Raw genomic sequence first — 126,489 nt, 5'->3', positions numbered from 1 at the left:
GTTTGGAAACAAATTGTGGAATTCAAATTTCAGTAATTGCTAAAAAATCATTGATTTAGTAGGCAAGTCAAAATTGATGTCAGTCCAAGGCCAGTTTTTCATCTTGTTGTGGAGGAGTGTTTGGGAAAATGTGATGACAAATTAAGTCTTAAAACTTTAGAACGAAGAAACATGAATAAAAATATACTATATAACTATGGAATAATAATCGCTTTACAACACTGGTTCCACCATAATCATTTTCTGATGCAAAGATATTTGGCTACACTCCTCTAGTTTCCTTTTAGATCAATACCATACCCATAAAAATATTACACTTTGGGAACATAAAATAAAATGATCTGTAAATGATCGAGGCTCATATAATTACTGGATTTGGCGTAGAAGTAATGCAAATAATATTTTCAATTAAAAAATCATTAATCAATTCAGTTATTTGGCTTCCATCACGACTGTGGGCATGGTTCCCACTGTTTGGAAACGGTTTCTTATTCCAGTAATTGTTATAAACATGTTTGATGTAGCAAGTAAGTTTAAAATGTTTATGTCAGTCTAAAAACGATTTTTTTATATATGGACGAGTGCACCGGAAAATGTGATAAAAATTCAGTTGAAAAAATTTAATAAAATAAGCTTGTATGAATGTTATGCTATCCAATTATGGAAGAATCCACTACCATTATTTTCTAATGCAGACATGGTTGGCCACCATTGTATTATAGTTTTATTTTAAATGAATAACATATTTTTTGTTGGTTTTGAAGACTGAACAGTTACCAATTTTATTTCCCACCTGTAAATTCATAGCAGTTGATATTATGGATATTAATTCTTAAAAAGAAAAATTATAAAAGAATTTTTAAAAAAGGGAGCTTCGGTGATTCGAATTTGGTGCGAAAATGTGGCACAATAACGCTATACCGTTGGAGTTATTGAAGCCTGCGTTGTTCAACCTGTATATCATGCGGATGACACATTTTTTCCAAGCAGATTTAAAGAACTGCAGACGATCTTTTGTTGTTTGCCCAGTTAATGCTTTAGCTTTAAAGAATTAATATTATTACTATATAAAGAAAGACCCAGTTGACAAATTTAATGAAAAAAATACGCTGGTTGTAACTGTTATTTCCATCTGGAAATTGACAGATTCATTTAAAGATTACATGTACGGAATAGCGAGTGAATTAAACGTAGCAAATGGTATAGTGATGGAAATGAAGAAACAACCCTGTTATGTCTTTGTAAAATAAATGATATAGATGTACTTATCTGTTACACGGGTGGAGTGAATGTCCCTCCGTATTTGGTTTTCGTTATCTAGGGGTTGACCGCCCTCGATGTTATTGCCCGGTTCGAGTAAATATAAATATAAGTGGTGAAACTTATAGGTGGGATAGATAGAGATCTGAGCAGTATATAGAACAAACCAACACGAGCCCCCGTACACGTAAACAAACAATTTAATCAATTACATACAAACACTGTGAAAATTCATTACATCAGGAATGTACTCTGCTTTTAGAAATTTAACTTTCACCGAAATACAAAGAAAACGCAAATAGATTAAAATAAGATAGTCGATCTGTTACTGATAGATTTAGTTCATCATAGGATCGAGTGAACAATCGAAGTCAACGTCTTGTACGGTTTCATAACCTGCTCGTCCTCAGTCTGTTTTGCTTCCTCTGTCGCTGTTCAGACCCTTGGATCTCGGGATGATACTTTCTACCATCCGTCTCAGGACACTCTCAAAATACTTCTTCAGAAATTAATACGTCGCAGGGTTGCGTCACAGGATTATATATCTCACTGCACTCTTCTCTATGCTTCTCCGTATAGGTCTCAGAATAACATCACTCATTCGTTCATACGTCTCTGGAGCTATTTTCTCCCTTTTAAATAAATATAAATAGAGACAACCTAAATTTCCCGTTTTTTATGAAACGGTTAATTCTTCATTATTCTCCCTCGTTATCAGATTTCACTATTAGTGCTAAACAGACGCTAAGGCTATCAATCGACTCCACATGTCCTATAATGACCCTAGTTAGTCAAATGGCTAATTCGTTACGCCTTGACCTTACACATTACCACATACACAGCGAATAAATAGGATACATCACGTCAATCAATTACTAGATCATTTCCGTCAATACACAGTTATTCTTAATCATACGTGAAATCTTCTAAATTCGGCGAATTCACACGGATTCTTGAAATCATATTAACTAATGTAATGCATTAAATTCTTAGAACATAATCCTTATGCAAACAAGACGACAAATTCAAACAATTCGTCAAACTTATCTAAATAAGATTAATATACAACTTCCTATGCATAAACTAAACACAGTTATACTTCATAAAGCAAATTATTACACGAATTAGAAAAAAAGATTCATGCAGATACAAATAAATAACTTCAGCAAGGCATTATATATGGCATCAACAAATTACATGGAATTGTCACACTACCTTTGCTGTCACGTTTCTCCCTCTAATCGGTAAATTAGTTCGTCGGTTCCTTTCGACAATCGTCCCCTTTTTGGACAACAGTTCCTTTTAACGAGAATTTCTTGCAAATTCTCGGAGTCGTAACCTTTGAGTCTCCCCTTGTAGGAAAAGCTTAGACTGATTAAAATTCGATGCTGGCGATATTAAAACCTATGAAATTTTGTGTTGGAACACGCCCTCTCATTTAACGTATCAGAATCAAATATCTCTGCCGCCTTTTTCCAGAGGCGCCAAAGTCAGAGTCGGCTTGACCCAGGTAGTTTGAGTAACAGAGTTTCTGCATTCTCTCAATTGTGACAACTTTACCATGAAAATGAAGTTTTCCTTGTCCTAAAGTGTCCGCCTGGCTGCTGTATAAACAAATGTTTAATTAGGAACAGAATTCTCCCTCTAAAGGACATTACCGTACACGGTAGTATGGCGATATGATACGCGCTTGTCTCCATAAATCTAATTAATAGTTGTCTGGTCTCAGCTAATGGTATTCTTGTTAGATCGACATAAAATTTGCCACTTCACATTATCCTATTTTTCACAGCATGCTTTTGCCAAAAATTGGCAACGTAAAAATACCGTTCCATGTCATGTTTACACCACGTAGTCTTTGTTTACATATAGTTCCAAAGGCCCCTTCAGCGCCTCTTCGAAAAATCGTGTTCCCAAGGCAATTTAGAAAGAATAAAGAAAGAGAGAAATGAATGGATAACATTGTTTTTAAAATATTTGAATAGTTATTATTCCCGTATTTTTTTTAAATATAATAATGAGGAAATGATATAGCGCACTCTATAAATGCAGGTCTAATTGTTCACGCGTGGCGATACGTAGGCAGTTACTGTGCAACAAGTAAAACAACGACAATGATACACAGACAGCAAACATTCAAGAATATTTTTTTGGGTTTTAGTGATTTGCGCAAACTCCTAAGTTAATATGAGAACCCATTTTAAAAAAAATAAAAATGAATCAGTCAGTGAATATCTTGTTTGAGCAAGCCTGCGCTTAGATCTAATTTCTAGTTTCAAGTTGCTCAAACGTAACATTTTCTCTTAAATTTCCCATTCCAGCCCATGTTCAAAGGTCGTGTTTAGGTATGAAAAAGAAATTTATATACATATATAATGCAGAATATGGGGATTTATGCATCGAATAATACAACGAGACACAGAGTTGTGATATTTACAATAGTTTATTTCACCATAAACACGGTGACAAAAGATGGCCTTATTAATATAATCCTTTAATTATGAAAATGTGATATAAATAAGTTGATAATTATTTATTATAGTTTTTATCGGTACCCGTTGTGTATTGTGCTTCTATCTAGAGTGGACTAAATATAGCACAATGCCCCTAAACATTGGATGAAAATTATTAAATTCTTTAAAAAATATTAATTTTCAAAGTAAACTCCTGTATCTCAACACCACATTGTCGTACCCGGTTCCACTGGAAGTGATAGGTTTTCTTCGTGCAACTTCGGCGTCATTCTAGATGAACAATATGCACACGTCCTAAATTAGAAACACGCGACGGATTTTTGCTAGCGAATCACCAGGATTTTGTATAGCTTTCGCAACTTTGAAGCCAATCCGCCGGATCATACCTCTAATGCTTCTCAGTGCCTCTTATTAGCTCCCGTTCGGAGCAACTTGTGTATTTAAGAAACAAGGATTAATTAAAAAGGTACGAATGTATCGAACTAATATATTCTTTCGCAACTTCTCGGTCAATACTATGCTCAATTTAATCGCAGAAATAGCAGAGATAGTCCGAATAGCCAGCCGTTTCCTTTATGTGAAGAATTTCCGGCGAACAAAATGTTCGATATATTTCTGTAAATTACTGCGCCGATATACAGCTCAGGCATATTTGTGACTCTCAGATATAGCCAATGTGGTCCATGTGAATTGTTTGGACGGCACGGGATTAGCATTATGAAAAAAGCATTTAAATACGGAAGGTTAGTCTGAGCATTTAGCTATTGAAAAGAATCAAATCATATTTATCTAGTTTCCGCGAAGGATCATCGAGACAAATATGCATGGTTCATCCAAGCCTCATTTCAAGACATTACTCTTCTTACATGACCCTACCTTTATCTACTGGTTTGACGCGTGCAATTCCTTTCCCTTAACATTACTCAAGCCTTGGAGTTTGCATGTTTGAATACATATCATTTTGTGCGTACATGGCAGGAAGTATAACTAGTTCAGGAAGAAACGGGGAAAAGCCCGGTAAGAACCACGAACTACGCAAACTGGCCGATCCCGAAACTCGGACCTACACGGATCTAGGTTAGATGGTAGTTATTGGTAAAGACGAGTTCTATTAACCACACGGCCTCCCAGGGCCCTCAATTTTAACATCAATATGTATTTATCGTTTGGTAATGTAAGAATAACGATCACGTGGTTTGCTGCATGCAGCCATTTAATGCAGCGCTCGAGAAAATCTTTCTTTCCTTGGTTTCAGTCTTTTTCTTTGTGCTGTGGCATACATTTGAACGTAGTGCACAGTGCTATGTATTATCGCTATATTATGCCATTCGAAAGTTCAAAGATAGGTTGAAGTAAAGGTCCCGAGTAAACCGAATGTTTTCAACCACTGGAAACAATGCTGTGGCTAGTATGCGAAAGTAATGAAATCGAGATACAGGGTAATGATTCTTCGACCAAGGTTGTACATTATAATAGCCACACTTGGGCAGGTGATTTGCCACGTGTCGCTAAAATGATCTTCAATACAAACGTGTAATTGTATTGATGAGACACGGGTAGATTAATTATTTATAACCTTGTTTCACCAAATATCTCGAATTTTCTTACTGAAATCAAGTCCTTTGAATGTCTTTTCTTGGCGATATTCAATTTTTACTGTACATTAGGCAGTTATCAGGGGTAAACATTACTTAAGATTGCGAATTCAACTGAAAAGAGCCTTGTTTTATATCGGATAAAAAGATGAGGATTTTCTACAATTTCTATAATTCCTCAACTTTGGCATCAAGAATAGATTGAGTCACAGACCTAACATTTAAGTTCTCATTTATTTTTCGTCGTTTGTATTGTCTCTAATTCTGACAAACATCTCAACACCGTTCAAAAGTATCACAAGACAGATAATTTGAAATTTCGATTTGAGGAGAAATTGTGAGAAGTAAAGAAAAACTGGGGTCAGATCTCTTGTTACGACTCTAGGTCTTATAATATGTAAAAGAATGGAAGTTAAGCTTACAATGTAAATAAAAGTCAACAATTTATTTCCCAATTACAATATTGTGAATTAAATCCCAAACAATTTTAAATGTCCTACCACAAGTCCGAAAGTATATAATGTTAGGAATGATTTCAAATATTATTGAATGTCTCGATGCAGGGGCGTACCTTAAGCATTTGGTACCCGGGGCTGATCCTTCCTTTGGCACTCCCACACATGATTTTAAAATGTAAACATACAGAAAAATATATTATGTTTGCAAGTAGATTTGTTTTCATTTGGTTTGAAAACTTGTGCTGGTATTTCACTCTCCCGACGGCACCCCTCCTTATGGCTGTCACCACGGGTGGACCGCCCCCCTCGCATCCCCCTTAGTATGCCACTGTCTTGATGTATCACATTGATGTAATCCAGAATGACTCTCATTAATTCCAAAAGTAGAGATTCAGTCCAAAAAGTCAATTAACACTTTGTAATTCTAATAAATTTTTTAATTAAATAATTTATCTCATATTATAACTCGAAACAACTGCGAACTCTGATCATGCATTCCCAAAGACTGATGTGAAATAGGAATTAAAAATGTGTTTATCAAACCTTTATATTTATCAATATTTCCAAAGAGCCCTGACTTTCCTCGAAAGGGTACCAAAGCAAAAGTCTTTGTGTCTATTTGCGGAAAGTGTGCATATTGCCCGATAAACGCGCAAGAATAAAACGATAGTCAAATTTCAAGTGACCAATGACTAAGTTTCTGTACGTGTGTGTGTGTGTATGTACATTGTTTGTTTGTAGCGGGGTGGGGTGTCCTGACATCCTGGAATCCACTCCTGATCCGGCCCTGTGCATAGTTTATGGCTCTGACATGTACATAGAAGTCATAAATACTTATTATTCTGACATGTACACAAAGACTGGACCGTCTTCCTTTAAGTGTTGCTTCCTCGAGTCCGAAGTAAATATCGATAATGTACATTGTGATGCGTTTTAATTTTGGTGGCAAAAACAAATATTGATTTTGGTAAATTTGGTGCTGATTGCTAGTTATATTGTTGCACTGTGCATTGTTAACTCCTGAAACATACTTATTGTTGAACTACAGACTCGAGGTTGTTCAGATCTTACCTTTCGGTCAATAATGAAATCCAAGACTATCCGAATGCAAAAGGGCACTGCCAGACGGCATTTGTCCAGACGTCAAAATCGGCGAACAATTATTGCATTTTCTCTATTATGTCATAAACTGAACAAAGTGTGTCGAGTTGTTTTGAAAATTGAACTATTCTTGATTCCGACTGGTTTAAGTTGGAAATTAGCAGACGCAGTTAGGATTAAACTAGCAGTGTTGGAACTACAGAGGGGTATGGACTCGTGTCTTTCCTTGTGTTATATTGCTACAGGTTAGAACCCCATCCCTTGATTCATGGACGGATACTCCAAATTTTCTTTGTATCGAATCCCTGTGGTTGAATGTGTGTTATTTTCACACCTTTATGGACATGCTATAAATGGAATTTATGATGTACTTTAGAGGCAACTGTGATATTATCTGGAAACATCACTCTTCTAGATTCACACCTTAGTTCCCTCTTTATTAAATATAAGAATTAATTACCTTTTACGTATTCGTTACAAGCTTTCTCGTAATGTAATGATCAATATGGATTACTGGTGGGGTGGTGGCAGCGATATGCAAATAAGGTCAATGATGTGACTATGTACGAGTGTAAACATCATGAAGGCGATGACCTTATTCAACCAAGTGGAACATGATTCGGCTATCGGCGTCAGATGTAGGAGGCTTGTTTTTGGATATGGGTTAAAGGGAAAGTAGATCTTTGATACATTTTCTATTGAATAATTATTTTCGTATTTATTTCCAGAAAATGAAACATTGTTGACAGAATTTGTTATTAGCTATGATGAATTATTTCTATTCAATAAAACTGTCGTTTTAAGCGGCAAATGGTGCAAGTGTCAATTTAGAACGGAAACAGTCTATACCGTGAGATTATGGAACCCGCTAGAATATGAAAAACGACTATACCTACTTCTTGCAATTTTTAAAGTGTAACCGGCCCTGATGGTAGGTCTAGAGATTCGCTGGTACTCGGCCTAAATTAGCAAACCAAAACCTTAGGCTGGTAATAAGTGTCCCAAATGGTTAGTAAGTGACGTTATTCACACAACTGCAACGCCATTCCTATAACATTCAGTTTGGAACCATTCCCATGAACTGAAGTGATTGTTTTGTAGCTTTACATAGGCACTGTGCATCATGGGAAAAAATATACTGAACTTCCGTTCTTCGACTAAAGAGGGACAATGCCATTTGTCTGGAACTGTGACGCAGTTTTCAGCGAATGAAGCCTGAAGACGTGAATTTTAATTTACGCCGTAGGAAATCTTTTCATGATTTTACGCCATGTTGAAATGCATAGTTAAAAAATTCACCAAACATGTTAACATACACCTGCGTGGCCGCTGGAATAATAAACTTAGCAATAACACTGTAACAGTGAAAAAATATTATGAAAAACAGTGTAATGTCGATAGTGTATTCAGTCACGAGCTTTGATTTAAGCAATAGATGCATATCTAACAATATTCCCCATGAATTATCCGTTGATTTTACATACACCACTGCCTACTGAGATACCCCTTTTATATTAAATCCTTTCTTACGTTTTCATATACAGACTTTGGTACATGTACTACTGGCTATCAATGCATGTAAAAAATGATAAATGACTTACCGTTCGACCGATTTATTGCTTTTGCTAAGTATCGACGGGGCAATTCAGGTGGATGCATATCATGGATGTCAAGCACCGACTTACTCGCTTATAAGTCGATTCAAACTGCAAACGATAAAGCTCCAGATCTGCCGTAGCATAATGCGCCTGCAAATCAGAATATGTGTTGTTTATTCTACTGATTATTCCTAACAAACTGCACAGAACCAGATCTGCCGATGCATGATGCGACGGATAATCTGGTACGGTGCAGTTAGTCGTCTTATAAGCGAGTACTGACAGTAATTTTGTATTGCTATCTCTACCCATATATTGATCTGTTGACGAGGCACGCATAAATAGTTGTATTTCGGTCAGACTTTGTAAACAAAGGTTTAAAACCCCTCAAACACTGGGACCTTGGGGCAGCTTTCCAATGGACGTATGAGTCGCTTGAAGCACTGCTTCAAAGTTCAAGTCATTATAGTGAAAATGATGTTCGATACAATTTAGGAATGTAAAGGTGATCTTAGATGGGAGCAATTACGTTTTATGCTCTCCTCTTGAAGCACACACACACTTAAGTACTCTTGGGTTATAAAACTGAGTCTCTCCTTTTAAATTTAAACAAAATAGTGCACGAGTTGTAATCGAAGCGTCGGATCATAGTGCCTCAGTCATGCTTCCAGCTTGAAAAGCTGTCTCTTCTGTGACACGGATAAAATTTATTTTAAATCCTTTTATATTAAAATTGATTTGTTAATTAATTTTGCATTCGTTTCTGTATTTGGTCATGATGAAGACGTTTCGCTCCAACTTACATGTATTTTGAAAAGATAAACAAGAAGACGTTGGTTTAGTGGATCCTTCGAGTACAACGGTGATCAGCCAGAATTATTTTTTTTGTATACATAATTATTGGGATTTGATATATCCTAACGTTATAAAGTAAAATGATTCAAACTACTGTCACCGCAACGATTTTTATTAATAGCCTTCTCATCACCATAGCAACCGGGAAACTCCAAAATGTGAGTACTAAGATTGGTGAAATCATTAGGTTTAGTGATACCGCCTATTTTAATGGGACACAGTGACCCGTTTTGATGTACCTTGTTATAACTTATGCTGAGATACCAACAGGAGAACGAAGGTTTCAAAACCCTGTTCCTAAATCACCATTTTCTTCTCCGTAGAATGCTACATTTAGCAGGTTGGCATCCTCACATCCACTCTCTTGAGAAAGTTTAATTCCGGAATCATCTGGGGATTGTCCTTTCTTGAATATATTTGTACCAGGGGAACGTATCATCAACACATCAGCAACTTATCCTGTTATGATCTGGATACGTGGTAGATACAATGCGCGGGGTAGGACAAATATGTATTCCGGTGACGTCATAGCGCTTTTGGGGAAGTAGTGGTTGTGACAAAAAACGATAGACAAGGTTTCTTCGGATTTTTCAGTACAGGGGATAAAGTCTCTTCCTGATATTATGGGTTATGGGACCAAAGATTGACTTTTACATGGGTGCATGACAATATTGATGACTTCCTAATTCTCTCAGATTGTTTGGTGAATCGGCTGGCGCTGCTAGTGTATCTTACCATTTTCTTTATCTGGCAAACACAGGTTTGGTTCATCGCATTATTATACAAAGTGAGACGGCTTTATCTCATAGTCCAGATGTTGGTTCTAATATTGGCAATTGAAGATCCTACTTAGGTTGCAACCATACAAGCTCTGCTGATCTCGTGAAATGCTTAACGTCAGTACGTGAGAAAGATATTTTGCAAGCAATACAAAGCAACGACATCGGAACAACTTTTTAGCCAGTTGTTCACGATGATATAGTCAAGACAACAACTCCGGATTTACGAAGGAGTCTCGAGGATTTCAAATCTGATATGGCTGAGCACTTTGCGTCGCTGGATATATTGACTGGTTACAATCCCAACGATGGAAGCGTTTTCTTGAACAGCTTTTGGAATCCAGTCATGGACACCGATTCAAATTATTGTTCCACAAAACTTTATACTGGCGTTTGGAAGTACCTCAAGCCTTTTTAAGGAGGAATTTATTTACCATTACATCGATTGAACAAATCCTGGTGATGACTTCAAACGACGCAAAAATCTAAATGATTTTAAATCTGATATTTGGTTGAGATACCAAACCCTCTATGTGTCTAATGTTCACGCAAATATTAAAACAAAAGCTGGGACATATGTTTACGAATTCAAGTACCAACCGTCCGACAATGCCATCAGTCCAAACTGGTTGGACGGTACGAATAATGGAATTGAGCTTCCGCTTTTGTTTGGTTTCTCCAGCAGAATGAGACAATTCATTCCCCTAACAGAGCCTGAAATGATATCACACGATGATATCTCTCTCTCTAAAACAATGATTGATATGTGAACTAATTTTATCAAAACTGGGTAAATATATTCATGCATAAATCTACTTCAAATGTACCATATCAGATTTTTTTATCTGCATAAATCCGCTTCAAATATGCCATGAGTTGTAATAAATCAACAAAAGTAATCTCAACTGAAGACAATATTAGATACAGACAAAAGTTTCCGCATTTTTACTGTGTAATGTTATAACGCATCGATGTGTATTTTATTATATTGCTTGTTCCGAAAACTTTGACGGTCTTGAATAGAATACAAATTTATGTCAGTGGAAGAAACAATTAGGATGCCAAAGTTTACTTACAAAAAATAGTAGGAAATCGTCATGCTCCTAATTAGTAGATAGATTATCAAAGATATGAGAAACTAATTGGTGTTTATAAGAGATACCTGAAAATTTGGTCATATAAGTTTTTCATGATTTCCAAAATTTGATATTCTTAAATCATCGCTTAATATATTTGGCCATTCCAATTATAAAGGTGCAGTAACTGCAAATTTCTAAGATTACACACTTACAGGATCGTCAATTGCTAAAAGTGTTCAGAGTTCATTTTCGTTTTCAACGAAGATTAGCGTTAAAATTCTTTGTCAATTATTATTGTATTCAGCTACTGAAGTATAAATTGTCATTTTGCAGCAATCCAAATACACCAAGACAAGTTTCTGGCGATGTCTGGAAAGAATACACACCAAAGACACGCGATTATGTACAATTTGCAAATCCACAAGTTGTTGTAAAACAATGGCCAACGAATGGCTTTCTACTTTGAGATTTTACCAAAAGCTTTAGATGTCATAGATGCTGCAACACAAAAAGATTGCACAAATTATACTGCTCTTTTATCTGATTTTGGAATTATTGTTCATCATGCAAATCCACTGAACCGGAATACAAAAGAAGTGAAAGATTTAATACGGATATTGTGACACTGGATAATATATTGATTTCTCTCATTATGCTCTCAGCAGTTCTATTGATCTGTGTTCTGCTATCACGTGTTTACATTTTTTTAGTTTGCCAAGGGAGGATTATGAAGTCTTCTAGCAAATACATTTTGTGAGAAACGATATAATTAGTATCGATTTGTTTTACCATCTGTACACTCTCAAGACTGTATTCTTATGAAAAGTGAACATGCAGTGATGCTACTTTTTAAGATTTCTTTTGTCCGCAAGAAGAAGAAATATAGAGAGCATTGGGCCGAGGAGCTAGGCCCAGCCTTAGGGCAAGGCGAATGAGGCAACCGTCTTGGGCCCTGCGCTTTCAGGAAATCAACTTCGCAATGCAATTTTTTCATTTGGGGTCTCACGCTCATCGCTTGCTGCCTTGGGCCCCGCAGATTCTAATACCGGACCGGGCCTTAGAGGAGCAATCACACTGTGTAAATGTTAGTTCATCATAAGTGCCAGTTACATTACGGAGAATAATAGTCAATGCTTATACAAGACATTTTTGGCTACATTTTATTGGGGATAAAATAAAGAGGGATACAAATGTTGACAGTTGAGAAGTGTCCTAAGGCACTCAAAGAGATATCTGTCTGTCTGTCTGTCTGTCTGTCTATCTATCTATCTATCTATCTATCTAAATATCTATCTATCTATCTATCTGTCTATCTATCTGTCTATCTATCTATCTATCTATCTATCTATCTATCTATCTATCTATCTATCTATCTGTCTGTCTATCTATCTATCTATCTATCTATCTATCTATCTATCTATCTATCTATCTATCTATCTATCTATCTGTCTATCTATCTATCTATCTATCTATCTATCTATCTATCTATCTATCTATCAAGTTTGAAATGGAACTCAAGTCATTTGCATGGTCATTTATTTATAAAGATTCATATTTTTAAAATTTAAACAAAGACGTTTAAGGCTGGATGCAACTCTTTAAAAAATATAAATTCCCGTTGTCATTCCAAATCGTCAGGTCTCAGTTTAAATGTGGAAAGAAAACTAGGTAGGGATAGAAGCACAACCGGAAGTAGTATACGATGTTGTCACGAATACCATTAAAATTAGACTGCATCTTATTTTAAGTATTTAGGTATTAAATTTTCCATTGACCAGATGAGATGGTCTAGTTAAATTATAAAATCAAAAATTCGGATCTGAACTTTTATATGGGTGAAATGGATGAGTTACCCGATAGGTGGCTGTGATACAGTTGACCCTATATAACATTATTAGTCTATTCCTGTGTTTACCAAATCTACATAAAGCAAAGCCTCATTAGCTGGACTTACTTTTCCATATGTTTGTGAGTGGTGGAAGAAAATAAAATAAAAAGGAAACTTCTGTGTAAGAGCATTTTGATGATGGCTTGAAAATGATTATAAATATGTTTGCGTTTTCTTTGAAACAAATTTGGGTGAGAAATGGTTTTTATCGCTGGAGCTAAATGCATAGGGATTTTAACAACTTCCACGCCAAATATGAAAAAAGATATTCTTGTGTTCATTTTTTAAAACAGATTTATTCACTAATGCTCGTCCTCTCCAACAACCGACTCATCTCTCAAACGGTACTCCTCATATGAGAAGAGAATTCTAAACCTTTTTGCACACAAATTTATTCTTTCCAAAAAGTTTGCATATTTTAAGACATTATGCCAAAATGTTTAAAGGCGTACTTAAAGGGAACATTATTAACTCTTTTAAGTATATACATCATATGCATAATTAGTATTATAAAAGTAGTAGCAGTAGTGATACTAGTTGTAGTATTTGTAGTTTTTGCTGATTCTGCTATATTGTATATCGAAATAATGGGAAACAGTCGAAAAATAGATAAGACAGAAGAAAAGGAATAATATTTGACGAACATACAAGTGTTGCCGTAGTTAACATGTTTACCAAGCTAGATCGAAGAAGAAGAAGAAGAAGAAGAAGAAGATGATGATGATGATGATGATGATGATAGAGTGAAGCAGGAACTGGCAAACCAATACATAGTAAAGAAAACTTCAAACAGCCTCAGACAGACTAAAATCGATTTAGTCATGTTTTTGTCCTACCAGCAATGACCCTGATCATAGGATCATCATTCCTAACATGTTATACACATGTGCAATCATACCCTGGGGCCAACATTGACAATGTCAAAACAGAACTGAAAACCTTTACCTTAGTACATACCACAGTTATTGGCCAAGTAGGATAAAGAGACGCTGATAGATGTCTGCACCTAAATCATTTTGGAGACCAAAGCCAAGTCCCTTAGCAACCATTTACTCGACAAGGTAGATATAAGGTCTTTGTATCTGGTTTTATTCCACGACAGGACGTGGACATGACTTAATATAATGACATCTTGGTAAACATTGGCAAAATGGTTCAACCAGGCTAGTGTCTGGGCAGCCACTATCCACTGTTTGCAGTGCTGGATTAAGGCCTTCCAGGGCCCTAAGCACTGAAAATATTATGGTGCCCCCTTCTTCCTACAAAATGTGAAACTAAAAAAAAGAAAAAGAAAAAAGAAAAAGAAAACAATATTAAAAGCTAACAAGGTGGAAAAATACCAGTGTTGCCATCATTCCAAATCAAAATACTCGACATTGCATAAAGAAATGGCCATATATCATTCAGTCAATTTTTTATCATCACGATTAATTTGAATTTTTATTCTTCTGGTACCCATGTTGGGCTGGTGCCATAAGGAGGTGCTTATTGGGTAATTGGGCACTGACTATTTGTATTTCTGACTTGGTTCACATGAGAGACCGAATAAAGCATGCACGATATTACTCCTGTACTCAAACCAAAAAAAAAAGTTTGATCAATCACTACCCAGCTACGCAGTACACTTTGAAACAATAGAGAAAACCACTGACGTGCAATTCAAGCTCGTTATGGGTGAGGAGAGCAGCACAACTCGGCAAAATACATGACATGGTTACCGAGGCAGACTTGATCGCAAAAAACGGTTCTGGAAAAGGGACACATAAAAAACAATAGCTAGTACGATGATAATACATGTATATAAGTCAAATATACGTATCCTGTTCTCGGTGATAATTCTGCAGAGTATCTTACAGTCCCAAAATTTTAATTCTTACTGTGCGTGCCATGTTGTGCTGTCTCTTACTGTGCGTGCCATTTTGTGCTGTCTCTTACTGTGCGTGCCATGTAGTGCTGTCTCTTTCTGTGCGTGCCATGTAGTGCTGTCTCTTACTGAGCGTGCCATGTTGTGCTGTCTCTTACTGTGCGTGCCATGTAGTACTGTCTCTTACTGTGCGTGCCATGTACTGTCTCTTACTGTGCGTGCCATGTAGTGCTGTCTCTTACTGTGCGTGCCATGTGCTGTCTCTTACTGTGCGTGCCATGTAGTACTGTCTCTTACTGTGCGTGCCATGTGCTGTCTCTTACTGTGCGTGCCATATTGTGCTGTCTCTTAATGTGCGTGCCATGTAGTGCTGTCTCTTCCTCTAGCTCGAAAATAAAACATAAATAATTCTTTGATTCTTTCTATGAAAAAATGTAGACTGTACGAATTTGGTTTGAAAAAGAAAGGTTTGCAACTTATCATCCCCACTGTAAGACACATCTTATCAAAAATCGATGAACTAAGATTTGGGATGAATCCATCCTTGCTGTAATTGGACTATGTAAAACATTTATTGATTGTAATGTATTTTACAGGGTTATATATATGTTAATATCGTTTATTGATTGTAATGTACTTTCAGGGATATATATATATATATATATATATATATATATATATATATATATATATATATATATATATATATATATATATATATATATGTTAATATCGTTTCAATGGAATGTCGATGTCGACTGCAAAGCATAGAGGAAGTGATAGTTATGAATGTTTCAAAAAGCATAACCTACATTTAAAAAAAGGAAATTCGATTAAAATTTCCTCAATATTTAATCTATTTCTGTCGAACTCTGCTTACCGACCTCCACTCTCTCTTTCTCTCTCTCTCTCTCTCTCTCATCGTCATCATCATCATCATCATTTACTGCTCAATTTGAACGATAGCTAGAGGTCGCTTGAGCTTAATACTGATGATGACGATATTGAACCTTTTATTTGCCAATATTTCCCAAATACTTGACATGTCTGATTTTACAGAGCCTAACAGGGATAAACTTCTGTCTTCGTGAATAAAAAGTGTACACGATCTTATTAGTTTTAATATGTCCCTAATTACGTTGACTGTTACTGCTGATATTATGACTAAATTAGAGACAAACAAATCGGTGGTTCTACATAAAATTCAATCACTGAAAGTAATAATTAACTGTAGTATCACTACCTGTAATTTGTAATTTCCAGTCACAGAAATTAAGAAAAGTATTCTTAATTCATAAAGGAAATTAAAAGAAGGATCTAACCATCAGCACATATATGTTATACATGTACACTGAAAAATATTGAAACACATTCACTAAGTATATTTCGGGACATCTTAACAAGTATCAACTCTTCCATAAATCAGATTTTCTACAACAACATCCATGTCAATACGCAATGACGAAACTTGCACACAAGAAGCTACCTGCCATCGAATCGGGCGAACTTACTGGCGCAATAGTCATTTTGTTTTTAAAAACCATTAAATTTGGCTGACCAGTTGGTGCCTATTAGCAACTATTGGCCTGCTATTATTTAATAGCGGATCTATAATATTTATAGACGCATCAAAGATTTCGTGCCAGAATGCTTTCCTGTCAAATCTGGGCAAATATATTAATCGTTTCTTTTGAAAGAAGTTCTTTACGGTTTCTGTGCTGTTAATTTCGTAGCGGGTTATTCGTTATTGTGTACAGTTATGAAATGCCCTATAGCTAACATGCTTTCTTTAACACTTGACCAAATTCTGGTCAGCGTTTATGAGGAGTTAATATTAAAAACATTCTTTTTAGTTATAACATCCATATTTGAAGGTGGATTGACTTGTCATGCTCTTAGTTTGAAAGATTTTTAAGCATGGTTGTTGTCTGATAAATCTTGTTAATATAAATTCTGTTCCATTTGTTTCAACGTTTTTAAAGAAAGGAGGCGTTATATTGTGTGGCGGATAGGTATCATTGTAGAAGATTACGAATGCTTTTACGCCAGAATGCTCTCTTTCAAAAGTGGTTAAATACTGTTTGGCGGTTTCGAGAAGAAGTGGCTTAAAATCTTGCCTGTATTTCGCTATGACGGTCACATTTGATGGTGTTTCGGTATTATTTGTATAAATCTGAAAGACATTTATGCCAGAATGCTTCCTGTCAAATTCGATCTTGTCAGCGACTTTTGGCCGGGTGACCCAAAATGAATGAAATTGCTTCCAATCTATATCTTACAAGTTAATATTAGGGCCCTGTAGGACTTTGAACTTTTGTATACGTAATTGTCAAGACTGTACATTCAGCTATGGAATGCTACATTATAAAATGAGAAACTTAACTAAGCATTATGTGTGAAAATTATTAGCATTATGTGTATAAGATATTAGCATTATGTGTAAAAGATATCAGCATTATGTGCAAAGGATATTATCATTATGTGTAAAAGATATCAGCATTATGTTTGAAGATATGAGCATTATGTGTAAAAAATATTAGCATTATTTATAAACGATATTAGCATTATGTGCAAAAATATTAGCATTATGTGTAAAAGATACATACTGCTAGAAATTTTCACAAAAGTAAGAGTAGTTGATAACAGACAGACTTAACAATAAATAGTTAAGGTTCTACAAACACAGTAGATACATATTTGCTAGTGGAGAAGAAAATATTACTTTAGGTGGAGGACAGCATGTTACACAGCGGAATGGAGCACTCAGAAATGCATACAATATTGGATAAAAAGGACTTGATTTGAACTTGTTGCATAAATCACTTGAACATTAGGGCAACAAAAACGACGATGCACAAAAGACAGCAACAACGGAGTGTTTGTAGTTTCACCACGCCCCTCCCCCAATCATAGCCTACATATGGGCAGAAAAGTGAAGTGTCTAGATTCATGCATAAATGCTCTTAAACCCTAGCACACAGCAATTATCGTATGAATTTAAAATTTCTGACCAGGGACAGGTCAGCAATCTTCGTAGGTTATGCAAGTTTTCCATTACTGACAGGACTGATGGTCAACAGAGATACTTGTTCCGCCAGTTGACCTTTTGTTCTTTCCTTTTTCCCCACGTCCACGTTGTCCGGCCCATGTTAACCTATATAACAAATACACTGTTAACAATCATATGGTTATGTCCAGACAAAGCTCGGGAATATTTCCCAAAATATTTTGACATGTCGTATTCAACGAACTGTAATGAACATAAGAAGACCCAAATCCTGCCGTAGGGTGCATATTACAAACTGATCAAACAGATCCTTTGGTTTAGTGGGCTTTGTAGGCTGAATCGCCATATTTCAACGCATAATATGCTATACACTGGGCAGTATATTCACAGGGCAAAGAACCCGGGAAGAGCCCCCGAAGAACTACGGGAAACTACTGGTAAGCTTTCGCACATACCCACGTTTGTCGAGTAAAGATTAGAACTAACGCTGATACAGGTGAGGTTTGTGAGCGATCTGCAAGGCCAAGCGCCGTAGACCCCTCGACCACTAAGAAGGTCCAGACGCTGAAAAATGGTTTCATAGAGTATATGGAGAATATCCTGAATCTGATGGAATGGGTGACCACATAAACATACTAGCAACCAATGCCATGAAATTCGTGACCGCATGACTATAGTTACCTACCAATGTCACTGAAACTCTAGCCGAAGGTGATACTCTAATAACTGCGACAGAAACAGTACAAATTTCAGCGACTGAGTTTCCGTTGAGTCATATATCTAAAACAAAATGTAAAGTGCTTATAAGAAATAAAATAAATTCTACAAGAACATTAGAGCTTTATAAACAAAGTGAAGTCAGCACATCGGCCGGTTATCTTCCAAATCGATATTTTGAGATGGCGCTGCATGCAAATGGGTATTTCGTCCGGAACGCTTTTGATTTTATCTCACTTTGCGGGCTATTGTTTTGCACTAAGCGTTTGACATTTGAAAAACAATTATAATTTACTGCACTTATATGGAGAATATGAACGATTTTTTTTCTTCTCGGATTTATATTGCATTACCTTAGGGAGTGAAGTATTCATCCGAGAAAACGAGTTCATATTTTCACAACCGCTCCGGTGGCCTAGTGGTTAGAGCGTCCGCCTCGGATGCGGGAGGTCGTGGGTTCTATCACCGGCCGAGTTATATGAAAGACTTACAGAAATGGTACTAACAGCTGCCTCACTTGGTACAGAGCATTAAGAGGTTAGTGTTAGGACTGGTCGGCCTGGTGTCAGGATAATGTGACTGGGTGGGACATCATGCTACATGTCTGCGGCATGATGCCCCAGTGCTAGACATCACTATAAACTGCCACACTGCAGACATCGTAGCGATCTGACTAAACTTTTTTTAAAGCTACGTTAAAAAATCGGAATCACACACACACACACACACACGTACACTGTCCAATATAAATGCAGTAATCTTTTTATTATATACTCATTTTCTTATTCTACCCTAGATTTATTTACAAAAATTACACTACAAGAAACAAAGTAATTGAATTGATGCTATATTCCAAACAAATCACAACCGCAGTTTCATCAATATAAAATAACAACATTAATGCGCTTATAGACAATCCAACGACCTTTGAAAATGGAATTTTTAAAATGTTTATCCGGCTCAATTCTGCTTTTCTGATTATGATCAACTGGATTATTTGGTCAGTTCAGTAATGAGAATATGATTCAGCAATCTAATTAAAATGAGATCTTCACTGTTATCCATGAAGATCTGACAGCGACCGCTTAGGAGTCATGTTCTGGAACAAATTATGTTACCATAATTGCTAATGTTATCAACCTATCAGATGAAATGTTATATCCTCGCGTTTGGAGCCTGAGCAGTGTGGATAAAGAGCATGAATGTGTACCAAACGATTTGATTCACTTTTAGATTTTTTAAAGCTAGTTTTCCATTGGCTGATTCCAATGTCACTAGAACATGACCCTAAAGCGGTCGTCGTCGTTGGATCTTCACGTTGGACAGCGGAGATCTGATTTTAATTAGATCGGTGATTTCAGTTGAAAAATGTACCTGAAATTCCAGTACAGTTTCAGCGTGTATCAGGTTTTGGAGGACATGTCATTCGGACTTGCAGAACTAAGAAAATACAATTTTGGAAATTCAAGATGCAGATATGTAAGTATTGTTACAAACCATGGGTATTTGCTTGACCGAGCGGTGTCAAACCCTGGCACGATTTCGCTAGAAGTCATAAATCTCCCCTAATCCAAAGACTTCTATACAACTTCTGTTATAAATCATAAAGCCCAACGTGTCCATTCTACAAATAATTTTACTCTAATCAATGCAAGATCACAGATCTCACAACTTTCCAATTGTCTATCAACCGCACATCTCCATGGTTTCTCTTCATCAACTTTCCGTACCGTCAGCAGTTCAGGCCGTAAAACTATAGAACTATCCCCTAACAAAGGGTACTATTTTTACTACGCCGCTTTAGGCCAGTCTATTCATGGATTCGTACTACATTTCGCCTGTAAAATTGCATCACATTTTCCACCATGGCGACGTAAACGGTATCTGCAGAGTCCCTTCTTGTTTATTCCATTGTGTAATTTCCAGTCTCCAACCATAAATACTGCACCTGCAGTCACACAGCCAATGTAAACCGCTAGAATTTAATAGGCACTTTAGAACGACGGGGACACTCATGCGGCTCTGACCTGAATGCACCAAAAGTAAACCATGGCATCATGGAAACTCGCTGACACTTCACTCCGTGACGTTTGCTCCTAGTAACTGGCTAATTATTTCGAGCTAAGGAATATTTCCACTGGACCCAGTTCCAATAATCAAACAAGTAATCAAAACATTTTAAGAATTCCTTAAAACGGGGCGCTATAACCAAATGCGCATACTCTAAATTTATTACATTATATGTGTTACCATTCTTATTTCCAGCTAAAGAAGACATATGTTTCTGTCGGAGGGACCCCAGCTCTGACCAAAATCATACAGTGTGTGTCTTCTAGCCTAACATTATCAAAATAGTTACACGTTGAAAGTTGCAAAGCAGCTGTTGTGTGACAGTCCATTTAGTCGGTTGAAAGAATACTTTTTCGTCGTCTTGGCTTATTGGCTCTGAAGCTTTTAGTTTGTTAGCAAAACCTTCATTTGCATTTGTTTTCCTCGAATCTAATATTTTGACAGAATTGTAAAACGGTACGTCTCTGATAGATATGCGATGTCCCTTGGCCTCAATATGCTTTTCTATGCTATAGTATTATAGACTCTAGAGAACATTGGTCATAGTCTGAACCATTCTATTTGCTAATAGATAAGAAGTTTTCTCCTAAATAACTTTTTCAATGATCAGAACAGTATCTTCAGTTACTGCGTCTTTGATGTTTGTTGTGGACATTGCGAATACTATCATCATTCGTGTGCTTTTATGAAAGTTTCGTTTCTGATTTAGTGAACTCGTCACCGAACGATACTTTCAAATGAACGAAAAAGCTTGTTTAGTTCATTCTCAAACAAACCTAATCAACCAGAATCTAAACGTCTACTACATGAGTGTACATGGTTTGTTTACAAAGTAGTTCCTAAAACACTATACTATTTTAGGCAGACGTGTCTATCACGTGCGTGCAATATCAAGGTGTTCAGTATAGTAAAACACTGCACAATCTTGATAATGTAAAGTTAAAGGAGAAACAAATGAGCATGTAATACAATTAATTCATGCTTGAAATGACATGTTTCGTATCAACCGTTCGCAGAAGGATGGGCATATCCTTTCTAAAAATAAAGAATGTCGGAAGGCGTTGATGCACGCTATAAGGCGTGGCGGAGCAGGATTTAAAAGTGGTCGCAATCAAGCAAATTTAGCTACGTTTGCAAGCTACATTTACCCAAAGACGACTACGAAACTGTAACTTATCACGGTAGGTTTATTTATTTATTTTAAAGATCGCTTTTATTTTTTCGTGGTATTTGCATAACAACAGTTGTCATCATGAACATGAAGTAATGACCGTAATAATAGTAATAATAATAATAATAATAACAAGAAGATGAAGAAGAAGGAGAAGAAGAAGAAGAAGGAGAAGAAGAAGAATAAAAGAAGAAGATGAAGAAGAGGAGGAGTAGGAAGAAGAATAACAATAGCAAAAGCAAACATTAACACGTGCAATTATGACAAAAATACCGCAATTATTGACGATAACAACAACAACAATAATGATAATAATAATAATAATAATAATAATAATACATTTTATTTGGTGTACATTTCTTTATCAGTGTGATGGTTGGTATTTGGTACAAATCTTACAAAACAATAGAAGAATGCAATTACAAGTTACCCACGTCATTATCTATAATTTAAAGTGATTTCTGGTTTGCACGATGCATGTATACATAAAACATACTGCAGGCAGGAAGATCAATTGACAATTATGTTATCTACAACACAAAAAGAGCATTGAAATTCCCACATAGAAGATAAGGATACAATAAATGTTTGCAATGGTTGGAGTCTATAAAACATAAAACGACTAACACTGGGCAAGTCATTGTAGCTACATACACAGTCATTTGTACAAATTAAAACACCACATTCACACTGTGACCAAAGCCGACAAGAGAAGGAGGCAACCGGGGATATGTCCCCGGGGCCCAAGCCCGTAAGTGGGCCCGAGTCAAACAACATTTTGTAATTTTATAAAAGAAATTTTTTGTTTGAACATGAACCGGGACTGGCCCGTGTGTTTCATACCCCAGGGCTCGTGATAGCTCTCTACGGTCCTGACTGGGACTCATCAAAGTGACCATTCTTTTTTATGGAAATGTCTGTAATATAAAAGTAACTCGCATTTCACTGAGGCATCACAGGCACTTTCCAGAAAATCACGAGGATCGGTTGAACATTGACGAAATACACCGGAAATGCAAGGGACCTACTCGACTACAGAGCTGCTTCAAATATCAATGGGATGTAACTGACAAATGTCCCCTAAGTGGATTGTATATTGTATTATACCATATGATAACGTATATGCAACTATATTACCACAAGATTGGAAACACATAAGGATAAACTCAACGGCATATTCATTCTTAGGACATGGATTTAACATCATTTACTTTGTAGTTACATAAGAATTGTTTTAATCAAATTCATCTCATATTACACCAAGCTTCACTTCAAATGCTAAATATGACATTTTGAGTGATTCAGATCGTCTTATTTTGTTCTCCGAACAATGACAAAGAATACGACCAAATTCCATAATGATAATGCATATGCGACAAACCAATTAACAGATGGCCCTATTATCTAGATAATGGGCTATATAAATGGAACCCTATTAACTATTAATACACACGAGTTAGCTATTTAGCACTAAGTACCCAAAGTGCCACGGGTCTTTCACATTCAAATTATATCTCTGAGGTAAAAGAATATTTGAAAGAAAAAACAAACAAAAATCCTCTCTGTCTCTGCATGTCTATATGTCTGTCTGCCTCTCACACACACACACACACACACACACACACACACACACACACACACACACATATATATATATATATATATATATATATATATATATATATATATATATATATATATATATATATATATTTAATTCTGTAAATATATGTATTGAATTGGAATTACATTTCTTTGAACACGTGCGTACAAGAGTTTCTACTTTTTATTTGTTCAGTTTGTTTAAGAAATATTAAAAGTAGACGTAGACATTGGACACAGACGATACAGCTTTTACTGGAATGGACTCTACTAGAAATAGAAAAGGACAGTGAGCAGTCTGTCTGATTGTTCACATCGAGAGCTTTTGATTTGATTTGAAACGCGAATAAGTTGACAGTATAGGGACTCCCACTGGCGACATTTTGGTTGAAAATTATAAATTGATGAATGAACTGACTAAGCTTATGGCATTTTTTAAAATGTCTTTGAGGCTTTCATTTTTAAAACCGGTATGAGGGAGGCTGTGCTAATGCTATAGGTCAGGGGTTGCCAGACTAATACATATACACAGTTGAGAGAGAGAGAGAGAGAGAGAGAGAGAGAGAGAGAGAGAGAGAGAGAGAGAGATGCTGAATTAAAGAAGAAACAATGATTTAAACCTGATTAGGGACCATGTTCCAAAAGTATAAATTCCAAATAGCGATTTTTGAAACACTTTTAACATACAAAAGTTTCTTAACTAAACCGGAGATTAATTCTCTTGAATTAAAAATCCATCCTCAAGAATTGTTTGATTTAAAATCCATCCTCAAGAATTGTTTGTGACGTAGAATTCCTATATTAGCCCTTTGTTTCCACAAAGAGACCAGTTTTTGTTTTTCTTCGGAATACCTTTCTTCTGTTGCACTTTTATATCACTCGCTGATGGGGGCGATGCAATGCGACTTTGTTGATTTTGTCAAACATCCCGAAATTCCGACATTTTTGTTGGTTTCATTCACAGCCTGTGTCGAACTTGGAGTGTTCTGTATATCGAAATGATTGCCGAGAAAATTCACATCGACTAGATCGCACTACCCAAACAAACCCAAAACGCCAAGTTTGAAGAGCGCACCAAATCATCAACAATCAACAGTTTAAGTAGCCCATGAAAAATTAGTCTGTATTCTAAGTCAGTTCATTTTACGAGAAACTTTAGTGGCTAAAACACGGCCTCGCTTGCTATCGTTCGCTTCTCACCTTCGTAATCACTAACATTTTTCTTAATATGAATTAACTACATCTTAATGCAGAGTGTCTTGCCCATGAACACGCCATAGTTGTCGACCCGGGCTGATGAAATGGTGTGATTCTAATCAGCACCATTTCGGTCGCAAATCCGGCACGTTAACCAAGGAGCTACTGCGGCTGGTGACAGGTGATCAGAAAACTTGCACGAGATGTGTCTTATGTTTGCGAAGTTGGATATAATGAATTGAGGTACGTAATCCTATTGAATTTGCCCCCATAATAGTCTGATTAGGGGAAATTATTTTCGAAAAACGAATGTGCAGAACCATTTGCTTAGGCAGGGGATGAGGGTTGCCATTGGATTAGGTTGGATTATATCAGCTATCATCTTTCTTAAAACGTTTGTAATTGGTCAGGTAAGAAACGGGTAAAACTTTTCGAAATCTAAATGTGCTTCTGCTAGTTGCATATAATTCATCATCACCCCCCACCCAATGAAACAAACAATAAAAAAGACCACAAAGAACCAAAACAAAGACAAAACGAAAAAAGCAAAATAAAACAAACCCCAAAAGCCCCCTCCGCCCCCAAAAACCCACTAACTTGACGATTTTCTAATTCCTTGTTCCAGTTAGGGCGACAAAATTTGTAGACCTTATTTTTAATAGTAAACCAACTTTCCGCATATTAGATATTTACGGCCATGTTCCGGTTATACAAGGCTTTAGTGAGATTTAACGTTGACTATGACTCGAATGCAAAACTTGATCAAGATACAAAATCTGACAGAATTTACCTCCCCATCACACACACAAACACACACACACACACACACACACACACACACACACACACACACACACACGGCACCGCTATGATGGGGAAAATGAAATGACTTCATCTCAGAAACATTAAATTTTCTCTTTAGTATGCTCTAATCAAATATTCCCCATATGACGTAATCGTTAGGTCCAAATACCAATCTTTGTCACGAAAAAACAAAAGCAGCAATAAAAAAATTAAACAAAACAAATTTCGTTACACCTAGTAATGTACACATTCGCTCTAATTTTGGAGCAAGAACAACATCAATCTTGCCAGTATGGAACAGTTCTGTGTTCCCAACTCACCGCTTTGGCTCTCACTTCATCCTCATCCACCAAGATATTATTGGATCTCTGTCATTTCAAAAATTCTTCTACCAATTCTCTCGTTTCTCTGATTATTTTAGCTAAGGCAGAGCCCCATTTCGTGGCCGTACGTGTTTGTGTACTAACAATTCAAACGATGGAGACAAGGTCGCACGCAGCTGCCATTGCAACACCACATGGCACCTTCTCAAGCCGGTTACTAGTTGAAGTCTCCATTTTACCGCAAAAATGACAGCCATACTAAAACCTTAAAATACACCGAAGCCTCTAAAACACAAAATTCACAATTTTTTTGGATTAACTTCCACAACAAGAGTATTGCAAAAGTTTTAATTTTAGCATTCGTTAATATCGCAACTCTTATTGAAGCATGGCTTGCTCATACAAGCTGGAAAAGCAGTCCCTTTTTGATTGTCTTTGTATTCGGGGTAATGAAAGGACACATACATGAGCCAAAGCTACCCTGTAGCCACCCGTTTCGGAATAGAATGAAACATTCAATATACTGATCTCAAATTTTATTGCAAATCGGCATGTTTATATACTTTACAAAATATAGAGTGAAAATAACAAAAGCAAGTTTCGGAGGATTAAACAAATCACTGAAAAGTGCCACCTATCATGCAGAACAAATAGCAGAGTTAAGGTGGTATCTGTGCCCATCGGGCATAAGATACGAGATTCGTGTATACTCCCTTGATAAGAATGTAACCCTTGCTATTGAAAACTGACAATGGAACACATTCTTTTCAAGACATTTCTTTAAAATCTGATATCAATGAAAAAACTGTATAATAATATACTCCTGAGGATCTCTTATACATTTTGAAGGAATGTGCAATACATTGGGCTACATATTTGTAGTTTTTATTGTTACATTTTTCTTTTGTTAATTACTCCTTATATAGAATGTTAACATATTTTTTACTAAGATTTTTTTTCTTCTTTTATATCGAACTACCACATGCGTTCAGTTTATTTGAAAGGTTTCATCTTTCTAACATTATTTTCAATTATTTAGCTTCACAGTTGTAGAACTTAACTTTTAATTGGCACTTAATAGCTGATATTGTGCTTACTTGCCGCCATGCACTATACATACATACATACATACATACATGCATAGTACGTACGTACGTACTTACATACATACATACATACATACATACATACATACATACATACATACATACGTACGTACATACATGCATGCATGCATGCATACATACATACATACATACATACATACATACATACATACATACATACATACATCTTGGATAGGTCTATGTTGATTCTGTCCAAGGTAAATTTGCTATGTAGAAAAACACATGATAATGTTTGGCTGCTAATGTTTAAAAATAAATAAATTACGCCATTTAAGTCCTTGAATGGTTTTGCTTTATCGGTCGATAGTTTATCACCCATGTACACACTATTTGCACTAAGCTTGGTCCACACCGAATCACAAGCAAGTGACTGTGTTATCTTTTGTAGAGTATTTAAATGACATCGACCTTTTCATACGATTTGAACAACGACATGGATGCGTCTCTTGGGAAAAGAAATTCTTTTCCTTTAATGGGTAATGCAAATAGAAGCAAATTTATGCAATAAAAAGTCGAAACTTTGCAAGTGAGCCATACACAAATTATCATGTTTAAACGACATAGACCTTGATGTAGAGTCAGGCATTGTGAAGCTAATTTTTGCTGGAATATAGTTACACTAAATGAAGGACCGCTCCAGTGGCCTAGTGGTTAGAGCGTCCGCCTCGGATGCGGAAGGTCTCGGGTCCGAACCCCGGCCGAATCATACCAAAGACTTATAAAAATGGTACTAACAGCTGCCTCGCTTGGCGATCAGCATTAAGAGGTTAGTGTTAGGACTGGTCGGCCTGGTGTCAGGATAATGTGACTGGGTGGGACATCATGCTACATGTCAGCGGCATGATGTCCCAGTGTTCGACACCACTATAAACTGTCACACTGCAGACATCGTAGCTATGTTAAAAATCCAAATCACACATAAATCACACACGCTCTAAATGAGAATGTAAGTAAAATATGCAAGTAATTACATGAATAAATCTATCTAAACTGGTTTAAGCAAAATCTAATGCTAGCAAGAAATCAATGCTGCATGAAAGCCGATATCGATGTATGAATACGACCACATTGTTACACCAAGTCCAACAACGTTGTGCACGCATTTTTCATGTAAGAATGTGCAAATTAGTGGTGAAGGGAACACCTGTATCACCTATACATATTTTATATTGTCGTTTAAAACTATAAACAAAGCTTGGAGAATTGTACATTTTTCTAAGTTTTTTTTAATAATATTTTTAAAACTGGCAACCAATAAGCAATTGTATACATTGTTAGTAAGTCTTATTCAGAGCGTCTCAAACGTTTGTAAACACGTTTACCTGGCCATTGTGTGCAGAAAATCTCACGGGTCCCTGTGAGATGTCTGTTTGAAAGAGACTGCATTAATTGCCATACAAAATGACGTAGTATACCAAACAATGTCACTAAAATGGGGAATTCTTGTTTTCGCCACCACACCACTGGGTTCAAACGTCTCTAACAATTTTATCGACAATGCATCATACGATGCGTAATGAAGTTTATATGTTCGGTCAATTAACATTAACCATAATTATAATCCTGTATTTACCTGTAACTGTTACCATTTTCTGTCACTGCTACCCTTTGCCAGTTACATTTACACTGCCTGTTCATGTTACCCTTTGTCTGTTACTGTTACTTCTTGCCTGTTACTGTCATCCTAGTTCGATAAATCAACCCACCCCTCCCAATCTGTGTTGATACTGATGGACGATATGTAGGTCTGATGTGACCTGTTCATTAAAATGTGCAATTTTCTTGCATGCAAATCTTTCCGGAACAAGCCTGTGTACAATTTAGACACATACCGGTAATTGGTAACAGACATATCAAGCGCGAAATTCAAAATGGCCAAAGGACAGATGGTTGTGCTATTCTAGGTGGATTTACAAGTCACTAAACATGCTTTGCTCAGGAAATATAATTTACATGTCACCTAAAGAACCCTTCAACCGCACAGCCACGAGAAATAGCCGTAAGTGCATTAAATGTACACCGATGTGTGCATCAAAATTTGAATCCAGATAATTGAAGCTTTTAATGAATAGGTGATATCAGCCCCTCACTTGAAAATCAATATCATCACGGGTGAAGGGCTGATTTATCGGCATACTATCACTCTTTATCTGTTATTATTCATGCTATCACCCCTTGATCTTTACTTCTTCACCCTGCTTGTTACTATTAAGCCATATCTGGTGGTGTTTCATCATGCCCGTCACTGTTACCTCTTGCCTCTTACTGTTGTCACATGCCTGTTATTTTCACCCTTTGCCCGTTTTATTGTTATCATTGATTGCCACTATTACCCCTTGCCTGTTACTTTCACCTATTGCCCGTTATTGCTACCCTTGATTGCCACTATTACCCATTGCCCGTTATTTTCACCTCTTGCCCGTTTTATTGTTATCATTAATTGCCACTATTACCCCTTGCCTGTTATTTTCACCCCTTGCCCGTTTTATTGTTATCATTGATTGCCACTATTACCCATTGCCCGTTACTTTTACTCCTTGTATGTCAAGTTACCAAGGTAACATTACTGATATTATTATGATACATATATCCTTGACTCTTACAAGACATGGCATTGTAAGGATAGTACCCCTTTTTAATTGCTATTGTTGCTTTGTTTGACCTTTTGTGCAATACCTAAATTTAATCGGCAATTAATATACATGATTCTGCTGATGTGCCGTCAAACCCTTTACCTAAATATATAAATGCTTTGATTCTGAAGAGAATTCACCTAGTTGTTTAACATTATATTGATATTAAACAGATAAACATAAATATCGACCTAATACATTTACGCGCGATAACCGGGGTTTTAAACCCGAACTTGATTGGCTGCTGAATCATTGTGTGATTTCTAACTTGTCGGCACTTAAAACGGATTGAAAATTGAACAACTTGGCTTGTACCAGGTTTGTAAACTCTAATCTGATTGGCAGTTGAATCCTTTGGTCGATTTTCTAACTTGCTGGAAACTAAATCGAATTGAAAATTGAAAAACTGGGCTTATACTTTTACGCGGGAGAACCAGGTTTGTAAAACCAAGTCTGATTGTTAGTTGAATCCTTTAGCTGACTTACTAACTTGCTGAAAACTGAACGGATTGAAAACTGGAAAAATTTGGCTAGCACTTTACGCGAGAGAACCTGGTTTGTAAACCCGAATCTGATGGTAGTTGATTCTTTTGGTTGACTTTCTAAACTTTATGATATATCCAGGGTAAACTATTGAATACTAATTGAATTTACAAACGCTTATTAGCTGGTGGATTGAAATTATTTTTTGGGTTTGTGTGCCTTTTCTGGATACCTTTCCGACTTTGCTACTTCCAGACATAAATTAAGTAGTGCAACATTCGCACATAAAAATGGGACTGTGGTGGCACCATACCCATATCCCCGACTAATTAAATATCCTGACCTTCAGGACTTAACCGGTCGCGAAGGCACTAGATGCATAGGCGACCTAAATTCTATTATCATCATCATCAACAAAGGCTGATTGGTAGACACAGAGAGTTGTTCTCTAGGGGAGATAAACTGATATGTAATAAAGATATAGTTCAAAACCAACTGGTATTCAGAAGTGTCCGTGCAAGGTCACACAGATATAATCAGACTGGAGGATAAATGTCAAGTCACACAGACATATTCAGACTGGAAAACGTAAGTGTCAATCTTTTACAGGATATTTTGACGGAACTAAAACACCTGAGAGAAATGTATGAAGTCAGTCTGACCAAACCCATGGAAAAGATACATCCATAATCCAGTGAATTTAAATCCTCCATATGATTGGCTACATCCACTGAGTCCTTAGAAGCGCTAGTGACAACCACTAACATCACCACAACAATAGGACCTGTACATAGAAACGGTTTCAGGCAGTTTCAGCTTATCCTGAAAAGCCCATAATGTTTGTTCAAATCCTATGGTTATTTTCAGAACACCCAGATCTCTCACACATTGTATTCCAGAGAATAACATAGATTTGGCAAATAAACAAACAAAAAATCCCATCAGAATATATTTGTGTTTGTGTGTGTGAATGTGTGTGTGTGTATCTTATGAACACTAACAAATTAAGACATTTTTATACATTTTGGTGAATAAGAATGACAATGACATTTAAAGCACATTATAAAAGGCCAAGCTTTAAAATTCTTACTGCCTTGTTTTAAATGTGTTCATGGAATTGGTGTTTCTGTTTCTTTCGCTTCTGAATGCTCCTCTTGTTACTCTCCTGGGAAACACTGAAGATCAATAGCATTTCTGTGGACAATGATAACAGGTATCTTTACTTTTGTATTGGTTTCCGATTTCTTCTCTCCTAATTGGTTTCTTTTCTTTGACATTGAGGACATTTGGTAGTCCAGTTTTGACATGATATATCGACGGTGTACGAAGAGTTTGATTAACTGTAAAGTTCATACGGACTTGTACCATCCTTTGTTGTTTCGACATTGTCAAATTGTCGTGCGTAAGCGTGTAATCAACATCAACCGTGCTGTCATGATGACCAAGAACGTGTCGTGACAGGAACTTGGGCATGTGTCGAATTGTTTCATGTTCTCGATCGTAAATACCTATTGTTAACAGTTTCCGAAATTTGGTATTTTTCTAGCAAATTGTATTCCGTAGTTTAATCTATAGGAGACAGTGTCCGTTACTTGGACACCGAATGCTGGATTTAGAAGTGTTTTTAAACTCAGGAGTCCGAAGTCAGTTGGTGTGTGATGGTTCAGGTTGAAATTTTAGTGTCTGTCGGCGAAAGTAACATAAAATGGGAGTCCTTTGGGACAGCCGATACTGTAGACCCCCATACAAATTATATATAGATACAATAGCCATCTCACGGCTGTTGTCATTTCCACCCATATGCCCAAATAACTTCATGAAAGCTTGAAGCGAATATGATGGAGACAACTCTCGTTAATCTGCCTCTTGTTGTGCAAGACATTGTTTCCCTTGTTCTTTATTCTTGAGATGCTATACAATATAATTCCTGCTAGAAAACGATGAGGATGAAGATTATGTGGAAGAGTTTTTTTAAAAAATTAGGTAGACGAAGATTTTGTTTGCATGCAAACAAAGCAGAAAAGACCATCAAGTCAAAAAGTGTGGATTTTAAAAAGATCCCCATATTTAAAATTCTTATTTTAAACCTCGTTTGTCTCAATCTTGTTTGGAAATTAAATATTTTGAAGTTTTCACAACTTGATCCTTTACGAGCACAGCCTCAGTAGCTGTATAACTAATCTTGTTGAGTCGATTTAGTTACTCAAAGAAACAAATATGGTGCTTTTATTTGCTGAAAAATGTCGTACAACTTTAAGGTTTGACATTTTATGGACAAATAACAGAAATCTGTTTAGTAAGTGGCACTATTCCTCATAAAATATGCATAGAGTTCCTGGTTTTTCAAAGCCTCGTCAGGCTATTATTATAACTTTAAATGCATTAAATTATATATATATATATATATATATATATATATATATATATATATATATATATATATATATATATATATATATATATATATATATATATATATATAATAATAATAATAAATTGAAATACTTTCTTGAGTCAGGTGTTTAGTTTCCTGTCTTTAGGGAGTTAAACGATTTAAAGAAATCATTGTCACTGACTTGAACGAAGCTGTCATTCTGGAGTACGATATATCTAATGGCCAGTACATGTTTTACACTTTCTATCGACCATACTATATGTGTTGAAGCACATCAAAGTGTACGACATGTAACTAGCGTTTTGTTGTTTATAATATGTGCCTTTTTGTATGTGTCACAAGAAAGCCTAATTCTGTATTGAACTAAGTTTCCTAGAAGAATAATTAGTAGTGTACATATAGAGACAAAGAGCAGGGTTAAAGTGACATTTCTTTTCTTCCAATAGATACATAAATTAATACATTGGATTGCTCATGTCTGACCTCGTCAGCTGAGGTATGCTGATCAGGGTTAAGGTGAAGCAGGCAATGATTTAGGTAACTTTCTAGCCCTTAGAGCGTCCGCCGCAGATGCGGGAGGTCGCGGGTTCGAACCCAGGCCGAGTCGCACCAAAGACTACTAGTACTAGTAGCTGCCTCGCTTGGTGTTCAGCATTAAGAGGTTAGTGTTAGGACTGGTCGGCTTGGTGTCAGAATAATGTGAATGGGTGGGACATCATGCTACGTGTCTGCGGCATGATACCCCAGTACTAGATACCACTATAAACTTGCACACTGCATACATCATAAGAAAGATATAACTGAAAAATTGATAAAGTCTCATTCTTCATCCGACATATTTATATATTTTTCTAGGACAACATCGCCGTTATAAAATGGCTACTCAGTAGCGGAAAAAGTAATTGATAATTATCAACTATTTTACTACTTGTGTGGCAAATGTCCATCAAAACCCTACCTGTGTAATGCTATATTTCTCATTAAAGGGAATTTAGAGCTGAGGTTAAATGCAGAGACAATTTTAGCAAAGATTCCAGATCCCAGTTAACGTTTGATTGAAGTTAATTTTGCATTTCTCTGAAACTAATAGAACGAGGTTCTGAATGTTGAATAACTGCACAGAAACCATTTCTTACATTATTTGATCTAAATGCAAGTCTGCCACTAATCTCAACAAGAATTGTGTAGAGATTAATAAATGAATTAAAGACACACATTAGGGGGAAGGACACAACATGAAGCACTAGTATACTAATGATGATGATGATTTTGATGGCAATGATGATGCTGATTGCAACTCCAGACACATGTATAAAAAACGAAGAAGAAAAAAAACAAATAACAAAGAAGTAAGTTTTCACAATAGAAAACAGGATAGATCTAGATAGTTTGTTTTATTATTATTTTATGTCTGCAGCTCTTTGTGACTGCGGTCGTTAGTATACCTTGATGTTGGAAGAAACGACAGTTGGTGTTGTGTAAGTTTAAAACAAAGCTGCCAATTTCATTAATGCAAAATCAATATAGAAATAACTAATATAGAAGCTTAGAATAGCTTATTTTGTGTTCTTCTTGTTTATGTGTTTTGTAATATTTTTGACATTTAAAACATGTATTAAAACAAAACGAATAGTAAAATCTGTAAATAGTCTACCAATAAGGCTGCGAATGGCATCCTATGTAAAGCGTAGAGAGAAAATAAAATAGATTGCCTACTATTTTGTTTGTTATTCCTCATTTATGTTATAAAATAGCTCTACATGCTATTATCATGGCATTTGATAGTCACGGTAGTTATCAGCGTAGTCAATAATAATAATAATAATAATGATACTACTACTACTACTAATGATAATAATGAAGACGAAGAAGAAAACGACGAAGACGAGGAAGAAAAAGAATAATAATACTTATATTGAAAAATGATGCACTATATACTGGGCTGCCTACTGCTTCGACGCGTGTATTGAGTACAACTTTTGGCTCTCAGCGCATATGGTATGTGGTGAAGAGCATGGATGTATTGGTTGTCAGGTCGGATGTTTAAACCTGCTATGTCTGCATCTACACAAGACGTGTGGCGGTGTAGTAGGGAATATGTCGAATTTTATAGTTCCACAGACAATAGTAGCCCCAACTGACCAACCTGTCTAAAGCGCTCGCTGTTCCAGATCACTGCCACCATATTGCGTTGGTTCGAGTCTCAGGTTCGTGGGGTTTTCCTGGGTTGTTCCTCCGCCAGGTATACTGGCCGCCATGTATAGCCTATCTTGTTCTGGAAAATGGCCTTAAATCCCACAACAGCAATACCAGCCATAGATATTAAAGAGTAAGAGAATTTTAACCTTGACTGGGGTATTCCGTACATTAATTTTAGACCCGTATATGAAGCACTTTTTCTATTTTAGCTATCAAGCATATTCTAAATTTACTTCCCTTTGATAAACACTATCAAACTGAACACAATGTCGGGCTTTAAATGAGCAGATGACAATACTGGCCAACTCACAATCGAGAAGGTAAATCGATATTCAGTATAAGATAATAGATATTCAGTATAAGAAATCAGATGGAACTAAGTAAATGATAATTTGAGTCTTTAATATAGTTTCCCAGTCTAACTCATTCATTTAGTCAGGCAATCAGAAAACTCAGATTTGATTCTTTGTTAGTGATTTTTTTAAAAATATAAACAGTTTGCAGTCCATCAGCCAAGAATATTTCACAGATTAATGTTGTCATACTTCTTCTAGGAAGTCCACTGTTGATTTTGTGATGCATTCCCTGGTTACATATGTAGAACCTTTGAAATTCTTGCGCATTTTGATGACTTCAGTCTTTTTCTGTCAATGTTTCAAATTTACTGATGACTGGTCTATTTGCCCTTTCGTCAAATTTCATAGAAGGTGCGCGATGCTGGTGTCATTTTTGAGACTTACATCCCGACTTTATTTTATTGTTTGTTTATGCTGTAAACTAGAGAAACGTAGCACCTAAGCACTCAAGTCTATCCGGAACTAAATTTATACCTACACAAAAAATGAAGTACAATATACTGTAAACGTTTCAAGTCTTACTATTTGTACATATTCCAACTAAGGCTAGAAGAAACGAAACCAAGATCATTACAAATACATAAACTTCTTTGCTCTCTACTGAATTAAACTTTTCTGGAATGTAGATATAATTTTTCTGTCCTTCTTTTAATTTATTCTCATAATTCTGCTTTACAGTCACTTTATGTTCCGAGTCATGATTTGTCTTTGAAACTAACTTAAAAGTGATATAACCAAGACCGATAAAAGTGGGAATACTGACTACTGAATGTAAACTAAGTAATATCTCCTCTCTTTACCCTGATTTTAAATTCTGTTAAACATTTTCCTCAAATGTTTTCAAGTCTTTCTCACTTTTGTGTTGAGGTTTCTACGACTTAATTTTCTTTTAATATTTACTAGAATAAAACCTTCTTTCTATTTTACCATGTTCCTTGATTAGACTGTTTTGAATCTTCAACTGTTTGAAAGCAAATTCAGTATTTATTATGTTGTTAATCTTGTCTATATGTGCTCAGCTTGTTCTCTACAACATTTTGCATCTCATGTTGTTGCGTTCTGTATGTAATGAAAGGAAGAGGTTTTCAGGGTAAATTGAATTCACCATATCATTTAGGATGTTTACTTCTCAAGTGACTTGACAAATCTCTTTTGCAGTCTAAGGACAGTAATGGCACTGTTTAGGTTTGCCGCACTTAGGTGGCATTGGATGGTTCCGTAAATTGGCCCCTGCCAAATTTCTTAATTTAAGTCCATAGTGTGACTGTTTTAAAATTTTTTTTGAAATTTATGTCAGGCATGTATACCTCCCATAGTTGCTCTGCATTATGTAGAGAGTGAAATACTAATAGTCGGCTAGGAAGAAAAGCTAGCCTCCAATAGCAGTAAACACGTAGGTTTGGGGCAAGAAAAATATGGGTGACAAAAACTCTTTTCAATTGCATCAGCCTGTTTAGTAGACATTGTGTTGCAGAATTATCATCTAGGAAAAGGGCTTGTCTTTAGACTGTGAGCATCACATGGTGTCACAAATGACATTCGGACGTGCAAAATGTAGGTATAAATTTGGGGTTGGGGTGCATAAACATCTGCTATGAACTGCCACTGACTTCTCTGGTCAAGTGGATACTATTCTTATGCTTTGTTTTAATATAGCTATCCAAAAATACGGACCTTTTTGACCTCACTTGTGTCTTTTATTGTTAATGAATTTGTGAATACGTCATTATGTTTGTGTATAAAAACTGTCTCCCCTTGGATGTTCATATTGAGAGACATGAAACTAACATGCAAGATAAAACTAATAGTTGCTTAATTACAATTGTACGTTTACTTAAAGTCTATTAACAGATTGCTGTATATACTGTTATCACCTTTCGGGTCTGAAATATTTGCGTTCTCCCTTCATGCTAATTAGATTTTTTTTCTTTTAAATTAGGATCTCTTATAAAATAAAATAATTTAAACATTTCACATTCTGTTGTAAAAGCCGAAAGAGATTTGTTAAAGATAACTCCCCGTATATCTGTGTAAGCGAAAGCAAAGGTTTACGTGAGATGTCTTCCAATTTTTGCAAATTTGTTGCATATGTTGTCATCTATATCCTCTGACACATCTTCTACATCATGCAGAAAAGATTACACTGCTAACTCGTTCACGCGTAAATTTACACGTATTCTATCCAGACCATTACAGTTTAGGTCCTCTTTTGCATAACGCTTCAAATGCGACAAAAATAGACAGCTTTGAAATTTCAGTCTCCAAGAAATTTTCACTGTCACTGATTAGTAAAGGACGAAAAGGGAAAATTTAGCATTAATGGTATTTTGCACATTATCAGGTATAAGGTACGTACTTATCTCTGGTTGATATTTAAAAGGTTTCAGTTGAGACAAGTTGGTCTTGTATGGAATTTGTATAAAATTATGCGTGAAAATGAATTGATGTACCGCGTAATATTGTAAAACTCTTGCATACATTTTTATTTTGATTAACATCCATCATATTGATATATTGTGTACAAATTTAATAAATACAAACATATCAAATCAATCTGAGTCATGTAGAACGAATAAAAACGTTTACATCCCTTTGTTTCTGAGAATATATATATATATATATATATATATATATATATATATATATATATATATATATATATATATATATATATATATATATATATATATATATATATAAAGCCAACATGGCGGGGTCAATGTGATAAAAAATAAAATCTGTTTGTGTCTAGGTTATCTTCATTTTCACAATGTTGACAAATGGGTTTAATAAAGTAGAATGAGAACTAATATTGTGATAACAAGTCTGAATGTCGGATTTCCAAATTTACCTTGGCACGTTTTAGTTCACTCCATTTCTGCATGGATAAGTGGATAAGCAGAAAATACAGATAAACAGATTAATTTTAAGATTAGTGTGCAACCTAAAACGAAGAATATTCCGAAACTAACTCTGGGGATACTCTTGATTTCAATTAAGTTAAAAATGGTTGATAGTACAATAAAAGGTTATCTTCATATATAGTATATATTACAAAAGGACAAAAAAATAACAAAACGAAATTACATTAGCACGCATATGTAGATAAATGCAAATGCAAAAAGCAGGTTAATAGAAAAATTTGCTCTGTCGAGTGAAAGCGATATCTGCTGTGCAATTGCAGTTCATATTGAAGTAGTGGTCAGTCAAAATATAGGCAAGATATCTCTATAAACCATGGCCTTGCTGTGAATAAGCGCTTTATAAATGTAAATGGATAAATTAAAATTTCTAGTATTTTGGGTATTCATGAGTTCTATAAATTTAAATATATATTTAGATCTTTGTACAATAGGCATTCAAGAGCAATGTGATATTCATGTTCAAGGAGGATATATATATATATATATATATATATATATATATATATATATATATATATATATATATATATATATATATATATATATATATTTGTGTGTGTCCTCCTTTGCGCCCAATATCTTAAAACCAATACTTCGCAATGTCAGTTTTCTATCAATGTCTTTTTCTTCATAAATAAAAATCATTTTGTGTTTTCTTTTTCACTCCTAATATACTTTTGCAAAAATGGAAGTGACTCTTTCAATGCATTTAACACAAATAAATTCCCAAATTTGGCAACAATAATTTAAGATAGGTTTGATCGGTATTTTGCAAGTTAACTTGTTTTTATAGCTTGTCCTGCCAATGTTGCATGTGCTTCGATAAAGGAACCACCAGACGTAATAGCATGTCCAAGGGATGTAAACATATTTACAATTTCATGCTTTTCATGACAGTAAGTGACATTAATATTTCTTGGTAAAACAGCACCTTTCAAAATATCATAACCTTTGCTTTTGAGATGTCAACCACAAGATTTCACGTAGCACAATATTCTCTGAAATAATTTTGCCCGGCCGGAAGGCTTTCGGGCGAACCTGAAACAATGATGAAGTCATCTGCGTAAACAAGAATAAAAGAGGTGTAACATGCCGATATCTTTGCCTTGAAAAAAGTGCATGGCAAACTATTCTTCGAAATAATTCAAAAATATTGAAAAAGAAATGTTTTTATACATTCACCTTACCGGGCACCAATACTACAAGAGCATTCATCACTTAAAATTATCATGTTTAATTCCTGACTGTACATTGCTGTACATCGATTTGTTTATATCCAGAATATTTTGCCTCAAACCAAACGTTTTTACTTTATATCATACGTTATCACTCCAATGCATTGTTGAAATCGATAAACATACAAATAATGTTTTTCTTGCTTAATAATATTGATCTCTGATAGCCGTATATATTTACCTTATATGTTTTCATCTATCTATCTATCTATCTATCTATCTATCTATCTATCTATCTTCTCTTTCTTTCATGAACCTTGCCTCAGAACGATTAACATTATTAAATTTGAACGTAAAGCATACAACACAATGGTCTGACAAAACGAATGGCCCACTAACATCATGTGATGGTAGGTTATTGAAAGGAGACAGATGCAATAACATGATCTACTAAACTTATCGACCATGTTCAACATACGTATACTGTGCAATATTCCTCTCATTACCTTCACGCCCGTTAATTATACATACACCTGTTCAGCTGTTTGCTTGTAACAGTCAAGTAACTGAATTCCATCAGAATTTGGCTTCTCTATATCTTGTGAAACAAGCGGTTTAATATTATAATCACCAACACCATACTAGTCGGTAATGCGTGCATATTTTGACTATTGTCATCAACAACGCAATCTGCGCGTGTTGATGTTCGGGTATTAGAATTACCACATATGATACATTTTAAAAGATTATTAGAATCACGTTCTATTCTTATCGGAGATTAAGAGCGTGTAAGAAAATGTGAATGTACTTTATATTACCTACTAGGCTAAAATTTACGAAGACACTTAAATATAGATTTCTACACAGTAAAACCCAAAGAATAAGTCACCAACATCGACTACTTAGTAAAACTATCTGAAACAAATATATGAATTTGCAGAAAAAAAACGAAGCAAGAAATAGAACACACACACACACACACACACACACACACACACAACCTTATAACGTAACCTCGTTCAAAGTTTTCGTACAGTTGTGTATACAAGTACATTGCTAAAATAAATTTCTAGCATCCATATCTTTCCAACATACAGTGGCGGATGTCCATGTACTATGAGCATATTTTTGTCAGTCCATTTTATTTGATTACTTTGAGTGACTGTTCCACAAGGTCAAGGTCTTCTGAAATGAAGATATTTATACAATACAATAAATTTTAAGCAGGAATATGTGTCCATGTCATTGAGCAGAGGTCAATGCAGAGACACAAAAAGGATATGAACAGAATGGATATCACTTTTGGATGATTTAAAAGTACGTTTTGTTCCTAGCAACGTCACAGTTAATATAACTTTAGTTAAATAAGAAACATTGAGTCAGTAAAATTTTGCATGTCATTTTCTTACGTTTTGACAAGCTAAAATATTCCGAATGACGGCTTAAAACTGCAAATAGAAATAACAATAAAGCTTAGACGTATCACTGAAGCCATCCATTTGTGCAAAAAGAAAAAGGAAAATGAAATAAGTACTCATTCGTATGCTTTGTCTTCTCCCCTGATATTATGTATACATTTATATTTTATAGTATGAAAGACTGATGTATGACCTCTAAGGTTTGGTGACGACTTTGTGAATTTCAAATTAAAGGCATATATATTGTCATTATTAGTGTATGTGTCAGTTTCAGAGTATTAACAACAGTTCTTTGGATGATATTGTCATTACTAAGGGCATACAGTATTGTGTATTGTGTTCCTAAATGCAAAGAGTATATACATAAATCTATCACAGCTTAAAGCGAAGACACAGCAGGGCCAATATTATCTGCTCTACGTAGGATTTGTTTTGGCCCTCCTCTACCATCATGCATTATTACATTTGATCTGTATCTAAGCCACTGACACCTGGACGGGCAATATAAGCAGATATATGCAGCTCTAACCTTTGATTTCCATGATGAAGTTGACGACTTGGCTCTTTTCGGTGATAACCTCCACACTCTCAGTGTAGGCGTTGTAACGAACATTGAATGGACGAGGAATGGTCGCTGCAAATGCACTGGAAGAAGAAAGGAAGAAAAAACTAAAGGTAACATAAAATGATTACAGTCCTCTCAAGCCTACCAGACGATGACGTGTCAAGATCTTATCCCATTTATCACGGTGTGCAATGACTGAGAGCAGATAACTCCCATTAATGAAGACAAAGGTCCATCGCAGGATAACACCCTTTTTATACTTAAGGTACTAATTAAATGGAAGAATGGGAATCAGTCTGGAATTGGGTGAATATATGGGTTTGGTTGGCCATGGTTGATTGGTAATAAAAACAAGGTTTTGAGATTCTTTCCCATTTGTAACTAAAAAATTGAAAATGTTTTATTCGTTAAATTTCAGTCATTGTACAGTCTTGATTTTAGAGTACTCGTTACTGAAATTCTCACCTGAGTCTTAACGTGCAAAAATAAAAATGCATGTTTCAGGCATATCAACATAAAAATAGTTAGTTTGGAATAACGGTGACATTTACGATAAACGGCAGCATTCGGACTTTGACACTTGTATTATTGCACCAGCTATCTTCTGAAAACAGTTCATATGCTTTGTATTTCCAGGTTAACAATACGACTGACATTTGAAAGCTAATATATTTTAATCATCATTAAAACTATTATCAAATATTTTGGTGCAAACTTAACATATTTGATTTTTATGTTAATGCTAGGAAATTTTGCTGCTTTGAAATTCCATTATCATTCGAATATCTTTTTTCTTCTCCATAAAGTCTAAGAAAAAATGACTCTTCATTATGCGTCGGAGTTGGAAATGGATAATAAGTTTAGAAATATACACGTTTACTCGTGTTAACGTCATAATACTGATTCGACTGATACATCGCTACTCTGCCAGATTTACATGACGTCATCACAAATTTAACATTGAATCGACTGCTATATTTTTCTATTTGTTTAATTTCATCGCTTGAGTTATCTAGTTGTGTTTCAGCAGTATTCTCTAATTTACACAGAATATTTTAAGGTTTGATGAATGCAAGCAGCATTTCTTAGTGATAGCAACGTTACAAAAAACATATGGTAATTTATGAGTGATGAGATAGAGCGCAATACCAATGTTGTAAACATATGATAATGGTGTGCAGTAACAATAAAGTTTGACAAAGAGGAAAATATTATAATGTATCTGTTTTTCGAAACCACAGTAACCGTATACATTAGATGGTTGTTAAAAAGAGTAAAGTCTCTGACTCCTTTATCTTATGTTCATATAAAATGAAATTATACTTGGTAAAGAAACATATTTACCGCATCTGTGCCTGAGCGGTTTCAAAACTCTGCGCCTCAAAGTAGACAGGCTGGTATCCTGTCAGTTTAAACTTCTGTTCAGCTGCTTTCGATGGTTCAAATGGTCGCCATTCTGGTACATCGGTCCGGTAGTGCTGTAAACCGTTGAAATGAGAATTTCTAGTGAATTACGACATCAGTACTGAATACAGAAAAATAAGACAATAAAGGTATGACATAATGGAAAAGAAAAAGGGCAAAATGAATGAAACCTAAGTTACGGGTTAGATACCCGCGCCACAAGGGATAGATCCCCCGCTCCACCCCAGAAACAGTTAAATAAGAGGACAAAATGTAATAACATTGCACCTCTTGGATGCTTGCTACCACACAAGGGAACCTCTGGTGGCGTATTTAGTAAATCAATAACTACGTATAGATTATTGTGGTTGAGTGAAAGCATCGCATATGTGCTTGTCCATACATAAAAATATAAATTTCATATATTTATATGGCCGAATAGTCTAAGGGGGTCGCCTCTACTGACCACTCACACATCTCACCTCTGTCCGCACGAGTATGTCTCTCAGCTCGATCAATATTGTCATGTGAGAAAGCTTGTATGTATGTATGTATGTATGTATGTATGCATGTATCTATCTATCTATCATTTTTAATCAATCCAAAATTATTGGTTTACCGAAACTAGATATGCATCCGCTCCTGTTGTAAATTGAATATAACCCAATTTATCTAAGTTATTACTCAAACAAAGATTTTTTGATTTTACCAGAGGAGTTTGCATAAATGAGGTTGTAGTACACTCGTATGTTACAATACGAAATACTCACCAATAATGTCACCTATAAACTTCACTTAATGATCGAATAACTTTGAAGTTAATTGATACGTACAATATCAAACTTATTTTCTTTGGATATGATATATGATGAGCTAGTTAAACAATAAAATCATGATAGTAGCTGTGAGGAATATGTAGAATATAACGTAGTTAAATATATTAATACATTTCTAATCAGATTAATATTCCTATAAGATCCCCTATGTTATTATTGTCATTCAAATGAACGATGTCAGCGACGACTCAGCTTATTATTTGGATACATATAAAGTTCATATTAACACCAATATCAAATTACATTTTGTATTATTAGAACATAAATATTAAAATTAACTCTTCCTTTCCATACGAATGTATCGACACCGTCCTAAACAATTCACTATGTTTGTAGCACGACTTCGTTTGCAGACTGGTTACACACTTTGATACCAGTGCGACTACTAACTGGTTACATATTTTGGTCCCAGTATTTATTTACTACTACAAATCCAACAACTTTATACTGACCAACTGCATAACCAGCCCACATTGAATGCAACAACTGTGTCCCATAAAGGACGTTTAACTTAATAATGACATAAACTTATTAAACCTGAAGTTCTCCGATTTGAGAAAGAAGTCCTGCCCCATAAACCTTGGTTTCTCCATCTTGTTTGCACAGACCGTATTCTACGCTGAACCAAAAACACTGCAAAGAAAAGAGAAATCTTTAAATATTTGAAATTTACACAACACACAGAGCAATATTGAGCGAAACGAAAATTAGGAGAAAATATTATCTATTCAAACGTCTGAATATTTGTTGGTTTGCATTTGTATCATTTGACAAATATACTTATTTCAAAAGGAATGGAGAACACATTATGCAGCTAAAACCACAATTTTCTAATAGTGTACAATTCGACATCAAAACCCTCCGTAAGGTGATGGAAAAATGCATTAATTTATGCTGTGTATAATTACCTGTAATTCCCAATATTCATACAATATTTCAAATAACGTTGGCTATTACATAAAATAAGTGTGATAATCACTTTAAAGTTTCGTCTACTGGATATTGTAAAAAAATGAATTCACTGAAGCACCTGCTGTCAAGCAAGAAACGTGTTCATAAGAAAGGAATGCAAATTAAGTTGATGACCATAAGTGCTTGCTGTCGGATTAATGTATCGGTGGTGTGGTATTAAAAAATTGGAAGTTTGGGCTGTTCAAGAAAGATTATTTTTATGTTGCATGTTTCAGTTGAAGAAAGGCTTTGTTTATGTAACTACAGAAGCATAGATTCTTGTCAATCCATACCAAAGAATGAAAACTCTTGGGATAACCTGAACTATGGAACAATGAACTTTGACTTCAATTTTTAACAGACTCTGTCCATTCAACTGGTTTTAAATTAAACAAATAATTGGATTTAAACAATCTTGATTAGTTGAACCTGACTCTAGTTAGCCGAGGCGTATTTCTTCAATATTCATGGGGTGTTTGATCTATAGGTTCCAACTTGAGTTATGACGCAATTAACAATATATTCCTTTGGTTTACAATTGGGTAGGGGCATTGAGACTCAACGGTATAAAATGAAGTATGTGTCCTCTTCATACGAAAGGAAGTACAAGATTTAGTCACAATATATAGCGAAATTGTGGTTTCTGCTATGATACAAAGAAGTTGGTTTGGCGGCATTTAAAATTACATTACTGGCTATAAGTAGTGAAAGGGGGCACCCTACGTACAATGGGAATTAGCATTACAGACCCCCTTGGGCAAATCTACGTACAATGGAAATTTAACATGGAGAAAAATCGTGGGCAAATCTACGTACAAGGGGAATTTAACATGGGAATAAATTGTGGGCCACTCTACGTACAAGGGGAATTTAACATGGGGAATAGAGTTTGGGCTTGTTTAGGGACAAAGGGAATGGAACATGGGATTTTTTTTTTTAAAAAAATTTTTAAAAAAAGGGGTAGGCAATTCAAAGGCTATCTCTTTTCGAGATATATGGGGACCCTGAAAAGGGCCTTTGGGTTTTCTTCTGCTTCTAATTTCTTCTTTTCCTCCACCAACTTCTTATTTTATCTCCAACACTCTTTCTCTTCTTTTTTTTCTCCTCCTTCTCTTCCTCCTCTTCTTCTTTCTTCCTCTTCTCATTTTCTTCTTCTTTTTCAATTTTTTCGTTCCATGTTCTTATTCTTATCTTTTCCTCTTCATCCTCCTTCTCCTCCTTTATTTCCTTCATCACACCACTAATCTTGTCCTTTGCTTTTCTTAAATTGTTAATTTCCATCTTTACACGATGGGGACTATAGGAATAATGGTCTTCAACCAGTCTTATTAGCATCTGTTCCATTATTCCTAAGTTGTCTAAAACGTCTTGCAAGGTTTGTATTTTGTCCATTTGGTTTGACGCCATCTTCTTTTTATTCTTTGCAGAATGGTTTGAACGACGAACACTGTGGGTTCTTATAGTGAAAGCGCGAACGTGAAGGAAAACATCCCCCTAAAAAACATAAAATCTATCTTACCTAGATCAGGACCCAACAACGCGCGTACGTGAAGGAAAACATCCCCCTACTTTTTTTCATATAATAAAACCCTAACTATACTCTTCACATACGCTAAGAATCAATAAATAAATCCATAATCTACTATTCACACAAACATACCTCAGCTCTTACAAACACAAACACACAAACACACTAACACATACACTTCCACTATTCATAAAGAGTTAGTGTTTATTTTTCACACTACTCTACCTACACACATTGGCAAATGGATCGTTATTTCTTTTCTAGAGTATTGGGTAGCCCTGAAAAGGGCTGTTTTTTGAACTCCTGATGCACCTATCTAATGGTTGCACCTTCCTGGCCTGGCGCCGCACACGCATCTTCTTCCCCAGTCTTCTTTCACCTTTCTTTTGGGGAGCGCAGAGGGAGGATGATTCGCTTCAACACCCCAATCCTCTGTTTCGGGAATATTGAACGACATCCTCTCTTCTCTTTTCTTTTCCTCTTCTTCCCTCTCTCTTCTCTCCTCCTCTTCTTTCTTCATTCTTGCTTCTTCTATGATAGCCTCCGCTGATAGTTCGTTTACTATGCGCCTGGCATATTCCAGGTGCATCTGGAGTTCTAACAGTTTCACTATTCTGCTATTCATTCTTCTGGCTGTGTTGATCAATCAACAAGGGTAGCTAGACTGCCCAGCGAGTTTCAATTTATAGTGAAAGCGCGAACGTGATGGAAAACATCCCCTAAAAACATAAAATTGATCTTACCTAGATCATGACCAAAAAGCAACAACAACGCGGACCTAAAAGAAACACTCACTCACTTTTTATGCTACCCATCACTATTATAAATTTTTTTATAAATCACTTCAATAGACTGTCCACATACGCAAAGCAATCCAATCTAACCCAAAATATATACCTCTAACAGCCAAAAAAACTAACATCATTTTAATCTACTATCCACACCAACCTATTTTATCACTTACAAACACAAACACAATCACACAAACACACAAACTCATACCTTCACATTTTTTAAGAAAGAGTTAGTGTTTATTTTCACACTACTCTACCTACACACATTGGCAAATCGATCGTTATTTCTTTTCTAGAGTATTGGGTAGCCCTGAAAAGGGCTGTTTTTTTTGTTTTGCTATGGCATTCTTTTTTTAGTTTCTAAGAATGCGATGTCCTCTGAGGATAGACTTTCTGGCGATAGGTCTGCTTCTTCGGAAAGAGAAGAAGAATTCTTTGGTGTCGATACGACAATCAACAAAGCCTCTGTCAGCTTCAGGTTGCTGCTGCTGCTGTTGCTGTTGTTGCTGCTGTTGCTGCTGTCTCTGAAGTCTGTACTTCTCTGTCCATTCTTCTTTCTCCCTGTTCATTTCTTCTCTGAAGAGCTCTTCTATCAGGTCTTCAGTGATTTTTAACATTCTCACATTCTCTATTTCTTCTGGTTTCGGTATCAGACTGTGTCTGACCCTATGCAGATTCACGTAGGCTTCGTTGAGCTTAGCTAGTTTGGAGCACATCTTCTTAGGAGGATGAGTCGACAATGGATGGCTAGACTGGGAACAACCCGGTTCTTAAAGTTAAAGCGCGGACGTGAAGGAAAACATCCCCCACACGGTTTTCGAGCCGCAACGTTCATGAGAGGGATAGTAAGAAATGAAAGAGCATCAATCCAACATTCTTATAGCTAAACAAAAGACAAAGGCATTTTTTTTCTAAACACAACATTTTTTATTCAAAAATCACTTAACACTAAACAACAACTTTAACATTTTTAACAATAATCCAACACTATAACATCAAACAATTTTTTTCAAATCACAAACATTTTTTTCTCAATTAACAATCTACTTTAAACAGGGCTGACAACGTTGTGAATGAAATTGTGATTTCCACTGTTGGAAATCATTAGGCCATTGATGGACACTACGTTTCCTAGCTTGAGACAAAAGATAAGCATAATGGTCACAAAACCATCGATCTACTTTCACATCGTTTCTAGCAGAAGAACGAGGATCGAAATGAGTCACTAAATGTTCTAAGGAATAGCCCAGGTTGCGATGATGCAGAAAATACACACAGTACTGTCCACACACCAAGGAATCTGTGCCTTGTAATTTCACATTATTGAATCGGGTGGTTTGAGCATTTCTTCTCATAAAGTCGATGATATCGTCTTCCAAAGGGGGCAATCCGTACGAATCGAAATATTCCACACAGCCTTCTTGAGGAAAGTAGACGGCTACCCAGTGGGTTCCTGGGAGATGACTGTCGTCCGTGTTGATCACGTAAGCTTGATGGTCTTTAGGTTTGCGATGAGGGAGTTCATCTTTAGCACAGACGACGGGATTCCAAGAAGACGTATACGAACTGTGGTTCAAAAGGTAATAAAGTTCCCAGGTATCCATTTGTGTTTGTTTTCTTCTTCACAGGTAATAATAAGTCGTCAATTCGATCCTGACTTTTTGCTTGAAAATGTCTGACGAATAAACGGTTATTCGTTCTGTTTCCTCACTCTGATTCAGGAGAGCTTCGATACGATGGATCTCTTGAGTGGTTAATGGTGGACAAGAATGTTCACGCAAGTCTTTATACCACTGGTGCAACACGTCTTTGTTCTAGATGAGACTCCAAGCTTCGTCCAGATACTCGTCCAATTTTTCTTCTTGACTCAACATCAGGCATTTATCGTGTTGAATTTGACTGGGATGATCGTTTTGACATCCATAGCAATTTTTCTTGATCAATTCCGTCATCTTGTCGACCAAGTGTTCGGCAAAACAGCACACTAAATGGGCTTCTTGTTCTGGCCATCTCGACTTCATCATGATATCTTCTTCGTCTTTGTCTTGAGATTCTTCTCCTTCCACGGTCTCCTTACATTCCATCTCCAAAGTTTCTCCACTAGGTAAAGAGGGATAACAGTCTTCCATGGCTTTCTAATAATCTAGAATGACTTCTCTCAAACTGTTGATTTCTATGGTATTATCGAATTCTGCATACAGGATGACGTTCACTGTCTGTTTCAGTTCTGCTGCAAACTGAAGTTCCACACGAATCTGGCCAGATTTTATAGGGTGGAAATGTCCCTCGTCGCTGCCTTGGTCTGGAGTGAAATCGAAAGCCCACAAAGCATAGCCTCCGTCATATTCGTCGTACTCAATGCCGTGACTGGTGTTGGTTCCTAACTGACCGGTGGCTTCGTACAGGGACAAGTACGATCTCAAGTAATTTTTGTTGGTAAAGTCAGGTTCGAAAGGTCGGGTACACAAGGTCTTGCCATCGCGACTGACTTCGATTTTCTTCACGTTGAAGTGTTGAAAGTTAAAAGGATTTTTAGCGATAGCTCCGTTGAAGGCTGAATTCTCGACCATACCAAGGATTAAACGCTTGGGTAGCTGTCCTTGAAACAGATGATCTTCGATCATGGAATGCTGTCCAGCGGGAATGGTGAACGTTTTCACTTCCACACGTCTTATGGGATACTTGGCGGTTGTTCTGCTCAACGTTTGACTGATGTCGTTACCTACTTTGGGTAACACTTCCACGCGTCGTACGTAGAGTTTGGCCTCTAAAATTGTGCTTTTAGGAGCCTTAGTAAGATCAGCAGCCTGCAAATGGAAAGTGGTACTGCTGCGATTCAGTCTCAAGCGGACATTGACTCCGTTCAGCAAATATTTTTCTTGCAACCACATGTCCAAATGCAAACGATCCATCAGTTCTAAACTCTTTTTACCTAGGATTTTGTTTTCTCTTGCCTCAAAGCCTTCATTGCTTACATCTATTGTGTCAAACTTGTCCGGTGTGTCATCTACCCACAGCACACAGGCATTGAGATGACTTGTCTTGGCATCTGTTCCGTACGTCAAGAGATTTTCCAGGTAGGCACGGTAAGGGTAAGTATCCATGCTGCTGCTGACCAGTTTGTTATTCAAGTACAAATCCACTGAGCTGAACAAGGAATGCATAAAATTGTTGACGGGAGCTATATCGTCATCGTCTTCTACTCCTTTATCATCTTTTTTTAGAACTTGGACTTTCAAGTACAAGTAACTGCTATTCAGATCGATGTAATCTTCGGGCTGTCCTTTAATTTCAAACTCGATGGGAGCGGAATCGGTCAGTGAGGAGACGGGATGAAATACCACCCATTGGGATTCTTGCATGGTCATCATGGTGGGGGGCATAGCAAACAGATCCAGTTCCGTCTTGGAACAGGCGCAAGACTCTCGGTGCATCATTTTGTTTTGTGTTTCAATAATCGAAAACGTCTAAGTCTCGAACGGTTCTTCTTTTCTTGGCCTTTCTCGCTTGAAGTCTGGTGAAAGGGTGTTTTCTTCGTCGTCTCTTTCTGCCTTGTCCTTGCTGAATGCTTGACTCGGTAGCGTGCAGGGCATTTATAGGTGTGTCTCGTCGGCCTAAAATGTCTTTGCCCGTTTGCAGCAAGACATTTTTGCCAGCCCTCATGAAGGCTTCTTTAGGGTTTTGTTTGTCGATGATGACATTTTGGAGAAATTCTTTGCCTTGCGTCAGTGCTGCATCTTTCAAGGCGTGCAATCCGCGTGTCACCATCGGTTTCAACACCGGGGCCACCGAACGAAAGGCCGATTTTAACATGTCTCCTAAACCGTGTCCTCGCTGTCGAGCCACCCCTCGGTACACTGGATACATGACTTACGAGTCGTGAGAGAACCGTTTTCGAAAATGGAGTTTCACCGTGACTTTTCCTTTGGTGAATGGAATATTTTGTCCCAAATCTCCTTTTATAGTAATGTTGACCGTGTCCAAATACGACTTGCTGACCGGTAAATAGTGAGGATGGACAAATTCGCGGTGGACGTGGTAAGTGTTTCCACCTTCCTCGTCAGCGATTGTGGCAGAATCCACTTTGAAAGGAATGACACGCAGTAACGGTACGGAGGTGTGTCCCACCACGTTGTATTCCACCACATCGGAGTACACAAAGATCAAATTCAGTCCTTGGTTCAGTTCTACCGGGCTATTAAAATACTGGCCAAAAGTCACGTTGTCGTAAATGATGGGTAATTCGGGTTTTTGTTTTTGTTCTAAGCTCTTCCTCATCTCCATGTTACCGCCCAACATGTCAAACAATTCAGGACAAAATTCAATGGACACGATTTTACTTCGCTCAAATTTCATCAAGAAGCGACGAGCTACTTTGTGGTACTCCATGGTGACACTTTTGTTCTTGACAATCTCAAAAGCTTTCCCAAACACGCCATTAAACCTGGAGGCTATGGCGCTGACCAAATGATGACCACTGAAATAATAGCCTGGGGGAACGAACAAGTGGTAGGTCCACGTTTTAGTTTTCTCATCATAGGTTTTATTGTCATATTTGACATTCTTATCCAAGTACTCTTGCAATTGCTCGTCATGAACTTCCACCTTAAAAGCATTTTGCTGGGCAATGACATTGTGGACTTGGGTCGGGTGAATCATTTCCACTAAAGCCACTTCCCAATGGGCTTCGTGATCTAAGGGGATGGCCTGAGGTAATTTGGCTGTGTAACAGCACAACCTGTTATTGGGAAACACCTCCATGGAACTGTCACTGGGTAAGGTTAAGTAAAATTGGTTTTGGAGACTCATAATTCCAGAGTTCTGTGGCTGTCCGAGGGGTTAGTGGATGTCAGAGGCGTGTCTCCGCCCAAAATGGGGTTCTGGTTGTGGTTGTTGGAGTGGTGACTGGCACTGGCACTGGACACAACGTTCCCGTTCGAGGAGAATTTCAGGGAGGGATTGGGAAGCAGGTAACCGATGCAACTGCTCAATAAAATGGTCCACAATTGTTTGTCTCCTTGTTGCAAACTCAAATTAGCAATGGCTGCCCCGATGACACAATACACCACGAAGATTTGGCAGAAAAAGACGATTTGCGTTTTAGGCACACGTTCTCCACACCACACCCACAAGGGTTGTTTTTGTAAATCTTGCACAGAAGAACTAGGGGAAGAAGGACTGGTCGACGTAGCTGCGTCTGCTGCTGTGTGAAAGGGCATGATGGTCACTTCTTCTTTCTATAGTCGATGACTTGCGAAGCGTCGATCCAAGAATCGAAACTGGGTGGATATCCTTTCCAACGTACTTTGACTTCTTTGACACGTCGTTTGCCCACTTTACGGGTTCTGCGTTCGAGAATGCTTTCGATGTCGTACACGTCGTCTTCTTTTTTGGTGACACGTTGTAACTCGGGCAAATAAAACGTTCCTTTGAGTACTTCTCCGTTCATGTCTTCCAATTTATAGACGGCAGGATGACGGCCATGTACTCGTCCAGTGACGCGAAACAGTTCGGTTGTCCAGTTAGGTAAGTAACCTTTGTCGAAAGTGCGTTTGGTTTTGCCAATGCGCACCCAATCTCCTACGGTCAACTCTCCACTTTTCTTGGGGACAGCCCGCGTCGGGGACGTACCGAACAGACGCTCAAACACCAGCACTTCGTTGTCGGGAGTCACGTCTTGCGGGGCACGTCCGATGCTTCGATGGTAAGATTGGTTGTACGCTTGCACCAGGTGCGGTAAGATGTCGATGTACTTCAGAGTGTGGTGATGCGTAAAATATTTCCACATGCGTTCTTTCAAAGTGCGTTGAAAACGTTCCACGATGCTGGCTTTGGTTTCGGGATTCTCGGTGGTAAAAAAATGAATGTCACGTTTCTTTAATTCTTTTTGGAAAGCTTGGTTCAGAAATTCGGTGCCTTTGTCCGTTTGCCATCGAAGAGGGTGACGACCGCTTTGTTTCAACACCCATTGCAGGGCTCGCACTAACTCGCTGCTCGATTTGGAAGTCAAAGGCACGACCCAGGCAAATTTGGAAAAGACGTCGATGACACAAAACAAATATTTGTAACCACGATTGTAGCTGGCCAAATGAGAGACATCGGCTAAATCGGCTTGCCATTGATGATCGATGCCTTCCACTCGGGTGCGACTTCTGGCAAACTTGCGTCGAATGGGTTTGTGTAAAGTGTAGGTAGCTTGTTCTTGTAACCATCGTTGCACTTGAGGTAAACGGAGACTTTTCAGTCGCGTTTTGGCAGCACGATACAATTTTTGAACTCCTGCGTAACCTGCAGGATGCGAGGGATCGTAGTAAATGCTAGCTAAGACTTTTTCCATTTTTTTGTGTTGATTGGTGTCTTAATAAGGCACCCACTCTTGGAAGAGGCTACTCTTTTTCTCTTGGGGAATTTTCTTGGATTGCAATGCTTTGCGTGTGCGACCAGCAATAGGTGTTGAAGAGGAGGAGGATGTCTGAGCGGGGGATATCGGTTCTTGTTTCACTTCTGTCTTCACTTCTGTCTTCACTTTCTTTTTCTCTTGTGAGGAAGAAGGGGTGGCCATCATCTTTTTAATCCATCCAATTCTGGAGGTAGGTGGTGTTGTTAACTTGCGTACTTTTTCTGGTGGAGTTTGAAACCCTTCTTCTTCTTCTTCTTTTCCTTTTTCTGTCTTGGTCACGGGTACTGGTGGTACTGGTACTGGTGATGGTGCTGGACTTTTCATCAAGGTCTTAAAATCTTTCAAAGTGGGTAGAGCTGTTTCGTCTAAAGCTTTCTGGTGAAAGAGTTGTAGTCGTTGCAAGAGTTGACCGTACTTTTGCGATTTTTCTGTTTCGGACAAATCTTGGCGATCCATCAAGGACTGCAATTCGTGTTGTAACTGGGACATCTCGCTCAAATGGGGATTGGGAGGTAAATGCGGGGTGCGTTGTTCTTGCCACCGATGGTATTCCATCCATCGTTTGTAAGGCACTAAAGCTAGTTTTCGTCCTTCCATGGGGTTGTCAGCGGTCGATTCTGAGATCTTGGGACTTCCGAAGGCCTTTTTATCTTGCTCCCATCAGTCCTCCGAACATGGTTCCCAAGACTCCTTTCAGTATGGGGCCTAACAAGAGAGGTAAAATGCCTCCACGTTGGACCAACATCTTCTTTTTTTGACGAATGGGAATTTTCTTTTGAACCATTTTCCGAAGAACGTGACGATGTTTGCCTAAGCATTGTTTCTGGTGTTTGGACAAAGGGATCGTGCCTTTCAAAACGTTCAAACAACATTCGCACACGGTATCGATGACCTCTTTGGAGGCCGTTTGAATGAGTTTTTTTCGTAGGGGTGGAGAAGCTTTGGACAGGACAGATAACAGGTCCCCATGTTTGGCTAAACGTGGTGGTAGTCCTTTCCTTTTCTTTCCTTGGGGTTTTCTGGAGGGTGACATCTTTGAGTCTTTAGGAGCACCTAAAAACACTGATACCCTACTCGGTCACAGGTCTTTTTTATACTGGAACGCGTCGCCACTGATTGTCTTTACGTTTTATCAGTTTGAGGACAGGCATGACACGTCGTGCAGGGGTACGTAACGGACTAAATCGAGCCAGTTCTTGTTTGGACAAATCCAGTAAACTTTGTAACATGCCCGATCTTTCATGGACTTTGATTCTGGGAGAAGGTACTTTGTGAGCAGCAGCCACTGCCGCTAAATTGGAAGGTCCTGCCACTGGGGAAGTTCTTTTGGGGGTCATCAACGGAGAAGTTCTTGGTGTGATCAACGTCTCCAAGTACTCTTCAGTTCCTGGTGACATCAACGGAGAAGTGGACAAACGTGAGGCTGCCGGAGACGCTGTGGCAGGTCGTGGTTTGCGAGTGTAAGGTTGCGTCCTGGCCGAAGTGCCTCTCTTGCGACTAGTTTTCTTCTTCTGTGGACTTTTCTTTTTCTGAGGACTTTTTCTCTGTTTCTTTTTCTGGGGGCTTCTTTTCTTTTTCCGGAGTGGTGGTGTCTGGTAAGAGGAGGGTCCTGCCACTGGAGAAGTTATTCTTCTTGGGGACCTGGTCTTTTTCTTTTTCTTCTCGGGGCTTCGTTGAACTTTTGTCTTGGGGATAACTTTGGGGGCATTAGGATCCCATCTTAAGAGTGAGCGAATGATGACCCCTCCTAGAGTACCGCTCCCTCCAGGTTTCAAAATGATTTGTTTTTTGGTTTGAGTGTCGATGCGGGGATCGGCCAGTTGGACCAAAGCGACTTTGTTTCGATCGAAAAAGCGTTGGGTTTGATGAGGAATCTGAATGATTCCTTGGAGTAATTGACGTGCCGTCACCGTGAACCATCGTAAGACTTCTTTGAGACTAGCTTCTAAGACACGAGCTCGTGTTTGTGGATCTTTTTCTCGACTGATGCCATACAAGGCACGAATCAATTTGACGGGAAGATGCGACTGAAGGGACGTCATGTTGACACTGTGTGAGACAGACGAAAAAGGGTCTGAGGTTTTTATAGATTTTTTTCATGGGGAGTGAAATGAAGTCGAGGACGGAGACGTGTACAGGACAGGCCCTCCGTCTTGGCACCAGTGGTGAAACAAGTGGGTACGAAATCGCAAATCCTCGGGAGTCGTAGGTTTCAAATCGACGAGTAAATAGGCGTGTGGCGTTTGAGTGGCATCGTCGTACGCCTGAGTCAGCCAAGGCGTTCCTAACTGTTTGGCTAAGACTTGCACTTGCGATTTATCTCGAGGGCTTTTAAACAAGACCACGTAATGCGCATTGAGACTGATGGTGCGATGGGCTTTACTTTGTTGAAACAAATTTTGGGTGATGTAAACGACACTGGCATTACGGTGATGCCCTTTGCGCGTAAACCACAATTTAATTTCTTCTTCGTCTTCTCCTAACATGTCGTCGAAAATGACCAAATGGGTTAGACGGGAGTCAGAGACGATGCCGTCGTCTTCTTTAGGAATGCCTTCCACAAACACGATGGAATCGCCTTGACTTTCTCGCAAGAGGCTGTACGCCGATTGCCACTCTTTGTAACACCACACGATCCGTTGAGGGGGTCGATCGATCAAATGATGTTTATGTTCGATCAAACGTTTGACGAATTCGGTTTTGCCTGAACCGCTAGGTCCAGCAATGAGCATGTTAAAGGGATGGCGAAGATACAAAGCCTCCCAACTGGCACGATCTAAGTGTTCGTCGATGACTTTGACAGTAGAGGAAGAGGGAGCAGAGACAGCAAAGGTAGCCATGGTGTGAGAAATGTCACTTGTGACACGAAAAACAAACAAGACAAGAGTTTATATACTTTTTTCAGAACACGTTTATTGAATGTTTCAAACATGAATACGAAAGACAAAAATGCATAAAAGCCAAAGGCTTAAGTACAAGAATAAAAGGCACATGATAACGATGAACGTGGAATAAACACAAGTGTCTGTACAACATGTTTTGGGTAATGTTCTAACCAGTTCTATAGTAGGGGGTAAGGTCACACAAGTGTCCTCCCGAAAGGGTCTTTCAGGCCTGTCCACGACAGTCCTGTCCTGGGTGACGGGTTCTTCTTCTGGCATCGTCACTAACACGGGTTGAAAAGTAACTTTTTTCCTTGAACAACTCTCGTGCATACTGGGCCACTTCTTGGGTCCAAGCCTCAAAACCCCATTCTTTCCAGGCACGGACATCTGTCCAATGGGGATGTAAGTCACAGGCTACACACACATCGTCATACACGTCTTGGGTAGCTAAAAGTTGACGAATCTTTTTTTCCTGTTGAGGTCGAGAAGTATCCAGATGAAAACGCAAGGCTTTGAGCAAAAGGAGTTTTTCGTGACCATTTAAGGCCATGGAGGTGGTAAGTACTGATCGTAAAGAGTCCGCAAAGAATCGGCTGGTAAACGAAATCCCAGAAAACAAGTCACTAAGACACACACCACTTGTCGTCCCAAATTGAATGGATACAATTCTTGTAATAATCGATGGTAATGATCCACAGTTTGAATATGGTCATTGAGTTCCTTCCACGGAATCTGTTGGATGACATACGACATAAGTCGTGGCATAGCAGCCTGTTTTTATAGTCTCTTTGTTTCGAAAAGAATACACGTACTTTCTAGCCAGTGATGTTCGTTTTCCAGTTGGGAATGTAAATCTTGCATACTGTAACCGAAACGTCAGAGTTCGATTAGAAGTTTCCTCTTCCGCTAAGTAGATTCCACGTAACAAATGTTGGTAATCCTTTACCTTGTCTTCCTCAATGGGTTGCTCTAGGTGAATCTCGAAGTAACCAAAATGATCAACACGTGAATCATCGGGGGCCTGGAAGTATTGAACAAGGTCTGACAACTTAAACAATTTCTGACGAATCAGTTCTCTTATACCATTCAGGTACCAGTGGTTAAAGATCTGGTGACGTAACGGATGCAGTTGTTCTTTACGTTTCACTTGTATTTTCACCAGCTCTCGGTAAATGCGTTCTCTCAACTCCACAGGCAAAGCACGAATGTTCTCTAGCAAAGTATCCATGAATAGGTCATACTAAATCCTCTTTGGTCTGACACAAGAAATGTACTCTTTGCACAAACATGGTTTCACTTCAGTGTCGAATTTAAATCGTTGAGTCACTAATCTACACATTACAATTCGTTCAGAAGTTTCCTCTTTCACTAAGTTGACATTGTGTTCAAGATGTTGGTAATTCGTTAACTCTTCCTCTGGAATTCGATGCAGTACGTTTACAATGATGTAACTACAATCGTCCATACCAAACCAATCCTTTTTAAAACTAGAGGATCGTTGATCAATGTCTGTCCGATGGAACACTTTCAATTGAATCAATCCTTGTATAGCCTTCAGGTACCAGTGGTTCAAACACCGGTGACGTAACGGATGCAATTGTTCTTTACGTTTCACTTGTATTTTGACCAGTTCTCGATAAATACGTTCTCTCAACTCCACAGGCAAAGCACGAATGTTCTCTTGTAAAGTATCCATGAACAGATTATTATGGTAAGAAGTTACTTCAATGTCTCGGTCCCACTAAGGGTAAGTAATGACAATTCGGTGACCATCGAGCATGTTCTACGTAGGCCGAATCTTGCGGTTCCCAGTGGTGAAGTGACACACCGCAACTGAAGCACTTGACTTTATCTCCTTCGCCCAAGTAGAAAAATCCGGCTCTGGCTAATTCTTCAGGGGTCGGTCCTCCCAGATACTTTGGCCATTTTCCTTTGAACGATTGAAGACGATTTTCAAAGTCGCAGTATTCCGACAAACGCACAGGGAACGAATATTCGTCTTTCACAGGTTCGTTTCGATGAGGGTTGGGTGACAGGAACAGGAGTTTGCTCAGGGCTGGATGACATCCGTAGGGAGGTAAACGTGAAGGTCGACATTCCCCTTTAAACCCGGTAAAATGTCTAAGAGGACGAGCGGCATCGCTTTCGCATCCCTCAGGTTTGACACGCACAGCATCACTTTCCATGACAGGGGCAGTGAGAACAAAGTTCCCATGATGCTTTACGGCATCGCTCAGGTCACAAGGTACAGCATCGTATCCATCGCAAGGCTCACAATCGCAATCGTCTGCAAACTCCGTTACGCAATTACAATGGTAACCACATGGACAATCGCAGTTTCCTTCCGGACATTTTCCGTCGCAATGCCTGGGTCTTATCCATCCAATATTAGTCACACTAGAGGAAGATACAACTTTTTTACAATCCCCAAACTGGAACGATGTCTTTTTCAAAGTATTCATCTTGTTCGCTCGGTCTTGGTAGTCGCAATGAACTATCGATCTTGCCTAGGGTTCCTTTTTTATGTACAGACCAATACCGACGTGACCGTACGGTAAGGTGAAATGATTGGGAAGTCGAACTCGCTTCTGGTACACGATTTGATAGACTTTTTCCAAGGGTCGGCTGACGATGTGGTGAGTGGGTAAACGTACAATTTTGTTCGGTTGGTAGGTGGTCACTTTAAAGTTTCCATCCTCTCCCGATTGCAAGGCTTCTTTCAATACCCCAAAGTTGACCACTCGACTGGTACGATAATTCAGAGTCAGTCCTTTCACTTTGCACGTCGTGTGCACTTCTCCTTGTTTGTCACGGTATTCGTAGCCGTAATTTTTGGGACCGCCACTGACAAAACTTAGAATCTTGTCGTCGGGATGCTCGTCTGTCCAGGCTCCTAAACGGTCTCCTTCGATGTTAGGGTGATGTTGAATCGGGTGATGGATGTAAATGCAACTGTCCGTGTCAAAGTACAGGACGCGTTCTTCTAACAGTTCTAAAGCTTCGTACAATTTTAAGCGAGCATGGGCTGTCACGTAAGCCGCAATGATGACATTTCCAAAAGGGTCGTCTTGTACAAAGTCCAGATCTTCTTCGTAATTGACCAAGATCAAATTCTCTCGAACGACGTCCACGTGTTTCATGTATTTGGTTTTGTCGTGAATCATCTGGAAGTAGCGGGAAGGTTCTGTCAAATATTCCGTCTTGGGTAAACACGGTCGTTGTGCCATTTTACCCCACAAGCAATTTAACATCACTTTGGCAAACGATCGCCTGCCTTCGTTTTTCTCGATGTGGTCTAAAGTGATGCCTTCTTGTTCGTAGTATTTCTCTTTGAATTGTATTTGGTCTTCGGGAGTGTGACACCAGGAAGGATAGCCGCTGGCTTCTTGCTTCAGTTTCAAAAAGGCATCCACGTAGTCGGCGAAAATGCCTTTCTGACTGGGATCACCCTTGTGGTATTGTTCTGTCTTGGGAAAGTGGCAAATTTCGTACACTTCTAACAGTTGGTATCCCATGTCCAGAACTTTGAACAATTCTACGCTGACCCAGGTTCCCGTCAAGGCCCGTTCTTCCTGGGTGTGCTGACAAGGTTGGTCTTGGTTGCACGTTTCGGCACAAGTACGGCACAAGGGAAACATCAGTTTGCCTTGACAATGGTGAGGTAAGACGGGATGGTATAGGTTCGTGGGAGGCAAAACTTTACACTTGATCAAGCCTTCGTATTGTCGAATGTTTTTCAGGTCGATGTGTTCCGTCAACAATTGCGGGTGCCCTACAGGAAAGCGACAATATTTGCACACGTAGGGATACAGCGAACACACGTCCAAGTATTTGATTTCTTCTCCTTTCTCTTCGTCGGCTTGGTACAGCAAACAGGTGGCATTGGTCCTTCCTCCGTACAAACTATCCCTCGGGTTCAGCGGGTCCATGAACTGGTAACTTTCCACGAGGCGTTTAAACTCGGGATCGGTTTTCATACGGTGATCGTACTCGTGTTCCCACATTTCCACCACTTGGTATCCTTCCTGTTCTAACTTTAGGCGTCGCTGACAAGTGTCCTGGTACAAGTCTTCCGTGGTTCGTTGCAAAAACTGATTTTTAGTGCCACGGTCAGGGTAACAGACGGGACATCCGTGAAATAAGCAACCGTTAAACTCGTACACGATCTTGGGGTTTTCTAAGTCCCAGCCATCGACCGAATACGTTCCGATGGTCTTTTCGCCCCCTCCGTTGCGGGCATGCTGAATCCACTTGTCTTCCTTGTCGCACAAGTAATGTAACCAACGTAGGGCTTTGACCGAGTATTGACGTTTGACAAAGTGGGTCGTTTGAGGACTGATGACAGCCACGGTCTTTTCAGGCATGAATCGTTGTCGATACACTAAGGAACACGCTTTGGCAATGGTGCAAGCTTCTTTCAAAGGATCGACCCCTCCGTGTTCCATGAACAGTTCTCGAAATTTTCCACAGCAACGCCGTAAAATGTCCACGTCGGAACGACAATACTTTAGCATTTCTTCCTGAAAGTCGAAAGGGTCCGAGGCGTGAATCTGGTACCAAGCGTAGAAAGCTTCTCGTTGTTCGGTACGCATGTTGTCGGGGTCGTAATAGTGAGCCTCTGGTAAATGGGGTAGAACGGCGTGTTGATTGGCTTCCGTATTGAAAAAGTGTGGAAAGTACCCTTTAGCCATTTCTGTCATTCCAAACGTTTTAGGCATTCGACTCAAAGGCATGGCCAAATAGCTCATCGAATCTTTAAACTGTACTTGTCCCACTTGCATGAAAATGATTTTGGCTCCGTTCAAAGTCACTTTAGGACGCTCGGTGCCTTGTTCCGTATAGTATCTGAGAAGAAACTGTCCATCGTATCCGGAGAAATTGTGAGCCATCACCGTGGCATGACGATGACAATCTCCGTAACGTTCGATGTCCTCTTGGCTCCACGTCTTGTCGACGGGGTCTAAGACCCATTGGACAAAATCGGCTAACGTGTTTGGTCCCCGAAAGATTTTTTCACGTCCTCCACTAATCTTGCTGCAGTGAGGGCAATGACTGAAGATAGGTTCTTGAATGCACTTCTCGCACGCTCGATGAGCCACGCAAAAATTAGGAATGTGAATGCCAGTCTCTTGCATGCATTCGAAATCGAAAAAGATGAAATTGCCTTTCTTCTTGTGACCGTCCTCTTTCTCTGGTGGGGGTTGGTATTTTTGCACGTAACATTCGTGTTCCAAGTCCACGATGTGGTGACAAATGTGACATTTTTTCTTTCCTGAACATACGTGTGCCTTGGTATTATTGGTACGTATGCCTTGTCCACACGTAGGACACAATCTCAGCAGTTGACAAGCGCATTTCTTCTGTGAACCTTGCGTCTTCAAATGCTGTTGGTAACAGGTAGGGCTGACAAACGTGCGCAGACAAGTGGAACAAGGCACTGGTTCTTCGCTCAGACAGGGTGGAGAGGCCAAACATCCTGAGCATTTCCATCCACAATGTTTGTGTTGCTCTCGATTATTATAACCATAGTCACATTTCTCACAATAATAAGTATATCCCAGGAATCCAGTGATACTGGTAATGGTATCGAAATGGTCATCGTGATTATAAAGGTGAATGTATTTTCCGTCCTTAAAATCTTGGCCTCGAAACAATAGAGGCCCGCGCATTTCTTGAGGGTGCACTTTCAAGGTGTATCGTGGAGCTAGGACATCTTGCAATTTTTGCATCTCAGGAATGCCACAGGGTGTGTCTTTGGGCAGTCCGGCTTGTTGTAACAGGAGTTCTGCTTCGTTTCGTTGTTTGGCTCGGTCGGAACGTTGAATAGTGTTCCAGGTTCTTTTCCATTCTACCGTGTCGTTCTTGTTGGCATAGGTTCGTCCCACCACGATGGCACGGGCTAAACACATCTGGTCATGAGGGTTGTTAATTCGGACGAGACTCGTTTTGGTGTTGCGAAGGTCGTCCACCAATAACATCTTTTTGCGTCCTGTCCCTTGAGAAGGAGAGACGTGGGTCATGTCCAGTGTGGCTTTACCATCGGTGATGTCAAACTGATCATTAGATTGTTGTACGTGTTGAATCTTGTCCATGACTTTGGAAGCAGTCAATTCTGCAGGGGTGCTAAACTCGATCCAAACAGGGGATTTCAAACCGTCGTGTTGTATGGAAATTCTCAAGCGATCGTCTTCTTTGGGTTGACATTGTCGCTTGAGTGCAGTGAGCAAAGAATCCCACACCTCAGTGATGAACACTTCTGCTTTCTCTAACGGCACTTCAGCCTTGAAATCTTTAAACTTCACCGTGTATTTGTAAGCCGTGGTTCTAAATTTTCTAGAGGAGCGCTTTTCCGTCTCTCGAATGGAATAGTAATTTTCAGGGTTAACTAAGGGTGGTGAACTTGGTTTAGAGGGTTCGGATTCTGGTTCACTCATGTCCTCTTCAAAATCACTGGCATGAATTTGTGCCAAGATTTCAGCCCTGGTACGAGGCGATAGATCACGTTTCTGCCTCTTACTTTCTTCTTCTTCTTTCTTCTCGAATGAATGGGATCGTTTCATCTTGAAAGCAAAAAGTCAAATGACTCAAGTTCAAACACCATAAACTACTTTATAGTCATAGCAGACCAGCGTATATAAAAGGGTGTGTGTCTTGTCCTTTCACTATTCATTTCACTCTCAAGCCGAGCACAACGATGGAAGAGACTAACCAGATGGAACGTTTCGTCAGAGCTTTGCGAGGGGTCATTAGAAAATTCTCTTCAGACCAGCCTACGGACTACTCTCCTTCCTTTAGAGATAAAAGTCAAGATACTTGCTATATCTGTCAGAAGAAAGGGCATTGGTCTTCAGAGTGTCCAGACCGTCAAAAAAGAAAAAAAACAGGGGATAAAAAAGACAAAAGTCAAGATACCTGTTATTATTGTAAAGAAAAAGGACATTGGTCTCCAGATTGCCCAAAAAAGAAACAAGAGGAGTCAGAAGAAAAGAGGAATTCTTCAGAAGAAGAGAGGGATTCTTCAGAGGAAGAGAGGGATTCTTCTGAGGAAGAAAGAAGACAGGTGAAGAAAAAGAAACAGGAGAAAAAAAGAAGAAGGGAAGAAAGCGAGGAGGAAGAAGAAGAGGAAAAGAGTGTGACGGTGAAGAAATTAAAAAAACAGAGAGACTAAACAACGAGAAAAGAAGAAATCAATGAACTTTTTATTAAAGTGATGTGTTGTGAATTGTGAATTGGATTGTAAAAAATGGATAAAAGAATAAATGAATGATATAAGGTAAGAGTCTTTGAGTTTTGATTTTAAAATAAGAAGCTACACTCACGCACTCATACACAGACACGTACTATAAGGGTAAAATGGGTGGGGTTTATTTTTGAGTTATTGGCAAATTGAAATTGTATTTCTTTTCGAGAAATGTGGGTGGCCCTGAAAAGGGCCTTTTTTCTTTATGGTGCAGGGGTGAGTTTAAGCAATCAACTTTAACTGCCTTATGCCTTTGCCACGGCCAAGGCCTACTTCTGGACTGCGTAATGATGATAATGATTGGGTTGAAATCACTAAGGGTGGTACGGTAGGCTTGGTCACAGGGTTGACGTGTTTGGCTCGGGAAGGTCGTATTCTCTTCGGTCGTGATAAAGAAGTCTGATACATTTGTTTCAGACTTCTTAACTCCGCTAAAATGTCCAACAGTACCGTGACCGTTTGATTTTCACCCTCTTGTTTCTTTGCTGCTACTTCTTCTTGCTGTTGTTTTTTTCTTACCTCTTCTTCTTGTTGCTGTTGCTGTAGGAGAAAAGCCTGTTCCGCTTCCTTTTGTCGTTGTATAAATTTCTCCAATTCTTCTTTCTGTCTCTGTCTAAAATTCTCCACTTGAGGTAATGAAGAAGGTAACGAAGGTTCCGGAACAAATTCTTGCGAGGAGAGAAAATCCACAAAATCCCAATTCACCTCTTCTGAAAGTAAGTCCGGGTTCCCTTGGGCGGTCTCCCCTGCTGGTGCACCCCACTGGATCGTTTTCTGAGTTTCCGTCATGTTGAATCACTATCGCATAGATTGACTGCACACAAGCGCTAGCGAATCTATATTGACTACGTGACGTCACAGACTGCTCTCTTCGGATTGGATGCGAGCTGACTGAATTCTGTAACGCGTGTTCGGATTGGTGAATGAACTCAATCCGTTTCAATCCTTTCTGTCCCTATAAATAAGCGCAGTTCACTGCATTGATTCACCTATTCTCGGAGCCTCAACATGTGGACCGACGTTGAATCTTCAACCCTTGTGTCAACAATGATGTTCAGGACGGACATGCTCATGTATGTCCGATCCAAGTGGACCGTTGTCTACAGGACCAACAGCAGTCTGTGGATAAGAAGAGTGTATATAGAGAGACAAGGTTGCCTCAAGAGGACTCTGATGTATGGCCCTGCTGTAAGACGAAGTTTGAGGAAAAGAAGATGTCGCAAATGCCCTTTATGTTAAGGGCATATTAACATAAACCAAAGGCCCTTTTCAGGGCCAGCCATATTTCTCGAAAAGAGATAGCCTTTGAATTGCCTACCCCTTTTTTTTAAAATTTTTTTTAAAAAAAAAAATCCCATGTTCCATTCCCTTTGTCCCTAAACAAGCCCAAACTCTATTCCCCATGTTAAATTCCCCTTGTACGTAGAGTGGCCCACAATTTATTCCCATGTTAAATTCCCCTTGTACGTAGATTTGCCCACGATTTTTCTCCATGTTAAATTTCCATTGTACGTAGATTTGCCCAAGGGGGTCTGTAATGCTAATTCCCATTGTACGTAGGGTGCCCCCTTTCACTACTGCTATACCATGAGAAGAAAAGGAAGCCGTTTCCACGGACAAATCAAGGCAGCTGTCCAGAGTCTGCTATGGCCTAGTGACGCTACAGATATTCATACCTATATTTTTCCGACTAAAAATATAAATTGGACGGGCATTTCTGTATTAATATTATTTCAGTTATCAAGGATGTCATTTACCAAGACAAATCTAATTTCACTGGGTATAGTAAAATTAATCCTCCAATATTCCACTGAATATAGTTAACAATTACACTAAAAACTTCCTCTAAAGAACAAAAGGTGTTTTAATGGTGTCTATAATTATGAACCGTAGGACGGCATTCAGGAATTGGTCATGTGGACCAGAAAATGTATGTTGGATCTATGGTATGTTCTTAATATTTTGATTCCCATGATGTAGCAAGGAGACATTGTGATACCCTCTTACGGTTAATTAGTGGTCCTATCTGTCTACAATCTGGACGTGGGGCATTCAATAAGAACCATAGAGATTTGACATTTTGAGCTATCGAGGTATCCGTAGGAGCCGTATTTTTATAATAATAATTTTACTTTGGTAGAGAAAATTTCAGTACTTTATTTTAAATATTTGTCATTCTAATGTTTTAAAATATCGTTTCGTTTTCAATACAAAATAACAGAGTTTTAATGATAAGCATGCTATCTCTGTCTATTCCCGTAATACTTCTTCACAAGTTGGTATTCATGATCTTGTATAATAAAATCATATTAGCAAACTCCAAAGAAAACTAAATTTATTAAACTTGAATAGCACCCCACCTACATTCGTCAGGATAAAATTTACAAAAAAAAGAATGCGTTGTATATTTGACAATGCTTTGCTTTAAGCAAAATTAATCTTAAACAACATTTTAAAGTTAAAAGTAGATATTCTCTACCGTCATAGTCGGTGTTGGATAATATTGGAGCCATAATTTAGTCATAGAAGCCATGTGGGGGAATCAAAGTAGGAAAGTGCTGATCGTATGTGGGGAACTTTTGAGTCCTATGATCGTGTGTGTGTGTGTGTGTGCTATGACACATATATAATTACTACTATTAAATTTACACGTGAAAGTTTCCTAATGTACTCGTCTGAAGCTCCAAGACTGGCCAGACCAATCTCCTGGGTAAACCTGGCAAAGGCTGGGTCAACAAGCAAAGGCACGTGCCCCATGAGCTCATGGCATACATCTCTGAATGGGAGAAATAGATTTGTAATTAAAATAATACACCAACCTATCTTTATCAGCCAACAACAACTTGGATTTGGGCTTTTCAAAGCAACTGTTGAGGAAGAAGCAGTAAAATATGAATATAGGGTAAATTCTAACATGGGTAGAAATCAGAGGTGTTTGCGTAGGGCATGCAACCATTTAGTTGGTTGAAATTGCAAATAAAGTTCCTTTGAAAGAAGGAAACAAGATCACTCGGAGGGAAACGTCTTTAGGAAAACTGGCAAGAAGAAATACACATTTCCACTTAAACTCTCTGAGTTTTAACAAGTAAGATTTTTGTATTACAAATTTCACAAAAAACTGAATTCTAGAAAATAATAATCATATTAAATATAACTCGGTCATTGATTCGTGTGACTTCTAAGGAGGATATATAATTCTCATTATACTAGTATATATGATATGTTTGTCCCACTTTAAATCACTTTCAACTATAGCTCCTGCTAGTTTTTATTCTTTAACATTTTCCAATGAGTTTACGATTTATTGTCAGATTTATAAGTTCATCGGAGGTGCTATATATTTTTAATCAGACTAGTAGGACATTTTTGTAACCATTCTAATTTGTGTTGACCACATATCAATATTTCTTATATCGGAATATACAGTAATTAGTGTCACCACTCAATACCTAAAGCAATTATAGTAACAACATCTGCAAAAATGTTTGTGCTTGTGTGATCTGTTCATAGGGGAAAGTCGTTTATGTAAAACGGGAAAAATAATAAGCATAAAATAGTACCCTGGGGAACACCATGATTGACCTCCTTTGAGTTAGACTGAACATATTTGCTTCCTGTTACATATTAGTTTAGTAAGATGATATCATGATTGAATAAATCAAAAGCCTTTCTGAAATCAATAAATAGCATATCTTCGGTTTCCCTTGCTGATTTCCAACAGCCAACAATATGAAAGTTTTGTTACAACTATTTGGCATAAATGACTCCTTCGAAAACCTGCTTGCTTAGCAATCCGTTTCTCAAAGATTGTGGATGATGTAGGGAGAAGAAAAATAGGTATATAGTTTCCTTCGTCCAAATTGGAGTCTTTTATGCATTGGGGGTGCTGTTGCTTGTTTATGTGGGGAAAACATCAGACTAGATACTCTAATTAATCAGGTTAGATACAGACTGAGATATCACGGGTACAGCAATTTGTAGGGTTAATATGTCTATTTCATGAAGCACTATTATTTGTGTGTTATATAAAATTCAAAAGAAGGATAAGTTGGATCTTTAGCATAACTGAAAAGCTTTTATCGATCAGTGGTCTCAATGTTCCATCTGATCTAATGATTGGTTATGTTCGTAGCGTAATGGTTGAAAATGTGTGCTATTTTATTTTTACTGGTAACTGGGTCTCCGTTATAGCCTACTTTGGAAGGCATACTAGTTTTCAGTGACGTACTGGAGGATGTAATTGCACTTGGAATATAGTCAAAATTACAGCACAATTTCGAAATGTGTAATCAAGTTTGAGAACTCATGACATGGCTCATGTAATTCGGATTTGCAGAATTAAGAAAGTATATTTTGAGGAAATTTAGGATGTAAAACTAAGTTTTATTTTTGCCATTCTTAGTACCAGCCAAAGGAGACAGTTCATGCCTTGTAACTTGCATGTTATTTGTAGGTACCAAGCAATTTTATGAAATCTGGCGTCTATCGCCAAAATCCGAAACATTGTATCAAAAATGTTAACGCGAAATGTAGCGAAGCAGCTGGTATGTGACAGTCCACGAAACATCTACTTTGGTTCATCAGAAACAAATTTAATCGATTAAAACGTAAAGCGTCTGCTACACTAGTGTACATGATTTGTTTACAAAGTAGTTCCTAATAAACTATTGGGTACACGTGTCCTGCGCGTGAGTGCAATATGAAGGTGTGCAATATCGTAAAATACTGAAGATTCTGACAATGTAAAGTAAACGGGGAAAAAAAGAGCATGTAATAATGAAAAGGTTACTGCATTTGTATGGGGAAAATATGAACTCATTTTGTTGGATGGATATATTGCACTCCCTGTTCGTGCAGTATTTGTATCCGAAAAACTCGTTCATATTTTCCCATACAAATACAGCAACCTATAATTACTGAAGTGATCAAATACAGATCATTACGAAAGTCATCAAATACAGACCATTACTTACATCATCAAATACAGATCATTACGGAAGTCATCAAATACAGATCATTACGGAACTCATCAAATACAGATCATTACGGACGTCATCAAATACAGATCATTACGCACATCATCAAATACAGATTATTATGGAAGTTGTTTTCATGAAAATTGAGAAAACTTCTATATTCTTTTGACGATAATGGTAAAATTTAAAAGTGTATGCACATATCTAGTGATACATACAGCTCACTTTAATGAAAATGGTAATCATAATAATAGGAAGTATACTAAAGGTACAGTGATTTATCTTCAGTATACGTAAGGAATGTACACCTTCATTACTGGTTGTAAATCTGTAGCAAGTAAAATATCTTTTCTAAAGAAATATTAAGAAATATCCACCTACACGTGAATAATGTACATTAGTTCCTAGAATTAACCAGTTACTGACTGTTGTTTAATAATCTGTAGTAACTGCCTTAAAATCAGTTAGACGGAACAAACAGATCGCATTACATTGTGATGCTACTTTTGACGCACTATCTAGTATTCTTTATCGTGAACTGAAACGGCTTCAAATAAATAACAGAAGAAACTTTTAGAAAGCAATACTTCTTTACAAATGAATAGACTTCTAGATGGCTGAATACATGAGAAAACTATCTGGTGAGTATCATGGGCCATACGCCGTAAGTTCGACCGTAAGTTGCCACCTGGAATTTCCAAAACCCAATACCGAACAATTTGGATGCAGTTTTAAATATTCTTGAATAAAGATATGAAATTCTTAGCCTATGTCAGTGACATCAGCCATATTTGTTGACAGTTTCAAAGAAAATATCTAAAAAAAATGTAAAGCGTTATTTCAATATATTTCTACATGTCTTCATAGTTTTCATAATTCCTGTTTCTATTTCACCTGGTTTAGTTTTTGTGCATGTTTATCTCTCTTTTGTTTCAAAATGACTGATTATGTTCAGAGTAATGTACAGTCATGTCAATTGATTGTTCCTGTTAGAAAGTAGCAGAGCGACACCTATGGGGACTATATACATCTGCATTCTAAATGAGCTACCCTCGTTAAATAAAGAATTATTATTATTATTATTATTATTATTATTATCTACAGTAAGGGTTGATACTGGTTATGTGCATTGTTACTACTGTAGAATTTAGATGAACCAGATGCCCATTATTCGGCGCTTGACTTCGCTTGGACTCCCATCATGTTCTCGGAATGTTAAAAGACAAACCGATTCTTATACATTTTAACTAAAAAGATGATTGTCTCTCGATTGATCGAACTTATCAGCGTATTGCCGAACATGAAAAACAAATTTAAAAATATTTCTTTACAGTTTGTCTCATATTTTAATTCTTCATTAATGTATCTCTTTCCAACAATAAATATTTTGGGAATAAATATTATTTTATATTCAAATAAAAGTGTTATTGCCAATTCCTTCAGTGGAATACCTACTATAATGGTACATTACTATGTTTGATAAAGGATATATTCTCATGAAGATTAAATTTTGCCTGTTCCTTGAATGACCTTAAAATACGTGTTTTTCATTAACAGTGGCAATACAGGTAGATTTGGGATGGAATACGTACGGCTCTGGAGTGTACATGGGTTGAGAAGGATGGCGAAGATATTGAGTGGCATGGAAAACCCTAAATGCAAGTCCAGCCAGAAAGTTCCGAATTGACACAAGTCCTGCCACGGGCCTTAGTCTGAACCCAGTGCGATCTGAAATATCAGATATAAGTTGTATAATTTTGAGGTATAATTATTTACTTGCAAACTAAGTCGCATATTTCATTAGCATAACAGTCGATCTCAAGAGAGATAAGTTGTTGCTGAGCTTCCCAACTAACAATATATTATTTTTATTATTATTAGACGTAGTAGTAATAGTATTTTTGACCCATCCGGTGGCCAAATTGGTTTGAGCGTTCGCTCGGGTGCGGGAGGTCGCGGGTTCGTATCCCGGACGAGTCACACCAAAGACTTATAAAACTTGCATGGCACTCAAACAGTTGGTGTTTGGCTTGGTCGGCCTGGTGTCAGGATGATGTGACTAGGTGGGACATGATGTTAAATGTCTGAGGCATGATGCCACAGTGTTAGAGATCACTATAAACTATCACACTGCAGACATATATTAGCTATATGACTGAAACATTTTCAAAGCTACGTTAAAAAATCTAAATCACACACACACACACACACACACACACACACACACACACACACACACAGAGTATTTCATATCTCTAAAGAAAGCGGCCTTCTCCAAGACTGATATGGAGCCGCTTCGTTTTGACCTCTTAACTTTATGGAAACTCAGCTCAGCCTAGAGGGACAGATGCTGCGGTCAAGTCAGTTTGTAAGGAAGGTTATGCTTGCATTAATATATTTTCCATGGTAGGTCTCTACGCTGACATTTGTATTATGTACTAATCGATAAGTCCGATCTGTTCAAGAACATTTTTGCATCATATTTAACTAGCCATTACTCTTTAGAAAGTTGGAAACATCTTCAAGCTGTGGAATATTGTCCGCCGTATATATACCGCTGTCGGTCAGAATTTGGAAGTTCTGGTTAAACTCACGACAGGCATGTTCTGGGTACAGATTTCTTAGCTCCGTGAAGACTGTACGCCTGCGAAAGATACATATCACAGTAAGCCTATTTTAATATATGAAATGCAGTTAGAACATGCACTGTTTTTTTTCTGTCGACAATCAACAAAATTTAAATGAGCTGTTTAGCTGACAATTAGTACATGTTCATTGTTTACCGCAGTTGTCATGTAATTGTAGAAATCAACAAAGTGTTTATTAGAACGACGTATTCATTTCCTACAGAAAATCTGTACAAATTTATAAGTCCCTATTCCCATTGCACAAGTAAATGCATTATGTTAACTAAACTGGTGTAAACTCGATGGTATTTACATGTGTAACATCTTAAAAAAGAAAGAGTTAAACTATTTAAGGTATATGTAAAATTGTATGCATCGTTATCTGTTCAATAGTGATGATATTCAATAGTGATGATATTCGGTAGTGATGATATTCAACAGTGATGATATTCAACAGTGATGATATTCATTAATCAGATGTTTTCAGCGTGCTCAGTCATAATACTTGCAGTTCAGAAATTGTAAACACAATTTTCTTGCAGCTACTTAACATTGGAGTATAGAAGCTTGAAATTATTTTGTAGCAATTTAATTTCATGAATCTGTCACTATAAATCTGGTTTAAAACAATATATTCGTGCGTATTTGAATTCATAGATCAGAAACAAATTCAGTTCGATATAATAATACGTTCATGCAAATATGATTGACACTGTAAATCTAATTTAAAACAACATTAGGTTCATGCAGATATGATTTCATGATCATATACTTTAAATCTAATTTAAAATAACTATTGACTTGATGGATGCGGTAATCCTGCGAATTGCAGGAGACTTAATAGCATATGTGAAGTAGGTTTACAGTAGCCACCAGCGGAAAGTGGATATCCTCATGATTTTTAACATCTTTCAGACATTGGAAAATGCAGTGAGGGTATTGTACTCAAAAGGTAAGGTAAGAAATATGTTGAATAACGTAATAAGACGGAGCAGTGCGATTAAGAAGACCGTTAAACAAGATATTATACGGTATGGTATGATACCAAATAGTACTCAAACCGATATCGTAAAATGATACTTTAGGGTTGTTTTCAATGTCTACAACTTATACCCATTTTAAAAGAATTTACGAGACATTGTTTTCCCTTGCTGAAGTTGAATTAGAGCAGAAAACCAAATATATATAACTTCAGGCAGCAAGATGCTGTGAACTATTTTGAAACGTTGCGGAATGGTACGGAGTTGAACAGAAAACTGACGCCATTAACGGTACGAACTTAGAATTGTACGATAAGAAACTGAACGATCAGAAATGGTACGGATTGGAACTGTTACTCAATCAGTAAAAGACTTCATAGGCATTGTATGTCTCATCATGTTAGCGCAGGTGAGAAACAAATAGATCTTCAAAATCAGCTTTTCATGATACAACTCTTTCCCACATACCAAACATTTCTTTCTTTGTTGGCATGATTTCCAAAAAAGCAGAAAAATCACAAATTCTAAGCAGCTCAAGTTGCTTTAAGATATATTTTTATGTAACATAATTAGAAATGATAGCAACATATATATGGTGGATGAAATACTGCTGTAGCTACCACTTAAAACGGTACGAACTTAGAATTGAACGGAAAATCCAGATTCACTGGGACTTGATGATTTTGTCAAGATAGATGACTGTCCGAATAAATAAATAATCGTTCAGATGTATTAAAGATCCAAATAACTTATGTACACATGATCTACCCTTTACTTACCATGTGTTAGTTTCCTCTTCTGTGTACCTGACTCTTGGGATTGGCTGACCACTAAAAATTGAGAGAAAAAGAAAATAATGTATCAGTCTTCCATAAGTTCATACCATCTAAAGAAACAGCAGACGCAAATGTAGAATCCAGGCAATACCACAATACAGCGAAACCTTGAAAATGTACACTTCAGATTTGGCACCACTTGACTAGACAATATATTCACTCAAAGCACTTATTAACATACGAGTTTAACTGGCCATCCTAGGACGGGAAAAAGTTGTAAAAAGAAAACAATATGGGATGAGCTTGTTTTAATGAAAGGTTGACAAAAAATTATCAAAACATTTTAAAGAATTGGGATTACGTCGCGAGTACTCCCGACCTTTTCTTTGGTAGCCGGGACACGCAGAAAGAAAGAACGACAAATATGAGTGTTTATACAAATATGAGACTTATGTTTGCATACTAATTTATGGTTCATTAAATTGCAGTCTCCTTCGTCCCTTCGTAATTACATAATTGATTTCATAATGAAAATGAGGTGAATTATATAAAAACATTTTCAGAATTACAGCACAAGTTATGGTTAATTGCCTATTATAGGACATAGGCTGTTTAAAGGGAAGATAACTTCTGAGATGCTAAAATTAATTAGACTGACTCTTGGACCATTCCAAAAGAATAATTGTGAAAATTACATATCAAATGCTGGTTTCCTTTCTACAAAAGAACATTTATCAATTGATAAGTTTGCAAAATAAATGTTGCAAGTTACAATTTATTGTAATCTAAGAAAACCATTTCAAGTATTCAGTTATTAAATTGATGAAATTAAAAAAGATTTGGGCGGTAAAAAATAACATTTTATAATATTTTCGCTTTTGATGAATTTCAAAGCAATAGAAGCAGTCCATGGTTCACTGCGATGAAGAAAAAGTTTTAGGTGACTAAACTTTACAACTGCATGCTATCACAGTGACTGTGAAAAAGGTAACGATGTCTTTCACCTAAGATCAGGCGGTAATTGAAAACAAGGGACTTACAATTTGTAATTGTTAGCTATCTCGGCAATTTGATTTCTTCTCGCCTTGTAGTTTTTATCAAGGAAACCCTGAAATTGATATGTCATGAACCTTTAATTTAATTTTTTAAAGTACCTTCCACTAGCATTTTCAGTAGTATATGTTGAGACTAAAGAAAAAGGAATATATGTCCATCATGTATTTTCCAACAGCGTTTGCAGTAGTATATTTTGAGATTAAAGAAAAAGGAATATATGTCGATAATGTATAATCTAAGGTAAAATTAGAACTGAGAGCACTGTAACTGTGTTAAAATCGTATTATAAAATGATTTAATTTTAAAATGAAAATTATTTAATGCTGCTGATTACAATACTATTTAATACAAAGGGTCAACCAGCTCTCTAAGCAGAACTCTTCCTGCAGTCTAAACCTAAAAGCATAGAAAGGCTTTCCTATAGCAAAATAATCTGAGAAAATTGCTGTCTTTAATTGTAATTTTAATGTATTTGCTAAAAGTATTAATCATATCAACATTTTTACTACATAAAATGCTTTGAAAGGTGAGGATGGTACATTTTACAAATTGCAACAGAAGGGTGAGTGAGGAAGTGACAGTAATTCAAAATATGGAAGCGTTAAAGTACAAAGTATTAAAAAGCGAAAACCTCTACGTTAATTTATAGGATATATATTAAATGTACCTTTACATTAAAAGACAGTTGAACAGTTTCTGCTAAGCTTACCATATCTAACATAATACCCTTATAGTGCGCTGACAAAATATTATTATGTAAATTGGATAAGGTTAAAGTTCATCATCATATGCAAAGGTGCATATGTTATAAACAATGTCCCCGTCGAATACATATACATACTAGAAGTATTACCTCCTTGGTTTATGTTTGAAGCTCATCATTTATGATATTAATTTTCTGTTTCAATATGGTCACGTGGTTATGTGAGGCTTATCTTTTATGATATTAATTTTCTGTTTCAATATGGTCACTTGGTTATGTGAAGCTCATCATTTATGATATTAATTTTCTGTTCTAATATGGTCACGTGGTTATGTGAGGCTCTTCTTTTATGATATTATTTTTCTGTTCCAATATGGTCACGCTGAATGAATCACATGTAAGAGACATTTTCGAGACTGATTTGACCCGTAACGTGAAGTTGAAATTATTTACACGACATACATAGTGATTGGTTTCAAGGTTATCATGATTGTTTAGATAATATCAATGCATCGACTTCTCACGTACAAGGCTTTATGAAGGCATATTCGTTTATAACGCTAAATACTGTAGATGACTTATCAGTATATACTCTGGTCTGTGCTATGATTACCACACCTCTTATGACACATTTAAATAGATAAACAAAGCGTTTTACTGGATGATCGGCTTGAAGGCGCTCCCCTTGTGTGAGAATGTTATTGGCAAGCTGGTCAATCTCGTCTCTCCTTTTTGGAAACCAGGGCACTGTCAAAGAGATAAATAAAATAAAATATAATGTAATATTAAAATTATATATAACCATGTGCAAACCTGCTTTAAAGACGACTGCTATGAAGAATGTACCTGCCTTAAGTAGCCACGTTTCAGATTGTTGTAGAAATAGTTTTAAGCCGCTCTTTGCATTGAAAGGTCATTTTCCTACTTTCCAAACTGGTAAAGAAAGGTTAATTAGACTGTAAATATGCACTATTTTAACACTAACGTAGTTGGTCATCCAGTTATGGTTCAATCTCTCACAGTTTCTTTTAAACATTAGATGTTTCACAATGTTTTCATTATGACATAAATGATAGTAGAAAACTATCTTGGTAGCACAATTGTAACGTATGTTATCAACGTAGAGCAGATATTAGCTATGTTAACATATTAATGCCAGAATATCAAAACGTTGTAAGGCGTTATTAATATTTATCTTCATAAAACAATTTACGTCCCTCTCTGTAGCCCACCATTGATCAACTCAAGAACAGAAATGCAGCATAGCAAAAACGTACCCGATATAAACTTCACAACCGCTGAGTGTGATACCGCTCTTTGACATTCAAAAAGAGAGCGGTTTTAAATGAAATTGCAATCACCCGGAGAGTTTGTTGTTACATTGATCAGTTTTAATAACGTAGCACATCCTCCTCCTCATCGTTCTTTTCGTCCTACTCATCTATTTTCAATTAGTGCGACTTATTTTGTTGTTACTATTATTACTATTATGATGGGTATGTGTTTTGATGGATATGAGCATCAGAAACACTTACTGAAGATCAGTATTCACTGGCACAATTCAAGTCCGTCAACCATAAATAGATCATCAAGCATTAGCAAAATGTCAAGATAAGAGAAACATTACTCTGAGAAATTAAAATACAAATTAAAAGTTGAAAAATTCTATCATATCATGATTTGAGAGCGCATTTGTAATAATTAATGTTATCTTGTAGTTCTTCAGAATACCCACTCTCCCAAAATACTGAGGAAAATTAATAGTTCTTTTACAGAATGTCAAGAAAAATTACGAGACTACAAATAAGGAAAACAAGAAAAACAACTGTGAAAACCAAGAGTATATGAGGATAAGACATTGGAGATCCCAGAAGCCGGAACTGTCACCATGTAAACTCAGTTTGCTCCGATAGGCATTCATAAATACTAGAGACGTAGAGATTTAAAGTGGATGCCATTCTATTGTCAATCATATTTCTCCACATATGTGCGAACCATACAGACCTAGATTGTAGGAGATTGTGTGATGGCAGATCTGTCTCTAAGAAATTTTGCTTGAACTATTAAGCATTTTGTTGTTCGTCCATCGAGTTCGAAGATGACCATGACATCACTAGCTGGTTTGGTTTTTGTGAGTACGTGTGTTGCTGAACAGGCAAAGTCGTTCTTGTAACTGTCTGTCACACGCTTTACGGGAGATGCCACTTGGGTTTACTTGCTCCATATAAAACGAAGAGCAGCAGTTCTGAGATTTTCGCTGCTCGCACTTCTCCACTCCCTCTGCAATTTGCCTCCGTCAGCAGCTCCAGAATGGATGAGACTCCGCCAGATGGAGCGATCCGGTGTGAGATAATTCCAAGACAAAGCTAAACCTTTTCAGCAATGTCTTGATGGAATTTGTAAGACTTTTTTTCTGACCGCCCCGATATCACTTTCCGTCCTTCAACTCCCCTTAGAAGATTTTCTTTGGTAGTAACTCTTCTGACATCCTGGTGACATGGCCTGTCTATCTCAAATGTAATTTCATCAGTAGAGTGTGGATGCCTGGAATGCCTGGATGTATCAGAACCCCAGTCTCTGCGACACTGTCCCGCGACCTCATCATCATACGTTTTCTAAGGCAGCCCATGTGAAAATGGTTCTACCTCTTGATATGGTGTCTGAACACCATACAGGTTTCGCAAGTATTCAGCGCGATCAGCAAAACAATGATATTGTAGACCTTAAGGTTTCTTTGTCGACAATGGCTTTGCGGTCACACGCAGTTGCACGCAGCCTGCAAAAGGCATCACTTGTTTTAAAGGTTTTGGAGTTGTTTTCCTCAATTATGTAGACTGCATGTAACAATGTACTGCAGAGACAGACGACCGTGTCCACTGCCAGGTGGGTTTGGCCATTTACTGTGATGGTAGGCTCTACGTAGTGTTCTACTACACCGCAACACACTTCTGTCTTACTAAAATTGATTGAGATAATGTGTTGCATGTGAGACACAGATTTGTCATTCAAGACACAGTCGTCAGTAAAAAAAGATATTTGTTTTCTTCTAATTTACCCGTCACATGCTCCAGACGATTCGGTAACACCATATGATTTAATTATACTTTATCCAAATATATTTTATAGATTTGAAGACAGGGCTTAAGTGGAACTGGTGTTTTAGCTGAAAACCGTTATGAAGTACGACCACAGTATCATGCTAAGCATTTAAACGCAGAACCTAACATACAATATTGATATTACTGCTGCTGCTTTTACTGCTGGTTTTAGAAATAAAGGTACCGTCATAGATTGTCCATACCCACTCAGAGCAAGACTTTTTACTACAGTGGTTAAAAGAATTTGAAGATTTTTAATAATTTAGGGCAGAATATTTTGACAAATTTGTCTTTTTTATTACTGTAAATAGTTTCTTCTGTTGAAGCTGTCATTGTATCAAAAATGAAGGAAACTTTTGTTAATATCTTGTTCTGTCTGGGGTTTATTTTAAACCTTTGCTGCCATCTCTCCATTTATTCATAATACACTAATAAATGTATGTTTATATTGTGGAGAAAGAGAAAAGGTCAAGAAAGGATAGAAATGAATCAAATATAGAAAGGAGATATATCCAATGGAAGATATCCTTCCTACGTGGTAAAGAAGTGTTTCCAGAGGTACTAATGCTACAGTAGATTTACTTGTAACGGTACTCTAAGTGTTCAACATAACTATAACAACTTCCAAAGCATCATTATTCGAATTCTCATGCTCGCAATGTACATTATGGAAGGCAAAGAATATTCTATATACGCTGATGTTGCTACAGTTTTATTAAATACATTACAATAACAAAGGAACTTGCTGCAGTCAGTCACAAAGATGCTAAATTATGGTACTACATCGCAAATGAAAGGAGAACAACACACAATGTAGACTTTCTAGCTAACAAATTACATAAGTTAAAGTTATAGAGTTACAATTAGCATACTCTGAGATCAGTAACTATAATCGGAACTAAATCAAATTAACGTTGAAGTTTGTTTTATGCTTGACGTGCATGTGTCTGTCATACAGTACAACTGTCATTGAGATTGTAGTACAAAGGCATTTTATGACAACAGAATGCAATACCAAATTTGTGTCACGCTAATGTTTCCTATCATTCTGACATTACATCGCTGTCTGCTTCACATAAAGAATTTTATACAAATATTATGGTAGTAGCGATAATAAGTATATAAAACGTTTGGTGCAAGATGTGTTTGTGCTTTTGAAATCTTGTTGTAAAATTAAAAGGCTGAACTTATGTCTTTTCTATCAGATCCAATGCATCTACAATTTAGAATACACGCACCTTTTCAAAACAAAGCGAATGAAAGTGCCCTAATGAAATGAAACAAATTTTAACATAATTAACATTAAAGTAGCTTAAATTAGACCTTAGTAAAGCTTATATCACATTCAATATTGTAAAAAAAGTTATGAAATACGGCATTATAATTATTTTAAAACAAACATGGCAAAAATTAATATGAAGTTGGAAAATCCAAATTAACTAATAAATGGTCTAAGATTTGTTTGGAAACTAAAAGAATTATATAGTTAGGATAGAAAATATTACAGTAATGCTAGAAAGGTGTGTTGAGAAGTGGATTTTTATGAGGCCATACATTTTCGACTCTTCCCGATATTGGTTCTCTTAGAATATATTCGTAAGACCATTTTCAATCTATCGGAATCTAATTTCGTAAGACCATTTTCAATCTGTCGGAATCTAATTTTAGTGAGCGACAAAATAGCGTATACATGATGTAGAAAAATAATGATGATGAATTAACAGAGCTTGTATTCATTACCGTTTTTTATTTTTTATTTTTAAAGCAATATGAAAATGACTGTCATTGACTCAGCTTTTTGAACAGCTCTTTACTGAGATTTATGTCACCTCATTTTGAAATAATTATTCTATTTTGCTTCATGTCTTGATCTCTTTTTACAATGTTGCTTGGAAAAACAACTTTTGGGTCTTAAAGGCTCTCCTCCAGTGCATCCTCAAGATACAGGAGAATATCCTCTGGAACCACCTCTAGGTGTCAATGGACAAGAGGAAATAAGCAGAACAAGATTATGCCTTGCTATACTTCTCTCTAGGCTAGAGAGAAGGAAAGGGGACCGACAAAAGTGGCATTTTTACTGAAAATTGCTTTTTCAAGGAATGCGTACCGTGAAACTTAGATATTTGCCTGAACCAAGGGCTTACAAAAACTACTAAGAATCAAATATCAACAGAACTCCAAGTGAAATGTATTACCTGATTTTTTTAAACATTTGTTTCTAAAGCAGGGATTTATTTCATCAGTGCAAAAACGTGGCCAGGTGTCCATGTAAGTTGGAATATATGTCAATATAATGGTTATATTGGGAGTTTGAGGAGGGAGGATGGGGTAATCTTAATATAATAATTATGGAAATTGTATAACAATGATACATATTATTAAATATTCATTAAGTGATTTAAATACATGATAGTTGACGCCCAGATCAGGCACATCCATGTTCTACACGAGTTACATGTTCGGTCTCCAGAACGTGTTCATTTCCCAGTCATAACCTTGATCGGGTAGACAAAATGCTCGATGTTCGTGTTCATCTTCTTGAAAGACATTTACAGCCACAATGAAGAGTGTCTGCTTGCACAAGCTATGAACTTTCTACATTCATGCCATAATTGTGAAACAGAAAGTAGATGTACAATGAAAAGAATGAATCCCTTCCCAAAAAGACCCATCTAAATTTGACATATTGATGGAGAAAAGGATTAAACTATAGTATAAAAATAGAGATCCTTTATCCTTCTGCTCGAAAAACTTTGAACAGAAATTACTTAAAATGCTTTGATAGATAATTAGCACGTTTACTTGAAACATTTTAAAGGACAACGCTCTGCGGTAATGGTTCTATAATTACTTTCTGCAGGGAGCATGTTAAAACAGATAAATTGAATACAAGTAAGGTTCTCCTCGGACGTTATACAATACCACATTATTCCATTCAGCAAATTTTCTTTGTTTGAAACTATGTTAATCTATATAGAAACAATGGACAACATTCAAAAGACAAGATATATGAGATATTCCCATATTTTGCTGTGAAAAATAATAATATAGGATCTCAAAAATATTGAATTAATGAAACGAGTTGAATAATGTCAAACTTTTGTAAGCCTCAGCTTTGCAAAGCAGACAAACTATTCTTTTGGTGAACACTAATGAGGACCACACCACCCACGTAACCCCCCTGTTTGGCTTCCGACCGGAGTTTGGGAATCACTGGCATAGGGTCATTTTGTCATTATTGGGTCATACGATCAAGGTGTTAGCCATAAAGTTATTTTCATTGTCAGTGTCGGATCATTTTCGTCCGTATCTCGCCACACTATACTATTAATGGGTCATACACAGCTAGGTTATCATAACAGGGAAATTATAAACAAATAAAATATTATGTCTGGATTCCAAGTGAAAATTGGATATCAATCCCAATCCGCTTTGTGCAATCTATTATTGATATATCCAAATGTATTCTCTGTTTTTACGATCAGTTTTGTAGCAAAAAATACATGGACTGGCAAAATAATTTATCTTATCTGATCTTGACAAGCCTTGGGTGGATGTCCCTCGAGTATTGTTTTTATTCTCATTTGAAATCCTCTTTAGGTCTCGTCAACCTATTATTTACCTCATGTGCTCTTTTCTACTGAGAAAGCTAATTTTTGAAACATGACATACAGGGACAGGAATGTCTTTGTAAAAAGGGGAGCAAGTGGTTAGAACGTAGGCTACGCTTAGTTGTTCGACTGTCATTAAACTCGTCATACAGATCCATTTTTGGTTGCTAGTGACATCTTTTCTAATGTCTATTGCACATGCAGATGATAATATGAAGGCGTTCTGGAGACCGAACAGGTAACTCATGTAGAACACTGATGTGCCTGATCTGGATTTAAAGAAGTGTTGCCAGAATTATATTGACAGGATAAAAATTTTTGATCATGAGATTCAAAACGTTGCTTATGCAGTGTATCAGACTGAATGTTTTATGTTCTAGATCCCATGTAAGTAGTTTCCATATTCTAGTATAAATTATTATACAGATAAACCTCCGAAAGTAAAAATGACATTTGCTAGTCAGATGATCATATTAATAATAACTCAGAAAACCTGCTTTATGGAATCAAGGTTGCTGTTAGATTCAGCATGTCGTTTTATCTGTTTAAAATATTTATAAAAAAGTTAGTTATTCGTGTGCATATAATTCATTGAGTACTGTTTTCTTTTTAAATTCTACATTTTGGAGAATTGCAATTGTTTCGTGGGGATAGTTACCCTCTCTAGACACAGTTGTGATTTGCTATTGCCACCAGGCATATGTATGAATAACAATATACATATTATCTTTGGGGTATTGAATCTACTTGGATCGCTGAGGACCAAAAGGTGGAAACTATGCATAAAACAGAAACCTAATTTGTTAATGCAGATGTCTAGAGGTGCCTGTACATCATAAGTAATTATTATTTGAAATGTACAAGTGTTTAGACCTTTAATTGTATTGGTAATAATTAATAACTGGTATATTTGTCTGCTTCAAAAAAGCAATTTTCCATAATTAATTGTTACATTTGTTAGCTTAATTCATTATATAAGTGTATTAAAATCATTCATATTTCCTGCTTTTAGCTGAACTGAAGCTATTAGTGTAACATATGTGACTTCTTCGTGATCATTTGGGAATCGATCATCAGTGGCACAGATACAAGTAAAAGATACGGTACAACTAGTTGACTGTCATAAGAAAATGCCTATATTTTCACTTTCTATTGACCAAATCTCCGTGAATTGAAAAGTAAATCCTCCTCATTACTCTTCGATGACTACCACATGTATACAGTTTCACAACAAGCTTGTTCTGAAATTTCAATCACTTAAGAGTTATTTATAATAGTGTTTGTCTTTAGTTAGGAGTAATAGCTGACGAAATTGTTTTTGATTATAAGCTGACATGTATGGTCATGTGTATATATGCAAATGTTTCCCTTTTTTGTGTACGTGCAAGTAACTCTCGTGGTTATCGATGCTATGCTAGTATACTTTCAGACAAGACACTGTTGTTGGCGGGTGCTGGTGGTCGAATGAGTTTGATCGATGCACTGTGGGAAATTCATAATTAAACCTGTTACATATTTAGATAATAATGTACCATAACAAGGTGAGTTTCGGTCTTATTGATAATTAACTTGCAAGAATAAACAAAGCAATAACAACAATTAGTGTTTCACATAGAAACATTCTCCGGCACAGTGAACTAGAAATTTCAACGTGTGATTCTTTGCAGCCTTTCCAGCATTGTTGGCAGTAGTTGTTGAAAAAGCTGCAACGTTAGGAGCTGTCGGAACTGCATCAGGAATTGCTTTGAAAATGGTAAAGGCCTTCTATTATCATTAACGAACCGTCGAATACATTCAGGCAAAGGTCTTCGATTACCCGGTCGCAGACAATCACACGCTCATTGACCAATCCTAATGTACTCGCTATGGCTATCAACAAGGAGAAATTATACCAAATCTAGATGAGATATTACAGTATGTTGTTAGTTTTACAAGTGCTTCAGAACATAAAAAGTATCTGTTTAATTTGTAGAAATGCTTGATATAGAGAGGAGGCAAAGAGTTACATGTTCAACGGGCCAGAAAAAAGACTTCGAACATTTGCTACCTACATTAAATATAGATTGTAAATTAATTTTGGTAAAGCTACGATTCCTTATATTTCATAAACATCATTTGAACAATAGTAATAGCAAATTTTAATTGGGGAACATATTTTTAATTTATTCCTGTTCGCCAAACGAGTATTTTTCTCCAGACCTGATACATAATTACTGATTTTAATACTTGCGCCGCATGAGCCATAATATATTTTATATCCTTCTAAAGTGAGACTGACCACGTGTGCTCAAATGAAAAAGACATGAGAAACTCAAAACGTAGTATATACCAATGTAAGAACTTTCATATTGCTAGTGTAACAACTAGCAATATGAAAGTTCTTACATTGGTATATATTTGTTAAACATTCTAATATACAGCTCTAGTTCCTAGTACCTACTGATTCATGAAATCAGCTTTTTTGATATGACACGATCGTGTATGCCATTTAAGACTCCTTTGGGTGTTGTACAATATAGCTTTAATATACGTCACACCATATTACAGCTGCATTAACAATGTTTTAGTTTCTGGACTATATCCTGTAAAATAAATCCAAAGCAGACTATCATGACATCATTTCTGGAGTTGCTCCTGCTAACCAGCTTATGTAATGCTCTAAGATATATCATATTTGGGATGTTTTCAGCTAGTAAATACACTTCATTGGTAACTTTCTGCTACTAAAAATGTTTTGTTTTGTACTAATAATGTGTTTGAAGCATTTTAAATTGAAGCTTTATGTCCATTTGCCATCTGATTGGGCATGATCCACAAGGTATGTAACACTGTTTCAATATACAAAGGTCTTGAAACGGACTTTTTAGGATATATTTGGGTATCCAGGTGGCACCAACATATACCTGGCAAACCTTGGTGGCATGGGCTATGCATTTTGTGACAGAATGAACGGTATGAAGAGATATTTAGACGATACCCTCATAATATGGAATAAACATTATATAGAATAAGTCTCCCGGCAACTTTACTATTGAGATTTAAAATTCACAACCGATACGAAAGACATAAGTATTCCTTTTATAGGCACCTTCATGTTTACTGATGTTTATAGAAAATCAACTGAATTACATAGCTATTACAACATAAAAGTGAACATTGACTTTTATATTGCATCATGTGTCATAACATCTGTAAATGACACACATACACAATAACAGAGAATCGAAGACATACAGCAAATTGATCACAGTCAACACAACTCGGATGAAAACAAAAATCAAGAATACTATGAAGAAATAATGGACCGAACAGAGAGATAATCGTGAATAAAAAATCCCATCATAAAAATTCCTTTTGCTACAAAACATGTATAACTAACTTTCCGATGGTACAAATATGTCGATAATTACTTCAACGTGGAGATAAAATGTGAAAGTGTTTGGAAAGAATGAACAATATTAATAGTAGGAATCAACCAGAGCTATTTGGAACAAATATCTTATCAGGTTTAAATTTAACGTTTTTTGGAATAGAGGTCCGAGTAACTAAATATGGTACAAGTAGATGCAATTATTCATATATTAATCTAGTTATCATATGTCGTGCATGCCTAGCCATTTCTTAGCCTCATCAACAGCAATGTGCAGAGTCTGCAGTCCACTGGAAAGGTTTGCCTAGCCCCATCGAACAACGTTGACTGCACAACAACTCTGTTCTGTCCGAAAATGGTTCAGCGTGGACCAGAGATGTCCAGGAAGGTTTAAGCCAGGAGGGCAATTAGATGGCTCAGCTACGAGGGAGTGGTTTACTGCATCTGTTGAAGACCACTCATCACTCCATGCCGAAATAGCTGTCATATCCCCCGACAACGGACCTAACCAGATTATATGTTTTCGAAGCCAAGTAGATGCAATAATATATTAGATGGAAAAATGGTTAAATGTTTATTACTGGAAAGATGTTTACAATTGAACGGGACATGGGTTTCGACTTTACAGAGGCGCTATGTCCAAAATGTGAAGCTTTTTAATAGGTTAATTCACATGTCTGAAATTTGAAACCTTTTAAACAGGTTCTAAGAGAAAAGAACCAGGAAAAAATGACAGCATATACAGCAGACACGAACAGAAGATCTCATTATTAAGAGTCAATAAACATCAACGTAAATGTTGGAGGAATTTTGTAATTCCTTCCTTTACACAAATTATTAACGAATAAATAACAACTTAATGGAGAACAGGAACTTATTTTATGCCAACTGTTAAACCAGACTTAGTAGTTCTAATTATTCATGTTTCATAGATATTAAAACGGATTGCTTTCTCCATTGTATCAACACACTAATTAATTTTCATAACATTACCACATATTGGTTATTTTATTTTGCATGAACTACTCCATACGTTGTAACAGTTCAATGACGAACTTTTCTAACATTCTATGGAGAACCAATATTGAGATTATTTCTGTCAATTTCTGTTTTAATTGCTTGTGTTTATGTTTGATTTGTTTTGGTTGGTTTGGGTCATATAAATGTGTTTTTTCATGCACGTTTTGAATATAGATGTAAAGAATTTGCTTTTATCTCGTCACTTAAGAAGGACGCAACCGACACGAGAATAACGTCAGAAATATTTATTCACCACAGTACTTTGACAGCATTATGTACCTACCTGAAGAGCTCTCCTGATGGTCTTGCGAATGCGCTTGAAAAAATAAAAGGATAAACATATTACCAATGCGTCAAATGAACACACACACATCTCTCTCTCTCTCTTTATATATTTTATTGCATTTTAATCAGAGTATTCATTTACGAGGACATTATTTAATGAGTGCGATACACACTTATTTTAATAGAAGCAGATTTTCCAAAGTTTCGACCCGAATTTTGCTGTCTCTGAAACATTGGTGATTTGCTGATGAGCTTGATGGCTTCGATAATTACATGAAAAATACCAAATAAATTTTGACTCCTTATTGATCGCCTTCACATCCATATGTCGATGATCTGCTGAGGGACAGATTTACCTATACTTATTGCTATCAGCCTAATATGGGTTGTTTCCCTTGCCTTACCGCACACGGCTTGATGTCAACCAGACCAGTTATGGTTCATGCATAGCCTTTCTAGCTGAATCTGATTGTGCAGAAACTTATCTTGTTACGATATTCAGAGCCAGTTTCACACCCTTTCGGCGAAAATTAAAGAAAATTATTTTATTAATTGTCGTAGGTTTGATGCAATAATTACTCAAATCTTCAAGTCTCAGATGAAGTTACACAGGAGCTTAATCATGTAATCTGTCATATTTGTTATTGCCCGGTAATGCCTAACATTTTATCAAATCATATGCAACCAGTAATGTACAGCCTGGATTTTACAACTTGTTTTTCTATTAAATGAAGTAAGTAGTTGAGCCATGCTTATTTCCTTCCACCATCCAATATATACCGTCTCGGTGGGTACCATTTTCTTGAATTGGATGGTTGCTACAAAAACTCAGATTTAAATACCTTAGGTAAAAATCTTTTCCATGTAGGTCACCTCTGTGCGAGCCACATTTCGAATGTAAGTACCAACAAAAATATACGTTTATCCCAAAACGTATAGAAAGATGCTCAAGACAATAAGCCTACAAACAATTCTATAAAGGAGAAAATAAAATGTGGGTACAAATTAAATCTTTCTGGCATAGATAAATACAATTTAACAATTTAAGACAACAGCGGAGAAACTATGACGTTGGTGGAATTCAATAATTTCATATCGTATAGCCCATGTTATAAGAAATTGTGCAAAGAGAGGAATTTACATGAATAACCGTCATTAAAAATAGTTCGAAAGGGTATGTACTTGCATATCTGGTACGTGGATGACGATTGCCTTGGATAGGTGCTTGCATACTTGATTCATGGATGACAAGTGTCTTGGATATATATTTACATACCTGATTCATGGATGATACGTATCATGGTTATGTATTTACATACCTGATTCATGGATGACAAGTGTCTTGGATACATATTTGCATACCTGATTCGTGGATGATACGTATCATGGTTATGTATTTACATACCTGATTCATGGATGACAAGTGTCTTGGATACATATTTGCATACCTGATTCGTGGATGATACGTATCATGGTTATGTATTTACATACCTGATTCATGAATAATAAGTGTCTTGGATACATATTTGCATACCTGATTCGTGGATGATACGTATCATGGTTATGTATTGACATACCTGATTCATGGATGACAAGTGTCTTGGATACATATTTGCATACCTGATTCGTGGATGATACGTATCATGGTTATGTATTTACATACCTGATTCATGGATGACAAGTGTCTTGCATATGCTTCGCAGTTCATCTGTTGCCTCTTTTAGACTCCCTTCTTGATTTACACATGACACGAAGAATTCATTGTCCCGTGATCCAGTATTGGATTGACGAGATTCAATATGTAGGAGGTTAACATTATGGTTCTGTGAAATAAAAATGATAACATCAATGTCTAATCTATGTTCATGTACGTGACATGCATAATGTGAGAGTAAGTAGAAGCTGAGTGCTTGGAGCTCAGAAACTAAATATTCGATGCCCCAAATCCGTACTTAATTTGATGTTAGATCAACAGTGTCACAAGATGAAGCCGGGTTGGGACTGGATTAGTGAAGACACCCAAATCATCTGTGTTAATAAGATGTTTATTTATAAACGCAAATTAAATATTAACAAATCTGACACCATTATAAACGAAAAAGATAGATAAGAAAAATTATGCAGTTCCTAACATGGAACTATCAAGAACAAGTAACTCAACGAGAAAACTCAAAACATGAATTGAACGAATGGAATTTTAAACAAACGTGATTTAAGTCCTATCACCGATCAACAAAATAAAAGTATATGATCTACACCCCAATATAAACAAGGTCTTATTAAACACCAAGGGATATAGGGATATGTATAAATTTATGAACCTGTCGCTCATATAAAGATATTGAGATGGGAATGCATGTAATTATGAATTTATAGTTCATAAAACGATATTGAAATGGGAATGCATGTAAATTTGAATGTATCGTTCAGATAACGATATTGAAATGGGAATGCATGTAAATTTGAATGTATCGTTCATATAACGATATTGAAATGGGAATGTATGTAAATTTGCTCAGATAGCAATAGTGAAAATAACAACATGGAACACATAATATATATAACTATCGTGGCGCCCATTTGACGTCCAAGATGTATCTCCTGTTCCACTCGCTCTAGTCAATGGTCAGAGAAGCGCCCACGCATGGTCCGCCCCTCTCAGTCTGTTTAATGATCCATCGAGAGCCCTCACATTCAACACAGACCCGATGGTCGCGAAGCCTTGGTCGCTCGCATCGAGAACACCAGTACACTCTTCCGAACCATCCTCACCAGACACAGCGTACACGTCACAAGAAACCACACAGAGTTCTATGACTCCACATCAAACCATGTATAAGGCAGCTAAAATTATAACAACTAAACCGTGTAGTACATATGACACGGTTAAGTACTTCTGCATTGATATATGTTGCGCATGCGCGCACATGAATTCGTTACCCATTACATTAATCGATCAATGCATGCAGCGTATAATTAAATATCAATTTGTCTGTTCAGTTACAACAAATAGCTAACTCGAACCAGACTATAGTATTTCTAATACGGCGTTGTATAACCTAGGTATTGACTCTCTGTAGAATTTAGAATAAATTCTAAAACATCTAAAGTATGAAACAATTCTGTCATATAAAACGAATAGTAATAAATAATACTTAAATTTCATTACCTCTACAGCTGAAGATTTGCTACCGTAAATAGGTAAGCTTCCTACCAAGACTCTCGTAATGTAATTCGTTTATACAGAATTTGCTCTATATGTATACTAGCTGTGACAGATATGAGCAGCTAGGTACTTAGGTTTTCGCTGCAGGCAATTTGCTCATGCAGCATGGGTTGAGTTGCGCTCAGTATTTCGAAATAACTAGAGCCGAAAACATAACTACCCTCGGATAATCTGTACGCGGCAACGAAACCCGAGTACATTTTTGATCACATATACATACTGATATAACTCAGACACAATTCCGTGACAAACAGTTATTTTGAAAAACCATCACGCGAATCTAACATATTATGTGGGCGTAAAATATTGTTGCAGTTTACGCTGACATTACACTACAAGTAGACAAGAAATAAATCCCCAGCATCTTGTCATGCACATATATCGTTTAGTCGTTAGGGCTAGATTCATTACACATTTCACTAAGTGCTACCGTTTCATATTCTTTATAACGATCATTCATGTAGACATACAAGATTGTTGTCGATTACGATCATGCATGTAGGCATACAATATTGTTGTCAATTACGATCATGCATGTAGGCATACAAGATTTTTGTCGATTACGCAGTAATTACGCTACAGATGCATACTATTGAAGCATATCAAACGCTAATATTATAATCAGATGCTATAGGTGTCTAAGTGTAAACATGCACATATATCTATTTTAATTTTTATTTTGAATTTCATCTGCTACACATATGAATGTATTACTGCTTTATTGGCAACACCAAAGCTATATATTTCATAACATAGGAACAATTGGATGTTATATTGAAGTCCTTTACACTATGGAGCTGCCAGTCACTAACAATTATAAGAGCAATATTTACATATGCTGGTGCTCAACTTAATAAATGCACATTGTATTTTTCCCATGGTGATGATGATAATTAATTCCTCCGCTTTTAGAGAATGTTGGTAACTTTGACATATCTGGAAGTTCAATTCCAAAGATATACTTAATCCACGTCCTTTGTTTAAGAACGTCACAAGATGGACATGTATCATAAAATAAATACTGATACTACAAACTGTGATATTACCTGAAACACTTTCAGAGCATCGACCAAACCGCTAAAGTTTTCCTTCAGCGAAAAGACAAGACTTGTGCTGCCCTCTACATCCATGGTCTATAAAAATTAAAGTACATGAAATGTTGACAGCGGCAATATTCGTGAATTGTGTTTGTGAATTTGCTTCGAAATCTCAAAGAAAGCCATTTTAAAGTATACAAATGACTGAATACTGCGAGCGGCATCATCATCAAAAGGGAAAAATGGCTTAATTTGCTATAGCTGTGGTCACACTATTTTATTATCCCTTTTGTACCATTTCATTTTAGAAACAGATTCTACGTCAGAAAGGACCATAAAGTTCTTACATGAAAATACCAAAGAACTTTAAAATCTCAAAGTTAGATAAAGCTTTACAAAGACTTAATGAGGTGTTTGATGATGTAACAAGTAAACAAAATCTGTTAAAGATTAAGTACATTAGCAAACCAAACATTTCAGACTGTTGGCCGATAGAACATAACATCAAATAAGTACAATATTATAATGTGGTGTACATATGCGAAATAGCATAATCTTAGCTTGCTATGAAAATAGCAACTGTATTTGTGATAAAAATGTATTGAATATCTTTGGACAAAAACCATTGTCAAATTATAAGATGAATATTGCATACATGGAACCATTCGGTTACTCTGCATTTCATTTCTTGATAGGCAGAAATTAAATTATTTTTAAATAAGAAGGTTCCAGAAAGTTATTGTCCATTAGGTGAAAAATGGTAATTGTGACCCGAGGTCAAGTAGAGGAATATAAACACTAGTTTTCTTAGAAATTATTCATTCGTGCTTTAAGATCTTAGTATAATCAATTGTATTATTGCTGTGTCTAGTAATTCATTTGGACTGGAATTTATTTATTCAAATATTTATTCACTGGAAATACAAGGTCCTCTTCAAAAACAAGATTCTTGGAAATAGAAACTTGATTTATAGTGAAATTTCTAATAAGGATATATTTTGTGAATTGAATTATTGTGATCCATTAAAAGAATGTTGCACATCACCACTATATGGACCACCACATTCATATTAACACTTATAGCGTTGGATTTAATTTGGGTTTCCACAAACGTTTATTCAGAACTTCATTCATTTGGATTTGTGTGTTTAATTCTAGGATTCTTTGGGATTCAATTGGCAATATCGTAGGTACTTTTTTCACATTTTTACTTTGTATTGTAGGGAAATAAATTACTCTGTTGACTTTTACAACGTTTTTTGCTTCTCACTCTTTTCTATTACTTATTTTAATAAGCATAGAGTCGCAATACTGTGGACACCGACATATCATAGACAACAATAAATCTTCACACAAAATTGAACTATCAATACAAACTAATGACGTACGTAACTATTGACAAAAGCGCGGAGATGGACAGCTGTATATCATGGACAACGAGAAAACGTTGATATAGATAGAATTAACCATCAATAAAAACTAAGGACACACATAATTATTTCCAAAATCATGCAGACTGTGGACATCCGATCATCATGGAACGTTGTGACTAGCATTGACGTAACATGAATTTGAAGAAAAAAATCACGAGGTCGCGCATGAGCAATTTATAAACGCATATGGTTAGGGAACTCAAATCTTAACATATCACCATATGGCATTCCAACCCTAATTCGTGCCGATTCCATAGAATCACCCACCAATACTGTCCGTTCCGTTCTACGGGTATCAAGTACTGGAATCTGATCAAAGATCTGTGCAAATGCAACAAGCACAGAGGAGTAAATATTGACATACCTCTATTGTCATTTTATGTACTTTAAAGCAGACAGCTGATCAAAATGGCTGCTCCCATGTGCTTTAGAAATCAACTTGAATTTTTCCAAAGTACCCCAACGTTAGCAGTTATTAAAACAGGTATACTAAATGTAGCCAGATTACACAATATTAAATTCTCAGAGTACAATAAATTAATTATAAAATATGAACGAAATAGTTTTATCTTCTTCAAAGTAACCTCTGTAGTCCAGGCGAAGAAATTGACTAGATGGGGCTATTAGTCGTTTGAGAGATGCGCATCTGATATAAGACCACACTCTACACTATAACTCAAATGCACGCTTCAGTTGTACACTAAAATAAAGGGAATTAAAAGTAAGTTTTGCAATATCTAAGATATGCTCGGTGCTTTTGAGATTATTAAAAAGGGGAATGTGTTCCCTTCAAAATCAAACCTATTCGCAGCATCCTTTTCTCTTTCCCATACGAGCAGAATAAAATCGAATCTCTATAAGAGACTCAGAGGTAATCATAGTGATACTTCCCAATTTCGTAAGGTTTTGGCGGATGAACTTTCAGCTTGATGTAAAAAGAACAGTGTCTTATAAAATATTCCCAAGGTGACGTTTAGAAGTTTGTTTTAATATAATAGAGACCACATACTTGACGGCAGTTGACAATGGAAATTTTTTATTTACATCGGATGTTTTCTTCCAGAATGCGATGGAAAGGCCGATGATGATCCGACTGTAATCAACACCCTGTGCCAAAAATCACGACATTCGAGAGTGAAACCGTGATATATGTGAAGATCATGTGATTGGTTTGATTATTCCGATCCTAGATAATACATACATTGTTAATTGCTACTTTTTACAGGAAGTTGGCAGCCTTATGATTCCATACATTTACATCCATGGAGTGCATAAATACGCTCATGTATAAAACGTCTTGTGTCATATTTTAGGTGTGTTTAGATTTAGGGTATTAACCTATTCCACAAAATATCAGATATTTTATTACGTCTATTTGATTTGAATTGTAGTATTGTTCTATAATATTTGCTTACAATTACGTTCGTGTGTCCAGTTCTACCGGATTTTTGACTGTTCATGTTTACAGTACAATGCAATACAACACATTTGGTCTGTGTTACAAACAACTGGTAATAAAACTACAAATAATAAGTTAGATAACGGTATGCACCATGGCCGTTCTCTTCTTATGAAGACATAGTACATAAAAATAGCTAGACCGGTTACGTTGCTAGGATTAACAGCCGTCATAGGATTTGCAAAACGTATGAATGAACTGTTATAAGGCCATCTTTTAGGTGAATACTTTTCTCCGAAACCTCGTCGATGTCACATATTAAAGAAAAATGATTTTCATATTGTACAAGTATTAATCCATTGTTTTTATCTTATAGGCGGATTCTATTCGATATATCCAACCCATGATGTCGACTTATCGTTGTCGCTAAAATTATGAAACGAAATGTAAGAATTGCATTCAAAGATGTAATGGAAGTCCTGTTGAAATTAAGCCTGTTCAGAATTTAACAGAGATTTAAAACTTACATCGGTAACGTCATCGCGTTGAACTCATAATATCAATGTGCCGTTTTTATTGTGCAATCACTCTTTGTTGAAAGAACGTAAAGAAAATAAGTCTATAACTTTGCTAAATCCTTTTGAAACCAAACCCATATGAATATTGTAAATGATTCACTTTTGCTGTCAATATTCTACCTCCATCATCAGTGTTCATAGACAGTGATAGATACAGGAACCGTTTGTATTTTTCGATTACTTCTAAATATTCTTAGCACCAGAATTATAAGTAAAAAGCACAACACTTGATTAACAAATCTATCGAAAAGTCCAGAAATATACAATTTATGCCAACAAATATAAATACATTTAACAAATTTCTGTGCCTGGGCAGCCAATATATCTCTGATTGTACTCCACATATGTTTGGGAATAAAAGCTAAACAAAAATATTTATAAAAAGAGATACATATACTGGCTTCTAAAATAATTAAGAGTTCGTTTTCTCTCTCAGTCCACCAATTCTAAAACAAGTATGTTTGTTTCTTATTTAGTCACGACTGCTGTTTATACCTGAATGTGATAAAATGGATAAAAAAATCCATGTGTTTCTGTAATACAGTGACTGTTTCAGCACAGTTTGCAACATCATCGGAATGCAAAATAGCTAGTATATAGTATACTGTTTTCATTTATAAAGATGTTTGGATGCCTTTTACATTTGTTGCTTCAATACGATCCTTACTGAAGCAAAGCTTCATCAAAAGGTAATCAGGTCATATTTACTTAAGCAGTCTTAACAATAAATTAAACTGAGGACTCGCCATTGACCAAGACATTATGACTGCAGACAAAATGGTACACTGCGGACAATCAGGATATATTTACACAAAGGGTCTGAAAGGTTCATTAAAACTAAGGACGAATATAATCGACACAAAAGTTGCCGACAGTGCAAAATTATACTTCACGGAAAATGGGGGCATATTTTCGCAGCCTAAAGTGTCAATGAAAGCTAAGAACTAATGTGATTATTTAAACAAAATTTACAGATGTTGTAGACAGTATTACATCACCGACACCAAATACAGACTGTATCCTGCAAAATGAAAATAATGACAAGCTTCAGTAGGCCTTTCTTTAACACTTCAGATTCGAAGAGCTAGTGCCTTCAGTGTATGTGTGGCTCGTCTTTTTTAAATCACACAGGTCACTGACCCTTTAATAAATCACATTTTGATTATTTCTTGACCATGCAATAAAATAATTCTTAATTGTTACTCAGACAGCAAGATGACAGTCTGGTGGTTCTATCCATTTGCATTAGTTCTTAATGATATTTTTGACACACTATATGTTTAAGAAATGCTACGATATATAGCGAAAAGATTATGTTGATTTTCAGAAATATTGCCTGTTGAAATTTTCATGTAGATTTGTTTGCTTTTTTTTTACAATCGTATATAAATTTATATACCAAATATTTGCTCAAAGTTTTCTCAAAATTGACATGGTTGCTAGAATCGTTCAAATATAGAATGATTAAGAAGTGTACTTATAACTATCATATAATGAGACCAGGAAATTACGAAATAATAAGATGGTAGTACTAAAGTTAGTTTTTGAAATAAATAAATAGAAAATAACAAACTACAGGTGTTATTGAACATATGTAGTCATTTTACTTCTGTTAAAAAAAGAAGAAAATATTGATGACAATTTTCCCCTTTTGGATTTCGTATGACACAAATACAAGTTGCGGTAGAAACAGGCACACAAATAAAGACAAGGCCGTTTAAGAGATTATATTATAAGAAAAGCAACCCCTATAACCTGATATTTTTTTTTGATATTCACAGCTCATTTTTCTCAGTTAAATGAAGAAGAAAAAAAAAACCACAAAAAAAAAACAAACAACAAACAAACAAAACAAGCAGTGCATTTGACAAATAAAATCCCAGCAATTATGATATATTTATACTGGACATGCATTTGATTGCATTCGCAGCAATACATTTCCAGATAATATGAACATATATTTGCTTTCATTTTCATTCTTCATGTTGGTATTTTCAAGAGGTTGTTTTTGCTTTCATACGTAATGCCAGTATCTCTTGCTTACAGTGCATTATTTGTATTTTTACTCTATCACTTAGTATTACCGTTTCCTGCCTGTACGTCAGTCCGTAGAAAACACGACTCATAATGCCTGCTTCCTGGAAGAAAAGTAATCCCTTTAGTATAACAGCGTTGTTATTATAGCATTGCCTATAGCCTATACACAAGTTTCACTTAATTACTTGCTTTAGTTCAAAATGTCGGCGATTCAGGGTGGTTTTCATAACAGTGTTGTTTGAATTTGGGACTGAGCTGCTAAGAAGATAATAAACTTTGAAGATTCAAATAATTTGAGAGAAAAAGGACTCTCTATCACTTTTTTTCTTCAAATGTAGACTTTCGCACCAACGTTGAAATTAGTTCAGATTTTAACCAGGTCAGAGTCATGCAATTTTCCCCGAGTACCTTTATTTGAACCTGCAAAGGGATCTCCAAGATTATATAAAAGTACACCCCAGATCAACATCTGTTTTGAGAATGGAATAATGATCGGTATTTTAGTTTCGTCTTGGCGTCATTACGTATATACATGTACCTTAACGTTCTTCATACACCCCAAAACAGTATAACAGTCAAGAATGAATTATGTTAATATTGAATGATTCAGTGCAGGGATATACATACGGTAAATACTATTAATACAACTATTAGAGAATACACCCTTACTCGTTCTCCTACTACTTCTGTTATTACTGTTCTTACTACTACTACAATATTAATAATATGGGATTTCCTTCAGATGTTTTGTGACATTGTACCTTGTTGAAAGGCGTTTGAGTCATTCTACCTTTTCGAATGGCATTTTCATCATTCTTCTTTGTTGAAGGGCGTTTTGTGTCATTTTACTTTTTCGAACGGCGTTTTTGTCATTTTACCTCGTTGAAGGGTGTTTTCGTCATTTTTCTTTGTTTAGGGATGGTCCTGGTTTTCGAAAAGTTGTCGCCAAAAAATCGCCGACCTCAATATTTTGTCGCCAATTTTCAAAACATGTCGCCATAACAAGTAGTGAATATTTTTCCAAATTTATTAATGTAGTACGCAATGCAAATTGACAAAGATGGGATAGTTATTACTTTATTGACAACAAGCAATACAGCCGTAATATTACAAAATAAATCATTACATGACTATTTTGCATTACTTCCATTGTCTTTGCATCCCGAATTGCCGTTAGTGCATAGGTATGTCTGTTGTCATCTGAAATAAATGCATTATCAATTATAAAATATCTACTTTCCTGACATCTACAGCCTCTTTCTCATTTTTTTTAATAGAAACATCAGGAATTAAGCAAATCTATATTATGTATATTACTTTACAAATAATAGTTTTGTAAGGAACTTTGGCTAATGTCATGTTAATACTAAAATCCTATGATCGTTCTTTGCAATGTAAGATAAGTGACGTACAATGCGACCGTCAATTTCATGCATTCAGGAACTAAATGTCCCCCCCCCCCCTTTTATGGCTAGCTTCACAGGAGTTCAGAAACCAGGAGTTCACAAATGTATTTTTCCGCGCTCTACATGCTTTGCTGCAGTGAATCGCTTCCTAAATCCCATGAATGATCACTGAATGCTGTAGAATCTTTCTCGACAGCAAACTAGGATCTCCATTCCCACCAATGAAACTTACACGAGTCAACACCCGGCATTAATGTACCGTATATATCATCATTACTTACCACCATTAAATTAAAAGAAGGAGCAAGAAACATATCACAGTGCATATGTGCCCACCAAAAAACTAATTCGGAATAAATATGTTATTTAGTAAGCAGTGCTATATGCATATATGAGTTAACAATAAGGAAATTAGATGAGATATAAAATGTGGGAAATAGTTATCACATGTATGGCAGCTTGAGACCACATTTGAACTGTTAACATAAATTCACACACATTTTAGGCATTGTTAGTTATAACAAAAAAGGGCATTGCTTATTTGTCAATCAATTGCTAGTGCTTTCACTCACTGTAGAACAGGCGGTTTCGTTGAAATATGTCGAAGAGGATTGAATCTAACTTGTAGCTATTGTGCAGTTTGGGCACAGCTGACCAAAATATGAAATGGAGGCACGTTGGTGAGGGAGGAATAACGCACTCTACAGGGAGAAACGGCGTGTCCTTTGAGACGTTCATGTGTATTGGACCCAAAAAATCGGTGAATATAGAGTGAAAACGATGCTTAAATATACCGAAAAATATTCCCGATGGTAGGTCCAAATCTGCGTGTAATCGGATTAAAACTCCCAAATTTGTTTTTGAAAAGATTTATTTTTTGCATGACACGCTAGAATAACTGTACTGTATTAATTAAATTTATTCAATAACTATTTGAATTCTTTGGAAATGTTTCTGTATATTTGAGACTTCAACACAGAAGGGCATTTTTCGTTGGAACGTATTCGGATTTCTTGGAATTAATGGAATTGAAAAGACTTTTAGGAAATAGGAAGTCATTTACCAAGCAGTAATTAATTTAATTCTTCCCCTTCTGTATTTTGAGAAATAAATTATTTTCAATTATGCAAAATGTGTTTGTATAGCTATTTCTTGTTGCGTAGTTTAAGTCCTTGGAGTCGTAACATGGGATTAATGGCCAAAGTAAAAGATCAATGAGCAAAATTAACATATTACTTACCCCGCCTGGATTCATGTTTGGTGCCACGCTCCTTCTTCAAAATATCACAACCAGTTGAAAATGAATTGACAATTTGTGCCTTGATACATATATCACAGAACATCTGCTTTAACTTTGTATCGTATCTCAGCCACGGACGGGGGCCCCGAGTGGCCGAGTGGTCTAAAGCGCTCTCAGTCACAGATCACTGCCATCTCACCTCTGTCTGCGTGGGTTTGAGTCTCGGGCTCGGCAAATGTGGATATGTGAGAAAGCTTGCCGGTAGCTTCTCGTGGGTCGGTGGTTCTTTCCGGGGTTTTCCCGGGTTCTTCCTCCACCATTAATACTGGCCGCCATGTATAGCCTGTCTTGTGCTGAAAATGGCGTTAAACCCTATAACAACAACAACAACAGCCACGGACGCCCAAGTTTTCAGCTGTCGAGAAATGTTTGGGAACTTTTGACCCGTTCATCATGGTGTGGTGTTGCACTTGAATCATTACTACCGCATCTACATGTGGATGATGTTAGACTGTCAAATCCAAATGCTGTTAATTTTGTTAACTTACTCTTACGATGAGACGATGAACACGCAGCGTCTACGATTACCCATGATAAAGTTGCACTGTTGACAATATATAATTCTGATTGCGATTTTTTTCATTTGCTTTGTATTTATACACAGCAATCGGTACTTCAAAGGCAATCAGTTTTCTCTGAAGTTTGAGCAAAACTATTTTATTGGTACATTAAAAAAAAAACAGAAGGATTAGCCGTCTTTCAATTAATTGTAGCTGTTTCTGTTCGCATCTTCAGAGGTCGGTCGACTGTAGTATAGTCCGGTAGCATGACTGCGTGTATCATAGCAAACAGTACTCCGGATAGATGTCAAAGTAAGCGGATTACGATGTAACAATGCACTGTAAAGATGGGGTTGTCAATACAAACAAAGGATTTGTTTATGTAACAGATAGATTTCAGTGCATTGTGTATCCATGTTTGTGGCTTCCTTTCGTGGTCCGTTTGAATGTCTCCACTCCAAATCCATGACTGTATGTACAAATTAAACAGCCAAAAAGGTTGTCGCCAAACAAAGATGGCCAGATGTTATAATTTTTGTCGCCAATAAGGACAAAATCCCAATTTGCGACATTGATGAAGTGCAGGGCAATCCCTTTGTGTTGAACGGCATTTTGTCATTTTACTTTGCTGAAGGACGTTTTGACATTTTCTTATGCTGAAGGGCGTTTTTGTGATATTTTACTTTGTTGAAGTTTATCTTTTTGCCATCATTATTTTGTTGAAGTATGATTATGTCATTTTACTTAAGAGTGTTTTTGTAATTTTACTTTGTTGAAGGAGGTTTCTGACATTTTATTTTCTTGAAGATTTTTTTGTCATATTCTGTATTGTCGAAGAGCGTTTTTGTCATTTTATTTTGTTGAAGGACGTTATTGACATTTTACTATTGTTCTAGGTCGTTGCCTGTTTCTAATATTTTAGGATAAGGCATGTATACTCTAATTGGTAGATTTGTACGAGGAAAAGAAAGTAATATAATCGAAGGATACGGCCAATTTTTATGCGGTCTTACATTCAGTAAATTCAGATGAGAACAATGAATATCTTCATTATGCTATATAACAATCATTACTGAATAAAATATGAATACTTCTCAAAAACCAGGTGCAATAATTATTTATTCTAACTTGTGTCACAGACTTACTCTGTCTTATCCTCTTTTCACCTTCAGTTTTACGTTGACTATGAATGATCAGGAATTGTTTACGCTCCGTAACTGTAAACTCGTGCCATTCTAATTATTAATTGCAAGCACGTCTTGCATAATTAAACTTGAATGGGTCATATTTGTTCTCTAATGTCGGCTCCGGGTGGTCCAATAGGAGGGATGCACCTAACCACATGTGGTACGAGACGACTAATGTATGTATGTATGTATGTATATATATATATATATATATATATATATATATATATATATATATATATATATATATATATATATATATATATATACATATCGTAGCATTTCTTCAATCTGCAGTCTTTCACTAATTGTCGTGCTTGATTTGAGACCAAAGGGATTCAATTTCGAATTCTGCCACTGAATCAGTGCTGCACCATTTGGCAAGATACTTTACTCCTATTTATACGAAAATGAATAAGTTACATGTATTGCTGTGCCGTAAAACACCAAACCAGATCAAGTGATCTTTGCTTTGGAATACGTTTCAGAATCAATCACGTCTACATTTCGAAACATTGAAAATCCGAAAGTCACCTACTGGTATGGCGATATTAAAATTGTGTCAGACATTGCTTTTTGCCAGTAAATCACTCGTCTCTATATGCCGGGGGATGCAACCTTATGAGGCGTAATTTAATAGTTAATGGAAATAAAATCCTGCATGTTTTTAAAAAGTGACATTATGTGTGATGCATCAAACTTTGTAGCCTCCCTGTTTAGACAGCATACAAAAAAGCAAGAGACTCGATAAAAAACATATGACTCTATTTATCCGTTGGGGTAGATTTTATATATATATATATATATATATATATATATATATATATATATATATATATATATATATATATGACGACGTCTGCTAAATAATCAGATACAATTTCGGAACTGTTAAGATATTTTTAAATAATAATTTTTTGGATGCATAGCCAAACTTATCGAAAATTGGAAGTGAAAGAACAGTAATAATTTAAAAGTCGGAAGTTTAAAAACTTCCATATGTTTTCATCAACTTGTGCAAGTGGTGGATACGTGTGGAGCGTCCACAAGTCTGGAATCGTTATATGAAGGCGGTTCTACTGGTCTATAGAGAAGTACTCAACGAAAGCTTAGTGCTCTTTTCCTTTGAATTGTTGTAAGGCAGAACAATTCGAGGCCCTATGATAATCCAACGCAAACTATTCACAGATGATGTGACAAGCGATACATTAAAATCTATTTATCAGTACGTGCTGTACGTTGCGTAAAAAGCTTGTTAGCACTTGTCAGATAGCAAATGAAGAACTTGTAAGGAAGTGGCGAAAGTAAACCGAGTATTACAATAACAGAGCGCTGAATATAAAATTCGTTGTGGGAGACCGTGTGTTAGCGCTCCTTCCAACTAACACCAACAAGCTGTTAGAAAGGTCCCTAGGAGGTTAATGGGGTTAATGGTGGCATGGAGTATAAGACTGTTGAATCTATTACTTGCTAATATGCTTAAGGGCTATTAGTATTGCACAATTAGGTACAGGTGGGTGGAATGATGGTACTCCGATTGTGAAGAAATGGCTAAAAGTTATGGTAATAGTCATGTCCAATTTCTAGTTTAAATACGTTCTTTAACTACATTAGTTTAGGAATATTATCCTGCTACCTCGCGAATCCGGTACAATTAAAATACGAAAATAGTCTTTTTCTGTCTGTCTCGTATAGGCAAAGTGCAATAATTCTCGCCCATTACTTCCCGTTGCTACCGTCAGCGGTCGTTAGTTTTTACCTTCGAAGCTGTCTGGCAACATCGTACAGTTTATCCTCCAACAATACAAGCCATTTTTGTGTTGAACCATCCAACGTTCATTTTGGATCCATTGTGTGGAATAATCATTCTCCTGCAATTTGTATACATTAGTTTTGCAATGTTTGACGACTTTGAGTGATTTGGTTACTTTCAGGGACTTCATTAATTTAAGACCTCGCTATACCACGCTATCGTTGAAGTCATGTAAGGTCATGATGAGTTCGTACGACTTCGACTACCTTCACTTTCTCCGTTCGTAAAAAATATTAGAGTTTTATTATGATGCATTGCTAATTTATGCTTGGTTTCTTCTTATTTTGGGTTGTTTTGGTAGAAGTGTTAACTAGGTATAATGTATATAGGTAAAACATAGTCTATAAAGAATCAACTGCGACAATATTTTTGGTTACTCCAATAGTTTCGCAGGAGTTATATTAACAAGTTAGGACTAAATTACTAATTTAATCATTGTCTTGTCTCCTTGTGTAGTTTCGTTGTGTTGACAACTAAATGCATGAAATACATAGTTTAAGCATTAGTCCATAAGGCATTCATGGGAATAAAAGACGGAATAAGTCGAGGAGACAATGTATATATCCAAAGACAACATAATAAAGTTCGTTGCTAGCAAATCTTACTCATGGGGGAGTCCCCAATTCGGGGCAACCAAGTGGGGGTACATTCCCCAGCACGGGCGAGCATGACATTCGGGCCTGTAGGTCAGGACGCAGGTGGTTTGTACTGGATCATTAGATCCAGTTCATAAAACAACCGCACCGTCACCGGCCTTCCAACCATCACCAGCTATCCAGCTATCATCAGCCGTCCAGCTATCACAGGCCATGCAACTGTCTCAGCCTGGAGACCTTTTCGTTGAACGGTCTCGCCATTTAGCATTTACGTCGATGTTAGAGACTGATCCATCCGTTTAACCATACCGTCGGCAACATAACATTATTATGGCAGAGATTTAATGAGAAATGTATCAGTCAAACCAGGCACTTTGACCTGCTGATAACAATGATAGCGGTCCAACCATCCCAGCATGGAGACTTTTTGATCAGACGGTCCGACCAACTAGAATTTACTGCGATCTTAGTGACAGATCTGTAGTTTAGCCTTACCGTCGGCAACATACCCTTACTAGGACGGAGATTACTGTGAGAAATCTGTACGTTCAGCCAAACCCTGGGAAAGACCGGTACCTGTGATAGCCAGACTGGCTTATATACCTCCAGCATCCAGGCCAATAATACCGCCAGAAAACTTTAGACATTGACCTACCCTTCCCATCGCCAGCAGTAAGCTTACCTGTGGACGGCCGCCTCCTTCGATTTAAGACTCCGTTATCTCCCTATTCCATCAGACCGGGGAGGTGGATGGCGATCCAGCTAATTTCGGTGGGGCTTCGGATTTCTCTCCCCTCTTAACCGACATACCATCAGATCCGGAGAATGATAGAGTCCTAAACTGGAGATACGGTCATTCATCGAACAACAAGCGGGGAAGATTGTACAAAGACCACAATCGCAGGTATTTTTTTTATTAAAGCCTGTTTTCTTAATAGGAATACAAACGGCAAATTGTGGCAGATGGACGACCTGAGTCGCCTCAACCAATTCAAAGCGCCACCGAAATTAGAGATGGAAACGGCGAGAATAATCCGTCTCTCCATTTGACGGGATGGATATGCTTTCAGTCTCAATATAAATGACGCATATTGTCAAGTGCCTATCTACTTCGAGTCACGGGAATTTCTTCATTTTGCTCACTGGTACAGGATTTAGCAGTTTATACTCCTACCCTTGGGTCTCAACATTAGCAATAGAGATTTTGCCATGGTTAATTAATTGCGTCGTCACACTGTTCAAATCGATTTCATATACATCGATCGTGGCTTACCTGAACGTTATACTCTCGAAATATATGTTAAATTCTTCCTCTTCCAAGGCAGATACGATCTTCTCTCAACTTTAGATCATCTAGGCTTGCTAGTGAACTTTGAAAAATTCGACATACGAAAATGTTATATGAGCTAAAATAGGTAATTTAATACTGTACAGGGATAGTATTAGGCTATTGTATTGTAATTATCTTGTTGCATGAGGACTACTCAAGATACATCGAGAATTACACTTTCTATATACATTTGTCATTGCGTACAATGCACGTGGCTAACACCACGATGCCAGGTAATGGAGTAATTGGGGCTGCCATATTGATCTTCTTGCAGTCAACCTGGTCATTTGACTGACAGTCACATGAAACGCATACCTGTAACCCGATGGTTATCAAACTTTCCGTATTGAAAGTACAGTTGTGGTCGATACTGATAATAGCAAAGAGAATTACCAAACATTCCTGAAATACATGCTATAAAATGACTTATTTGCTTGTTTACAGTTTACTTCTTTCATAATTTCTATGTAGTAATCAGCGAAACCTTATATCTTCTATTATCGCCAATCTTTCGTTCTGAATACTCGTCTAAAGATAATGAAAAGTACTTACTATTAGCTACTTATCCAAATAAACTTTATAAGTATGTATAAATGAAAGTATATTAAATTTGATTGCACGTATGAGAACTATTCTAGTTTTGGTATACGTTTTCGCTAGTGTGTGAAAAGGCACTTCCCGCAAAACAAGAGTGCAAATCAAATTAAGAAAATGACAAATTTGAATAAAATTTTAAACTGATCAGGTACAATATATGAACAGTTGAATACTATACAAGATAACACCTCGTTTTGTTCCAGTGGATGACACGATTATCAAAAATCCTGAAGGTTAGCGCAACATGCCTAATGATGATGAATATGACATGTATTCACGTTTATATCTATGTGATTTTCTACGTTGGATTCTACAGTTTGTTGAATAGGCCCTTTATAGGTAAAGAGTCGACACTTATTTGTTAAGTTTGTTATGTACATGTTAATGGTGATTTAGTTACATTTTCTGTTGTTTTTTTTTATAACTAGCTATTTATTATGGTTTTATGCTGACATTTGAGCATTGGATGCATTAATTTGTATCGTTGTACAGTGTAGTCATTCGTAAAAACATGGTGGTCATGAAAACTAGGATAAAAGGAGGCAGTTAAATGTGGCTGGTGGAGTACGTAAACGGTAAACACTAGACCAAAGCCTTATATTTGGTATATTTTGTTTTCAACCCAATATTAGGATACGAAGAAAACTTGTTAGAGATTTAAAATAAAAATTCAATAATTAATAAAGTTTAGAAAACTGAATTACCAGCTTACCATGTACAAAACGACGCATCAGCAGACAATATGAATATTCTAACTCTTTATTTTTGGGGAACATCATATTGTTTGGGACTAACATTATGCCATTATTGTTATTATTACAAAATATATGGAAATTTGATTTGTCTTTTTAATATAAATGCTGTTTATGGCCCAAAACAGGCCTTCGTATCTTTGTTCAGGAACTACTATCAAGGTTGATCAGGAGTGAATAGAATCCATTGTATCTGTAAATAGTATGTCAGAAAAGCATCTCATGTTCAATTTCTCCAAGTTTTATTCAATATCCACTTTTTCTAGCCTCTTCATAGATTATTCATAAGTGTCAGTGGCATTTCATACTCACATATACATACTCCATATCGTTGTACACTGCATCAAAGTCTGTGGACACAACGGTATGAATTGTTTTTATTGTAAGTTATTCTTTCACGCAGTCACTGCTGAATTGTGCATGATACTTAACTGAAAGAAATGGGACATAATTTGTAGCCATATCATAACAGAGTACCATTCCACACCCACCTGTATTATATTGTGCATTAACAATAGCCCTTTAAGTTACCCGATGTTAGCAATACGTTTATCCTAAATACGTATACCGCTGATCCCGGGCAGGGAGCAATTAAGCTGCAAGAGCAATAAATGATAAAGATACCTTTAGCTTATACGAACATAAAATTGCTGAACATGAAGCAAAAATACACAATACCGGTAATCGAAAATGAGTGTCTGGCTTTGGTTTGGAGGATTGGGAGATTTCATGCGTATTTTTTGGAGAGAGATTTTGTTCTCGAAACTGACCACCACCTCCTAAGGTCGCTAACGCTCGGTTAATGCGCTCGGTTGATGCGCTGGGCGCCATCACGTCAACCTTATCGTTTTCGACTTGAAGTAATAATGGGGGTCGAAAACGTAGGCGGAGATTATTTGAACATATCATGATTGGCAAATCCGATATTAATATACCCAGTCTATGTATTGCCAATCAAGAATTGTAAAAAGAAATTCTTTATTCATATTCTATGATTACTCAAAATGTGTCCATTTTCTTATGGGGGAGGTATTGTCACGGAATAAGGCAAGATAATAACTTTGTAATGCCTTAGAACAATTCTGTGTAACTGATTTCGTTGTCGCATGCAGAATTACCTCGAATTGTTTTTATTCATTTCTTCTCATGGTGACGACTGAGTTGCTCGAAGCGAGATGCCCATTTATCATGATGTGCGCATGTACTTTACCCTGGTTCTTGCATGTTGTTTTGTAGTATTTAAAAGAGGCATATTGTTATATACAGACACAGTGATCACCTAGATCTTGTCGGGCAGTGTTAATAATAGACAACGTTCTACAGTAGCCATAGGGGTAAGTAGTAGATTGAATAAGTCAGAGCTGTAATTGTATCATTATTGTAAATGACTCATATGGACATGCAGTTTTTATCCAGCGCTCTTAATGTTAACATTCTTTAAATTACTCATTGTCTGGATATACAAAAATTGTCCGTGACTCACAGTTGAGGGCATTATGGTGACGTAGAAAATTGATGGTAGCATGTATTATATAGATTTTATTGCAATGTTTAGTGTATTTATATATGTTGGATATGATTTAGGAGATATGTCTATTTTATTATTATGTTTATTCAGTGCAATAAGATGACCAGTTAGGTCTACTTTTAGCTGGAAAGGCTGGCAGCATAGCTGATTGAGATGGCAGAGTGGCAGCATATAGTTGACAATGTGGTAGCTTGATCTGCAGTGGGCAGCGTAGCTATAATTAAAAGTTTAACCAGTAGTGCTGCAGCGTAGCTGTTATCTGTAATAACATCAACTTAGGTGGCAGTGAGTCAGCGTAATTTGTAATAGTGGAAATTCTCTGAAGGATATTGATTCCATATTGTGAAAAGAACAGTAAACAGTGATTTCTAATCATAATGACATATGGTTGTACGAAGCGTATGGTTTCATTAAATCATACGGTTGTATGAATCAAATTATCTTCTTTTAATAAGGTTGTATGAACCACACTAATTCCTGTAAAGCATATGGTTGTTTGAATCAGTCTCTTTTTTATTTATCATATAGTATGGCTGTATGAACCATATTCATTTCCTCCAAGCATATGTTAAAAGAGCAATATTCATTGTATACCATAGTTACACGAAGCGTATCTATTATGTTTATATCTTACATACATCGTACTGATTAATTTTGATTTACATATTCAGTGTGGTAGTTTCATATAATTTGACGATTACTTTTTACATATTTACATACTGAATCCTCAGTGTGTGTGGTAAATCCATGTTATGGTCTGTGTTTATTTGTTGTCGTATAGTTTTCATTTCATAAACTCTGTTTCATTCGGATACGTAGAGTTCGGTGTTTTCACTCTATTCAAAATCCTTTCGGTTTCAATCGTGTTAAAATAGACATAATGATTCTTTGTTCATGTGGGAACAGAATGAGTTCAAATTCATTTTTTTTAATTTTCTCGGTCTTACCTGTACGTTACGAACTTTTCTTTGCAAATCACTAAATCTGAATGTATTAACATGTTTGAGACACTTTCTGTTTTCTTATTTCAGCATAATATTTATGCTGAATAGTGATTGCAAAAGTCATCTCTTATGTTATGTTCGTCACAAGATTCCCAGTTTAAAACACACGCAAAGATTAGTTCCAATCGCATCCAAGACAGTAAAAGTGTGTAAATTGTCACTTAAGTGTATGAAAGGACACGTGATTCTAACATTGTTCAACAGCTTGTCTTTTTCAAATATTTCGCATTTATACTGCGGTCAATAGAATGTGTTCAGGTTATCAAAGCAACGCCATTGTTCCCTTGATTATTTAAGTTGCAAAGTAACTCAGGTATATTTTTGAAAATATATTTGTGCTGATTCTGCTGTAGATCACGTATGGAAAGCTTCCCCATCAAGTTGTAATTATCTTGATATGAAAGGCAACTACATTATTAAATAAATCATGCCTTCTCTTAAGAAACCTGTGCTCATTGAATGCCCATATTTTGAAAACCTTTTGCAAGTGCTTTATAGCAGAACAATTCCTTATATATATATATATATATATATATATATATATATTAATTCAATCATTGAACGTAATCTGCTGCCACATCAGAAAAAGACGCAAAAATGTAGGAATTTAAAACTGTCAGAAAAGAAAGATTTTAAATACCCTATTAGTTTAAAGTAAATAAAACCTCCACAAGGACTATTTACAGCTTTCCTCAGTCCTTCACATCAAGTACATTTCATCGTTGTTTGAGTACTGTTATTGTTTGATTTTTTTGATTGACTCGCAATGTTGACCACATATCATACCAGTTAGCTGGATTGGAGCATTTATGGCATGCAACTGGACTGATTGTCAGTGTCTTGTTGCCAAGAGGAGTCGTGTCTTTGTTGTATAATACATGCACGAATCTTCTGTCCCCCACCTCTCTAAAATACGTGCAAGTTAATGTTGAAAATTGGAACGAATGGTTTTGTTTACCATACTACGTATTTCATCATAACTTGGCTCATTTTCAAGCCGCTTTATTTGAATAAATCGATGATGCATATAACATTGATTCTATCGAGTTTTATATCGATCTGAAAATAAAGTGACCAGTGTACTAGACATAAATAATCAAACAAAACAAATCATAAAATATCTAATTTAAGTAAATTGATGTCCCTACCTAAGACTACGGCGCTGGAGCCAGGTGTGATAAACTGATCCATTATAGTACATGTATGCATATAGTTACTGGATTGGGGTCATGTTCTCATATTACTAACTTGGTTTATAAATTTTAAGGTTGATAAGCTAATAATTACCAATATACATTTTATTGTTACACTCACTGCTCCCTTTTCTGGTGACTTAAACATTTGGCAGTTGCAAGTACCTTGTAAAGGTATCGTGTATTGCTGATTGCTATTGCACAGGGTCGCATTCTGTGTAAAGCTTGATTAAAAAAGACAAAATGAGTAGGAATGTCTGATCGATTTGCGGTATATAGTCTGGTCCCGTACAACTATTTGTGCCTTTTGACTTTCGCTAAACCGTATTTAAATTTAATGGAAAGAAAGTGTAACAACACTTTATTGATAACACTGTTCTTGTAGACATATTGGTGTTTTGTCGGTTCTAATTTTGTGTCATGTTTTCACGAGACTTCTTTCACAATAGAACAATAGATAGAAGCATAATACATAATCGGTAAATCAAAGTCGTCAAATCCTTCTTGGAAGGTGGCATATACATCAAAGGTGCATTATATGCATGCATCAGTTTATGTTGGGCTTGCACATATCCTCGCAAATATAGCCCTTGCGATGATGAAAGACATGTACTGCATTGATGAAATATTTCTTAATGCGACTGATCTTTTACTTCGATTTATATATCTATTACAGTTCTATGCAATTAACGTCAAATTAGGCTTGTCATAATGTGTCACTATAACAGGATCTGTGATGATTGCCCAACCGTCCTCTCCTGTTTTGATTACAAGGTATGATATAAATGGGTCGGATAAAATTTATTGAATAATACGAACGTTGCCTTCAGTAGCTATACACCTCATTGCCAACAAGGTGATTTGTCTTCGCAATCAGATAGGATAATTACACACTTTTCGTAAACATTTACAAGCAATTTGTCAGTAGCCGTGTCATGTACTTCTATGGTATCACGTGTAGTGGATTTGTTTGTTTTTATTGAACACGTACACTATGAGTTCATATTGCATTCCATATCGCTACAGACAAACATGTATGATATCATAATACAATGACCAGGGACTGTTATATGGATCAGCCATCCTGGAGTTCAGCTAAGTTATTTAATGTTTGAATCTAAACGTGGATACGTTTTGCAAACATGTAATTTGATAGCACGTGTCTCTTTGCAAGATTACCACCGGGACATCGACGGCATGGTTTCGCTTGTGTGACCTTCTTCCAAACGAGGGGTAATCGGTTGAATGTATGTCCTCAGTACATTGGTGTGTAATCTCAAGAATTTCCTCTATTTATACCAATAAACACACACACACGCATATATATATATATATATATATATATATATATATATATATATATATATATATATATATATATATATATATATATAATATAAAGATAAATTTCATTTCGGCCTAATTACCCATGAAGTCTGAAAGGATGGAAATAAAATCAGGTATGTGGTTTTAAAAAGATGTAGGTACATTTCGTTAATGAAAGTTCTAGTAAACAATGGACAGATTTGTAGCTTTAACCATTTTTTCTGAAGTCGAATGTGACTGCACGTGTTGAGTTCAAAAGGTTTGAAATAGGTGTGGACAGTCGTAGGTTAAACGATTGGTTGAAAAGTAACTTTTAGCCAACCAAAATGGCTGCCACTGTCGAACGTATTACGTGGACAATGTACGTCTGACAACAAGGGAATTAAACATCAGCGACATTAAACGGGATTTAGAACCAAAATGTACAGCGCCGCCCATCCCCTCCCCATAATTAATTTTCTTAATATTTCCAGATATTTCTTGCCGATTACTTCGGACTAAAGTGTCCCAAATAATCGATGAAACAAGATGGAAAGAAAGGACTCAAAAGCGCAAGAAGTCTCATAGCTTGACTTGCGGAATTTTATGTTCAGCCATATACACAAAACCATTCTCACTTTATTTAGAAACACAAATTACTGTATATACATGAAATTATAATTACATACTGGTATCTACATAGCATATTACATGCTGTTACATATGACTATATGAAAGAAATTTATATACAATGAAACTAATATAACGAAACAAGTTATTGAGTTGCAATTCTTTGCAGCCAGGATTCAAATCAGCAAGCAACGGCTCCTATCGTCTATAGTGGTATTTATATCATTTAAACGTACATATTAAGATGTAGCAATGGTGAAAGAAACTATATAATTCTTCAGTTGAGAGGTTCGATTACTATAAGACATTTAGTAATATATATGGCTAAACTTAACTTATCATCGAATCTTTCTTAGAGAATATTTGGCATACTCCTCAAACAATTTAGTCTGTGTTGTCAATGGTTTGAGTTTAGATCATGTCATCATCTTAAAGTAGTAAGCACCAATAATAGTACCATTGTCACATTGCTTATTATTCAACAGGATATACCTGCTCTCCCCCGATCGCACGTAAACACAAAAAACACAACATTCTTAGATACCGTTTCCACAACTAAACTTTCTAGCTTAAACGGAAGCAAATATTGAAGTTAGAAAGGTATAAACGTATTTACTTAGCTATGAGATACACATTCTCTGTCTATCAATCTGTCTGTGTATCTAAAGTTTTCTTTTTTCCACCTTTAAATCTTGTTTGTATAGTTTACATATCATTCAAACATCTAGGAGTCCAGGTTTTTACTTGGCTTTTGTGTTAAGTGTTTGTTTGATGGATGTAAGTTGTTTCATCCCCTAACAAAGAGGATGTTTAGCTTGATATGTCCGAAAACTGAATTGTACTTTGCTGCCGTAATCTCATCGTTTGTTCAAATGAGGATGTTGTAAATATGACATGGGATCTTCGTTTTCAAAATATTGCTCACACCTTGAAATAGTTTGTCTTTACTGGCAAAGAAACGAGTTTGCAACAAATGTGTTGAACCCCAGTACGTAATGCTGTCGTAAGGAAAACAACATATGATCTTACGTCAGATCACGCATTAAGCTGAATCAAAATTATGAATATACATACATACATACATACATACATATATATATATATATATATATATATATATATATATATATATATATATATATATATATATATATATATAAGATTGGTTTGTAGCAATATACTTCGGTGAAATTCGGTAGCACTGAATTTTCAAACGATTGGTATTGATTTGTTGGGGGATCCATATTTGAGCAGTACAATTTGTTTTTATGCTTTTATGTTATTTTTGTTTAAAAGTACTCTCTGGACGAGGTACCAAGCGTATACGAGTGTAACCCGCATAACGTGTTAGTAAGTTTGGACGATCACAGGTGAAGACAAAGACCCTTGAAGACTAAATGTGATTATCAAAATGTATTCTTGGCCACTAAAAATATCTAAAAAGATATCTTCATGCGTCAACCTGACATCTGCAGTAAACCATATTTATAAGAACAACTCGAGAACCTCACAATAACTTCTTTTTAATCATGATTTGTTATAGCTATATTACAACGTGATTATTAAAGTATTAATTAAACTAATATAGAGTCTCATGAACATTCTACATTGCAAGCTGAATTTATAGATAGATTTGATTTGATTTCATTCATTTTAACCAATTTTTTATTAATTTATTTTTTCCATACAATTACGTAAGACACCTAGGATTCAAGAAGCAAAGTCTGACTTTTGAAATACGGGTAGATACGGTTAATTGCATATCAGATTCTGTTTTTGATAGACCACTCGATGCAAATATCAAAATACACAGTAGTTTTTATTTTCAATATACTGTTTGACACTTGATACTACAAATATGAACTAATGGATTCATAAAGATGTACTTTGACACACAACCTAAGCCAAAATTCCCCGTTCGCGCAATAGACGTGTGTTATGTAAATTCAGATAATGACACTCTATTCAGTCCAAAGGTACATTAAGGTATGACTAAAATATAATTGAAAGGCGTTTTCAGCCTGGTGGGGGCCCCGAGTGGCCGAGTGGTCTAAAGCGCTGTCCATTACGGATCACTGCCATCTCACCTCTGTCTGCGTGGGTTCGAGTCTAGGATTCAGCCAATGTGGGTATGTGAGAAAGCTTGCCAGTAGCTTCTCGTGGGTCGGTGGTTCTTTCCGGGGTTTTCCCGGGTTCTTCCGCCGCCATTAATACTGGCCGCCATGTATAGCCTATCGTGTGCTGAAAAATGGCGTTAAACCCTACAACAACAACAACAACAATCAGCCTTGTGATTGCGTTCTTGCGTTATTGCCCTTAACTCAAAATCTTCTCAAGCAAAGTACTATGGTCCTAACACAGTTGAAGAAAAAGTGATTTAAATTATATCGTTAAGGCGAATACGAAAGCAACTTGCCATAAAAGGATAAAGATATTCATGTTAATTATGCAGTCAATTAGTTGTACCTGCCTACACAGCAAGGATTTAAGCGATAGAATGAAATCGGAATGTAGTGTCTTTGGAGTAAACAATCTTCGGAATTCAGAAATTATGAATAACTTGGATCAGAAACGTTCACATCTGCAACCACAAGAAAAGAGTAAACTAAAACAGCTACTACTTGAATATGAGTACTTGTTTCCAAATGTCCCAAATAAAATCTTCAATGAAGCTGAAATTGTAGATTTCACACTTATGAAACAGCATACAAGATGAACCCTCTCAAACAGGAATGTTTGTTAGATACTGATTTCGTAGAAACGTGTAAAAGTGACTTTTTGAACTATTTGGGATCTAATTCGCATTACTTTCAGTTCTCTATAAATTTCCACTTTGTATTCTAGGGAATAAATTATTTGTTGAATCAAAAATACGTTTTTGTTTTCGCTCTTTTCTATTGCTTAGTTTAAGATCATAGAGTCGTAATAATTTCTCTCTCTAGAATCCAAAGTGAAAATTTCAGAGATCCTAAACAGTTTTGATAATTAAATCCAGTCCTATTACATGTCCAGAAATATAGAAATATAGAATGTTACGAACTTTAGATTGTTCCGAATGAATCCCAATAGCCTTGAATGTTTTGATGTACCACAATAATGCATCCAAAATGTCTTTGGATGAGTTCACAATAACACTGGACAACAAATTTTTACAAAAGTCATGTTACTGAAATAAAATTAGTCAATTCTTATCAATTTTTATGTGCTGAACACGAATATGACAGTCAAATTGCAAAATTGGCTCTAGTTTTTTTGTAATCTGCAAGAAATTAATGTTTACATAACGAAATGCATTCCAATAGTAAAAGGTCAACTGTAATAGCCTACCTATAAAAGATCAAGTCATTGACTACATCTTAGATTTCTTCGCCTGTCTCTTGTACAGCTGTTCGGGAGCATCTCTGAGGAGTGTCCAGCAGTAGTCAGCCAGCATTGTAGTGGACCATTTTCCCTGGTATCTTTGTTCCATTGTTGCGATATCTTGATGAAAACGTTCGCCGTGTTCATCACTAACAATACCACAGTTGCTAGGAAAGAAATCCAAATGGGAATGAAGGAAGTGAATCTTTAGAGACATATTGCAGCCAAGTTTCTTATACTTCATCAACATGTCTTCTACTAGTTCCTTATAGTTTTCTGCCCTAACATTTCCGAGGAAGTTTGTAGAAACTAGGCGAAAAGCATTCCATGCTTGTTTCGCGTCACCTTCCAGCAAGTTGTTGAACCGGTCATCTTTGAAAAGCTCTCGAATCTGAGGACCCACAAAAACTCCCTCTTTAATCTTTGCTTCGCTGAGTCGAGGGAATTTTTCATGCAGGTATCGGAATGCTGGCAAAGTCCGGTCAATGGCTTTCACGAAGTTCTTCATCAAACCTAGTTTGATGTGAAGGGGTGGTAGCAAGATTTTCTGAGCCTCAACCAGAGCTGGGTGTTGGATATTCTTCTCTCCAATGGCTACATTCTGCCTGTGAGTCCATTCCTTCCTCATGTAGTGCATTTCCCTTGCTCGGCTATCCCACTCGCATAAGAAACACATGTATTTTGTATATCCTTGCTGCAGTCCCATTAAAAGGGCAACTACCTTCAAATCACCACAGAGGTGCCAGCTGTACTTGTTATACTCAATGGAATTCAGTAGCTGCCTTAAGTTATCGTATGTCTCTTTCATGTGGACAGCATACGCTACTGGAATAGATGGAAGAATGTTTCCATTGTGCAAAAGCACAGCCTTGAGACTCAGTTTCGAAGAGTCCACAAATAGTCTCCATTCTTGTGGGTCATGAGTGATTTTTAAAGCATTCATGAGGCCCTCAATATCGGAACAGAATATCAGATTACTTTCCTTTCTGAAGAAAGGCTCCAATTGCTGGTGGCGCTTTCGATATGCAGTAATTGTGACATCTTCTTCTAGAAGATTCCATTGTTGGAGTCTTGATCCTAGCAATTCTGCCTTGTTCTTTGATAAGTCCAAATCACGAATCAGGTCATTTAGTTCTTCCTGTGTTATTCTGTGTGGGGTTGATGATGCACCACAGTGAAAATCTGGATCACTGCATGCTGATGGACCAGGAGAAGAACAGGTCGACTCACCTTTGTCTTCGTCAGATGAATCAAGAGAATATTCTGCTGGAAGTTCTGGAATAGGAAGTCCCTCACCCTGTGGAACTGGTCTCAATGCAGACGGAATGTTTGGGTAGACTATTCTCGACTTCTTTCGCTTCGTTATTCCGCCGGAAAGAGGAGGAACCAAACAGAAGTAACAGTCATTTAGGTGGTTGCTTGGCTCTCTCCACACCATTGGGACTGCAAACGGCATTGATGACCTTTTGCAATTCAACCACTGTGAAAGCTGTGTTGTACATGTAGCACAGCATATATGCGGAGCCCAAGGCTTGTCTTGGTCACCAACCTTGCATCCGAAGTAAAGATGATATGCCTTCTTCACTTGAGAATTGATACTTTTCTTCTGGTTGGCAAATGTCACTTCCCCACAAATATAGCAAAAATTGTCCGCGGTATTAACACACTTTCGAGGCATTACTGTTCTTTATTGTACGTAAATGGATAAAATAATAAGTTTTATGTAACAGTAGCTTGAACTGTCTCGCACAACGTCTAAAATATTTTAAATGCTGAACCTATCTGATTGGGCTTTATATAGTACACTGCTTACGTCAGCTTCAGCAGCCGCCGGGCATTAGTATAATAGGCCTACACATGTATAGTACACTGCTGACGTCAACTTACTTCAGCAGCCGCATGGCATTAGTATTGCATTGCATCAGAAAATGATGCAATCAACTGTGGATGATGTGAGCATGATGGTATTATGCAATGTTACATCATTATTCCGGATGTTGCTGCAGTCCTACTGGAGAAATTTACACAGTGAAACATAGAAAATGAGGTATATGAATATCTTCAAAACGAGAGCCAATACAAATTTTTCACGGTTATATTCGTGTTCGGCACACCAAAATACTACAGATTAGGGCCTTTTCAAGTCAGTAATGATTTCACTGTTGACCAGTGTAATAAAAAGATGTGTGTTAGTCCAAAACTCATTGAGTACTTTGTAATTCCTCTAGATATATATCTGAACATAAATGTTACGGATTCTCACAGACTGATCTTTAAACAGGCATACAATATTTATTTACAAGATCTCTATTTATGCACATTTTTTCTAGACCTATAAGGTAAAAGAATGAAGATTTCTAATGAAAAGAAACATGAAAATTCAACGTGTATCGTCGCCATACTGACTTATCAGAGGCTTTACATCAAGTACATTTCACAAATATTTGGATTTACTTCAAATGCTGCAGAGGGATTTTTGGCCAATAGATCCAAATATAAGTATAATCGGGTGTGTTGGGGATGGAATGGTGTTTTCTGCAGTGCCAAATTTTCTATGTATAAAGGAGAACGTGAACAAAAGTTGGTATTAAATTACAATCTAGATATATTGGTATAACCAACTTTGTGCGACTTACCAAAATGTTTTATTTATATAATAATAAAAGAGAAAAACAAACAACAGTTGCTACTTTTCTAATTAATTTATAGTAACGGCAGCTACCTCTTTGACCAATTGCTAATGCAAATTTATAATTCATCTGCGCATATCCAGAAGTTTTAATACTTGTACATTTCGGACAAACACAGATCTAGTGGATGTTAAACTACAGAAAAAGGAACTAGCTTAGCAAATGAAAATTCATCTGAATATATGTAAAGAGTGCCTATTATTATCACACTTTGCATGGAAATAAAACAAAGCCCTAATAGACTTACAAAGTCATAGAAAACAGGTTAATAAAGTAAAAAAATGATGTTGTTATTTTCTACTTTTAGTTCTGGTGTTACTTCATTGAAAATGGAAATGTTTTGAATGGTCTGAATTCGTTACGCTTGCTTAAGCAATAGAGATAAGATCGTTCAGAGTTTAGCTTGATAAATAAAACTGAGATGTGAATTTGACCTATCTGACAAAATTAAGTCTGCTACCATCTTCCCTCACTCAGTTCCCATAAAATGCAAATATATGACATCAGGCTCTGGACTAACGCTTGATTTGTAGCTTCATTGCACGTTCAGGTGCTATAAGTAGCAAATATGTTGGTTGGTTGTTAATTGCACTATTAAGCTAGTGGAACACGAACAAACTGATTCCCATGTTAGTCAAATGATAAAAGTAAATGGTACAATTCAAAATATTTCTTAGTGATGTACTGTGATCTAAATATTAAGACTATTCCAAGGTTGATGTAAACAAACGGATACGTCAGCACTGTAAAGAGGTTAAAATCAACAATCAACATTTCCAAACATTTTCTCTAATTCTTATCAACGGAAGCTTTTGTGGCATGCGCGCCATCCCAATACAGAACTTATTATTTAATTTTTTTAAAATATATAAATATTACTTTTTTGTTGAAATATTTAGTAATTTTATCCCGTTAGGGTGAGATTGGGTAATTAGCTTTATATATCTCTCACTAGATATATGTCTGTTAGATTTTAATTTTTCCTTGAAATTCAAAAAGCACATCAGATCACTGTCACATACGAGTTACTCCATTCCTATATGCACGACAGGTTTTTTAAGATATCTACTGTACATGAGGTCAATAATATGCTTTTCTATACCTCTGTGTTAATCACTAGTTTCTGAACTCTCGTATCGATATACGACCAAGTTCTTACTCCGTCAGTCTCATAAAAGTATCCCATACCATCTTGTTAATCACTAGTTTCTGAACTCTCGTATCGATATACGACCAAGTTCTTACTCCGTCAGTCTCATAAAAGTATCCCATACCATCTTGTTAATCACTAGTTTCTGAACTCTCGTATCGATATACGACCAAGTTCTTACTCCGCCAGTCTCATAAAGGTATCCCATACCATCTTGTGTTTCAAAGCATGTGTTGGAACAATTGATAATATAAGCGTTGATGGTATTAAAACACAAATAATACATTTTCTTACACCTCATCACAATACGTTCACGATTGCTCCATTCAGTCTAATTAGAATGAAGGTAAACTACATGATGAGACTTGTGGGGAACAAACTTAGCTCTGACAGTGAAATGTAAGAGCCAGCTATTCTTCACCTTACGATTCTTTAATCTTGACCCGTTGTTACATGACAATTGGATTTTGCAATGGGAATTAAAAATTTAGTTGACTCATCATGTTTGATTAAGAAGCTTAATATTTGGACGGAATGATTACACGTAAGGCAGGTTTTAAAGACGAAACAAAATTTGGTATAAAAAAATTGTTCAGATTTTATACTTGAAAGAATGCTGATTCTACAAACATTTCAGCAGAGGTTTTTATATAAAGTCGGGGAATGAAGTCAAGAGAAATAAAATGATTGTATTAATTAAGTTTGCGGAAAGTTTAACATAATTTGCATTTATTTAGAAATTGGGCATATAATATTAGTCCTTCACTGCTATCAATATTCTTATTTTAATCATTATGTCTTTACTCTGAGACCCTGTTAGCCTAACCGTAATTAAAAAATAACTTTCACTGGTATGTATGTTACTTGTCAGGACTTGTTCCAAGTGCAGTTGGAACTGATTTAACCCCAACTGCTACGCGACCCTGTTAAAGACAATAGCTTCACCAGTTGCAAAGGTTTCTACAAAAGGTTTCTTAAACACTCGTGGGAATAAAAAAAGGAAAATTTGTACACTCTCAGCGAAAGGAGACAGAATATGTTAAACCATCAATTAGATTATGGGTTTCAAATAGCACACGAAACGAAACGTCTTTTTCGTAACTATAAGGAACAATGCATCGATCGATTGAAAAAACAGAACAAGATATATACATAAGGGCAGGTAGAGAAGAGGAGGAAGAGATGCAGATAGACAGAAATGACTTATACAACATGAAGAAGCAACTGAATAACAAGAAGCTCGCTGTATACCTTAAACTGTACAGCATCACCATATAGCACAACAAACAGCAAATCATGTTCACACTAAAACATATGAAACTAAAATTATAAGAAAGGCAGAAAAGATTGCTAGAACTGGATGTGAAAGAAAATACATTGAAACTGTGTATGAACACAAAAGAATTTGCATTTAGAGATAAACAACAACAACGAAAACAAACAAATGCCAAAAATATTGCAATAAATCCCCAAGCTAGGAAGCTTTTGTAAAATGTGCTCCATGTGTTGTTTTGGTCCATATCTGTATGCCCTTTGGGTTATGGATTAAGCTGGGAACAGTAGGTCCGTTCCATTTTTGGAATGTTAGAAATATATTACTTACCTACTTGAAAATGAAGAAACTCTCGGCCTTCAAACAATCTAATCAATGAATGGAGTTTACCATGTTTAAACGATCGAATCAACAAAGAAGTTTGTAGCTGGGCTTAAGTAATAAACGTATTACAGTCTATGAAAACGGCTAAAGCTGAAGTAATGTTAGATCTATATTTTCCGGAAATATATTTTAATGCACTCTGAACAGATCAAGTTTAAACTGGGTATAACCAGCACTGTCTAGTCAGTTAAACAAGTTTTGACATGACATGACATACAATCTAAGCCAAACTTCCTAGTAAACAATATAGCAAGAAGTAAACTACTGACGGGATACATTGGCTACTCTGTTCTTCCTTGTGAATGTAAACAAATACCACTGGAAAACCAAAAGCTTATTAGAAGAAGTAGGTTTTGCGAGGCTCTGAGCAGCAATCATTCAACAAATCTGCTGAGCTAACAAACGGAAAATGTTAACAATAGGACCATCCTCTGATATATGCCTGCGTAATCATTTCTTTATGACTAAATGCAGATGGAGTGGATTTAGTTCTTGCCATAAGAGCTTAGGATTGCGTTGATTCTTGGTACTTATTATGGTCATAATCGGGAGATAAATAACTCTCCATTACCTACATATATTTAAGCTTTTGTCCTTTCTGACTTGTAGCATGATATAAATCACCGAATATTGTGAACCCGAATATTCATTCCATAATTGATTGATTGCTTTGAAATTTGGTACATATACACATTTAATTGTTATCATTTCAAATTGCACATATTGAGAGTTATTACCCGTAAAACATGTTTACAACTGATGTAACTCGTTTCCGTGCTTTCGTAAGTAAACTGAAACATCTAATTAGCACAAATCTTAATGCAAGATAAAATGTTTCCTTATTTGCATCACATATTAAAGTTTTCAAAGAGCCATTCATGAGCATTAATTGAATATATTGACGCTTTAGAGCTGGGATGGGGAGCGCCTTTATCCCTCTCTCTCTGTCTCTCTCTGTATATATATATATATATATATATATATATATATATATATATATATATATATATATATATATCCACGCTGACCTTTATGGGACCCACTCAGAACTTGTGACTATCAAAAGTTGTTCGTAGATATGACAAATTGTTGGCTGGCGTCAGCGTATCGGTTGAGGTGGGAAGCAAATAACTAAATTGGCTAATCAGTAGATAAAACCTACCGGCATTTGCCCGCTTCGCGGAAGCGCTCGCGAACGGATTCGTCTTCGTCATCTAAAGAGATAAAGTGAAGGTAATTCATTAGAAGCGCAGCATGAGCTATCGGCAACGACAATAAATGCGTACGTAACATAATGGACAATAAATAACTAAATAAAATATAAATTAGGATATCTGTTGGACGAATTACTAAAATTCAATTTTTTAATAGTAGTATAGGGGGCCACTATAGCCTCAATGGGAATTAGCATTACAGAACCCCCCTGGGCCACTATAGCCTCAATGGAAATTTAACATGGAGAAAAACCCTGGGCCACTAAAGCCTCAAGGGAAATTTAACATGGAGAAAAGTCTTGGGCCACTCTAGCCTCAAGGGGATTGAACATGGGGAAAAAAGCATGGGCAACTCTAGCGACAAGGGAAATTGAACATGGGGAATTGTAACAGGGTCCAGACCTGATGGGTCTATGGAAAGGGAACAGGGGAGAGGGACATAACACACACACACACACACACACACACACACACACACACAACGTACGCGCGAAGACACACACACACACATATAAAATAATAATTCGGGGGTAGGCAATTGAAGGTCATTCTCTTTTCGAGAAATAGGAGTGGCCCTGAAAAGGGCCTTTGTGTTTCTTCTTGATCTTCTATTTCCTCCACTTCTTCCACCAAGATCTCACTTTTTCCATTATTCCTTTCTTCTTCTTCTTCTTCTTCTTCTTCTTCTTCTTCTTCTTCTTCTCCTCCTCTGTTATCCAGTCAGGATGACCCATGGCTCTGAACTTTTCCTGGACTTTGATCCAATTGTTGTTTAGCCGCTCAAACTCTGCCTCTTTCTTTTTGTTTTCCTGATCTTTTCTTTCTTTATTCCATCTCTCTTTAATCTTCTTGACCTCTACCTCCATCACTTTTCTCATCAACTCCTCTCCTTTCTTCAGTCTGTCCAGACCTCTCTCCACAAAAGAGCACTCTGTCCCATGTGACATATTTTCAAGAAAGCACCTGACTTTGCTTGCATTGTCAAGTGCTTCCTTTAGGCTTCCCTCTCTGACATAGGTGAGATTTATCATAACTCTCAATCTCTTTTCCTCCTCTTCTATCATTCCTGTTATCACTTCTTTTGCTACGTTTAGGCATTTAGCGTAGTACAGGTACTCTGCTATCTTCCATTCTTTTTCTAGTCTCTCCACTACATAGATACCATCCATTATCCAATAGTATATATGTACCAAGTTGTTAAACAACTGACTTGCAACCACCATCTTCGTTTTTATTATTCCGTAGAATGGTTCGAACATCAAACTCTGTGGGTTCTTATACTGAAAGCGCGGACGTGATGGAAAACATCCCCCAAGACTTAAAATTGATATTACCTAGATCATCACTTAAAACGCGAAGCCGTGAAGGAAAACATCCCCTACATTTCTCATTTCATATAATATACTATCCACATAAGTTAAATCAGCAATAAACTAACCCCAAATCTACTATCCACACACACACACACACACACACACACACACACACACACGCAAAGCAATAAAATTAAACCCAAATTTACTATCCCCACAAACGTACTTGAGCGCTTACAAACAAACACACACACACACACACACACACACACACACACACACACACACACACACACACACACACACAAAGAGTCAGTGTTTATATACACACTACTCTACCTACACACATTGGCAAATCGATGGTTATTTCTTTTCTAGAGTATTGTGTAGCCCTGAAAAGGGCTGTTTGTTTTAGAACTTCAGATACACCTATCTAATGCTGGCACCTTCCTGGTCTGGCACCACACACACATCTTCGACTCCAGTCTCTTTTTACTTTTTGTCTTGAGAGTGCAGAGGCGGGATGATTCGCTTCAGCACCCCAATCCTCTGTCTCTGGTATCTTGTAAGTCATCCTCTCTCCTATTTTCTTTTCCTCCTCTTCCCTCTCTCTTCTCTCCTCCTCTTCCTTCTTTATTCTTGCTTCTTCTACGATAGCCTCCGCGGACAGTTCATTTACTATGCGCCTGGCATATTCCAGGTGCATCTGGAGTTCTAGCAGTTTCACAATCCTTGTATTCATTGTCTTGCTGTTAACAGGTCGACGATGGGTAGCCCAACTGACGATTAGTTTTTAAGTTATACTACAAGCGCGGACGTGAAGGAAAACATCCCCTAAGACACAAAATTGATATTACCTAGATCATAACCCAACAACGCGCGGACCTAAAAGAAACACTCACTCACTTTTTTATACTACCCACCACTATTCAAAAAATGTTAATTAATCACTTCAATATACTATCCGCATACTCAAAGCAATCTAACCCTAAATCTACTCTCCCCATACGTCAAGCAGCAAAAAAAAACAAAAAAAAAAAACCAAACAAAACTTGATCTTAATATACTATCCACACCAACGTACTTGAGCACTTACAAGCACACAATCATATACACAAACACAAACACTCACACTATAAAAGAGTCAGTGTTTATATACACACTACACTACCTACACATATTGGCAATTGGATTGTTATTTCTTTTCTAGAGTATTGGGTAGCCCTGAAAAGGGCTGTTTTTTTTGTTTGCTATGGCAATCTTTTAGTTTCTAAGAATGCTACGTCCTCTCAGGATGGACTTTCTGGCGATAGGTCTGCTTCTTCGGAAAGAGAAGAAGAACTCTTTGGTGTCGATACGACAATCGACAAAGCCTTTGTCAGGTTCAGGTTGCTGCTGCTGCTGTTGCTGCTGTCTCTGAAGTCTGTACTTCTCTGTCCATTCTTCTTTCTCCCTGTTCACTTCTTCTCTGAAGAGCTCTTCGATCAGGTCTTCAGTGACTTTTAGCATTCCCACGTTCTCTATTTCTTCTGGCTTCGGTATCAGACTGTGTCTGACCCTATGCAAATTCACGTAGGTTTCGTTTAGCTTAGCTAGTTTGGAGCACATCTTCGTAGGAGGATGAGTCAACAATGGATGGTTAGACTGGAGGCTACCCCGGTTCTTAAAGTCAAAGCGCGGACGTGAAGGAAAACATCCCTCTACGGTTTCGATTCGCAACGTTTAATGAATGTCATGAGAAAGATAGAGAGAAGTCAAAGTGCATGAATCAACATTCTTATAGTCAAACAAAAGACAAAGGCAATTTTTTTCAAAACACAACATTTTTTATTCAAAATCACTTAACACTAACCAACAACTCTAACATTTTTTAACAATAATCCAACAATATAACATCAAACATTTTTTTCAAATGACAAACATTTTTTTCAATTTACACTCTACTTTAAACAGGGTTGGCAACGTTGTGAATGAAATTGTGATTTCCACTGTTGCAAGTCATTGAGTCATGGATGGACACTACGTTTCCTAGCTGAAGACAACAAAATAAGCATACTAGTCACAAAATCAACGATTTACTTTCTCATCGTTTCTAGAAAAACCATGATCAAAATAAGTCACTAAATGTTCTTTTGCTGATAATAAGTGATCAATTTCGATCTCAACTTTCTCTTTGAATTTGTCAAAGAGGGCTTTGATGTAATGGATTTCTTGAGTCGTTAATGGAGGACAGAAATGTTCACGCAAGTCTTTATACCACCAACGTAACACGTCTTTTTTAAACAGACTCCAAGCTTCGTCCAGATATTCTTTGAATTTTTTCTTCTTGACTGATGTTTTGACATTCATGGTAATCATGCTTCATCCATATCGTGACTGTGTCTGCCAGGTATGTAGCATAGTAGGAGACCAATTGCTGTTCTTGTTCTGGACATCTCGACTTGATCATGATGTCCTTTTCGTCTTTGTCTTGGGATTCTCCTTCCACGGTCTCCTCACATTTCATGTCTAAAGTTTCTCCACTAGGCAAAGAGGGATAACAGTCTTCCATGGCTTCTAATAGTCTAGAATGACTTCTCTCAAACTGTTGATTTCTATGGTATTGTCGAATTCTGCATTCAGGAGGACGTTCACTGTGTGATCTGGAGGTGGATTTGCAAACTGAAGTTCCACACGAATCTGGCCCGATTTTATAGGGTGGAAATGTCCCTCGTCGCTGCCTTGGTCTGGAGCGAAATCAAAACCCCACAAAGCACAGCCTCCTGCATAATCGTCGTACGAAATACCATGACTGGTGTTGGTTCCTAACTGTCCCGTGGCTTCGTACAGGGACAAGTACGATCTCAAATAATTCTTTGCGACACCAAAGTTGGGCTCAAAGGGTCGGGTACACAAGGTCTTGCCGTCGCGACTGACTTCAATCTTGGACACATTGTAATGTTGAAACTCAAAAGGATTTTGATCGTGGGTTCCGTTGAAGGCTGAATTCCTGACGATACCAACAATCGAACGCTTTGGTAACTGTCCTTGGAACAGATGATCTTCGATCATAGATCGCTGTCCAGCGGGAATGGTGAACGTTTTCACTTCTACGCGTCGTATCGGATACTTGGCGGTCGTTCTGCTCAACATCTGACTGACGTCGTTTCCCACTTTAGGTAACACTTCCACACGACGCACGTAAAGTCGGGCTTCTTGAATGATAGTTTTGTATTCGTTGGCATGGGCCATCAAATGGAAAGCGGCACTGCTACGATTCAGTCTCAGACGGATATCCACCCCGTTCAGCAAATACTTTTCTTGTAACCACATGTCCAAATGCAAACGATCCATCAGTTCTAAACTTCGCCCTTGCAGAATTTTCTTACGACGGTCGTTAAACCCCACATTGTGAGGATTGTCATCTTCTGTCAGGACTGTGTCGCTATACGTGCCTACACCTGCCGTGTCAGGTTTCCATACCACGCAAGCATCCAGATGAGTATTCTTGGCTTCTTTTCCGTACGTCAAGAGATTTTCCAAGTAGGCACGATATGGGTAAGTATCCATGCTGCTGCTGACCAGTTTGTTATTCAAGTACAAGTCCACTTCGCTGAACAACGAATGCATGAAATTGTTGACAGGAGCTACTCTAGCATCGCCTCCTGGATTGGTGTTGTCCGTTTTGATCACTTTCACTTTCAAATACAGGTAACTGCTATTCAGATCGATGTAATATTCGGGTTGTCCTTTGATTTCAAACACGATGGGAGCGGAATCCGTCAAAGAGGAGACGGGATGAAGTTCCACCCATTGGGATTCTTGCATCGTCATCATGGTAGGGGGCATGGCAAAGAAATCCAGTTCCGACTTGGAACAAGCGCAAGACTCTCGGTGCATCATTTTTTTGTCTGTTTCTCAATAATCGAAAACGTCTAAGTCTCGAACGGTTCTTCTTTTCTTTGCCTTTCTAGCTTAAGTCTGGTGAAAGGGTGTTTTCTTCTTCGTCTCTTTCTGCCTTGTCCTTGCTGAATGCCTGACTCGGTAGCGTGCAGGGCATTTATAGGTGTGTCTCGTCGGTCCAAAAGGTCTTTGCCCGTTTGCAGCAAGACATTTTTGCCTGCCCTCAAGAAAGCTTCTTTAGGGTTTTGTTTGTCGATGATGACATTTTGGAGAAATTCTTTGCCTTGTGTCAGTGCTGCATCTTTCAAGGCGTGCAATCCGCGTGTCACCATCGGTTTCAACACAGGGGCCACCGAACGAAAGGCTGATTTCAACATATCTCCTAAACCGTGTCCTCTCTGTCGAGCAACCCCTCGGTACACTGGATACATGACTTACGAGTCGTGAGAGAACCGTTTTCGAAAATGGAGTTTCACCGTGACTTTTCCTTCGGTGAATGGAATATTTTGTCCCAAATCTCCTTTTATAGCAATGTTGATCGTGTCCAAATAAGACTTGCTGACAGGCAAATAGTGAGGATGTACAAATTCGCGGTGGACGTGGTAAGTGTTTCCACCTTCTTCGTCAGTGGCCGTGGCAGAATCCACTTTGAAAGGAATGACTAGTAGTAACGGTGCGGAGGTGTGTCCCACCACGTTGTACTCCACCGCATCGG

The 126,489-nt window shown here is 36.8% G+C and overlaps 1 protein-coding gene and 1 pseudogene across 2 annotated transcripts; one reads left to right on the top strand and one right to left on the bottom strand.

Moving 5' to 3' along the window:
• The first annotated feature begins 9,574 nt into the window (after positions 1-9,574).
• LOC149801270 (bile salt-activated lipase-like) lies at positions 9,575-10,181 on the top strand (annotated as a pseudogene).
• A 28,342-nt stretch (positions 10,182-38,523) lies between these two features.
• LOC149801269 (tryptophan 5-hydroxylase 1-like) lies at positions 38,524-119,462 on the bottom strand. 2 transcript variants are annotated; one of them, XM_089954285.1, is made up of 15 exons: positions 119,312-119,455; positions 95,415-95,468; positions 89,930-90,016; positions 87,321-87,480; positions 85,656-85,688; positions 74,932-75,020; positions 73,555-73,622; positions 72,518-72,568; positions 70,630-70,775; positions 69,724-69,859; positions 65,805-65,931; positions 43,895-43,990; positions 42,462-42,595; positions 41,082-41,197; positions 38,524-40,319 (listed from the first exon to the last, which is right to left on the bottom strand). In XM_089954285.1, the coding sequence occupies exons 2-15, from the start codon at positions 95,454-95,456 to the stop codon at positions 40,276-40,278; spliced, it is 1,329 nt and encodes a 442-aa protein (XP_089810411.1). In that variant the 5' UTR covers positions 95,457-95,468; positions 119,312-119,455; the 3' UTR covers positions 38,524-40,275. The 2 variants fall into 2 exon arrangements, with proteins under 2 accessions (XP_089810411.1, XP_089810412.1); XM_089954286.1 differs by lacking the exon at positions 95,415-95,468 and having other exon boundaries at positions 119,312-119,462.
• Positions 119,463-126,489: the final 7,027 nt, after the last annotated feature.

This window comes from Sinohyriopsis cumingii, chromosome 4, assembly GCF_028554795.1.
Source record: "Sinohyriopsis cumingii isolate HCF-2022 chromosome 4, ASM2855479v2, whole genome shotgun sequence".
NCBI classification, from domain to species: Eukaryota; Metazoa; Mollusca; class Bivalvia; order Unionida; family Unionidae; genus Sinohyriopsis; species Sinohyriopsis cumingii.
The sequence above is the reverse complement of the archived record's forward strand: the minus strand, read 5'-3'. Positions and strand labels throughout refer to the sequence as shown.

What these genes read in the sequence shown, in the direction of transcription:
- LOC149801269 (XM_089954285.1), bottom strand. Translation starts at nt 95,456, where the DNA reads ATGAGTCGTGTTTTCTACGGACTGACGTACAGGCAGGAAACG. An exon ending in TGACGTACAGGCAGGAAACG is followed by an intron (nt 90,017 to 95,414) that starts GTAATACTAAGT and finishes TAATTTTTATAG; the next exon opens with ACCATGGATGTAGAGGGCAG. An exon ending in ACTTGTCATCCATGAATCAG is followed by an intron (nt 85,689 to 87,320) that starts GTATGTAAATAC and finishes TATTTTTTCAAG; the next exon opens with CGCATTCGCAAGACCATCAG.